We start from the raw sequence: 144,179 nt of genomic DNA on the forward strand, positions 1-144,179 counted from the left end.
ACACTTGGGTCTCTTCTTATAATGAAAACCTCATGTTTTCCGGCTAGAATTTTTTTATAATAATCATAACTTTTCAGCTCCTGAGATTCCAAGCAAGATTTCCCCTATTAGAGAGGATTTTATTTTTCACTCCTTGTTTCTATTTGAAGAGGAGCCTTTGAGATATGGCATGTAGAGTATGGGCTTATCTAATTCTTCTTCTTGGTTCTCTCTTAGTGAAGAAGTTTTTGAGTTCCCCTCTTTTGGTAAACATCAAACATCATGCATTAAAGATGATTTCTAGAATCTAAAAGAAATTACTTGCAAAGTATGTTACACAATGATGAACAATTTTTTAGATAATAGTGATGTCATGGGTCGAACTAGAGTTACACACGAGAGTGGTCTTTTAAGTGAGATAAATTGTTTGGAAGATTGGTTCGAAGATACCAAAGAAGAATATGCATACATTGAAGAATTGAGGGAGTTTCTAAAGAATACATATATGGATAAAAGTTGGCCAAGTGGCTATGGTCCTGAGTTTCTGAGCAATATAATCCTGTGGTCAAGAATTTCCATATCCTCTTTATCTAAATCATGATTTTGAAAATAACATGGATGGGAGGATTTACATTCCTAAAATAAAGTGTTGTCTAAAAGATCTGATTAAAGGCATTAGGATTGGAGAAAATGAGCTTCAAATGAAAGAGAAAGTTTACTAATGATTGTGAAGGAAATCAAAACCTGCAAGAAAGCATTCAAAAGCTCAAAATTTTAATTCTTCAACTCATCCAAAATGTAGTGATTAGTCACATGCAAATGGAATCGGATTCAACCCTAGATTCAAATTTTTTAATGAACAATGGTTGTTTGAGGGTACAAACCCAAACAGAGTATCCTTGCATGTTAGCATTCTAACTTTAAAAGATTGAAGATCATGGATATAACACAGTCCAAGAATACATTGCCGTTGTCATCTTCTATTTAACCATCAGATTTACTCTCCTTAGCCAATCAATGGATATGCATGACTCAATGAGGTGTGGTTTTTAAGGTAGAAATACCTTTTCTACCTTTTTAGTTTAGGAATTTGAGTTTTGTTGTATCTTCTTTCATTTGATTTGAGTTCCTATGTCCTTGGTTGAAGTTTTGGTGTGACTTTGTTCCCAAATGAATAATGCATGTTGGCCATGTGTTTGAGTTCTTTGTGTCCCTGCTAGTCTTTGTCCCCCTCCAAAGCTTATTGTTACCATTATTTTTCATTCTTTCCTTTGAAGTGCTAATCTTACCCTTCAAGAAGTCTCATCCTTAAGTAGGCACTCAAAGTATTCCTATTCCTAACTCGTTGAACCCAACTTTCACAATACCTAAGTTCACTTAAACATCGATCACCCAACTTCTGTTGATTTCCTAACAGTCACATTATCGGTTAAGTCTATGATCGCTCAATTGAGGAATTATGGAACATTGGTACCTCTTCACACATGGTTCTAAAGTTTCTAAGTTCATTGATAACCTGACTACTCTTTAAAGATCACATATCATCGGGAGCTAAGTATATTAGTTGATACTTGAAGTTGGCATGTTGGATGATTTTCTAACTCTTGCCCAACATGCTTCTTAGTTCATACGATTGTCAACCACCCGACTTCATTAAGACTCACATATCCCAAGGCAAAATCTTTATAAAATTTTGGAAAGTGCAGCTCATCTATGACAGATTAGTCAAAGAAAGGCATACAAAGGTGTAAGTGCTATTTTTAGATTCATTATTACTTGCCAAGTTGGTCAAGGTAATGTATCAGTACCCACTCAAAGAAGACAGAGAATTGCCAGTCCCTATATTCCCATTTTAGCCAGGTTGTTATGGATTGTTTCCCTCCTTCAAATAAAAAATGGTGTTACCCCACGAAGACCAATTTCCTATAAATCAACCCAATTTGAATTGACCACAAAGTGAACAAAGTGACATAATTTCCAAACTGAGTGCATTGGCTTGGAAGGAACAAACTAATTTTTTGAAATACAGAAGGGCAATTAATAGTTTGAGGAAGAAAGATGAGCAGAAAGTCATAATCAATGCCTACAAGAAGAGAATATCGCAGCAAAAAACCTAGCTTGAAGAAATTCACTTTGGTGTATGTTCGATGATATATCACTGAGATAGAGTATCTTTTACCATGGAAAGAAAATTCAAGGATGGTGTTGTCAGGGGATATCATTTCTCTGGTAGTTCAACCAGACATGGAATTCATAGAAGACCCACAAGAAGATATCCTCTATAGGTTAGAAACTCTAGAATAGAAATGTAAAATGAGCTTTGCCAAATATAATAGGGTGACCCTGGAGCTAGTGAAAGAAGAAGAAAAAGAAAAATTACTTAATGCACAACTCCAATTGGTATTTGTAGCTCAAAGGAATCCAGCTCCCCCTAATAATTGATGTCATTAATTCTGAGTTGGTGTAAGTAGCATAGCCTTAATAATCTTTGGCATTTTGAATTATGACTTCTGGTAGGCCACGTGTGCTATGATGTGTTATGTTTTAGTTTTCTTTGTAAAAATGGTCTTTTTTTTTAAATTGTTATTTTTTTGAGTCAGTTATGATCGAGTATCTATATATGTTATAAAATCAGTAGTAATTAGGGATCCTTTATGGGGGATTTGAAAGGAATTTTTTTTTAGAAGGAATTCAACAAGTTTTTGGTAGATGTGAATAATATTATCTGGATGCAATTATGTGTATCAAAGACTTTGTGCTATGATTAATGGATGTTTATTCTTCTTATGTTGGATACATTGCTTCTTGGATGACTCTTCTTTGTATCTTGTAAAATGGAAAATTACACCCTAGTGACTCCCCACCTAGGAGAGACAAAGGAAGTCACTAGGATGGTTTTCACTTGGGAGAACTTTACATTCAAAAGAGGGGCTTGAATCCACTAGATCCAAATCCAAAGGAGACAAGGATGTGAATTCCAAGTGGATTGCAAGGGTTGAAGTGTGATTGACCCTCTTTTGTAAATAGGAAATTTGACTTGTTGACTATGCGGAAAAGAGAGGGGAAATGAGTGAAATGAGGGGCTACTAGTTTGACATCGCGTTGTAACTTCAGATTTGAGCTAATTAGAATGATACGGATCTGCCTTGCAAATTTGGAGAAAAGTTGTTGGGAATGTACATGGTCCTCCACAAAATCCACGAAACGAAAAGGGTTCTTCTGTCTCTACAAATGAAGCCCAAACCTACAATTACAGCTGGGCACCTGCAACCTACACACATAAAAGAGAGGGAGAATGGTTGTGGATAGGGGTTTGCCTCAGTTAAACCCCGGTTGAGGAATCAACCTTGAAAGAAAGTAATTGCAAATGCTTAAATGTAAACAATGGAAATGTATACCTTGTAGATCTGCAACTTGTTGATGATGATTGCTTTGCTTCTTAAATGTAAATCACAAGTGTTTCATGAAATGGCATGTAACATGACAAAACCCTTACACACATAGATGCTTGCAAATGAATGTTGTAATATTTCTCTAATGGATGAATGAAGAAGACTTGAATGCTCGAATGCTTGATGATATATATATTCGCCTATGCTTGCTTATTATCCACTTCACTTGAATTTCGCCTACCCACAAATGAGAAAACTGACTCCCTTTTATACATGCCTCAGAATATTAATTCATCTCACCAAAGGCCGACATCGAGGAGATTTGGGATCTCGAAGTGCAGATAGGGCTGGGGGGACCTATCTTGGGGCCACCCTAAGAGGGTGGGACATGGGCGCCATGCCCCTATCCAAGGGGGACAGGGACACCACACCCCTGTCCTGCCCTATCTTGGGGCCTAGACAGGTTCCTGAGGCTATCTCAAGGCTCAAACAGGAAGGGATCAAGGGGTGAGAATGCATAAATAGGTCTCGGGTAGGAAGGAGGATGTCGTCGCCAAGGTGAGGACCTCAAATGTGGTTAAAATTGCAGGAGGAGCAATTTTATGACACTACATATCTATTAAAAGTATTTATGATGAAGTTGTGTATATTCTTGTGGACAAGTTGATGTGTATATTCTTGTGTAAAAGTTGGCTTTGAACAAATGATATAGCAGTATAGTGATATGTTAAATAATTTTTCATCTAAAAAGAGGATCTTTGTATTCTCTTTCTTATCTTTATTATGTTTTTCTACCTTTTTAAAGCTTTTTGGTTAAAATCTCTACCTCATTTGATTTCAGGTCAAAAGCTTTCATAATTTTAAAATTCCTTGTTGATAATTAGAAAGTAGTTGTGCTTGTAAAAGAAGCAAAGAGTGGGCATAGAAAGACCTCATGTACCTATCTCAATTTTTGGTCAAATCGTTGCCTTTTTGGGTGTTAGAATATAGAGTTAGGTAGCAAAACCTATCAACCAACAATGTTACACTTTTTGCATACCTTGAAATGTTTTTGATACTAAAGTTACTTTCAAAATTGAGTCTTGTGCTTTGTAATTTGGCATTTGTATTTTTCATGACTCATAGTAAGAAAATCTTACTAAGCCAATGTAGTCATCCTCTCTCTTTTCTTTCATTTCATGTGTTTTCCACTTTATCTTAATATTTGAGTAGTAAGATCCTAAAGTCCCTGGGGAATTGATGTATCTTGTCTCTTGGATATCTTGGTGAAAGTTTTTTTATGCAAATTTGTACTTTACCATGAGAATGCTTAGTCTCATACTCCCACTAAAGTGGGGGCTAAATGTAGTGTCATAAATTGTATCCACATACAATTTCATCCTCACCTAGATCTCGCTTTGGTACTTTGGCATCTTATGGGCATTGTTTGTCTTGTTTTTGCTCACACCGCCTATCAACCTCACATTTTCATCGCCTTCATTGTCTCCCCCTTATGTTGGAGTCTTGATTCTTAGGACCAGGGAATCGGGTGCCCTGGTCCTCGCTCAAGACTAGGGCGACCAACCCCCTTGTCCTCCTAATCAAGACCCAATTTGGTTCCCCACAATGGTCACTTCAAGTGAGCAAGAAAATTGACCCCGTGTTAGCCTACTTTGAAAATTAAACTAGTTTTTGGGCAATCAAGTATGAAAGGAGGTCTACCCCTCTCATTTCAAACTTAACAAACTATAATCAAGATCATAATTACACTATAGAAAATTCAAGTGAGCAATCAATCAGTCATTCATCAAGCATTAGAGAAGAAGTAAAAGTCAAGTTACGCATTCAAGATGGCATCCATGATCAATCTTCTTTGAAGGCATTTTACAAGACATCCTAATAGCCTTGCATGTGGATCAAACACAACTTCATCAAGGTATATTTCCTTTTATTAGCACTTTTGTTTTAGATCCAACCTTTTTCCTCAAAAGGGAAGCATTTTGTAGCAATTTTCATTTCAATTCATATTTCAATTTCAAGGTTAAATTCTAAATTGGGGTTTGACCTAGGGCAAACCCCAATCCCAACATTGTTACCTCTCTTTATGTGTGCAAGAAACAATTATAGGAGCTATACTCAGGAATTCTGGTAGAGTCAAAAGTGACAAACAGGTTCAACTTTCGATGAAGGAGAATTCAGAGGACCAGGGCAAATCTGTATTACCTGGTCCTAAAAATCAAGTCGAACTTCTGGGAACATGTGATGCGGGAGCATCCCATTTGATGCATCATTTTGATGTTCAAATTTTTTGGGGGTTGATCTAGGTTTTAGGGTATCATTGAGGTCCATTTCAATGGGTTAAGTTGGGTCATTGAGTTTAGGAATTCAAAAATTGGAGTTTTCTGCCCAAATCCAATTTGAACTTCCTAATGCAATTTTGGCTTGTAAAGAGTCGGGGTTTGTTCCTCAACCTTAGTTTTGGATTTGTTTGTGCAAAATAAGACATTGGAAGACCATGTAGACCATATGGGTCTTGGGTTGTACCTTTTCATGTTTAAGAATAGAGTTAGGTGAAAAGTTGCTAAGTTGTAAACAAAAGTGCACACATTTTAACATTTTTGAAAAAAAGATAAGTGGTAATCTATTTGAGAGCAGTTAGAAGGATGACTTGACGAAAACAAGCATGTATAGTAAAAAAAGAACAGAAGAAGTGATTGGAATGAAAATAACCTTGTTTGGGCAGTTACTAGACTATATTTTTATATTTTTCTCGTGTAACGTGTAGTACCCCTACCCTAATCAAATTTTTAAACCCAGTTTGACCTTGGTTGACTTTTTAAGTGGCCTTCTTGGATGGTTGATTTACCATGTTGTGATGCTGTAGTTAGGTATTATGCTTAATGTGTGTACCTGTAAATGTTGATTTCACATCAATTCTTATGGAAGATTAATCATTCTTCTGATTCGTGTTATTAATCTCAGGCTAACACTTTCATTCAATATATATGTATGCATATGTGGTTCATTGTTGCAGGAGATTGCAGGTACAATACCGCATAGGTACTGGGTTCATCTCCATTTAGCTTCGTAGGTTTGAGTGTACCTCATTGGTCCTAAGAAAATTGGATTAGGTAGTCGTAAGACCCTACGTTGTACCCTAGTCATGCTCAAGTGAGCGTCGTCAGTTGTCTGTTAGTTTCCCCTTTTGATGGGGTATGTGGGTCATGTATTGGTTTGGCTTCTTGAGTTGTGTGTTGTGCGTTTGATAAAAAATGATTATTAAATTCTAAGTATTTAATTAGATTAATTTTGTTTTTACGCATTCGTAAATTAAAGGGACTAAATTAAATAGGACCCCTTTGTGTAATTAATCAATAATTAGATTGCTAAATTCATGTTTGTAGAAAGTTTGGTTAAATGATTATTTTTAAATGATGAATTAATTAAGTATATACATTTTGAAAGGAAAGGTTAAATAGTATTGGAAAATTAATATTTTACCCTCTTTGGCATTTTGAAATAGAAATGTTAGTTTTAATTTAATTGAGAATCAATTTTGGAAGAAAAGCAATTTTTGCATATTCAATTGTTGGGAAATAATTTTATTTGGTTAAAAATAATTTCAACCAAAAAAATGGACTTTTGGTCAAAAACTTCCCTTTTAACCTAGGTTTTGAAAAATACTTGGAGAGAGTTGTTTTTGGAATGGAAATTTTGGGCATTTGGGGGAGAAGAAATTCTTGAGCGGCAATTTGGGCTCTTCATCAAATCATTTCCAGGATTGCTGATAGAGGTTGGATTCTTATTTATCTCCTTGGTTTTTTGTTTAAAAGAGATTGATTTAATTTGGAAGAAATCTGGGTGTGCTTGTTTGAAAATCTCATAAATTTGTGGAATAAGGAAGAGTTGTAGTTAAATCTTGAATTTGAATCCTCCTTGCTTTCATTCCCAACCTCCAGATCAAATTCTTGTTTGTTCAAATTGATTTTTTATACTGAAAATGGGTGTGGCTGTTCTTAGTAGATTTTGTTAAGAAATTTCAATTTGAATCTCTTATTTTAGTTCATAATTTGTGGAATTAGTTTGTGTTTGGCAAAATTGGTTGGATGAATGTGTGTAAATTGATTTCATGTGCCCAAATATGTAATTTTGTTGGAGAAATTTTCCTAGTTTTAGCTTTCTGGGACCAGTTTTTCAAAAAAATTAATATATGAAAATCCTTGTTATTCTGGAAATTTATTTATTTTTGTCTCAGTCTGAAACTGTGTAGTAAATTGGGAGTTTTCTATTTTTTAAATAAAAAATAAAAAAATATATATATTTTTTAAACCCCACGTGGCAGGGTATACCCACCACGTGGGTTGGTAGCTCCTGCTACCATAGGGAAGCAACGCTACCACTTGGTAGCAGCTACTACCATATGGTAGCAGTGCTAGCATTTGGTAGTGATTGCTACCTATGGTAGCAACACTACCAAAGGGTAGTGGCTGCTACCATATGGTAGCAGCGCTGCCTAAGGGTAGTGACTGCTACCATTTGGTAGCAACCACTGCCATAACCATTATTTTCTTTGGTGGTATAATTTGGGACCACTATATAGATTGGTTCGTTGTCCAAGACAACGTAGTTATAAAAAGTTATTTTAATATGTAATTTAATTTTGAATTAAAATATATTTAAATTGATATTAAATTTGTACATTTTTTTATATAGCTCGTTAAAAGTAAAATAACATATGTTTTTGGTAAATCCTAAAAAATGAAATTAATATATATGTTATTTAGTAAATTTTAGAGAAGTGAAATAATATATATATTATTTGGAAATCTTAGGAAATGAGATAATATATGTTATATGGGAATTTTTAGAAAGGAAATAATATAGTATTTGAAAATTGGAAAAGAAATATTTATTATTTGTTAATTCTTGGAAATTAAACAATATATTAGTTGGAAATTTCTAAAATTAAATAATATGTTAATAGGGGAATTTGAAGATGGATAAATATAGTTAGAAAATTGATGACATTTTCTTTTAATGAAATATGGATCTTAGATGAGAAAATACATTTATTCAGGTTTTGTTTTTATGAATTGGAATGGAGGCACGATCATATAATTGCAATTTTGGTATTGAAATTATTAAGTAATGGTGATTTTGTCCAAATATTGTATTTGGAAATTTAGATCAATTAGAAAGCTTGATCAAATTGTATTTTTAAGCGACATGGAAAAATGATTGTCATTATAGATTAATGTTAATACGTGTTTAATTTTTTGTATTCGCTTTTGATTTCAAAATGGCAAGTCCTTGATTTTGAGTGTTGGATATTATCATATGGTTATTTTGTATTTGGATATTTCCTTGGTCTTGAGTATTGACTATTTTCATGTGATTGTTTTGTATCTGGTCATGTCCTTATGCGAGTGTTGGATGTTATGTGGTTGACTAATAACCGGTCAGGTCTCTAGTCAAGGAACCATCAGTCAATGCACCTCATATGAGGACTTGTTTGGCCAAGTGGGTATTCCTACCGTATTAAACTCCATATGTTTGTCCTGGTGTATACCTTAGTTTTAGGAGTTTTGTTTGATTGTTGTTTAGTGTCATACGGGAGAGTGGCTTTCGAGTGGGGCCCACGCCTAAAGTGGTAGTAGGGTAACCCATCAAAAGTGTGTCTAAATAAGTGATAACTTAATAGTTTATTAGGAAGTTTAGTAGATAAAAACACTAAGTAAGATAATTATGACTCACACATGGGATGAGTGCTAGTACAAACTTGGAATGCAGTGAGAAGGCTTGAAATGGAAAACCAACAACCTTGTCTTCATGAAAGGATGTGTTGGGTCCACATGAGACCATGGGTTGCTTATGATGGGTTGCGAGGACTTAGTTTCACGGGTGCTTTAGTTGTTCTTTTGTATTTGCTTCTTATCATGTTTCAGATGGATCCTTTTCCTTCTTCTGGGATCATTCATGTATCTTTTGATCGGTGTGGTCATATGTATTATTTGTTTATGTATGCCTTATTGGCAGGTTGTAATGGATGTGAACCTTATGTATTCTTCACCCTATTATTTATCAGAGGGGTCTTGCAGCTGAACAGATCCAAAGATGTAGCCCATTAGGGGTGAACTTTGATATCAATTTGGTGTTATGTGGTGTTTGTGTTCATTTGTTTCCTTTTTATTTTGCATGTATGGATGGCATTATGGTTAAAATGTATAATGTGGATTAGGTGATATTAATCTTAAAGGTATGCATGAAGTTATTAAATGCAATAATATGGATCATGAAGCATGTAGATTAGCATAATTAAAAGTATTCATTAATTTTTAATGCAATTAAAGTATGTATGGAAATTAGATGCATGGCATATGTTTTAATGTAAGATTGGATGTAATGTATGGTTAAATTATGATGGAGGAACTTAATCATGTTATCTATATTTTTAATCTATCAGATAAATTCAACCATTGTTTTAGTATAATCATGTCATTAAGTTAATCAACTTAATTGGATTTATTAACGTGAATTGAGTTAAGTGTTGAATCAAGTAATCACGTTGGGAAACTCTTTAGGTGTTAGTTAAGTCTTCCGTTGTGTATTCTGAACTTAATGTTAACTCATTGTATCATTATGTTGTTTTAACTTTTAAAAAATAAAAATATTTGCACTCTATTCTTGTGTTTTAGTGTAATCCCTTTGGGGTTTCCTGACGAGCCATTACATAACAGTCTGAAAACAAGCTTTGTATGGATCTATATGGACCTTCACATGATTGGAAAATTTGAAGATGGCTCTTAGCTTCCAAATTCAATTGGTTTCATATGTTTTTATGGAGTTTTGAGTAAGATATAATATTTTTAATATGGTCTGCCTTTTCTTGACCTTTTTTTCAGTGAACAATCTAAAAGAAACATGTTGTGCAGACTTGTACAGATAGATACATGCCTAAAACTAATTGGAAAATTTTCTTCTATGTTTATAGTTTCAAATGAAATTGGTTTGGAGTGATTTCATTGTGTTTTTCTGAAGTTATAGGATTTTTGCTCTTGACTATCTTGTTCTGAAACTAGGGTTTCCAACCAACAAGAAAAAATATTTTTGAGAGTTTCCACCATTGAAAATTCATGAAATTTGGTGGAGAGGCCTATATTAATGCTGCCTACACTCCAACCAAAGGATATTCTAGGGTTTGATCATTTGTGAAAGATATTCAAGACTGTGTTTCATAATGCAGGGATAACCTAGGTGATTAAGGTTTTGAGTGGAATAATGTATTATTTTGTGTTGTTAATGGATAAAATGATTTGGTAGGACTCTAATAAATTGATAAAGGATTGATAAACCAAGTTTGAATGAGATTGGTCTAGGTATGGGTGAATGTGCACCAATTAGGCCAAAGAGCTTTGTGCTTATGGTTAGAAACTAGGATGAACCCAGTGTTGAATGAATTAAATTCATTGTGAAAAATCAAGATTAGTCCTTCCTCGGCACCAAAATGTTCTAAACATCTTCTTTTACCCATATCTCAGTTTGTGGATCTGTGGGATATCTATAGCAGTCTATTTTTTACAGTTGACTTCAATTATTCATGGTTTTACCCTAATTTCACAATTATATTCCAAATTCAACTAAGAAAGAGGATTATTACCCCCAATAAGTGAATCTAATTAAAATTTTAGCCTTTTCCTTATTTTTATTGTGGCTAGATCTATTGGGTTCACTCCTCTTTCAATGTAATGGGGAAATTTAGCTTATTAGTGCTTTTATTATCTTAAACCCTAATTCCTAATTTTCTACCATATTACATCGGGTTAACATTTGTGGAGGTTGGAAGCATGGCATGGTATGTGTGGTTGCACGCTTGTTCACATGGAGTGCTTGTTGATGGATGGGGTTTTAAAACCTTTCATGGTTGTATTTGTAATGATACATTGCTAATAATACATGGATGATAGATTCTTTTGGAGGTTGGGTTTTTTCCTCATGAGGGTTTTCCTAGGCTATATCTTGTGTCATCTTTGATGGGTAATGTTGTCTATTCTTTGTATATGGATTCTATGTATTTATTTGATTGGTATCTAAATTGGGTTATGTAGAAATTGTTATTGTATGGCTGCTAGTTTTCTTTCAAGTAGAACATCATACTAGGAGGAGGTTATCAATAGATGTCGATCTAAAGCAGTTGCTTGGAAACACATATGGTTGTTGCAAACCAGAAGAATTATTTTGATCAAATATGTTCTATCAACAGTACCCATGTATGTAATGTCACAATTTAAGCTCACTAGAAAATCTATCTCTTCATTAGAAAGTTATCTCAAAAATTTCTGAATGCAAGAAGTTAAAGAGGGGAAGTGCATTTTGTTAATAAATTGGGACACTGCATGAATGTCAAAGGAAGAAATGGGAGCGGGTTTAAGTAGAATGGATTTGTAGAATGTTTCTCTAGGAACGAAGCTGACATGGAAGATGTGGAAAGTGCCTGATAAGTTTGTGGTGTAAATTAATGTAGAAAAAAAACCTTGACTTTGATGACCCTAGCAAGATACTCACTATTGCCAATTCCTCAGGAGGTTCAGTGATATGGAAATTTATTTGGAAAAACAAGAATTTAATTATCAGTTACTTAATATGAAGGATTGGGAATGACAAGTGTACCAATTTATGGTATGATTTTTGGAATGGGGAAGAGGCAATCATCAATTTGGTGAAAAATAAGGAATAGATTGTGGAGACTGCAAGGAGAAATGAGGAGAATGTTGCTAGTTATGTGGTTTCTTCAAGAGTGGGTCTAAATAGCTTTGATTGGACTGGTGAATGAGATGCACATTCCTATCCTGTGGTTCTACCTTTTACTAAAATTCTTAAAAAGAGGAAGATTATGTTATCTTTCGAGGAAGACGAGGTTATATGGAGTGCTTCTAAGTTAGGAGAATATTTGGTTCGACTAGGATATTCAATACAGAGAAAGAAAATGGTGGTCATCAATTGGCCATCAAAATTATGTTGGTACAAAAGTGTTTCTCCTCGAGCAAGAGCTTTTTTGTGAACTACATTGCATTGTTGTATTTTGACAGGGATAGACTAAAGACTATCAAAATTGAGAGCCCTAGTATTTTCCCTATGTGCCTTTCAAGTGACGAATTGTCAAATCATCTTCTTTTGTGGTGTCCTTTCACTACTCAATATTGGGAATGACTTATGAATTCCATCAGATGGGTTTCAGTTAGACATGAAACATTATTAGACTTCTTAATCGACTGGCCCTACTATAACGTGGGGAGACATTTGGATTGTTGCTCCCTCAATGGTTATATGGAAAATTTAGTAGGAGAGGAACACAAGAATATTCAATTATCACACATTAACTATGGATTAAATCATAACAAAGATTGAGGAGGGTGTAAACACCTAAAATTATCATATCTAATTAAATAAATATTTTATTTATTTAATTATTTTATCCTAAGTCTTTTATTAATTAAATAAATCTTTATTTATTTGATTAATTCATTAATCTTTTTCTGAGCATTTTCTAATTTAAATAAATACTTTTATTTATTTAAATTGTCCTTTTCCTAAATTAAATAAATATTTTATTTATTTAATTGATCCCACTTCCTCTATTAATTGAATAAATTTTTAATTATTTAATTAATTCATTAGCCTTTTCTACCCATGACACATGCCATTCTTCTCTTACCTACCCCCTTTATTATTTTCTTATTTTATCTACCTACCCTTTATCCTAGATGACTATTTATCTTTACACCTCTTAATCTTATCCCTCCATTTCCTACAATGTTCTCTATATAAGAGGATACCCTCTTCCATTTCAATCCTAATCGTCTAATCAATGCATCTAATCAATCCAGCTAGCTAATCAATGATCTAATCACCTAAGAACATAACCGATCTTATGCAATCAAGCCTTCTTGTGATCAAGCTATCAACCACATTTTCGTTCTTTTTTAAACTCTCATGCACACATAAAATCTGAGAGCAAGTATATCAAACAAGATCAATGGAGATAGGAAGAAATGAAGATTGAAACCCTACTTGACATGTGAATGGTATATTTTGTTTTGTTATTGTTTATTTGCATGATCTTAGGTCTCTTCATTTGTGTATGGTGGATGCTTTTCATTGTTAGGCTAGGGTTTTGTGGTTGGATCCTTGCTAGTCTTTCAATATTATTGTTTTCACTTTCATCGTATACATTTTGGCACACCCGGTGGGACTCTTGTCCCTTTTATTTTGACATCTTGCTTGCAGATTTGTGTTTTTAAAAGTTGTAGGTTTGACATTGAGATGACTTTGCATTTTTCCATTTTTGCGATAGATATAATCATGTCTGCAATTTCTTCCTGCGTCTACAACGAATGTTTCCGCATTTCTGATTTTGTTGTCATTTTACAGATCTGCCATCCCAAAGTCATGTCTGTGTTAGATATAACCATATTTTTTACCTATTTCTATGTTTGCATTCTGCTTGGTCACGTTTCTATTTTGCGAGGTTGATTTTCTATTTTGCAGGTTGGGATTTTAGGAAATCACATTTGTGGTGTTTCTTTTTGTGTTTCTGTCTAGATCCTGTGTCTACACATCTCTGTTTCCGCATTTATTTTTTCTACACTTTTGTAGGTCTAGTTTATCAGAATCACGTTTGTGTTCCCTGCCTAAGTGTCTGTGTCATTTTTCCATATTAGGGTCTGGTATAACTACGTCTGTGATTTTTTAGAATTGCATTTCATTTTATTTAGGGTTTCCAGATTTTGTTTTTGAGTTAACCTCTCTTGATCGAACTGACGAAGTGGTGCAACTATTTGAAAAGGAGAAAAATGTTTGTTGAAGGCCCCTATTTCACAGAATCATTTGGGATTTCTAAAAATTTACCTAACTTGTGTGCTTGCAGGAGGGCTATCATTTCAAAACTACTAACAAGTTTGGTGCAGGACCTTTGGCAAGGATTTGAATTTGAATTGCTTGCTTTGTCCTCTTTAGTCTAGAAAACACTTCAATTGGTGCTCTAAAATTAACAAGTGTCTTTTGTGTCTTGGGCAATAGGCTCTTTTTATTTCACCTTCTAGAGGGTCTGCCTCCCGAGTAGCCCATAAGGCCAAGTGAGAGGGAATCACCCAAGTGGTAAAGGGATAAAGCCAAGCTCTTCCAAGCCACTATAAATAAAAGTGTTTGTGATGAAAGTTGCAAGCAATGTGTGTTACATATAATGACGTTATGACTCCCCATAAACCCTATAGAGCGTAACCTCTATAGGCTAGGAGGCCTTCCTTAATGGAGCGTAACACGTTGTTGATTATAGCCACCCAAACGGATGCCCTTACCAGACACCTTTGTGTTAGAAGCCAAAAACCTTCTAGTTGTTGGTATAGGAGGTCAGACCTTTGATGTCATCTCACATTCTTACGGTTCTTAGTAGAGATACAAGTTCACCACGGGGAGTTTTCATGGGGATTGGTGCTTGGCTTCCCCGGAGAAGTGAGTATCGTTGAGGGGAGCCAATGGGGTCAAGCATATAAGTATCCACTCTGAATAGGCGTAGTTGGAAAACCAAGTGAGATCCAACAACTATTGTCCCGTCCAGCCTTAAGATTTGTGCTCGTCTTCATTGTCAAAGAGTCAATCAAGCATTTTTAAACAAACATTGTGTCTATCGTGTTTTCTGAGTGTATGCAAAATAAATAAGGATATTTCACAATCACACTTGAAATTGAAACACTTTATCATTTTTTGACAAAAACACTTTCAAACATTGGGTCTTCATTGTTTTGCTATGTTTTCGTTGCCACTAAAAGTCAAAACATTGAGATTTGGTCACATTCAACAACTTTACAATTGGACACAACTGCAAAACATTTTCAGAACTGTGTTTGTGTCAGTTTAAATTGTGTCTGTGCAAAGAAAAATCACATATGGGTATCAGAAAAACACACTATCACATTTACCAGAGAAAACTATAAAATCGCAATTGTGTTGTCAGAAACTGCGTCTTTGTTGGATTTTCGCCTCTATGAATTTTAAGTTAAAATTGTCATTATTACCAGAAACCACGTCTACATTTACTGTAATTGTGTCTAGGATTAGAAATTGCGTCTGGGTTTACTAAAACTGTGTTTGTGTTTACAACTGAGAAATTACAAAAAAATGTCAAGAAAAAAAGGACTTAAGTTTTTAGACTCAAAGAGCTTGTAAGGATGCTTCCTATAAGGCTTCATTTTTCAGTCAACCTGTCTTGGTCATGCATAGTCAACCATTTTCCTTCACTTGTATTTACCTCATACATATTTTCTAAAATTTGATTCAAAAGGTTACTTTGTTTGTCCTCATCACACTTTACAAACATACTACAACACAGCACTAAGTGATTCTCATATCAAGATCTATCATCTTAGGGTCTCATTTGGTTTTTTTGGAGTCAAGGTCAACTTACCTCATCAAGAGATCCATAATCTCTTTGGAAGCCACACTTTACTCTAAAAACATACATACTTTGGTCTTACACTCTTGGACATTGCAAGTTTACCCTAGATTCATCTACATTTCATACACCTCTTAGTCTTCCATAGTATTTTGCATTTTCATCCTACCTTTCATTTTGGTCAAGACTTTAGTCTATGGTTGAAACTCGTTCACAAAGGTCTAGAAGGGAAGATGAAGAAGCTTTAAGGTCTTTAAACCTGAGTACCTATGAGTTTGATGGAGACAAATTTTACAATCGCAGTAATATACCAGGCAATGACAATGAGAACAACAATGGAAATGATAATGACAATGACAATGCATCTGTGGATTCTGTAGAAGTTGAGGAAACTATCATGGATCCCCATTTTAACAAATTGGTTCAAGAGATCATGAAAAGGGATGGACAATATTTCCTCCAAGTTATGGCACAAAGTGGAACAAGATTTCCCCATGGTTTTGATATGTCACAAATTTTGGAGGATGATCCAAATCTTGCTAATACAAGGCTTAGGAGGCCTAATAATGGTGAAAATAGGAGAGAGATTCTTGTGCTTGAGTCACCTTCCTCCCTATTTCAAAAACCTGAAATTTCAAATACATACACTCATTCTCATGCTAGTTATGATAGAACCTCTCATGAACAACCCCACAGTCATCCTTTTCCATAGAGAAGAACTACCACTACGCATGCTCATGATGATACCCAAGATCATATTGAAGTCACATAAATCTATCCATTTAATTAAATGAATATTTACTATTTATTTGATTAATAAACCACTAGCCAACAGTTAATTAAATTAACATTTAATTAATTCATCCTCAAACATTCTCCTATTAATTAAAAAAAATTATTCAATTTATTTAAATTAATTTATTACACCAAATTCACAATCAATTAAATTAATAAATCCTATTTATTTAATTTAATCCCCTTTCCTCTTTTAAATAAATAAAACATTTATTTAAATCATTAAATCCCCCCCACTTGCATTCTCCTACAAATGCAAGTTGCAACCACAAGTTGAAATAAATTAATTTTATTTTAATTTAAATCCTACTTTCCTTCACCCACCAAACCCACTTGCAATCCTAAATCCCCTTCTAGACTCTTCTAAATCATTCCTAATTAGCCTAATCTATCCCCTAATTATTGTCACATTCTTAAGCAACTTGGAGTCACTTCTCAAAGCCTTCAAAGTCTTTGAAAAACATTTAATGCTTTATGTGCTCAACAAGCTAACCCCTAAAGTCTTCCAAACCACTAATGGCTCTTACATGACCATTAATGGCTCTTACATAACCATTTATGGTTAAATCCACTTGCCCACATGATTAGAGACTTTTCCTCTAACTCAACCCTTATTTGACTCATGGGTCTCTTCAAACATTTATTGCTTTGACCATGGTTATCCTCACTAACTCTTGTACAAGAGTTTATCTATTGGATAAAGGCATTATTCTTTGAATAATGAAGTTATTCACTCAACTCAACATTTACTTTACCTCCCAAGTTAACCCTCAAGTCATGTCAATCTTTTAATGCTTATTCCCTCTCCTCTCAACCCATCTCTTGTTGACATTTGTCATCCTAGGATTGGGTTGAAATTCCTCACATGGATCTTAAGCCCTTCAATCCCGACCCTTGTTGAGATTACTCGATCTCAATCCTCCATTGCTCCATTTTACCTATAAATAGAGCTCATTTCTTCATAATCCAGATCCTGAAAACTTGTATGCATCTAACTTATAGTGAATTTTAGAGAGCATTTAGCATAATCATTTATATTTTTCATTTTGGGCTAAAATTAATCTTAGTTAATTACATAATATCTCATATATAATTTGTTTTACACTTGCATTTGCATAGTTTAAAGCATTTACAATCTTGAGCCTCCATAAAACATCCAGAATAGTGAAAAAAGCTACTGAGAGCTACAAACATTTGGGAACTTGGAGAGGAGAGGAATAAGGGAGGAGAAGCTACAAGCATGGTGGAAGGCATTTGGAGATGCTTTGTTGCATTTATTTTCTTTCTTAAATGTTCTATTTTTCTTTTAGTGTCTCTCTTGATATGATTGCTTAGGATAGTGTTTGGTCTTTGATTTTCTAACACTAACAATTGGTTTCTTGCTTGTTGCTTATGTTTGTCATCCTAACCATCCTTTTTGCAGAGCATCACATACTAATGCATGAAATTACACTCAAGCAATTATTCAAAATCATGAATACTCAAGATCACTCTTATGATACCTCCTATCCTCATGGTCATGACATGTATCGACCTAGACCTAGTTCTCCTCATTATAACACCATACCAAGTGGTCCATATGCAAGCTACAACTATGTCCCTCCTCCATATTAACATATGTATGACCAATACCATCCATATATGCATTATATCCCTCCTCCTCCACTCGGTGGCCCAAGCATGGGACTAGCTCAAAGAAAAAAGACACCACCCAAGAATGACTTGCAACAACAAATCAAGGATTTGCAAAAGCAAATGGCAGACATGAGTACACCAAAGAAATAGTACACAATGAAAAATGCATGTCCTTACCCATTTGATAGAAGCATTCCAATGCCTCCATTCCCTCCATATTTTGTGACACCAAATTTTGATAAGTACAAAGGCAAAGAGGATCCTAAAGCACATATAAGACAATTTTTCATAGCTTGCATTGAAGTAGCAAGAGAAAAAACATGCTTGATGAGATTGTTTCCACAAATCTTAGGTGAACAAGCAATGGAATGGTTCTCCCAACTTCCACCTGGAATTAAGTCATGGAGTGATCTAGCAGAGGATTTCATACAACATTGAAACAAATGTGTCAGTAGCTACCTTGTGTAATACTAAGTAGAAAAGTGGGGAGTATTTTTCTTCATTCTTACAATGATGGAGAGGTCTTGCTAGTTGATTCTCTTGTGATATCCAACAAAAACAAATTGTAGAAATATTCACTCAAAGCGTTGGCAAGGATATTGGATATGAGATAAGAAAGGCTTGTTTGTCTACTTTCAAAGAGGTCATTGACAAAGGAATGGCAATAGAAAAAGTCATTATTGAACAATGTGTCATAAAGCTATTCAAAGAGAAAAAAGAGGAATCAAATGGGAAAGACAAACCCCATTTTTGGAACAAGAACAAGAACAAGAACACAATCAATGATGGGGTAATGGTGCAGGAGCACCTAGTTGAGCAAAACTCCCATTTTTGAGTATTTAATGCTTTAATGTTTGTAAAGTCTTGTGTCAGGTTAATTATGTTGTTTTAGGTTGTTTTGGGTCTGGTTTAGTGGTTTTGATCTTATTTTGGGCTCTAGAGATCAAGTTGTGCCTTTTAGGCCTTGAGTTGACAATTTTTGGCAAAAATGTGCAAAATTGCCAAAAATAGTTTTCTAGTGCTTTCCAAAGCATTGGAACATGTTTTTTAGGTGTTTTTAGGCATTTCAAAGTGGTTTAGACAATTTTATAAGGTTAGGTTGTGAAAAATGCATCTTGGAGCAAGAAAAGTTGTCATTTGGCTTGAAAAGTTGTCAAAAGTTGTCATTTTGGGGTTTTTCTTGCAAATTGAAGTTATGAAAGCCTCATGTCCATAATAAGGCTTGATAACCAACTAGAAAAACTATAAAAGTCCTCCCTTTTCCTTGGAAAGAGTTGGTGATTGTTAAACAAGAGTTTCTTCAATAAAAATCATGAATTAATGGCTTTATGACTGGTTTTTTGTATCTTTTTGTGCAATGGTCCGTACTATACCTTCTTGATCCATACTATACCTTTTGGAAAGTGTTCATGGTACTTTTTTAATTCTTTTTAGTTGATTGTGGCATTGGTTTCTTCAAAAAAATTTATTTTACAAAATTATTTCTAAAATTGGGTGCTTGTTGCCTTGTCAAGGGTTTGAAGCTCCAAAATGACTCCACTTGACTAATCCATGCTTGGGATCCCACAATATGGATTTAGTCAAGTTGGAACTCATGTATATACTGTACATATGCTTTGTTTTAAGCCGAAATGTTGGTTGGAAGGATTTGAGTGAATACTAGGCAAGTATTGATTACTCGGCTAGTAGTGTGTTTAAAACTCAAGATTTGCACCCAAAGTCTAATTTGGGGTGAGAAAATACATGGGGAAGAGGTATGGAAATATGGAAAATGGTGTGTAAGATAAAATTTCCTCATTGGTTGAGATTGATCCAATCAAACTTTATCATTTTGTAAGCAAATAGTGAGTTCACTGTTTTTATGAGTTGTATTTGACTAAATGCTCATGGAATGCCTTAAGAGCATAATCCAAGCCTTGAATCATGAAGGAATTGTAATAGGAGGTTTTATAAATATTTTAAGACCTTATTGAGGCTCTGTACAAGTTAATATTTCTTGTGTAACATGTCCAAAGAGTGCAGCAACAGTCTGACTGGTAAAGGGTAGCAAATTGATAGTCTTAATGACATTTCTCTCCATTTTCAGTTGCTTGCCAAGTGTTTGCTAAAATTCTTGTATGGAAAGGATAGGGGAAGCTATAAATTTCTATGGTAGAGGTCTCCAAGTAGTATGGGAGGATGAAACAAGTTTGATGGAGTGAATCCATGGTGGAAGCACCCAAACCCTCTTGAAAACCCTTGTTTTGAGGCTACAAAATAGGACAGTCATAAATTAACCTTCCCAAGACCTCTCTTGGCACTAATTCATGATTTTGGTCAAAAAGGTACTCAAAACTATTCGCCTTTTTCAAAGATTCCAAGTGGGGAGTGAGTAATGAGCAAAATAGTGTTTCAGGAGGGCTAAAAAGGGCTCTTTCCTTGTAGCCCTGTTTTGGGAAAAACTAAGAATCCGATTGGAGTAAGGTTTGGTGACCTTGTAAAACCTTTTGAAATCAGTCCAAATCAACCTTGGAAACCTTGTTAAGCCCTCAGAACACCAGTTTAGACATTTGGGGGTTTGGACTTAGAATAGTGGATTTGAGTAACTTGAAGAAGTAAATGACTATGAGTCTAAAACCAAGTTTGACTAACAAAACTTGAACAAAACTTTGCTGCCCCCACATGTTCATGTTGGATTTTCTATGCATTTGGAAACAACAAGTTGGATGCCAAGAGCAGGGGTTGACTAAGTATAGTTGGAAGGGTTAAGTATTTTGAGTAGTTTTGTGCATGGGCAAGAGACATCGCCTAGAAGGGAGTTTGTTGGGGAAGCCAACCATTGAGAATTTGACATGACAATAATAGGATAGATTGGATATTCAAACACAATAGACTCTACAAGTCCTTAGCCAATAAATTGTTCATTTTGAGCAACTAGCCTTGTGAGTGCTTACCTACCAAGCTCCCTATCATAGTGGTATCAGAGCAAGTGAAAGGTCTGGGATATAGGGGTGAAGATGGAGTTAACAAAATCTGAGAAAGAGATAGTAGGTGCTTACAATAAGTGGAAAGAACTAATGTTTGGTGGACAAAAGAAAAAAGAGCTAGAAGAGTTGAGAAAATAAGAAGTCGAAAGAACGAAGTGAGAAAAAGAAGAAAAGACATGAGATGAGTTGATAAGTTTAAGAAGGGCTTTAGAAGCGAATGAAGCAAGATTGAGGGAGCTTAAAGAGGAACTAGAGAAAAAGAGAAAGGAAGATGTTGAAGAAGCAGATGGTGCAGTAGTACACAATGGAAGTTTAGTGGAAGAAGTGACCCCAAGTACCATAGAAGGTGAAGTTGAAGAGGTAGATAGTCCATTTAGTGACTTTGGGCAGCAGATGCATGCTGAAGTGAAGAGTGAGCAACAAAGAGTTGAAGAGGAACCTTATATGGAAAAGGTTCTTGAGGATGAGCCAGGGTTAGGGACCAATGTGGCTGAAGAACATGGTCTTTATCCTAATGATGGACTTGTTGAACAAATTAGACAAGAAGAAGACATGGTACAAGGGTCACATGCACTTGAGAAGCCTATTGACAGGCCGGATACAGAGATAGTTGCTACTGATCATTATGTTGCTACAGCGGTCTACATGCATGAACACTATCAGATTGGTATTAGTCTTTATGAAGGTGTCATGACCTTTATGGGAGCAATGCTCTATCCTAGGTTACCTATGCATGACACCAAGCACATCTATTGGTCCCCACAAATGAGCACTTCTCCTCACTTTGAGATGAAGTTCATTGAGATTTCTCATATCTATTCATGGATTTGTTCTTGGACTAAGATTTTTCTGGAATGGCAGTTGATGGTATCATCTACACCTTATGAGCAGCTACAGCTATGGTGGATGTTGATTTTTGAAGCAAGGCCTAGAGTGAAGATGAAGGAAGGAGCTTTTCATTTGGCCATGCATGATGAAGCCGAAGACAAGTACATGCCAAAGGTCAAGATGAAGCCTATATGATTTGTAGGTATCATTTGTTTTGTAGGTATCATTTCCAAGAGGACTTGGAACTTTTTCAATTTTGGGGAGTATGGTGCAGGAGCACCTAGTTGAGCAAAACTCCCATTTTTGAGTATTTAATGCTTTAATGTTTGTAAAGTCTTGTGTTAGGTTATTATGTTTTTTTATGTTGTTTTGGGTTAGGTTTAGTGGTTTTGATCTCATTTTGGGCTCTAGAGATCAAGTTGTGCCTTTTAGGCCTTGAGTTGACAATTTTTGGCAAAAATGTGCAAAATTGCCAAAAATAGTTTTCTAGTGCTTTCCAAAGCATTGGAACATGTTTTTTAGGTTTTTTTAGGCATGTCTAAGTGGTTTAGACAAGTTGATAAGGTTAGGTTGTGAAAAATGCATCTTGGAGCAAGAAAAGTTGTCATTTGGCTTGAAAAGTTGTCAAAAGTTGTCATTTTTGGGTTTTTCTTGCAAATTGAAGTTATGAAAGCCTCATGTCCGTACTAAGGCTTGATAACCAACTGGAAAAACTATAAAAGGCCTCCCTTTTCCTTGGAAAGTGTTGGTGATTGTTTAAACAAGAGTTTCTTCAATAAAAATCATGAATTAATGGCTTTATGACTGGTTTTTTGTATCTTTTTGTGCAATGGTCCATATTGTACCTTATTGATCCGTACTGTACCTTTGGTAAAGTGTTCATGGTACTTTTTTAATGCTTTTTAGTTTATTGTGGCATTGGTTTCTTCAAAAAGTTTTATTTTACAAAATTATTTCTAAAACTGGGTGCTTGCTGCCCTGTCAAGGGTTTGAAGCTTCAAAATGACTCCACTTGACTAATCCATGCTTGGGATCCCACAATATGGATTCAGTCAAGTTGGAACTCATGTATATACTGTACATATGCTTTGTTTTAAGACGAAATGGTGGTTGGAAGAAGGATTTGAGTGAATACTAGGCAAGTATTGATTACTCGGCTAGTAATGTGTTTAAAACTCAAGATTTGCACCCAAAGTCTAATTTGGGGTGAGAAAATACATGGGGTAGAGGTATGGACATATGGCCAATGGTGTGTAAGATCAAATTTCCTCATTGGTTGAGATTTATCCAATCAAACTTTATCATTTTGTAAGCAAACAATGAGTTCACTGTTTTTATGAGTTGTATTTGACTAAATGCTCATGGAATGCCTTAAGAGCATAATCCAAGCCTTGAATCATGAAGGCACTATAATAGGAGGTTTTCTAAATGTTTTAAGACCTTATTGAGGCTCTGTACAAGTTAATATTTCTTGTGTAACAGGTCCAAAGAGTGCAGCAACAGTCTGACTGGTAAAGGGTAGCAAATTGATAGTCTTAATGACATTTCTCTCCATTTTCAGTTGCTTGCCAAGTGTTTGCTAAAATGCTTGTATGGAAAGGGAAGGGAAAGCTCTAAATTTATATGGAAGATGTCTCCAAGCAGTATGGGAGGATGAAACAAGTTTGATGGAGTGAATCCATGGTGGAAGCACCCAAACCCTCTTGAAAACCCTTGTTTTGAGGCTACAAAATAGGACAGTCATAAATTCACCTTCCCAAGACCTCTCTTGGCACTAATTCATGATTTTGGTCAAAAGGGTACTCAAAACTATTCGCCTTTTTCAAATATTCCAAGTGGGGAGTGAGTAATGAGCAAAATAGTGTTTCAGGAGGGCTAAAAAGGGCTCTTTCCTTGTAGCCCTCTTTTGGGAAAAACTAAGAATCCGATTGGAGTAAGGTTTGGTGACCTTTTAAAACCTTTTGAAATCAGTCCAAATCAACCTTGGAAACCTTGTTAAGCCCTCAGAACACCAGTTTAGACATTTGGGGGTTTGGACTTAGAATAGTGGATTTGAGTAACTTGAAGAAGTAAATGACTATGAGTCTAAAACCAAGTTTGACTAACAAAACTTGAACAAAACTTTGCTGCCCCCACATGTTCATGTTGGATTTTCTATGCATTTTGAAACAACAAGTTGGATGCCAAGAGCAGGGGTTGAGTAAGTATAGTTGGAAGGGTTAAGTATTTTGAGTAGTTTTGTGCATGGGCAAGAGACATCACCTAAAAGGGAGTTTGTTGGGGAAGCCAACCATTGAGAATTTGACATGACAACAATAGGACAAATTGGATATTCAAACACAATAGACTCTACAAGTCCTTAGTCAATAAATTGTTCATTTTGAGCAACTAGCCTTGTGAGTGCTTAACTACCAAGCTCCCTATCAGGTAGTAGATGCAAATGTTGTGAAACCTATGATAACTTTCCCCAGTGCAAGTTCTCCTAACACAAACAATCAAGAATCAAAGGCAATCAAAACCTCAAAGGAAATACACTCTATTGGGAGAACCGATTGAAACAACACTCAAGAAGTTAGTTGGAAACAAGATAATAACACTACCAAATAATCTGCCATATGAGCCTAAAGTGAAACCAAATTGGTGAAATGATGACAAATATTGTGAATATCATAAGAGCAAAGGGAATTTAGCTAGCAATTGCCACAGATTGAAGAATATCATACAGGATCTCATTGACAGAGGTGACATAGAAGTGGATGGTCACACGTCCAATGAAGAGCATGTGATGTTCAAGGAGCCATTTCCTAAACATGACAAAGGAAAAGCCAATACTACAAATAATCATGTTAATTATACCAAGATTCTCTATGATAATGATTCTACTATTAATCACATTTCAATGGATAATCATGTTTCAACCATCATCATAAAGGACCAAGCTCCTGAGGGTTCTACCCAAAGGAGTAAAGTTGTTTTAAAAGGCATTAGACCATCTTCTTCATCCTCCAAAAATGAAACTTTTGAATGTAATGTCACAACCTGTCGAGGTAAATTCACCTTTCAAGGTGTTCCATCTAAGACCACAACCTCATCATCTACCAAGAATGAGTATGACCTTGTAGAGCAGTTAGGGAAGATACTCGCCCTCATTTCTATCCTTGAGCTTTTACGCATATCCCCTTCACATAAAGCCATTCTTGATAAGACTTTGAGAGAGACTTCCGTACCCACTGATCTGAACGTGGACCGGTTTCAAGCCATGGCGGGATACCTTTCCATTCCACATAGACTCACATTCACAGAAGCTGATGATGCATCTGTAACCCAGCCTCATAATGCACCTCTACATATTGAATCCTTTCTCCATAAAAACCGAATAAAACAAGTTTTGATAGATGGAGGAGCAGGTCTGAACATTTGTACATTGAACACTATTAGGCAATTGGGATATTCTGAAAAGGCTATGAATTCTACACATTTAATCACTATTAAGGCATATGATGACGAAGAATGCTCATCCAAGGGCACAATCACCTTACCTCTTAGAGTTGGGATAGTGACGAAGGATGTGGTATGTCAAATCCTTGATTTAGAGATCACATATAACATACTCCTAGGACGTCCATGGATTCATGAAATGAGAGCAGTACCATCAACATAACATCAATGTATCAAATTTCCTTATAATGGAGTTGAAGTAACAATAAAAGGTGATCCAAATCCGTTCATATATTGCAATAACCTGGGACCAAGATCAAAGATAATAATTCCAATTAATAGAGAAGCAACTCACTCATCAACATATGTAATCCAGAATCATTAAAACCTTCCACATCAAAACAAGCAGAGCCAAAAGAAAAATTCAAGGTTAAAGATATGGGATGTGGTGAGTAATCTTTCATGTTGATCAATTCCCGCTATCTCCTAAGACATTTAGTCAATAGGAACAACCTACAAACAATTTACACTATCAAGGAATTGGGTATGAACCACCTAGTATTGTGGCTACTAAGTCTGAATGCAAATCTCCTCTAGTGGTGCAAGCAACTCTTGATATTGTATATGGTGAAAATGGATAGCAAATAACAAAAATATTGAAAGACTAAAATGGATTCAACCACCAAACCCTAGCCTAACAATGAACAAAGATCCACCATAACATATGAAGATAACCTAAGACAATGCAAAATAACTCAAAAAATCACAAAGATTATACCATCACATGTCCACTAGGGTTTTGATCTCCATTCTTCCTATCTCCATTGATCTTGCTTGATATACTTGCTCTCAGATTTTTGTATGCACAAGAGCTCAACAAAGAACGGAATGTGGTTGCAAGTAGAATTGTAGTGTAGTCAATTGATCAAGTAGTTAGGGTTTGACAATGAAGAAAGTATCTCCTTAAATAGAAGACACAATATGAAATGGAGGGTTAAGATTGAGAGGTGTAAAAAGAGAGGTCGGCTAGGATTAGAGGGTAGGTATAAGAAATACCAAAATAATGAAAGAGGTAGGTAGTGTAAGAAATAAGAGATGAATGACATGTGTCATGTGTAGAAAAAGATAATGAATTAATTAAATAAATAAAGATTTATTTAATTAATAGAAGAAGTAGGATAATTAAATAAATAAAATATTTATTTAATTTAGGAAAGGGATAATTTAAATAAATAAATGTATTTATTTAAATGAGAAATAAGGCTAGAAGAAGATAAATGAATTAATTAAATAAATAAAAATTTATTTAATTAATAGAAGAATTAGGCTTAGATAATTAAATAAATAAAATATTTATTTAATTAGACATGACAAATTTAGGTGTCTACAGATATCAATAGTCCTAAGAGTGGTGCCAACAAAGATTCTATTGAATATATTGCCAACCCTCTTGAGAACTCCTATAGCCTTACCATTTCATCCACTCCTTCCATTTTCACTCCGCTCCTAGGCTCAGATCAACAAGAATCACAAAAGCCCTTACTCATTGGGGATCAAAAATCAAGCTTTGAAAAGAAAAAATCTAAAAGTCAAAAATAAAGAAAAGTCCTTTAGTCCAAATCAAAATCAAAAGCTATTGGACTCTCCAAAAATCAAAGTCAAGGATAAAAATCCTATGAAGAAAAAAGAACAAGAGTTGATCTCCCCTAATATCAAAATAACTAGGGGCAAAAGTTCTAAAATTTCAAGTAATACTAGTTGATCCTAAGTCTCCATCATGCCATGCTACTTTCACCTCTTTTCATAATCATAATCCTTCATAACTCATCCACTTGTTCCAAACATCCATCCTTTTTTGGTGATACATCACATCAATGGACCTTTAATGGAACTTCCTTGAAGGAATTTGTTATCAGGGATGCCCAAACTTCTTTAGGTGACATGCATATGGGCCTACATAGTTCTCACATTATTAATTCTACCTTAGTTTCTTCATTAAGGAAGACAATCAAGGGAGCAACACATCATTCAGTCAAGGAACAACACAACTACAATCATAAGGTAAAGCCTCACACATTTGAGGTGGGTGACTTAGTTCTCAGAGAAAATCCCAAAAATTAGCAAGAGAAAGAGAAAAAGGGCAAGTTCGAACCAAATTGGCTTGGTCGTTACGTCATCACAACAATCTATGGATCAAGTGCATATCAGCTCTCAACACCAGATGGAGAACCTCTAGAGGATCCTATCAACAACGTGCACCTTCGCAGGTTTTGCACATAGTTTTTCAAAATATCCCATTGTCAAAAATACAAAAAAATCATTAAAAAAAATAAAAATCGTTACTTGGTGAAAACTTAGCAAACAGGCGCCTTGTGACACAAAAAAATTTAAAAATTTAAAAAAGTAAAGAGAAATAAATCCATCCAATAGTGAAAACCACTTCAGTGGTGCCTTGGGCAAGTACCATGGTAAAAATCGGGTTACCAACGCCATGTGTAGAGACATTGATCCTCCCTCCTTCAAGATTCAATCTTATCCTTTCACCTTGCACACACTCACAGCCTACTCCTCCATAATAAATTTACCCATTCCCATCATGTCTTGTTATTGATCTACCCACTAGTACATTTGGGCCTAATTTTTGATGGCTAATTATCGGATTTGCGACGACCAAACGTCGGTCTTCCGACAAACTTTACCGTCGAAAACTCATCATCGGGATTTCCAACGATGCCATTTCCATCGGATTTCCGACGGATGTTATGATTGCTCCTCGACAACCGTCTGACATGGTAGTGACGTCAGATATACAACATCCTTGTCGGATGTTCCATTAGTTGTCGTCAGAATTCTAACGGCGAGAGATGATGTGGGTCAAACGGCTTTGCCGTCGGTGAATGAAAGCATTGAATGAGTTCTATTTTTTAAAATTGCATTAAACATTTTAATTTATTTGGTTCAGTGTTATTTGCAAAAAATGATTATCAATGATGTTTCCTTTCTCCAAGAATTGTCTAGGATCTTTTCGTCAGATAATATGTAACATCGAATGACTAAATTTTTTCTTTACAAATGCTTATTTAATTTAATTATTATCTGAGCATGAATTAAAATTTATATCTATATGGAAGCAGAACATACAAGTTGAAGAGTCATGTGCAAGCAAATTTCCTAAAAGAAAGCAAGCAGGCATTATCTTGAATGACATGGAAACAAGCTCATCAGCTACCTAGAAGAGAGCAATTGGAGAATGGCAAAGGAAAGTGTTTAAGGGTGATAAATAGATAGAGAGTATGCAATACAAACAAACAATGTTTGGAGTGTCTGATGTGACGTCTCTAATTTATATCCGGAGGAACTAACTGGTTTTGGAGTTCCTACGAAACCTATTGGGCCATGCTTTGGAGGAAATCAATGTGTTCATGCAAGGAGCACCTTTTTTCTATTATGAGAATGATGGTTTTGCACCGAAGGATATTTGGAAGTCAATATCTAGAAATTTATATAGTGTGGAACAAGAGTTGGCGAACTCGAAGTATAATTATCAGCTTTCAGAAGACCAAGAGGTTATGTACACAATCTCCCAATAGAAGAGCGATTTCAAGAATTACCTCTCCCCCCCATGACTATTCAGGAAGCACTTCCTCAAACAAAGGACTATTGGCCTCCATGGGATCAAAGAAAAAAATTAAAGCATAGACTCTAGACGATGTGGTGGTGTCCTTCGTGAAGAACTCTACACTATAATTGAAAATTCACAAGGGAAACTGCAAGATAGTGAAGATAAATACAATCTTGAAAAGTGGGGAGAATGGATCTTGGTTTGGGTGGGGCCAAGTTAGGTGGCTCCTTTAGAGGTTGACAAGATAGAAATCATATTAGGATTTGAAAAAGATCACACTCGTGGAACTTCATGTGCAAGTGATCGATTGTGGTGTTTGGGTAATGCATTCCAAATAGATACAGTTGCATGCCATCAGGATAAAAGTCTTTAATCAAGACATTACCCATTTGGAATGCAACTGTATCTATTTGGAATGCATTACCCAAACACCACAATCAATCACTCGCACACGAAGTTCCACGAGTGTGATCTTTTTTAAATCCTAATATGATTTCTATCTCGTCAACCTCTAGAGGAGCCACCTGACTTGGCCCCACCCAAACCAAGATCCATTCTTCCCACTTTTCAAGATTGTATTTCTCTTCACTATCTTGCAGTTTCCCCCATGAATTTTCAATTATAGTGCAGAGTTCTTCACGAAGGACACCACCACATCGTCTAGAGTCTATGCTTCAATTTTTTTCTTTGATCCCATGGAGGCCAATAGTCCTTTATCTAAGGAAGTGCTTCCTGAATAGTCATGGGGGGGAGAGATAATGCTTGAAATTTCCCTTCTATTGGGATATTGTGTACATAACCTCTTGGTCTTCTGAAAGTTGAAAATTACTTCGAGTCTGCCAACTCTGGTTCCACACTATAGAAATTTTTGGATATTGACTTCCAAATATCCCTTGGTGCAAAAGTATCATTCTCATAATAGAAAAAAGGTGCTCCTTGCATGAACACATTGATTTCCTCCAAGTGTGGCCCAATAGGTTTCGCAGGAACTCCAAAACCAGTTAGTCCCTCCGGACATAAATTAGAGACGTCACATTAGACACTCCAGACATTGTTTGTTTGTATTGCATACTATCTATCTATTTATCACCCTTAAACACTTTCCTCTGCCATTCTTCAATTGCTCTCTTCTAGGCAGCTGATGAGCTTGTTTCCATGTCATTCAAGATAATGTCTGCTTGCTTTCTTTTAGGAAATTTGCTTGCACATGACTCTTCAACTTGTATGTTTTGCTTTCGTACAAATATAAATTTTAATTCACGCTCAGATAATAATTAAATAAAATAAGCATTTGTAATGAAAAGATTTAGTCATTCGATGTTACATATTATCTGATGGAAAGATCCTATACAATTCTTGGAGAAAGGAAACATCATTGATAATCATTTTTTGCAAATAACACTGAATCAAATGAAATAAAAATGTTTCATGTAATTTTTAAAAGTAGAACTCGTTCAATGTTTTCATGCACCGACGACAAAGTCGTCTAACCCACACCATTATGCATAATAGAACAAATCAATATAATAGGCTATTATAAAGAATATATACAAAAATATGAAAGAACATTAAATTACCATTACAAACCCATAAACCATTAAATAGTGAAAATAGATATAAGTTTGTAAATGTCTCCCTATAAACACCACAACCATAACCAAAACAAAAAAAATTCTTACCCGCAAAAACTTAGGTAGTGAGTTGCAAGTCTACAACATCTCTCAGATGATCAAACTATTTCTTAATTTTGTTCTTCTGGTTAGTCAATGGATTTAGTTGCATGTTCAAGTTTTCTATTTGAAGCCTTTTGTTTCCCTATATTTGAGACATGATAAAATTCTTGTGAGTAGGAAATTGATTCAGGAGTTACTTGTGAAGAATTTGGCAAAGTAAATGATGACAATCAAACTCAAATTTTATCTGTCTTGATTAAAGAATTTTATCCTAATGGCATTAAATTAAAGTTCTTTCTCTATTTTTTGGTGATCTCTGGAGTAGAGGTTGCTTTGCATCGACCTGGGATACATTTAACTTGTGTTGTATCTGCGGAAATATGTATCCTAGGACGATGCAATGCAACCTTTGCTCCACCAATACCAGATAGAAGAGAAAGTACTTTAATTTAAAGCCATCATGATAAAATGCTTTCAAGACATATATTAGGTATAAAAGGAAGCCTACCCTGTCATTTGAAGGGGTTTACCTACAATTCAAGTGATCTCTTAATTATAAAATCAATTCAATTCCAAATGAACATGCAATCAAGCATTCATCAAGAATTGAAGGAGAAATCAAGTTAATAAAGATATTTAATAAAGATATCATCTTTTAAATTAAGAAATGGGCAGGAGATTAAGAATACAAACCTTCCATATTGCACACTTCAAGGTATATTAAAATTAGTTTAAAGTGTATTCATTTAGGGACCTTTCATAAAATATTCTCAACTTACATATCATAAAAGGATCTTAAAATATTCATTGTTTATAATGATCAGAATTTGGTTGTTCCATACACCTTCCTTTACTATTTTAAAAATATCATCGACCAAAATATCGTGTAGCAGTAGTATGGAGTGCATTTCATCTATTTTATGTCTAAATATTTCATCATACCACTTTCTTTTCAAAGGTGACTGATCGATTGCGGTGTTTGGGTAATGCATTCCAAATAGATCCAGTTGCATACCATTTATCTATCTTGATTAAAGACTTTTATCCTGATGGCATTAAATTAAAGTTCTTTCTCTATTTTTTGGTGATCTCTGGAGCAGAGGTTGCTTTGCATCGACCTGGGATACATTTAACTTGTGTTGTATCTACGGAAATATGTATCCTAGGACGATGCAATGCAACCTCTGCTCCACCAATACCAGATAGAAGAGAAAGTACTTTAATTTAAAGCCATCAGGATAAAATGCTTTCAAGACATATATAAGGTATAAAAGGAAGCCTACCCTATCATTTGAAGGGCTCTACCTACAATTCAAGTGATCTCTTAGTTATAAAATCAATTCAATTCCAAGTGAACAGGCAATCAAGCATTGAAGGAGAATTCAAGTTGGTGCAGGTGAATTTGGAAGACAAAAGGACTCAATGAAGCCATTAAAGACTATTGAAGGTCTTAGGAGTGAAGAGCCACTCAATTATGATGTCTTAAGGGGGCAGCCTTAAACAACACACACTAAGCTTTGATTTCTTAGGTGTGTTGTGGGCCCATTCCTTCCCTTGACGTCCCTTCTCGTCTATTTCCATTAAAAAGACAATCACCGTTAGCATTTGAATTCAAATAGTGTTCTCGAGTTTGACTGCATAGAACAAAGCAAATGGCATAAGAAACTCTCATCTACCTCGCATCTGTCATAGAATACCTCCCCGAGGAGATATTCTCATGTCCTTTCCTGCTTTATGCTGTCGATGAAATACATAAGCGTCCTCACAATGCAGTCAATGCAACAAATAGATTTCCATTTCTATCAGTTTTATTTGCCAACGTACTCTCTACCTGTGCCAAAATGGGAACTTTGGAACAGAGTATGGGCTTCCATCAAAGCAGAAGGTAAGGGCAATTAATATCATATGCTTACGATTGGAAATGCTCTGATTGACATGTTTGGAAAATGTGGAAGTATAGACATGAAAGCGCATGAACTGTTTAGTGAGATGCATCAAAGAAACGCGATCTAATGGAATGCTATGATTGCAGGATATGCACAAGATGTGTTTGAAATAGATTTAGAAACTTCCAACCAAATGTGATTAGTGAGTATAGATGTTGTAGTGCAACTACCTAGGTACACATGCATGCAAAATATGTAAGCTTAGATAAGGCACATGAACTATTTGACATAATGCCTCAAAGATCACTCAATATCCAATGACGGTTGGGAGAAAGAAAACATCAATTTTTTGATAATCTTAAATATTTCTTTATTCATCACTATAAATCTATTATGAATTTAGTCTCAATATTGCAGAAATTTATTCTATTATGAATGCAATATTTAGGGATGTAATCTTTATATTTTTTTTTTAATTAGGAAAAGGTCCTAATAGAATCCCCAACTGATTAATCTAGAGAAAGATACCACTAAAGAAGGAAATTCAATCCTCACCACTATGGTCTTGAAGGCTTTTAAGACACTTGGATTCCTATTTTGGCCTGCTTTTCCTTGACCCTATGTTAAGATAGTAAACTAGTTTGAGAGAATCTATTGGGTGGGAAATTGTGTATGGTTGCAATTATTTTCATGCATGGAAAGTGATTTAAAGTTTGGACCAATAGAGGATAAGTATTTCTTGAACCTTCAAGGACATGTGTAGAGCACTACATGGATGTTTCTCCATTATTGAACTCTTTGAATATGTAAGTAAATTATTTTTGGTTGATGACACAGTAAGTGTGGTATTTGTCTTTTCGATATGTTGCGGATAATATTAATCAAATATGGAATTTTTTTGATGCTATATACACTATGTTTTGGATTGAATTTAGGTAAGCGAAGAGGTAATGGAAGAATAAAAGAGGTACACAAAGGAAGAAGAGTGAAATAGGTGGTTTGGGATGGAGGTTAGAAGTATATATGATAATTCGTATGGATAATTTGTTGTCTATAAAGAGGCAAATACGCTATCACAACTTCAACATGAATGAATGCCTCATCTACAGAAGCAAAAGGTACCTCTAATGGTTTCAAAATTTGTCAAAATAGTTATGATATACCAAATAATCAAGTGGAATATCCTTTAGGTAACTAATATTATCTTCAAACTATTTATTTTGATTTTCATCATATCCTTTCCATGTGCATTTCCCTTGGTTTTAGTCCCATTTTTTCTTTATTTTATTCAAAAAAAATTTTATAGATGCCTCTGCTTGTCTCACCACTCATTAATTGTTTGGGATTTTCATTCCATTCACCAAGGTTGGCATCTATTCTAAGACTTTGTGTCATAGCCAAGCTAAATGATTTGCCTCTAGTTTCTCTCCAATCTAGTCACCTAGTAGCATGTGAAATCTATCTCTTCCTAATTATTATTCTCTCCATCTTGTTAATGACCATTTCATTAATGAATCCTTCCTCATAATTTTGGATAAGTGAGACAATGTTAGCTCAAGGAATCTTTTCAATCTCTTTCAAGATTCTTTCCCAAGTAATAATCTTGCATATTGGAAAATAAATTACGCTTCTATTTTTCCAAGCTACTCTTCCTTATAATGTTTAGATTTATTCTAAAGTGCTCATTGTGACTCATGTTTACTACTCTTCCTATTAGTCTCATTCCAATATCTCCTACAAAAATATGGAATGATTACATTTATATTTTATTTGTGTCTCCTAAATATCCACAAAATTTGGACCAATAATACAATTTTTTAATAATATTTAATTGTAAAAGAAAGGATTAAAATGGAACTAAACACTCTAAATAAATTAATCAGGGTTAAAGGGATAAACTAGGATCAATTCATGAAGGCAAGATCTGTTATCTCAAAATTAATAGATTCATGCAAGAAAAGAAATATTAAATCTAGAGATAAAATTCTTGAAAAATTTAGCTAGCTAAAAGCGAAAGAATGCTGTCAAGCTCTCATTTTCACACAGACTGGCAAAGGTTGTAGAGGAGAAATCACTATTGAACTTACCCCTGTCTCATATAACCCTATGTTGGCTAGGCCCCACAATAATTAGAAGATCCTAATTACTACTGTCCTAAACCTTGCGTTGACCGTCCCAATTTCACAGTGAATTGAGTTAATTAGTCCATTAGCGAGATTGGGAAAGAGTTTGGTATTGAGTTAGGTGTTGGTGGAAGGTTTAAGGAGGTACACTATCATCATAATTAATGTTAGAGAGTTTTTTGTGAAGAAGAATGGCCACGAAAGGAGTGACTGTCCTAAGTGCTTGAGACTGTCACAAAAAGTGAGTGTTGCAGCAGTGAATCTTCCTTTGACCTTTGTGTGTTTGGGAGGGTAAAGACCCATGGTGGTATATGTTGAGTGGTTGGGAGGGTAAAGACCCACATATCGACTATCTACTTTGACATCCTAGCATGGTGTCCACCTACTCTAACACCTTGTGGGCACTCTCTGTCTAATACTAACATATACATAACATGTGTCTCTCATATAACCCTATGTTGGCTAGGCCCCACCATAATTAGAAGATCCTAATTACAAAAAACACTAGATTCTCCCCTAAAAGGTTGTTGAGTCATAGAAGGCCTAGCTTAATAGCCCTATAGTCTCTCATACCTAAATTATCCTTGTGTCTATGATGGTCAAATGTGACTACCCTATGGTCCCTACTATGCTCTAGTAGACCTTTGTCCCTAATATTGATACTATTGGGTTTTTCTTTGTAAATCATGTAGTAAGTCTAAATTATCCATTGAAGGATGGGGAGGCCTATGGACACTTTAGTCCCTTAATCAAGGTTACAAACTTCTCTCATGCCTCTTGTGTCCTCCCGCGTACCTCCTTTTCTGTAAGAGACTTTGCCATAGCAACCCTAAAGTCATTTGGATTGGCCATGTGTAGGAAAACTAAAATTTTGGGCTTTCCACCCCTAATGAAATAATTGACAAGTAACTTGTCTTGAATGTAATCTACAAACTACAAGAACTCCAAAAACTAACTTTCATGTTGAGCCACTATGAAACCTTATTATGTAAATTGTGAAACTCATCTATGCATCTCTGTCAAAAATATTTTGAAATAGAACACACTTTGAAGCACTCCAAAATGGTATCTGGAGAGGGCTTCCAATGTGAGTTGGTGCATTTTATCCTCCTAGTACCACAAGGTGGAAGCAAGTCCTCTCAAAAATTGCATTGAAAATTATGCCTTTAGGTTGCTCACATATAGATGCAACCCAAAGCATAAGTCCAAGCTAATTAGTAAACAAGACTTATCCTCAACCCCATTTGTGGATCTTAAAAATGTAGAGGATTGGAGATGAAGAAACTCTCGAATATGATCCTTTGGCTCATGATATGTGCTTGCTATAGTCTATACCTCTTGTATTTATGCACGATGAGGCTAGGTAATGTGTATTGATCAATATTCTATCTCCTCTATATGTATTTCCCAAATTCAAGGCGAACTCCTAATAAGCTCCCAAGATGCAAGTATATGCTCTTCTACTACAAGTGGATCCTCATGGCTTGTAATTTTTGAGGTCCATACTCGGGCTACTCATCTTGGTGAAAACTCTCAAAGTGATATGACCCTTCCTTCCATTTCCTACACCTTATTTTCTAACCCACACCTCATAGTTCCTTTACCTCACTTCCTATCATTATTACCTTCCATCTACCTTTCATATCCCCTATCTTAACCTCCTCCACTTTCCTACATCATATCCTACACCTTAACCTCATACACACTTACTTTTACTTCACCTACCTAACCCCATTCCATCCTTCACATCCTTTTATCTCCCCCCATTCACTTTCCTACCTTCCAAACCCCTAACATATCCTAACTTGCTCTTTTACCATTACATCCTTCATCACTTACCTCCCTATCTTATCCTAACCCACACCTCATAACCTTATACCTCTCAACTTCCATTTTATACCACCTTCCTAACGGTACACTTATGCTCCCCTCCAAAACATCGAGAAAAAATAGCACTTGATCACTACACATTGCTCTCACGGTTCTGCAGCGGGGATTTTCTGTCACTACCATATATACCAGCATCCATAATTAGGATATATTTTACATGATGGCACTCGATCACGCAGATTTAGGTCATCCATCCCCTTAATTAGGATATATTTTAAATATGGAAAGTAGTGTTAATATGTTTCAGGCTAACTATATTATTCATTATTTAAAATGCAGTGTTTAAATAATACATGATTGTAGGATTGTTCAACGGTTTAGGTCTTGTAAGAAATTCTTCTATTAAATCAATCATATCATATTACAGAAACCTCTCACCATCTTTGCTATTGCCAATTAATTTGATAAATATATAATAAAATTTGAATCTAAATATTTGAATATGTATAACAATGAATTTGTTGATTATACCCTACCTTTTTCCTGCAGCGACTAAACTATTTCTACATCCTGCAACAATTAAACCCACAGGGAACTATGTCCACCTCCCTCCTTCGTGTTCATCGGGGGACAGCCCCTACCTACATGTTCCCTATTGTGATCCCCTAATATGAAACCAACTGGAAATGAAAGCGATTAAAAGTCACCTGTGATAGATACGGAGAGCTCAAACCACTGTCCGCAGTTGGCGCTGGCGTTGGGGAGTCGACCTCTCGATTGGCTAGAGTTGAAGCAGCAACATCAACATCGAGGGGTAGGGAGGTAGGGCCCTGAAGCATCCTTCTTCAATTATTGTATAGAAAGTGGCCAGCCCTGTGATCATTTCGAACCGAGTCCGATAAGTCCCAAGCATGGGTCGAAAAAGGAGGATTGCCATGGTATTCGACCCTACTATTAGAAGGGTGTCCAGCATCGCTTTTCCCATCAAACCTGCAGTCCCCGGGCTGCATTGCGCTACCCATGCTTAGGGAATTTGGTTGGTCAGATCGCTGTTTCCCATGATCAACCAACAAAGGGACGCTTATGCGAATAGTTGTGGTTGATGCCAATGAAGATGGATAGAGATTCAATAGTGAGTGTCCGCCTCCACTTCCACCGAATCATACTCCATCACCACTTCCAGCCTGAGTTGTAGAACCAACTGGTTTCACACCAATGATCTTCCCCGCCACAATTAAACCCACAGGTTCGCTACAGAGGCGAGACGAATGAGAGGCGAGATTTTGTAAAGAGGCGGGATTTATGAAATGACTTGGTCTTTTCTTTTTTTTTTAAGTAATGCATGCGGTCATCGGAATTTCGACGAATGCAGGCACTTTTTCTAAAAAAACCCAAATGTCATTACCAATTCCTTCTCTGTCGAAACCAAATGTTGCATTATCATCGAAATTCCGACGAAATCGGGGAAATCGGGCATTTTTTCAAAAAAAAATCAAGTTTGATCACAATATACCTTCTCCGTCATAAACCTCTGTCAAAATTTTAGGCTAAATGTATTAGTGACCTAAGATTGGTTAGCCATTCATAATAAATCCCCCCCTTTTCACCCTTTCCTTCCATAATAAATCGGGTCCAATCTACAATTGGGGCAAAATCCTAAATCTAGTGATGGAAGTGGTATCCTGAGCATTGCATGTTTTAAGGAGCATCGTCTTTTCATTTCTCCTCCTTTTCACGCACAATCCGCAATAAAAGATCACTTGCACTGCCAATCCACAATAAAGTTCTGATCTTCTTTGCAATAAAGTATCAGTTTCATGGATTTAGTCAGTTTCAGATGAGACACAAGAAACAATGGGCTTTCAACAAATCAAATCTTTCAGCAGACTTTGGCAGCAAAATGGTTTTTCAGCGTGATCTGTCCTTTATCAGGATGAGAACATTGTGACCAAATCAAACATGTTAGCATATGTGGCAAGAAACACAAATAACTTGAGGATTTCATTATATGTTGGTGTCAAGCCTTGGTTTTATTTTGATTTTATCTTTTGGTGACATGTCTTTTAGCTTTTTTGGGATGTCTTTGACTAGAGATTATATCTCCAAGATGTCTTTGACTAGAAAGGCAAGGATGGGATATGTTCACCTATTGTTTTATTGTTTGTGGATTGTCTCTTAGTAATGTCATGGCTTGTCCAAGGATATGAGGATACTGTGGGTCTAGTGTGAACTAAGGCATTCCTTGTTTGTGACTATCTGATCTCCATGCAAATGGGTACAATGACTTTCTGGGTCGAACCTATACCTCAATTGTCATAACCTATTTTCCATAATAAAGCTCAATAATGATAATAACACAAGAAGCTCTTTCACTTCCATATCTTCTACCTTTCATCCCCCCTTTTCTTGATCAACCTCCATTGTCCTTCATGAGTCCGTGTAGCCCACTCTCACATGACTGAGTATAATGACATGCCAAAATATTCTGCATTTCATTCATTTGCATCGCTACATGTTAGCAATTTTCATTATATGCATACATTTATAAATCATAATCGCATAACATCATGCACACACCACTGATTAGCATATCATATATACATTTGCATTCTCATCATGTAAATAATCATAGCATGTCATACATCCATCTATAGTACATTCACATTTGCATCATGCATGGCATATAAAACATAAAAGAATATTGCATTTCATCATGTACATATTTTTCCTCCATATCACAAGCATCATAAAATCATCATAAAGCATATAGAACATCACATAGGAAAACATGCATATAGCTGCCGCAAGGATGGATCATCTCATATATATCAAAATAATATGTGTCATGCTATAATAATATCAAAATATCTCATATGGCTACAAAATCACCCAAAGGTGTCTACATCATCATACAAAAACTAATACAAAATGGGATCCAAGAGAGCTATGATGAAAACCTCCCTCGAAGCCAGCTAGCTTCAAAGGAATCTGAGCTCCCGAAGGACTAGCCCCTGGATCATCTCGTCCGTCCCCTCCTACAGACCCTACGAGACCATCTTTTCACCAAAGAAGTTAACAATCTTGTATTTGCCTAAATCTCAGGCATATAGATAATATGTCTCAATCCCATCACCCTGATCAAGGCATGGTCCTCAGCAGTCAAATCTGTTCGTAATCGCAGTGTCACAAGGAATCGCTCTCTAGACTCAATCTGGGGTTTGAGCATACCAATTCGATGAAAATGTCATCGCACATACAACAACATTGTCAGATGTCAATTTTGCAAGAGTCAAAAAACAAAGGATGTGAAATGGCATAGCTTTCGCTGTTTTGCGTAGTCTAAATATGAAGGATGCGAAATAGCGACAAGTACTCCAACACCCAATCAAATCAATTGTGTCAATCCTAGTGGTACTCATGCTCATCACATAGTGATGCTTATCTTATCCTATCCTAGCATAGTGGTACCTATGTCCATCATATGGCGTTGCATCCTAGTGTACATGTTTGTCACATTGCACTTAATCCTATTCTTGCTAGAGAAGTCATCGAATTTTATCAATTCGATGACTTATCCTACATTCATCTTAGCAAACCTACCTATTTTAGGGCACTTGTTGAATCCTCTCAGCAGTTTATTCAATTGACAACATATGTTTATCACAAAATTGTCAATTCTAGCCTTCTTTCCAGTTTTTCTTTTCTAGGGCACCTTTTTAAGTGAATCCCCTCAACAACTTATCCAATTGGCAACAAATGTTTATCACATAATTACCAATTCTAGCCTTGTTTTCAGTTGTCTTCCCTAGGGCACTCGTTTGAGTGAATCCTCTTAGCAGCTTATCCAATTGATAGCGTATGTTCATCACAAAACTATCAATTTTGTCCTTTTAAGACATAGACTCGATTCTGTTGATTCCTCTTGAGTCAGTCTTTTTCCCGTGTGACCTTGTCACCCTATCTCGTTAGTCTTTCCTAGTCTTTCTCTCTTATCGAGAGATTGTCTGCAATCTTTTCAAACATTTTCATCCAATCTCTTGAGGGGGCATATCATTCCTGTCATGGGGCAACTTTGTATTAATTTATCTTATCTTCTTTGAGCCAATGTGACAAGCTGCATTGTCTCAAAGAGGGGTAAAATGTAGACACCTAAAATTGTCCTGTCTAATTAAATAAATATTTTATTTATTTAATTATTTTATCCTAAGTCTTCTATTAATTAAATAAATCTTTATTTATTTGATTAATTCATTAATCTTTTTCTAGGCCTTTTCTAATTTAAATAAATACTTTTATTTATTTAACTTGTCCTTTTCCTAAATTAAATAAATATTTTATTTATTTAATTGATCCCACTTCCTCTATTAATTAAATAAATATTTATTTAATTAATTAATTCATTAGCCTTTTCTACCCATGACACATGTCATTCTTCTCTTACCTACCCCCTTTATTATTTTCTTATTTTCTCTACCTACCCTTTAATCCTAGCCGACTATTTATCTTTACACCTCCTAATCTTATCCCTCCATTTCCTACAATGTTCTTTATATAAGAGGATGCCCTCTTCCTTTTCAATCCTAATTGTCTAATCAATGTGTCTAATCAATCTAGCTAGTTAATCAATGATCTAATCACCTAAGGACATAATCGATCTTATGCAATCAAGCCTTCTCGTGATCAAGCTATCAACCGCATTTCCGTTCTTTATTGAGATATTGTGCACACATAAAATCTGAGAGCAAATATATCAAACAAGATCAATGTAGATAGGAAGAAATGAAGATTGAAATCCTTCTTGACATGCGAATGGTATATTTTATTTTGTTATTGTTTATTTGCATGATCTTAGGTATCTTCATTTGTGTATGGTGGATTCTTTTCATTGTTAGGCTAGGGTTTTGTGGTTGGATTCTTGTTAGTCTTTCAATATTATTGTTTTCATCATCCATTTTTACCATATACAGAGGGGATATGTGAGATTGTTAATGCAAAGGTGACCAATAGGAGAATTAGTTAATTTTTAAGGTGGGATAATGAGATATATAATGAATGGACTAAATTAAAGCCTCCACCTGGTAATATTACTAGAAAGATAAATTTGAGGATGGAGGCAAGGTGCATGGTGCTCAAGGATGAAATATATAAGATGAATTTTGATGGGGCAACTAAAAGCAACTTGGGGGCTATACGGATATGTTGCATAATTTGAGATAGTTGTGGCTCATGTGTTTGGCTCCTTCTTAAAAACATTAGTGTGGCTACTAACAATGAAGCAAAGATGAAGGCATTATCCAGGGGGTTATGGTTATGCAAAGAAAAAGGTATACAATGTGTCAACATCAAAGGGGATTCACAACTATGTGTGAATGTTGTAACTAGAGGTCAAGCTACAAATTGGAAGTTGAAACAATGGGTTGGTAGATTCAAGGAAAGTTTAAATGATATTTGGGATTACAATATTACCCATGTCTATTGAGAATCAAATAAGGTTGTGGACTTCCTTACAAATGCTAGGGTAGAAATGAAAGACAAGGAAATTGTCACTAGTTCCCCAATAATGTGGCCAAATTTGGAAAGCATAATTGATCAAGGAAGGCCTTCAATGCATGTCCAAACCCGCAAAGAGATCAAATGAAATATGGGATATACTTTAATTAATAGTTTGAGAGAAGATCTTTACTCAAAATAATCTTGGAGATGGTGGATTTATTGATAATCTCTCCTTTAACAAATTCCCTTGCCAGAAAACAAAGATTAACTTAGATTAGCAAAAGGAAAGGTTGGGATTCATGAAGGCACTTATCACCATCAATATACTTAGATTAGGAAGGATACAAAGAATATGTTAGAACCAAGTAAAGGCTCTCCTCCAAAGAGTGTCCTATTTTCAGCAGTCAAGGTTTAGATACATGATTAAGAAAAATACTGAAAAGATATGGAGTGTCTTGCTATTTTTAGTCAAGGAGTGGTAAGAGGTCTGGTTACTTGGTATGACAAGATTGAGAAAAATCTTGATAAAGATATAGAGTATCCTAGTATCTTTAGCCAAGGACTAGTAACTAAGTTCGATCATCAAATCAAACCAATTAGGACCCTCGAGATAAGAACATGTGAAGGTAAAAGAATGCACAATAGGCCAGAAGAGTCAATAAACGAAGGATTATCATGTAGAGGGTATCTTTACCTCAAGGTAGACTGAAATATTAGGTCATTTCATGATTGATGGATATGATGGTAATCTCAATAACCTAAAAATTAATAGAGGATAGAAACGCTGTGAAGGTGTAGAGGAAGATAAGGGAGTGCAAAGGGTTAAGAATTAGTGTTCAATAGATCGCATAATCAAGATAGCGTTCATATTCAGAGCCGATTGCTCATGCTTTGTTGAGACCAAGGATGAATAATGCTATAGTCTCTTTAAGTGTAATAAAGACAAATTCAAGTGAGCTATTTACATGGTTGCAGGGGGCATATTTGGAGGAGAAGACCATGTCCATGATGGATCAATTTATAAGCACTTGTTTGCTCCTAAATTATATAAACATTGGAATCCAGGGATTGGGGTTTCCGAATAGGCAACCTGTTGGTGATAAATCATAATTGGCCTATGGTATTAAATACATTATATGAAATTGAGGAGGGATGGATCACAAGATTATTGTCAACAATATTTGATATGGATAAACAAGGGATGGAAGATAAAGGGATGGAAGATAAAATGAGGATGGCTTGGTCTATTTTAAAGAAAGGTGTGGAGAAGAATGACATGTTAGAATTGATCAATTTTGTCGATGAGATTGTTCACCAAGACAAAAGTCAAATGGGTTTTAGATTATGGTGCTAGGATGATATTTTCCGACACCAGTTAAGATGATGTAATCTTTAATGTAACTTTATTTAATATTAATACAAAGGGAGCTACCACCATTTTAATTTACATTTCTATCCAATTTGTGGCAAATTTACCAATTCATCTAGCATTAATAAACTCTTTTATTGAGGGGATGACCCCACAACGTAATGGTTAGCTGTGGGCCTCCTACATGGGAGGTCTTGGGTTCAAGTCTACTCGACTGGTTCTTAGCTCCAAGGGAAAGCTAAATGGATGTGACTTATTAAAAAAACTCTTTTATCAACACACTAGATGTAGGAGGTTGCAATGATTATGCCAAAAGTTAACCTTTGAGTTAAAAAAATTAAGAAGATTTTTTTTTTAAATATATGATTTTGAAATATTGGTAGAAAAAAAATTTATACTTATATATGTCATATAATAACTTATATATTTAATTAAACATCTATCAAATGACAATAATAACATATTGGAAGAAATTATAAATAAAGAGTGGAAATTAATTACTTAAAAAATGGAATTGAAAAATAAAAAATAGGTAAAGACAAATATCTACCTAAAATATCATCTCTATGATCTTCTCACCCATGAAGTTGTAAGTAAGAAAAATGATAATCAATTATGAAATCTCACTAATCAATAATTGAAATCTCTTTATATCTTCCTACCTCTATCTTCCTTTCCTTTCTCCCTCCTTCGCCCCCTCCCTATCCCCCTATAGATCTCTTTATTTCTACCTTTCTTCCTTTCTCTTCCCATATATAATATATATCCCATTATGACATACTACATACTCTAAATTATTATCATTAAATTCAATTCTCACATTCTTCTTTTATATATATATTTTAGTATCTTTTACACAAGTACTAATTACATTTTTTTTGAAATCAAATTCAATTACATAGAATCATAGCATTTTATATATATATTCTATTCTAGAATATTGTGCACCAACGATGTAGCTATGTCGACTTTGTCTGCATGCATATTATATATTCCCCCACGTCAAATTGGCGAAGATTTAACTTTATTCCTACCTATAACTCAGCAGTGCGCACACGATGCCATCATTAGTGCGTCTTCAATTTCCTTACGCTACCCAATTTCTGCTCTCCAAATTTTGCTCTTACAATTGCAGGACGATCGATGGGCGAATTGGCAGTGGAAAAGAGAAAGAAAATCATAATCGACACCGATCCTGGAATAGGTAATAATTGCATTTATGAATCTCAAAACATTATTAGCGTAACGACTATTAATGCATAAATTAGGTTATTGATTAAGAGAACGTGTTTCTGAGAAAATTGTTTAGAAAATTTCTTACAAACATTTTAGATTGCACTTCGAGATATTAGGCAATAAATTAATAAAACAAGTTTCTTCAAAACGTTTGAAATCGTCAACGTTTTTAATCAGAATCCAATATATGAATTAGTATAATAAATATTATAAACTAGGTCACGAATTAAGAAAATACTGATTTCAAAGCTTGAAATCACTATGATCCATGTGTGCTCCGATAAGTTGATACAAAAATTTTCACATAGTTTTCTCAGAAGATTTTTTTGTTCTTGGTAAATTAGTGATTATGACCATCCTGGTTATTGGGAAGTCACATAGCTCCGGGATCCATGTGTGATCTGACAAGTTGATACAAGACTCCCAAACAGTTTTTTCAGAAGTTAGTTTTGTTTTCTTGGAGAATTTATGGTTATGGCCATCCTGGTTGCAATGGTTTTTGGGATCTCACCAGCGTGACTCAAACCTTTGATCCAATGACGCAGAAGTTAATTTTTTAGTTTTACTGCTGAACCACAGCCCTTAGGCAAGAATCAAATCTTTAATAGGTTGTGAATGTAAAGTATATTTATAATTGGCCAAACGTATGAAATTAATCCTGTGTATTTAAGAAAATATTTCAATTTATAATTGACTTATTAAGTTCAGTGACAGACTTCATGCATTTAAATGTTCTTGTTGCTGTTCAGATTACTATTATCCCTCAAATAGATACATTCGTATGGTGGGTACCTTTTTTTTTTTTTTTTATGTATACTTATGAGGCTATATTCTTGGAAGTCAAAATACTCCGACAAAGCCATTTGGACACTCAGCCCTCTGGGATTGTGCCTAGATCTTATATCTTGTGACATTCTGTATAAAAAGCCATGCCAGTAGCATTGTGCTGTAGGCCCTGTTCATAAGATAGTGAGTACTAAATGGCAGCATAATGTTGTTGTTGACTTGGATTTCTTGGAGTGCTTAACATTACATCTATTTAAAATAAAAATTTTGCAGTAAAAACTATGTTGAATTTTAAGCTTTAGTTTTTTTGGCATATTGTTTGAAAATAGAAGAAGCAAGCATAATTTGGAAATGCTCCATTTTGTCCAAAATTAGATGAAAATTACAATTGGAGACTTTACTTTCTGAGTTAATAATAATTTCATACGATGCAACTTGCAGAAAATGCTGGCTAAGAAGATTTAGGATCACTGCCTCTGATTATGGCAGCAGGGCTGTATAAACCGAGAATATTTGTCAAATAGGCTTGATTATGGTATTGGATTTGAAGTGGAGGGATTGAGCATAGGTTTCAAGTCAGTCTTTTCCTTTGTGAATGGCTGTTTAGGGTGAAAGTACACTGATGTTTTTATATTTTATCAAGCAGACTGTAAAATTAAACTATTTTATAGATCATGTCTATTTGTTGGTGAGGAAATTAAGTTCTAAAGGTTTTGAGTGGATCTTTGAACTACGGAGCACAGATGATACACATTGATTGAATCACTTGAGGTTTTTAACTGCTTTTGGTTTGTTCCCTCTAACTATGTTTACATTGTTTTAGTGAATTGCTTTTCAAAACCTCTGGTTCTTTTTGACTCCCATTGACCTATTTCTAAGGTTTGTAGACATTAATGTAATTCCTCTTTCTTTTACTTTCGTTATGCCAGTTTAGTTTGAAAAGAGCTCTACCTTTCCACTAGTTACCTTGGAAGCCCAAAACAATGATTTCGAAATTTTGTGAGTTGAGTCTGTTATGAACCTTTTTCATTTGATAGTAATGACTAACTAGCTCACTTCCCTCTTTTCTATTACTAGGCTTCTTTTGATATGTTAGTCATGTAATTACATTAGTATGTTAAACCCAAAAATAATTTCACTCTTGGTAGAGCTTCCAAATCTTCTCAAAAGAGCTAGGGAGAAAAAAGAGTTATTATATTGAGGAGTTCAATCCCACATATGATTCTTTTCAAAAAGTGTACATAAAGTCTTTTATCCCTTGGAGGGCCAAAATCCTTATTGTTCAATTGAGAACTAACTCTCATCAACTTTGATGTGAAACAGGACAATAGAAAAGGCCAAAAGAAATTTGGGAAGAAAGGGTTTGTATCTTTTGTACTTCCGGGTCAGTTGAATCTGAAAGACACTTCATTGTGGAGTGTGATGCTTATAGAGACATCAGAAGCAACTATGATAATGTTTTGATAGCTGGCCCTTGGTTCAGCCTTTTCAATGAGGGGTCCGTTGAGAAATTGGGGGAGCTCATCATCACCTTGTATAGGAAAAGAACTGAAATGCAAAGGTCAATGATGGCAAAGCTGACTGTCCCATAGGCTTTCAATGTTTAGCCTCATGGACGTTAAAGTTCTTCTTCATCATCTTTTCTGGTCATTGTCCGTCAACACCAAAAATATACCAATATATGTAATGTAAGTGAGGGGGTCTAATGGGTTAGAAGAACTTAGAATAGACATTTATTAGCATGGGTTGGGATGTGCATTTAATAATATAAAGTATATGTTGATGTAATGTACTCATACTTATGGACTAGGATGGATGTTACACTAAGATAAAAGTAAACATATGGTGATATGAGGTGACACATCTCACTTGGAGAATATATCCTCACTTAAAAGTGAAACTACGAATAGAGGCTTGGGCTTATTGTCAACGAATTGCTGTATGTGTAGGTGGAGCTTAGCATGAGAATTCTGGGAGACAATGTATAACGCAAATCAAGAGGATTGTGCTTTGCCCTTGTCCAGATGGGTTATGGGCCCATTTAGGATAGGGAAGCATAATGTAATATTGCAGATCTACACAAATAAAGAAACTTTTATGTGTTTATGCACTCTTGAGTGTATATGTTGCTATTTCTCTTATTTCATGAATAAATCCCTTAATGGAGCTTGCACAATTAGGTTTGTAAGTAGACTAGAAAATTTATGGCTCTAGTCATGAAACTAGATGGAGGTTTTGGCTCTCTTATGCATTTTGGGTAATTCTGTTATTAATGGGACTTTGTCTATTAGTCTCTTATATACTGGGGCATGTGTGCCCAGTCTTTGAGTATGTTACACACTCATCTCAAGTGTAGGTTTGCAAGGTGATAAAATGGGTCAATGTTGTCTTTCCTTGTAGGAAGGTCAGTAGCATCATCACCACAGTTTTTTTGAGAATCCATGGTGTTTTCTTAGGGCACTTCATGCCTTTTTCACAATCTGAACTGATATTGTTTGTGACTATTCTTTAGACCCTAAGGCATGGCATTTCTTTAATTTGGTCTTAAGTTTAGGTTTATTCTACCCTTTGGAATCACACCCTAGTCTTTGGTGCGCCATCCTACCTTTAGTGTTTTACATATATTCAGATCAAGGGAGTCTTGTTCAAATAGCAGGACATCAGTATTCAGCCTCACTATTGCTTGAGTTGGCTAGCTCTCATAGCCCATAAAGCTACAAGGGTTGTTGGTTCTTCTACTTTGCTCTTGTAAGCCTCAACTGCATCACATTTTCATGGGCATTCCTTTTGGGCCTACCAGCGAGATGTAGTTAAGGAATCACTAGCACTTTTCTCAGATTGCAGGACGTTCCTCTCATTATACTGTTACATAGTCTTGGCATCTTTGAAAATTTGTGTGGTCTTTGCATATTTCTTCTTGGAGCTTGCTTGAGGAGAATTACATTAGTTGGGAAAAGTCTTCATGTTGCATGATTGCTTTCTCTGCAGATTTGAGGGTGTGAGCATCATAAGTTGTCATTCTCATGTTAAATTTGCATTAGGGATTTACATTTTCTCTAGTGTATTCCTATGTTGCCGGGTTCTCCTATTGAGGCCTCCCTATTGCACAAATTCAGTTCTGACATGGGTTCAGGTTTGGGTTCAAGACTGCTTTGGGTTTGCCTAAGGTCTGGCCTGAGCACCTTGGGTCTTCTGTGGGTCTGTCCTGCGTGAGCCTGTGCCATATTCACAAATAAAGCCCCCCAAACCCCAAAAATATCTACAAAATGGCTGGAAATTTTCTGTTTGAGGATGCAGAAAGCTTACAAATGAAATTTTTTTACCATATATTTTTTTAGAGTGCAGGAATCAGGTAGCCCCCCCCACAAACTGCAGTGCGTCAGGTAAATTTTTAATGAATCTTTTACCACATTGAATGTTTATTGCAAAGTCTATTATAATAAGGGGATAGGTGTTTGTCTTCGGAATGATAGTGAGTTGAAATGTTCTCCCTCCTCTGAGCCGGCCTGAGATTATGGGAAGAAGTCCATTGTAGATAGGGATCTATTGAATGGAGTTCAATGCTTTTGATCAATGAAATGCTATCTGCCTTTGTGGGTTATCTGAACTGTCAAATTGCTTTGGTTGATGTCTAGCTAATGGACTTGCTGATACTATATTTTAAGTGAGAAAAGCAAGTATATTATTCTCATTTGCTGGAAGTGGAATTCATGTGTTGCAAGATTTGCCATCATCTTGATCTTATGTTCTTTAAAGCTATTATATTATATTAATAATATTATAATTATATATTTTATTTTTATTTGATATTATAATTATATATAGAATATGATATATTTATATAAATTTAATATTATAAAATTATACTAATAAATTATATAGAATATATTGCATTTGTAAATTTTAATCTAATATTATATTATAAATTTTTTATATTTATATTAAATACATTATGTTTATACTTTTTAAAATATTTTATGTATATATACATGGCCATACCAAACCCAAACTCAAACACTGGGGAACACTTTATTGCGAACCCAAACTTAGAATTGTAACTTAATCCAAACCCAAACTAGCAACTTGGGTGCATTTATATCATATTGTTCATGCCATAATAGCAAAAATCTTTTCAAGAGTAACTTGGCAAACCAAAAGTGTAATGTCCCCACTCTAGCAGATTGACCAAGTATATGTGCGTTAGCCTAGCTCTACATGGTCCCGAGGGCTAACGAAGGGTTTAAAGGGATCCTGGAGTGTTTTGGCCTAGTCATTTCCAGTTTGGGCCAAAACGAAGTTGATTTACTTAGTTTCAGGCATACTTACTATTTTTTAGTAAGTCAGCAGGACACAACGGGGGCTAGTTTTGGTGATTGGATTTGATACTCCTTGGCGAGAGCTTTCCGACGAGCTATCACTCACGCTATTCGGAGTCCGATTGCTAATATATTTTAATGCCTGAAGTTTTATTAAAGTAACATTTAATTTAATTGTAAAATATTAAAGTGTTACTTTAATATTTGTTCTATGGAGATATGTGTAAATCAAAGGGGCAACCAAGGGAGACATAAGTGAATATTTTAATATGTTTTATATTGAACATGTTTTATCCCACATTGCTCGAGTGAGTTGGGTCGCCCCTTGGAGAAAGAATAAAAAGGAGCTTTTGTGGCTTCATTGGGCAGGTGGAATATGAGAAGAATTTGGTGTGTGAGTTGCAGATCCGTTCTTGGCATTAGAGGACGTCTATCCTCTCTTGTGACATTCTAGACGTCATTCCCTTGGGGTTTGGCCTTTGGAATCCTTTGCTATCAGCTTCATTTACAGGCAGATTGGGTGTTTTTCCAGCTACAAGCAGCAGCATTATTTGGTTGCATTTCCAGCTACAGGCGGTGACACTATTCACGTGGGTACTATTCACGCGACACTATTCACGCGGGTACTATTCACGCGGCACTATTCACGTGGGTACTATTCACCTGGCACTATTCACGTGGCACTATTCACCTGGCACTATTCATGCAGCACTATTCATGTTACTGTAGCAGCAGAATTAGAAATTTTGGTTGGAACATTATGTCAAAATGCTGGAGTATTTAGTGAGTTGAAAATAACCTGCTATGTATTTGATTTTTGTTAATTCTGGAAATAATATTATAACAGCAGTAATTCAATTTCCAGCTTGCCTATTATTGTAGATTCTTTTTAGTTCATGTTATGTGGTTTCATACCTGTGCAAAGACTTAAAACACAAAAAAACATTGAAACATTAAACGGAGGAATAAGGAGTTGGCTGCAAACTGTTTGACTAAATTCCTATCAGCAGTGGGGTTAGTTTTTGGGCATTCTAGGGTGCCCATTACAGTGGTATCAGAGCAGAAGATTCTACCATCTTGTGGGAAACTTTCACCAAAACATATTGCAGAAATAAAACAGGTCCAGAATGTATGATTGAGCATGCGACAGGGGCATTATAATTTTCGCAATACCAGGGCCAGACAAAATAGAAATCCGGATAGTCAGAGTGAGCAGTCTAGTTCATCCGTGCAGGTGGACATAGAATCCAGTCATACAGACATAGAGGAAATATTCTTCGATCAGGACAGCAGTATGGGTGACCGAGATGAGAGGAATATCGTTCCAGATTAGGGGGAGGTAATGTTCAGACAGTTGCTGGGTACGTTAGAGCAAGGGCAGCGTATGCAGCAGGAGCAGAATAGGCAAATGGACATGATGTTGTAGCTTATGGCTAGACAGATGGGCGTTAATATTAATCTAGGTGAGGCCAACAATGGAAACAATAACAATGGGGGAAACGATAACAATAGGGGCAATGATAATAATGGAGGCCGAGGCAACAACAATGGCCCTGAGAATAACATTAATGGTAACAATGGACATGGCAACAATGGAATTGAGGCGGATAACTTTAGACACATTGCACACCCAGCTCGAACAGCGAGCTCGAGACCTCTTCTACCCACCTTTCCACCTAGGGATCCGATTCAACCAGTGAATGAACTGCAGATTACTGAGTTACAAGGTCAGTTCAGGAGGGACTGGGAGGCTAGTGGACCCGAGTTTCAGGCAGATATTTCCCTCAGAGATTATATGGACTTGAGGATGAGACATATGCCTAGAGCAGGAGGGAGGAATCAGAATTTTGAGCTGAGGAAGAAAGTTGGAAAACTTTCCTTGCCTTATTATGATGCTTCAGGGAAGATGACTGCACGAGCTTGGGTGCAGAAGGTAGATACATACTTGCAGCTAAATCCTATGCCTGAGGATGAGGCTATCAAGTATGCGGCTATGCATTTGGACGGCGTTGCGCATGAATGGTGGCATCATGGCATGGTGACTCTAGGGCATAATCAGATTACATCCTATGAGGAATTCACAGAAAGATTGATTGAGAGATTTGACACTAGGGATCCCGAGTTACATTTCAAGGAGCTAGCACAGTTAAAACAGTCAGGGTCAGTGGATGCTTACATCGTCGAGTTTTAGCGTTTGTCTATACTTGTTACTGATATCTCTCCTAGGAGATTGGTGGTGTTATTTTGTGATGGGCTTGCTGATCCATTACGTGGTTGGGTGAAGGGACATGATCCACTCACCTTAGCAGAAGCAACTAAAAAGGCATGAGATTTAGCCCCTTCGGTATACAAAGGAAAATACCATTCAACAGATTCTTCCTACCGCAAGGACAAAGACAAAAAACCATTTCAGAAAGAGTATAACAAACCCAAAGAAGGATCAAAAGGACTAGACAGTGAAACCTTGAATGAACTTCGAAAGAAGAAACTGTGCTTCCAGTGTAGAGAGCCTTGGGACTTATCTCATAAATGCCCTCTCAAGGCTAAGGCAAATCAAATGGAGTATTTTTCAGCAGAAGAGTCAAAGTCAGAGGGGGAGGATCAGCACTCCGATTCAGATGAGGGTAACATGATAGAGGAGAGCAGCATTCCTAAGGATGATAGATCGTTGGCACGCTTGACAGGGGCCCAAAAGGCAATCACATTTAAGGTCAGGGGTACTATCCAGGGGCAGAAAGTGATATCTCTCATTGACACTGGGGCTACACATAACTTTATAGATACACAGTTGGTAGCTAGGAGAGGTTTACAGACAGAGGAGCATGATGGTTTTAGGGTCATGGTGGCTAATGGCCAAAAGCTATTATGTACTCAGAAGGTTTCAAATCTTCACATTAGATTTGGAGATGACTATGAGTTGGAGGATGATTTCTACGTTGTGGACATGGGAGATTACGACGTCATCCTCGGTATGACATGGATGGCATCGCTGGTTGAGTTCACTTTCAACCTAGCGAAGTTGGAAATGAGGTTTCAGCATGTGGGTAGGACTGTTGTTCTCAGGGGACTTTTAGATGGGAGTTGCAGGGTAGTCTCTTTGAAGAGAATGGAGAGACTTTTTCGACATAATGACACAGAGTGGGCAACAGAGTGCTTAGTTATGCCAACTTCATCGGAGCTTCGGGTGAAGAGTCATCCACCAGATAGACAGGAGATTCTTGACAGGCATGCCAAGGTATTCAGTGATATTCCTCACGGGGTTCCTCCTGACAGGGGTGCAGAGCATGTTATTGAGCTCGAGGAGGGAGCCAAACTAGTGATGATCACTCCCTATCGTCATCCTAAGAAACATAAAGATGAGATAGAGAAGGCAATTAAGGAGTTGTTGGAAATGGGGCACATCAGGCCTAGCAAAAGCCCCTTTGCTTCAGCTGTGGTTTTGGTAAAGAAGGATGGGACAATGCGCATGTGCATCGATTACAGGGCACTGAATAAGAAAACAATTAAAAACAGGTATCCCATTCCTAGGATTGATGAGTTGATTGATGAGTTGCATGGGGCATGCTTCTTCACCAAAATTGATTTGCGATCCGGATACCATCAGATCAGGATGAGAGCAGAGGACATTGAGAAAACAGCCTTCCGATGTCACTATGGCCACTTTGAGTTTATGGTTATGCCATTTGGACTAACCAATGCACCCGCTACATTTCAGAGTTGTATGAACCAGGTATTCAGGGAGCAGTTGAGGAGATTTGTCTTGATCTTCTTTGATGACATCTTGGTCTTCAGTAAGACCTGGGAGGAACATTCACAGCATTTGGAGGAGTTATTATCTATCCTAGAGAGAGAGTCTTTATATGCCAAGGAGTCTAAGTGTGAGTTTGGTATGACAGAATTACTATACCTTGGGCATATTATTAGTGCAGATGGAGTTCGAGTAGACCCTGAAAAGATTAGAGCTATAGTAGATTGGCCTACTCCCATGAACCTCACACAACTTAAGGGGTTCTTTGGTTTATGCGGGTTTTACAGGAGGTTTGTTAAGGGGTTTTCACAGACTGCAGCACCTTTGACAGACCTCACTAAAAAGGGAGCCTTCGTATGGACGGAAGCAGCGCAGCGATGTTTTGACCACTTCAAACAAGTGATGTCATCTTGTCCGGTTTTAGCTCTACCAGATTTCACGAAGCCATTTGAACTTCAGTGTGATGCTTCAGGTGATGGGATAGGGGCAGTATTGATGCAGGAGAAACATCCCATTGCATTCGAGAGTAGGAAGCTCCGAGGTGTTGAGAGGAGCTATTCTATCTATGACAGGGAGATGTTGGCCATAATGCATTTATTGGCCAAATTCCGATCATACTTAGTAGGCGGACGGTTTGTGATCAAAACTGATCACAATAGCATAAAATATTTCATGAGCCAGCGTGATCGTAATGACCGGCAACAGAAATGGGTTACTAAATTGCAGGCTTATGACTTTGACATAGAGTTTGTCAAAGGTAAGAAAAACGTGGTGGCTGATGCCTTATCTCGGAGACCTCACTTATGTGCTCTAGCAGAGATTTCAGGAGATTGGAGAGATCAGATTATAGCAGAGTATGTTGGAGATGCTTGGGCTTCTGGATTGATTTCAGGTACTATACAGGATGATCGCTATGAGGTGATAGATGGATTGATCAGAGTTAAGGACAGGGTTTATTTGATTCCGTCATCACATTTGAGAGAGGTGATACTAAAGGCATTTCATGATGCACCCACAGCTGGGCATTCGGGGATCTTCAAGACCTACAGGCAGATCCGAGAGCGGTTCTCATGGAGAGGGCTCAAGGATGATGTTCAGAGGTATGTCAAGGAGTGTGTGGTTTGTCAATAGAATAAGGGAGAGCACACATTTCCTGCAGGTTTATTACAGCCCTTGCCCATTCCTGATAGGAAATGGGAAAGTATTTCGATGGACTTCATCACTGGGTTACCACGAGTGCAGGGAAGGGATTGCATCTATGTGGTGGTGGACCGCTTGACAAAGTTCGCTCACTTCTTTGCCATTCCGTCCATTTACACAGCAGCACAGGTGGCAGATCTTTTCTTTAGAGAGATATTCAGGTTACATGGGTTGCCCAGATTCATTGTCAGTGATCGGGATAGTAAGTTTATGAGTGTTTTTTGGCAGGAGTTGTTTAGGTTGTGTGGTACAGATCTTACACCTAGCACTAGTTATCATCCGCAGACAGATGGGCAAACAGAGATTGTGAATAAATGGCTGGAGGGATATTTGAGGAACTATGTAACTGCACAACAAAAAGCTTGGGTCAGATGGTTGCATATGGGAGAGTATTGTTATAACACCACTTATCATATGTCCATCAGGATGACTCCTTTCATGGCACTCTATGGTTATGATGCACCTAGCTTCATGGATTTAGTTTTGGGGGACAACAGAGTGCCCAAAGCCAAAAACTTATTGCAGGATAGTCAGGACATCCTGAAAGTGCTCAAGGAGAATATACAGCAGGCCCAGAATCAACAGAAATTGTACGCTGATCAGCACCGAATAGAGCGCAGTTTCGAGGTAGGGGATATGGTTTACTTGAGGCTACAACCATATAGACAGTCATCACTCAAGAAGAGCGGAGCTGAAAAGTTGAAGCCTATATTTTATGGTCCCTACAGGGTGATTCGCAGAGTGGGCGAAGTCGCCTATGAGCTTGAGCTTCCAGAGGGCAGTCGGGTGCACAATGTATTTCATGTGTCTAGGCTTAAGAAAGCTATTGGTCAGAGTGTAGTACCTTCTGCAGATTTACCTCCTTTGGATGAGGAGGGGAAGCTCGTGTTAGTACCTGAGGCTATTCTGGACACTAGAGAGAGGAAACTCAGAAACAGGATAGTGAAGGAGTATTTGGTCAGATGGAGAGACCTGCCGGAGGAAGATGCTACATGGGAGAATGAGCAGGTGATACAGCAGGCTGGACTGAGATTGCTTGAGGACAAGCAATTTCAAGGGGGGTGGATTGTAATGTCCCCACTCTAGCAGATTAACCAAGTATATGTGCGTTAGCCTAGCTCTACATGGTCCCGAGGGCTAACGAAGGGTTTAAAGGGATCCTGGAGTGTTTTGGCCTAGTCATTTCCAGTTTGGGCCAAAACGAAGTTGATTTACTTAGTTTCAGGCATACTTACTATTTTTTAGTAAGTCAGCAGGACACAACGGGGGCTAGTTTTGGTGATTGGATTTGATACTCCTTGGCGAGAGCTTTCTGACGAGCTATCACTCACGCTATTCGGAGTCCGATTGCTAATATATTTTAATGCTTGAAGTTTTATTAAAGTAACATTTAATTTAATTGTAAAATATTAAAGTGTTACTTTAATATTTGTTCTATGGAGATATGTGTAAATCAAAGGGGCAACCAAGGGAGACATAAGTGAATATTTTAATATGTTTTATATTGAACATGTTTTATCCCACATTGCTTGAGTGAGTTGGGTCGCCCCTTGGAGAAAGAATAAAAGGGAGCTTTTGTGGCTTCATTGGGCAGGTGGAATATGAGAAGAATTTGGTGTGTGAGTTGCAGATCCGTTTTTGGCATTAGAGGACGTCTATCCTCTCTTGTGACATTCTAGACGTCATTCCCTTGGGGTTTGGCCTTTGGAATCCTTTGCTATCAGCTTCATTTACAGGCAGATTGGGTGTTTTTCTAGCTACAAGCAGCAGCATTATTTGGTTGCATTTCCAGCTACAGGCCGTGACACTATTCACGCGGGTACTATTCACGTGGCACTATTCACCTGGCACTATTCGTGCAGCACTATTCATGTTACTGTAGCGGCAGAATTAGAAATTTTGGTTGGAACATTATGTCAAAATGCTGGAGTATTTAGTGAGTTGAAAATAACCTGCTATGCATTTGATTTTTGTTAATTCTGGAAATAATATTATAACAGCAGTAGTTCAATTTCCAGCTTGCCTATTATTGTAGATTCTTTTTAGTTCATGTTATGTGGTTTCATATCTGTGCAAAGACTTAAAACACAAAAAAACATTGAAACATTAAACGGAGGAATAAGGAGTTGGCTGCAAACTGTTTGACTAAATTCCTATCAGCAGTGGGGTTAGTTTTTGGGCATTCTAGGGTGCCCATTACAAAAAGGTAAAGAATTTTTCAGTTAATAGGGAAAAAATTGGGTTAGGGTTAGGGAAAAATATGGAAACAGTTGCTGCACAAATCAGGAAAAAGCTCACAAACAATAATTTTTTTATTTGCCAAAAATTGTGGAAAATTGTGATTTTCATCACCACAATTTTACTGTGATTTATTAGGTCAAAGTTCATTTGACTTTTTAATTCAAAAACCCTTTTTTTTGGATAAAAAATTAGTCTATGTCAAGTCCCAATTTTTTGCTTCTACGATTCATGCAGTAATTACTAATTAGGAAGTCTTGAATAGTTCACGCTCTAATCTCAATCATCATAAATTTGAAAATTGGAAAAGCAAAGGCATTAGATCCCGTTTTTTAATTAGATTTTTTGCTATCTTGTTTTATTGCATGCTATACTTTACATTTATGTTTTTTTGCAATTAGTACAGATTAACGAATATTTTGTTTCTTGGTTGGACTGAGATCTGTCCAATAACATCATAGATCCCCTTTTTGTGTAGTGACACACCCAATAACAAAAATCCTTCATAGCCATACGCCTTATGGACACTCATTTGCTCACTTGTTCTCAGCTCATCTTCTAGAAGCCTACATTGGTTCAAGATTTTTCAACTCCAAGACCAATTGGACCGATTATATGGGTCCTCTAGAAACTTTTTTTTTTTTTTCGTTTGGTTTAATGGGGCCTAGTCTTGTCACTTGTGAATCAATTTGAATATTGGTTTATTATAGGTTCTTCGTAAAAAAGTAAATTATCTCATGGTAAAAGGAAGAAGAGCTAAAAAAGTAGGGAGGCTATTATAAATATACTCTTGGAGATTGGATTAAATCCTGTTTTGGAAAGAAAGAATCCCTTGTGCAAAAATTTGAAGATTGTTTGGCTAGGGAGAGTTCATATTGCCCCGAGTTTGGCATGCATGGCATGGCATCCGCACCTTCTTAGGAAATTTTTCCTTTTAATATAATGGTCAACTATTTTTATCAAAGTTGTAGGATACACCATCCCCTTGGTATGCTTACCATTTTCCATGGTACAGTTGTGGGTATGGTACAACATTGATACAATAAACATAAACTCATTAAAAAGTGAGTGAGCTAACACGAAGTCAAAATCTACATAAACTTCTCTGTCTGGCAAGCAAAAACACCCACTGATAGTTTCTCTGTTGATGGTGATGAGCAAATCATTGTTGTTAGTCCTAATTTCCCTAGTTTCGGGATCATAGTGATTGATAAATTCTAGGACTAGGTCAGTACATTGTGTTGGAATCAATGAATATGAGGGGGGGGGGGGTGAATCAGTGTTCTGAAGTTATCAAATTTGTTAACCTGATTCTTTATCCATCGGATGCATAAGTAAGAAACTGAAATGGAGAAACACAAAGCAAATAAGCACATAACCATAACACCAATATTTTTACGTGGAAACCCGGAAAGGGAAAAACCACGGTGGGATTTGAACCCACAATATTATTATACTATGGCCAATAGTAGAACAATATTACACGATGGGAATGCACATGCATTCAGGCACACTGCTTAGAGCTCACTGCTCAATTACAAAAGGGCTACAACCCAGAGGAAGGCTCACTGCCTTACAAGCTAATACAATATGATTATAATGTGTAATGACCTGAGGAAAAGCATCTAACTATGCCAAATGACAGTTCCGGTTAGGCACAAAGTGATCCGCTATGCTGTTCTGATAACTGCTCTGTTCTTCTCTGCTACTGATTACCGGATCCATAGTTGAAAAACTTGGACTCGCCAAACCAAAACTTTGGACTCAGACTTGGACTCGTGAAAGATTCGTGAAAGACTCGGCAAAAAAAAAACCGTAGTTTTACAAAAAAACATAAAGAAATTAATGCATTTAGAGAACATAAGAGCCATAATTGAAACATTACACATGTCACATACTCATAGTTTCAAACTTTCAACTCTAAAATGTATAATACCAAGATTTCTTCAATGCTAATTATGCTTTTATATGGAGCCTAATCAGACTCAGAGGTTAAATTTTCCCTACTTCCATCGGCACAATTTCCCCCTATATTTTTCGACGGGGGTTTAGGGGCAGCGCCCCTTGCATGCTCCTTGTCGCGATACAGGGCGGGGTCGAGGGGTAGCGCCCTGCGAGGCCAAAAATACTTTTATTATTTTATAAAGGCGTCGGGTGTTATTTTTCTTTTGTTTTTCACTCCCTCAGTTATGCCAAATGAAGGCAATTTTTTTTTTTTTAAAACTCAATTTCAAAGCTTGCATGACTTTTTTTCTGGGTTGCGCGAGTCCATCTGAAAGACTCGCGAGTCCGTGCAAAAGACTCGCGCGAGTCCTTGCAAAAGACTCGCGAGTCTTTCAAATGGACTCATGGCTCCCATGGACTCGCGAGTCCGTGGCGAGTCCACGAGTTTTAAAACTATGACCGGATCAACAAAACTTAAGGTGCGCACATGAAACTGCGCTCAATCGTTCCCAAAATCATCTCACACATTAGATCATCACACAAAAACATTATCCAAGTTGATCTTATATATCCGCACTAACAAAATTGATCTCCCACAAGTCAGCTTCTCAAAATATCAAAATGTGAAAAGTGTAGCTTCAAGTCGGCTCAAATCTTCACAAAACCATATTTTGGATCCAAAACATATGATCACATGCTTCCCATAAGTCGGTCCAATTATCTCAAACTTACCAACAACCACCAGAATCACCTCAAAGAATCCGATCCACACGTTACACCACCAATTATGAAGATAACCCTGTTTTACTGTTCTACCGAATACCAGACCTTCTAACATGCTCTAGAAACAACATTGGAGGATAGGATTGCATGATAATATGCTTCTCCTACTTAATCAACTTAACTCTGATCACTGAAACCAAAAACACATCATCGGAAATGACAAATGCTCACCAAAACTGTACATTGAGTATTACCGACATACTTTACCAAAACTTACTCAAGACATCCGGATATCCCAAATTCCATACCGGAGAAGATCAATAGGCTGAGTTGCCATCAATGACAACTCCTAAGAAATCTCATGCACCAGACATCATGAATCTTCACCAGAGCATCACCGGAATAGTGTCTTATGCCAACACATTGTACTTTTACTGGGAACCCAACGGACTGCAACACAGAAGTGTCTATCATTCTTTGTGTAATACGAGTTTTGTTTACCCTATTAACCTTTTCCCAAAACTCATTCAAATTAACATGTCCTGGCCTAGTATCCCCTATTTCTGGTAATGTGTTGTTTAGGCCAAAGATATGTTCATACCCAAGGTGTTCATTGTATCTGAATTTTAGCTCAAAACCGTATTTTTAGATTTTGGGAAAATTTTGGTAGAGTGATGGCAGGAAACACGATTTTCACCATTGAATTTCTTTGAAAAATATTGTTTTTAGGAGAGACTGTAATGATAGAATTGGGAGAACGATGGACTTACCAATTTACTGCCCTTTGGTACCTTACATCTGCAATTCTGATTTCTGATGGCTGATCTTCTCGTCTACAATTTTGCTTTGGCATCTTCAAAAACCCTCCACAATATTCTCTTGCAAATACTTGTGAAAAATGATTTAATCCTTGCTACTTTTCCCTTTGATACTCTTGGCATTTATTACACCCTTCTGCTGTGGCAGTATTCAATGCTTGGTTGGCGGGTTCTTTTCTTTGGCGCCAATGTTATTAATGCTTCAAAGGCTAAGCAATTAAAGGAGGAGGGACTGTTATTAACCTTCACATATTTTTTGTTAGTGGGGTCAATTAATCTTTTTATATAACTGAGCTTTTCTTGTGTGGGTGTGACGAGACCAGGTATTTTAGCTTCATTTTGTAAGAATTAGAATACTTTGGTCTCATAACAGACTGTCTATAAAAGAGCAGAAAGAACTCTCTTTTACCAACTCAAAAGATTGTTTTAAGTTTTAACAATTTATATAGGGTTAAAATAATTTAAAGTTGTATATAGCAAACCTGTATCCAGTAAATTTATTATTTTGATCTTTTTTTTTGTAGGTCCTCAAATTTTAGAAGAGGACATTGGCTATGCAGCATTAAGTGATTAACCTTAAAGTCTATTTTAGTTGACATTGCCCTTTTTCAGGATGAGGCAGAATTTCATAACACAGTAGCCAACTTGGGCACATTTCCTTGTGGCTTTGCCACCTCTAAATGACACCACAACTTGTTTCCTTGTTTTTTCCCCTTTAGGCACATTTTCATCTTGCGTTTTCCACTCTTTCTAACTTAGGCAGAGCTTTTTACAGGCTCTAACACTGCAAAAGGTGCCTCTTTTGATCTGATTTCTTTGTCTCTTTGTTGGGTGCGCTTTTCTCCACTCTCTGCCACTCTTTCAGCTTGATTTTCTTTAGGCTTAATTATCAAGGTTGTGCACCAAACATTGACAATTCAAACTTAAATTTCTTGGGTAGAATTTTTTCAATGCTTAGCCACTTTTCCTTTATGAACTGGTGGAAGATTAAGATGGCCATGCCACTCTATAGAATTAACCAAGTTTAATGATATTTGGCAGAGGGTTTAGTTGGCTTTGCCCATACAAAAGTGCATTTCATTTCGTTAAACTTTCAGATTTATGCCTGAGTGCAGATCACTCAAGTCTTAGCTATTCTAATGTGCTTAAGTCTGATTTTTGAGTCCCATTCAGTGGGTTGAGTTCATAAAGGTTTTTGTTAATGGAAGGTGGAGAAAACTTATGGTTTGTGCCAATGAAAGGTGCACCTAGCTTGAGCTATATGAAATGGTTTATGCTAAGCAGTGCCCACTAAATATTCTGTCTGATCTGTTTTCGATAACAATGAAAATGAAAGACCGAATCTGTCCTGTTTGCTACTGATCTAACCCTCCAAAAATTTAGTTTGAAAGACTAAGACAGGATCAGTTCTTACAAATTTACCGGGAAAGCTCACCAATTTGAAAATTTTGAGGATTAACTGACAACAAACTTGACACTCAAGGGTATATGGGTACCAATACAAGCTAGAGGATTGTATCATTCATAACACATTCAATCCTTCTGCAAATTCATTTATTGTAGGAAGTTATCCACTTTCTGCTTTGCCATTCTTATTGTTTTTAAATTTTTAATGAAAATAATTGTTGCAAATCAATCAATTATATAGGTACAAATTACAACTATATCCAGCATTATATAAATACACACTTTTACTTCAGTATCAATTATGCAGGTTACCCTGGCTATTTTTAGTACAGGTTGCCACTATGTATAAGTTTCTATGACTGCTGTCTGAAAAATTATTGATTTGTACAGATGATGCCATGGCAATATTTTTGGCTTTTGAATCTCCAGAGGTTGATGTAATCGGTCTCACAACAATTTATGGCAATGTCTACACAAGTTTGGCTACAAAGAATGCCCTTCATCTGGTATGCAGATAAAACAGTTTCAAGCTTTTGATTTACAGTGAAAATAAGTCATATTTGGACAATACTGTAGGAAGCATATCTATTGTTCTTTCTTATTATTTATTTACTTTTATTTCATCTTTCTATTTTTTAACTCTAGAATTGTTTATTTGGGGATAATGAAATGTAAAATTCAAGGCTTTGAATTATATTATCTTATTTTATTCTCATTTAGGTTGATTACATTACACATCAAGTTTCTTTGTTTGAGTCATGCTGGCGAATTCTTAATCTGACAGCCATTTTTTTTTAAAATATAGTTAGAGGTTGTGGGTAGAGAAGATATTCCAGTGGCAGAAGGTTCACATATGTCAATCAAGGTTTGAAGATGTCTTTAATTTTTTCTTAGCAAGCCTTGAAGATTAGAGAGATTCATTATTTAGATTTGAAAGATATGCACTAAAGCCATTCTGAATTGAACTTGCCTTTGATTTCAAACTATATCCCAGCCTTTTAAACATCTCAAGATAGAGGTTTCATGAAATTATTTATTGCTTGATGTGGAACATATAAGTTGCTTCTTGTAATTAGCTCTCAAATTTAGAAGTTATCTGACTTGTTGCATACTTGTCAAATAGAGAGTTCCAAAGCTACGGATTGCAGATTTTGTCCATGGTTCTGATGGGCTTGGAAACACCAGTATCATTCCACCAAAAGGTAATGCAATTGCGCAATCAGCAGCAGAATTTCTTGTTGATAAAGCAAATGAGTACCCTGGAGAAGTGACAGTAGTTGGTTTAGGTCCACTTACAAACATAGCATTGGTAAGCTCTAAATTCTGTTCTGGTTGCATAAAATTACTTTATTCTATTTCGATTGGTATGAGTATCCAGAAGGTTGATTTAATTTTATATTCTCTTCACTCTAATATTTCTCAATATTGCAGGCAATAGAAATTGATCCTCTCTTCTCACAGAAAATAGGGCAGATTGTTATTCTTGGTGGTGCATTTTCAATGAATGGAAATGTTAACCCTGCTGCAGAAGCAAATGTATGTACCATATACATAATATGAAGTAGATTTAGCTGTATCTGTTCTCTTCAAACATTAAAGAAATAAATTATGGCAAAAGCATCCTCCATTACAAGAGTTCATTTTCTTTCTCTTCTTTACTGTGTTTCATAGAGATCTGGATTATGTGAGGCATTTAATTAAATAACATGTTGATTAGGCTTAAATAGAAGAATAGTTAAATTGTCAGCTTGCAATCAAAGAATTGAGATTGCCAATGATTTATCTAAGAATTAATTTGATAAATCCTACCAAGGTTTGTGAGTAATTTCAATCAAATTCTTTCCAACATTGAATATAAGGAGTTGACTTCAATCCTAAAGAATGTGACTCAAGAATTAGATGATACCAATTTGTCAACTACTTTTGCTAAAGAGAAAGAAAGAGATATTTCTGCTGATATTTTGTATTCAGTAAAATAAGAATTACACAGATGATTGATGTCAGACTATACAGGGAATAGATGCCGGTGGGATATATGTGTATTATCTTTAATTAAATCATCAATTTTCACAAACAATTGCTGACCTGTATGGCAGAATAGACAAAGCCCAATCAGCAACCTTTTTATTTTTTCTTAGCTATACGACTCCTTCAAAGGGTACAACAGTCCTGTTAAGACTAGACTCCTCTTGTACATGGTACAGAAGCCATTTTAAGACTGAACTTTTCTCTTGACTACTGCGCCAAATTTAATCAGCCTTCTAAGGTTGCACTAGCTAGTCAGAAGGCTTTAAGCCTTCCAAAATTCCTTGACCTTTTTTTTGATGTTGTTGTATGGCTTTTAGGGAGTGCTAGGTATTTATACAGCTGCAGAAACTTTAGCCTCAGCAAAACATAAATATTATTTGATTTTTAAATCATTTACCATTACACACATTGCACAATATTTTTGTTCTTTTCCACTTGCACACACAACACAATCGTCTTTGATATATATATGCATTCCAACACACCACACAAATTTATATTTGTTTGCAAATTTCATGAATTTGTATTTGTCAACCTGGTAAATCTAGAGATCTGTATAAATAAATCGATTTGCTCCAAATTCTTCAAAACCTGAATCAATTTGCACACCTGCGAACCTTCTATGAATTTGCCAAGGATTGATTAAGTGGGTTTTTGTCCACCAAACCAATATCCGCCTTAGGGTTGTCGTCCTTGGCTAAATAGCTAAACAACAGCTCTGTTGAATGCAGCCCAGGCATCGGTCTGCCCTATATATATCAATTCGATCTTATATGTATCCTATATTTGATCTGCAGATTATATGCACCCACAGTATGCTGTCTTCGTTTCTAGTTCAGTTAGATTTGATCTGACACAAAATTGTTTTGCACGATCTATTGTGAGTATGTTTTTTGTTTGCAATCTATGTTCTTTATATTCTTGGATGAGAGTCATATCTCCTCAGGGAGATATGACTTCTCATGAAGTATCGTACCCTTCCAGTAAGGGTGACGAGCCATAGCAAATATCATTTGTTTATTAACAAGGCGTTTAGCAATAACATGCGATCTCCAACGATATTGCTTTGCTTAACAATACCGATTAGATTAACAATGAATTGCTTATCAATACCGATTCTAATATTGATTAGTAATATTAATAATATATTAATATTAATGTTATTAATTAAATATAGTAATAATAATTATTATCTAATCAATTTAACAATAATAATAATAAATAACATAATGATATATATTATTAAATGTTGAAGGCCTTAAGGCCAATTTAACATTTAATTTTATCCGACTAAAGCTATAAATCATCAACAAGCTCAGACTCCCAAAGAGGATTTCACCAAAATGAATAACCAAGAATGATTTTCTTTTCCTTCCTCAACTCCTTTTATAACCCCTCTGAAACTTTCCGGAGCTTAAATTATAAAATCACTTTTATATATTATTCCTTTTTACTCCTTATAAGTGACTCTATTAATATTTTACTTTTGTCATCAAAATATTGGGCTTTGTCACCAAAGAAGAATAGACTGTCTGACAGTAGAGATGCATTTTAATGCTGAGAAGATGACAAAGGAAGGTCATTGCATTTTGGGTCAGGCTGACTACGAGATGGTATTCCTGATTATGGAGTTCCTTTGATGGTAATTGTTTGGATAGTGATACTGTATGTACCTTCAGCCAATGTTGCTAATGGTATCCCTAGGCGTATGTTTGGTTCAAATGCATGGTCAACTAGTGCTTATAACAATTGGATGGTAATTAAGGAAATATTGGATGTTCCATAATTATACATTGTTGATGCATACATTACAGAAACTATGATTGCTATACTCTACTTTTGACCATAGTGTGGCATCTCAGCTTGGTCAGCAAAAGGAATTCAATTCGATAAAACCATCATCCTTCCATTATTATTATTTTTTTTTTTTTCGATTCTTGGTTATTATGAATGGTCTTGTTGATACACCTCATTGAAATGGTGTTATTCCTCAATCTTTGATGCATTAAAAATGTTTAATTACTTTGAAGCACCAGTTGGTCATAATAGGTTGATGAATACAGCCAAGAAAAGCATCAAAGAAAAATCAAGCTTAAGACAATTGTATGACAGCATGCAAGAACCTTATCGGCAAGCACAAACTCCATTGGTTTATCAGCCATCTCCAACCTTGGCTCTAAAGGAATTTTAACAAACAACTCTTCAGTTAGTTTCAAGTGTTGAAAACCTATATGCTGTGGTTGATGAATCAATTTTGGATGCAGAGAAAGACATTGATGAATCACTTCTGGTTGAGGCTCAGCTACACAACATGACATATTCATCTCCTACCCATACAGAAATTACAACTAAGATTTGCACTCAGGAAGGTGTGAAAACAAACGATAAATCAAAAAGCAGTTCAAGTTTAGTAATGAAAGATGCAAAGAAAGTAGAAATATCCAATGTACTTCGGTTTATCCAAGATAAACCTCAATTTGCATTTTGTGTGCTACTAATAGATACTTCTAGACATTATCAACTAGTGGAAATCATCAATCAAATAATTGACGTCATGTCATTATGCTCAAATTGATGTCTTTCATTGGCATATTGTAAACAAGGAATCGTGTCCTTCAGAGATTCTTTCATTCCCTAGCCTTTGAAAGAGTTCTCACACAAGATGGGAGCATTATACATTTGCTGATGCCCATGACATTGTGGAGTTTGTGAAATCAAAAGAGAACTTCTTAAATTTAGTAAGAACTTTATTGCGAGCATACTTGCTGGTTTCCAAAAGGTATTCCATTTTGTATTTTTTCACTAGGGAGAAGATGATGTCCACAGACTGTTGGACCAAAAGCCCCAAAGTCAAGGAATGATTTAATAAACATAACATGACAATGCATGATGGATATCAATATTTTATTTTATGAGAAGTAGGAGCCATTCTTAGGGAACCTACTATATATGAGTTACTTGAAGAGATGGACTTAAATATGTAGATGCAACTAGTGGATGTTGAGCTACCATTTTGTGCTTTTAATGGTGGTATCGATGCATTTGTGGAAATTGGGATTAAGTTTGCTGGATTAGGAATGCTAATGAGTGATCTCATAAAAGGCTTTTTGAATATTGGTGACCACTTTACCATTACACGAATGACTTGCAACAAGATCAAAGTGTTCAATCCTATGGGTAGCCAATTCAAATTATGTTGCATTCAAGACAATACACCGTGGAGTCTATCATGCAGATGTTGTATGGTTTCAAAATGAAAAATTGTGATTCAAGATATCTATTGGTGCCAAGACATGAAATTGTGTGAATTGTCAAAGAAGTTGGTTTTATTATGTTCACTTAAATGTTAGTGATGACATAGGAGTCAACACATATGTCAATTTGTACCCAGAATGTGAATATTGCAGTAAGAAAGTAGAAGTTAATTTATGTGAAGGGAAGTATTCTCATTTTTTATATTGTTGATGTAGTTGGCACCATAGATCGCATATTCGGACTTGGAGAGTACTCGGCAAGCATGTAATGTCCTCACTTTGAAATAAAATTTAATAATAAATGATAATAATAAAATTAAAATATTTAAAATTAAATTAAAATATAAAATAATATAATTAAATATGATTAATTAAAAATTAATTAAGTTAATGAAAAGTCAAAAGACATGAAAGGAAAAGTTGTGACTCCCTCAACAATGAGATATAAAAGGGAGAAGAGAACCTCATATGAGAGGGGGGATAATTTGGAAATGAGAAGTGCAGATCTAATTTAAATAATAAGTGCAGATCTGATTATGAGAGGTTGTGTCCCTTTCAAAGGGCAGAAATAATGAAGAGTTGCACTCTATCAAAGGGAATGGTGAAAGGGTGTGTCTCTTGCCAAAGGGCATACATGATGAAGAGGTGTGACCTCTCCCTCACATTGAGAGATATAAAGGAAAGGAATCAAAAGCATCTAGTAAGAGCACCATGGATCAGATCAAATCAGAACTGTTTTTAAGTTGCAGGCAGTAACATCCTTGTTCTTGGTGGTATGCATGGGGATGTGTTTAATAAGTATCCTTAATATATGAAGCCCAATAATGTTCTTATGCAGAATTAATAGTAATACTAATATGGACTGCAATATGTATGATAGTCTAAATCATGTTATTACTTTCCGTATTTAAGAAGATGGGATTGAGATGTTCCAAAGAGGGGCAGTCTAAATCCAAGCAATAGGTTAAGTCCCAAGATAGGGTGGGGATCAGTGACCAATAAGCCTTGAGGGTATAGACCCAAGATAGGTAAGGGCTTGGATCTTTAAACTTTGAGGGAACCTATTGTAGTTGGTCTCTAAGTGCTTTGGTAACATATGTAAACCCTTCTCCCTTAAAACTGAAGTAGTAGCAGGGTTTGATATCTATATTAAGAACTATGAATAATGAAATTAATCAGTTAATGAGGAAAATAGACAAGCACTTGTTAATAACTTATTGAAGAAAATCTATCAATTTTAGTATATTTAAATAGATCAGGTAGGGGACATTACAAAGCACAAATTTTTTGACTCGGCAAAAACTCAATGAAAACTTTGCAAAAACTCGACAACTTAAAAAGTACTAAAATTTCTTATAAAAGCACTTGCTTTTGCAAAATTCAACTAAATGTATCAAATGAGTGTAAAAACCATGAAGAGGTGTTTTCTATTAAATTTGATTGTTGAATACATATGGATTACAAAATGGCATTATCATACGAAGCTGGATAGTGGAACTGGATACAATAGCTAGCTACTAACTAATAACTATTATGAATTTATGATGATTGTATTTGAAAATCATCATCATAAATTTCATATCTAGGCAACTTAGACATTACAAGATTTTTATATCTTCCTCTTCCTTGCCCTAGAGAAATAATGGGAGGTAGAGGGTATGGTCTTCGCACTCGAATATGGCTCCCTACTTGGCGTAGAAGATTGTGCTTGTACTCCACCATGCTGGTAGGTGGCAGTGGCTCGTCCTCTACCATATCAATGTCATCCAATCCAATCTCCCCTGCTTCTGCTACAGCCAAATCCTCTATAGCTTTCCTCTCGAAATCAGCAATCTCATCCTCTATAAACAAGGAGGCCTCATCATCCTACATTGCCCAATCACTATAGGGATCAATGTCATCGAAATCAATGAGTTCCTTTGGCTAGTCCTATACCTTTCTTGTGTGAAGCCAAAGGTTACATTGCACAAAAACAAGATCAATGAGGCATTTTTTAGTCAACTTAGCATGCTTCTTCGTGTGAATGGCATCAAACAAAATTCCAATTGCGCTCACAGCCAGAAGCACTACAAGGTTGAAACAAAATTTGGAGGGCTAGCCTTTTCAAATTTGGGTTATTTCCACCAAGAACCTACAAATAATATATTCAATTTTTTGTAAATAAACAATGTTCTATTGATAATTGTAATTCATAACTTGCAAGATATTATAGGCTTCACTTTTTCTTACTTGGTATTTGGATCTCTCTTCCTTGTATATATATTTTGGAAGAAAACAATGAACCCCTATTTGCCTTATAATTCTGCAACTCTTAAAGAATGAGGTCTCTCATTTTACTTGTAGGTGTGTAATGTCCCCAACTCAAATCAAGATGCTTAGCTGTAATTTGGCTGTCCTTTCCTTGGATTACCCAAGAGGAAGAGGACATAGAGCATCATTGGGTGAGATATGGGGTCCTTGGCTTGTTCTAATTTCTAATTTTAAGTTGAGTGCACATCTTTTGATGCAACTTAAGTGAATATAAGTTATTTTGAAGTGAATTTAAGTTATTTTAAATTGGGCACATCTTTTTAGGCAATTTTAAGTGAAGCCTAGCCAAGGGACTTAAGTTGTCCCCTCTTATATGTACTTAAGTGACTTAATTAAAACATGTGAGAAAAGCTAAGGTGGGCCCCAGCTTCAAGAGTTCTTATTGGTGCACATTTTAGGTTTTTATTTTGGAGCCTTGGATTAAGAGGTGGACTATCAAGGGTGGAGATTGATTCATTTTTTTAGAAGTTGTTATAAAATACCCAAAGGGCTCATTTTGAGAGCATGATGTGATGAAGATTTCTGTTTATTGCTGTTGCATCTTGGCTTGAGGATTGAAACTCTTAAGTATCCTGGATTTCGGTGAGACATACGAGCTCTCCCTAGTTGGAAGAGTGTGTTTCGATGGAAGAACTCCAGTTTGTGAAACCCTACTACATTGTTTATTCTGGGTTGCAAGAATTCATCAGGTTCGGAGGCCAGATTGAGGATAATTTCAGTGTTGGAGACTCAGATCTGGGAACATTTACTGCTGCAAATCATTCATTTCTGGGTTTTCTACGGACGGCTGCTAAAGGACATCGATTTCAGACTTAGAGCTGGTCAATTTGGGAGCCCAGAATCACTTTGGAAGGATGTCTAGGGTTAGAAAAATATTCTGACCCAAATCTGGACTAATTTGGTATGAGATTTCCACATTTATTTGATGGATAGGTCTGAAATTCAGTTTTGGAATTTTCTGGGCAGTCATAAGGGTTTGAATTGTTATTTTCTTGAGTTTAATAATAATCAGTTTTTGCTATTTTTCAATTTTAATTCTGAACTGAAATCTGATTAGAATTTTGGGTTGTAATTAAAATGTTTATATGCAAATAAATTATCAGATTTATGCCCTAGATGTAAAAGTTTTTTTTGTATCAGATTTGTGCTAAGTTTGTAGAAATTATTGTATAGTGATATCAGATCTGCAAGACCTGGCAACCTGTTGGGTTTATTGCATGCATGGAAAAGGTGGTCACAGCCTGGAGAAATTCAAAGGAACAATGACAGGTTCAGATCAGCCAACATCATCAATTGAAGAAGAAGCAAAACAGATGTTTTCAAACATGATAAGACTGTTGAATGATATCAAACTCTATTTGAGTCAGTTGGCTTATAACACAGTGAATGTCAGGACATTGGTTTATACAAAAGAAGGAGAAGGTAGCAAAACTGCATACAACAAGGCACATTCTACAGGCAGATCCTCACAGTGCAGACCATTTATGCCCACTTTTATACAAGAAGATGAACTTGCACAAGAGGAACTCATGGAGGAAAATGAGGACACACTGAAATACTAGCTAAATATCAAGCCTTGGGACCAGATTTTCAGTCAACTATTTCTTTCAAGGACTACTTGAAGTCACCAAATGCACAAGGCCTAGACAAAATCAGAACAATCAAGGAAAACAAAATTATGGGCTGCAGAAAAAGTTGGGAAGTTTGTCTCTACCTAGTTTTGACGGATCAACTAGATGTACAGCTAGAGCCTGGATTCAGAAATTGGGCACCTACTTTGCCTTGAACCAAATGAAGGAATGTGATGCCATAAAATTTGCTACACTTCACCTTGAAGGGGCCGCACATGAATGGTGGTATCATGGTTTAGTAACACAAGGACATGGTGTTATAGTCTTTTATGACTAGTTTTGCACTACATTGATGGAGAGATTTGACCCAAAGGATTAGGAGGCACATTCTAGAGAGTTGGCTCAGTTGAAACAAGTGGGCACACTTGATGCATATATTTCAGAATTTCAGTGATTATCAGTTATGGTTACTGATGTGTTCAAAAGTAGATTGCTTTCTTGGTTCATGGAGCGTTTGTCTAAGCCTCTTAAAGGTTGGGTCAAAGATTTTGACCCACCGTCGTTGCAGGATGCTATTAAGCGTGCAAGGAATATGGAGTTATCCACACCACAGGCTAGGTTTCCCAGCGAGTATCCACAAAGATCCTCACCACAGAATTGGCCATAGAAGAAAGACAAGAAACCTGATTATACCAAACCAGCAGGAGAGATATCTAAACCAACTAGTGGGACAACTCGTGATACAAGGGATGAGTTGAGATGAAAGAGGCTTTGTTTTTATTGTTGTGAGCCTTGGACACCTGGACATAGGTGTAAGAGTGGGGGCAAAGCCCATTGGATTGAGGTTTTTGAAGAATCTAGTGATGATGAGTCGGAAGAGACATGATTTCAGGATGCACAAGAGAGAGCAGATGGATGGAGATTCAGGCACAGATGAGCATCAAGATGATTTGGCAAAAATGGAGGATACAATTGCAACTCTCTCTACCACTCCTCATTATAGCGCTTTTAGAGTAAAGGGTGTTGTGCAGGGACAACGGGTTGTTGTGTTAATTGATAGTGGGGCTACCCACAATTTCATGGATGCGTCATATGTGAAAAAGAGGGGTCTGAAAGTGGAGGAACATGAAGGTTTCCATGTGAGGGCAACGAATGGCACATTGCGTTTTGCAAATCTTGTTCCATAGTTGAGCATGGCATTAGGTAATTACACCCTTACTGAGGACTTTTATGTGATTGACATTGAGGGAGCTAATGTTGTGTTGGGTGTTCAGTGGTTGCATACTATAAGTCCATATTTGGCGGACTCCAAGACTATGCAATTGAGTTTTACAGTAAATTGTAAAAAAGTGGTATTGAGGGGCTTATCTTTAGATGCACCTAGAGTTGTTTCAACTAAGAGGATGGATAGAATTTTTTGTCATTCAGAGACTGAGTGGGCAGTGCAGTGTTTCATTACAGATAAGCCCACAAATGCAGGATAAGTATATCATGTTGACATACAGGGCTTGTTGGACGAGCATAGCTTAGTGTTTTCAAATTTACCACATGGTTTACCTCCAGATCATGGTTTTGAGCATGTGGATAGCAAGCCAGATGTCATGGATCCTTACTGTCACCCCAAGCGGTTGAAGGACGAGATTGAGAGAACTATTCAGGAGTTGTTAGATGCAGGACATATATGGCCCAGTTCTAGTCCTTTCGCTTCTTCTGTTGTATTTGTGAAGAAGGATGGTACTATGAGGATGTGCATAGACTATCGTGCACTTAATAAGAAGACCATCAAGAATAAGTACCCTATTCCGTGCATTGATGAGTTGTTGGATGAGCTACATGGAGTGGTCTACTTTTCTAAAATAGACTTCGATCAGGATATCATCAAATCTGAGTTTGGGAGCAAGATGTGCACAAAACAACATTTACATGCCACTATGGACATTTTGAGTATTTAGTAATTCCCTTTGGATTATCAAATGCTCCAGCTACTTTCCAATCTTGTATGAACCATGTGTTCAACAAGCATTTGCGGAAGTTCGTGTTGGTCTTCTTTGATGACATTTTGGTTTATAGAAAAACATGGGAGGAGCATCTTTAGCATCTTGATGGGGTACTTAGCATTTTGGCATCTTGATGAGGTACTGGCCCTCTAAGTGTGAATTCGGTATGACTGAAATATTGTATCTCGGATATGTGATCGGAAATGGTGGAGTTAAGGTACACAAGGAGAAAATTCAGGCTGTACTTGATTGGTCACCACTGAAGAATGTGTCACAATTGAGGGGCTTCATTGGCTTATGCACATACTATAGATAGCTTGTGAAGGGGTTCTCTTCGTTAACTGCTCCATTGACAGATTTATCTAAGAAGGATGCTTTTGTTTGGACGGTTGAGTCTCAAGAGATCATGGATCATCTCAAGAAGGTCATGAGTACTTGCCGTGTTTTGGCTTTGCCAGATTTCTCAAAATCTTTTGTGCTTGAATGTGACGCATCCGGAATTGGCATTAGGGTTGCTCTAATGCAAGACAAGCATCCCATCGCTTATGGAAGCCGAAAGTTGAATGAAGTGGAAAGAGGAGGTTTTCTACATATGATAAGGAGATGTTGGCAATCATGCACACACTTGAGAAGTTTCGCCAATATCTTGTGGGCAGCAGATTCACAGCGAGGATTGATCATAACAGCCTCAAGTATTTCATGGAACAAAAAAAGGATTGAATGAAAGACGGTAGTGTTGGGTAAGCAAGTTGCAAGGGTTTGATTTTAATATTGAATTTATTAAAGGGAAAAATAATGTTGTTGCTGGTGCCTTGTCAAGAAATCCTATATTTTGTTCACTTTCAGACTTTCAGAAATTTCTGCCACTTGGAAGGACCACATATTAATAGAATATGCCAAAAATCAGCATGCTTGTGACATTTTAGATGGTAAAATAGATGATGAAAGGTATAAGGTGCTGCAAGACATCATCTATTACAAGGAACGAATCTATCTAGTACCTAAAAGTGAATTTAAACATAAAATTCTTGCTGCTGTTCATAACAATCAGTTGGCTAGTCACCTTGGTTATTTGATGACATACTGATGCATTCATGAAAGATTCTCATGGAAGGGAATGAAAGATGATGTTCTTAAACATGTGAGAGAATGTCTTGAATACCAAAGAAACAAGGCTGAAACTTCTTTTCCAACAAGGCTGCTACACCTACTTCCCATTCCGAATTAGAAATGGGAGCAAATATCAATGGATTTTATTATTGGGCTGCCTAATAAGGTGAATGGTAAGGATTGTATTTTTGTTGTTGTAGACAAACTTACAAAGTATGCTCATGTTATTCCTACGCCCTTCGAATTCAAAGCACCACAAATCACTAGACTATTTTTTGAGCAAATTTTTAGACTTCATGGAGTGCTAAAGAGGATTGCATATTCATTAGTACTTTTTGGCAAGAATTGATTAAGTTGGTTGGAACAGAACTTGATCATAGCACTAGTTATCATCCTCAAATGGATGGTCAAACTGAAATTGTAAACAAGTGGTTTGAAGGCTATTTGAGGAATTATGTTTCGGGTCAGCAAAAAGCATGGGCAAGATGTTTACATTTGGCAGAATTTTGTTACAATACTACATATCATATGAGCATTGGCATGCCTCCTTTTAAATCTCTATATGGGTATGAAGCTTCTACATTTGTAGATTTGATCTTTTCAGATTCTAGAGCCCTAAAAGCTCGAGTGGGCTAAAGAAAATCAAGATATCCTCAAAGCAATCAAGGAGAATATTCAGACTGTACAAGAGCAGCAAAAGAAATATATTAATTGGCACCGAGTTGAGAGGTCTTTTGAGGTGGGAGACTTGGTATTTGTGCTTCTTCAGCCTTATAGACAATCTACATTGTAGATGAGTGGGGCAGAAAATCTTAAACCCAAATTTTATGGGCCTTTCAAAGTGACTAAGCGAATTGGTGAAGTGGCTTATGAGCTGGAGTTGCCATCTACCAGCAAGATTCATAATGTATTCCATGTGTCATGCCTCAAAAAGTCACTTGGATAGCATGTCATACATTCTGTTGAATTGCCTCCCATGGATGAAGAGGGTAAATTGATATTTATTCCAGAAACAATTTTACAAGGGAGAAAAGATTGAGGAATAAGGTAATTTTTGAATATCTTATCAAATGGAAAAACTTGGCATTGGAGGATGCAACATGGGAAGGAGAGGAGATTCTTAAGCATCGTAGTCTTCAAATGCTTGAGGGCAAGCATTTTTTGGGTGGGGAGGACTGTAATGTCGCCAACTCAAATCAAGACGCTTAGCTGTAATTTGGCTGTCCTCTCCTTGGATTACCCAAGAGGAAGAGGATGTAGAGCATCATTGGGTGAGATATGGGATCCTTGACTTATTCTAACTTCTAATTTTAAGTTGAGTGCACGTCTTTTGATGCAACTTACATGAACTTAAGTTATTTTTAAGTGAATTTAAGTTATTTTAAGTTGGGCACATCTTTTTAGGCAATTTTAAGTGATGCCTAGCCAAGGGACTTGAGTTGTACCCTCTTTTATGTACTTAAGTGACTTAATTAAAACATGTGACAAAAGCCAAGGTGGGCCCTAGCTTCAAGAGTTCTTATTGGTGCACATTTTAGGTTTTTTATTTTGGAGCCCTGGATTAAGAGGTGGACTATCAAGGGTGGAGATTGATTCATCTATTTAGAAGTTGTTATAAAACACCTTAAGGGCTCATTTTGAGAGCATGATGTGATGAAGATTTCTGTTTATTGCTGCTGAATCTTGGCTTGAGGATTGAAACCCTTAAGTATCCTTGATTTCGGTGAGACATATGGGCTCTGCCTAGTCGGAAGAGTGTGTTTTGGTGGAAGAACTCTAGTTCTCTAGTTTGTGAAACCTTAGCACATTGTTTATTCTGGGTTGCAAGAATTCATTAGGTTCGGAGGCCAGATTGAGGATTATATCTGTGCTGGATACTTAGATCTGGGAACATTTGGTGCTACAAATCATTCATTTCTGGGTTTTCTATGGATGGTTGTTAAAGGGCATCACCTGGGCCTTCAGTTCGATGAATAGCAAACACGACCTGTTGTTGGTGATGGTTAAATTCAATATGTTCGATGTGAATATATGCTATTTCTTGTTTCACTAATACGTAAGTCTTCTGTTCTCATCGATCTGCTAATGGAGGGAGAGATCGATCCTATATACTTTAACACGATGTCTATTCCAAACAACATGTCTCTCTTCAACCATCATGTCTCTCCCCCTTAGATCGGTTATGCATCAACTCGTTTAATGACTAAGTTAGTTAATATGATTTAACATAGAACCGATTCATATATTAATCATAACATAGAATCGAATCATATATTAATCGATTCTTTTACAATGTATATTAATTATTATTTTATCATATCAATATATAATTAATTGGTAAACTAAGTTGTCTCAATTAGATCGGTAGATTACTGACCGACGCTATACTTCAACACCCCATTGGGGTTTTATCCCCATCTACCAAGCGGAGAACTCTAACCAAGGGCTCTGACACCTACTATTGAAAAATACAAATTACAAAAATATTAATTAAGGAAGTTACAAATTAATAATGAGAGACTTGAATCAAGAATAATTAAAAATTCAAGTTTTGAAGTTACCTTCACAATCTCTGTAGCCTTTTGCTCAAGACTTTTGTGCAAAATGGTTGTCGAAGACTATGCATGCGACACCCTCTCTTTCAGCCTTCTTTGAATAAGGTGAGTCTAGCCATACTTGACTCACAAACATTTGTTTCAAAGAAGTCAATGCACCAAGAATGCTTTGCAACGTCAAGAAAAGAAAATCGTTGCAAACCTTGTGACATTGACTCTCACCAAATCTCTCGCTTGGGTCTTCTCTCTCATCAAATGTAGAACCCAAGGGTGATTGTAAATGTATTTCGTGATCCTCCTTGCATCTTCCACAATTGGAGTCACCCAATCACGTTTTCCTATGTCCTCCAAAAGAAGGTCAAGGACATGTGCTGCACAAGGTGTCCAAAAAAGAATGGGGTGCCTATCTTGGAGGATTCTACCTGTTGCTGCATTATCTGTGATTATTTGCACCACATTCTTGACTCCCACCTTCATGATAATGTGCTCCAACATTCTAGCCAATGTTTCTGCATTTTTCATCTTATTGGAGGCATCAATGTTGGCAATTGACACTCTCATCCGGTGATTTCTGGTGGTTTCCGGTGATTGATTTTTGGTTTAGGGTTGTCATTGATGGCAACTCTTTATGGAGATTCGTTCCGGTGGTCGTGATTCTTCCTATTCGAAAGTAGGTGTTAATCGATATTCCAGGAAGAACAAAGCATTTTTGGGTCTGGATGCTTTCCGGTAATTGCGGTGCGTTGAATCATGTTCTTGTTGATTGCTAAGTTATTGATTTGGGTATGGATTCGCGGATTCAGCAAAAAAAAATTCTTTCTTGGGTGTAGGTACGGGTACGTCCGTACACATATTTTTAATTATATATATATATATTATATATACATGTCATATATTATATATATGTTCAAACATCAAAATTATATATATTCAAACATACAAATATAAAACATACAATGTAACTTTCCCATACAATGATACATAATGATAACAGATAAATGATACATAGTTGTTTTTTAATTGTTTTTTTGACTTTTATGACCCGTGGGTCCTGTTTTTGGGAACCCACGGGCCTTGGTTCTCCCGGATCCGCCTGGGTTCTCCCTGGGTTCCACTTGGGTCCTGCCTAGGTGGTTGGGTAGGACCTGGGTGGAACCCAAGGAGAACTAGGCTCGGACCAGGACCGGGCAAGAACTAGGACCTGGACCTAGCCTTTTTCCCCAAGAACCGATATCTCAGGTTGATTGGGTTGACTTAGATACATTATTTTGGTGATCTGCACTTACCTTTTTGGATCCGGTCAAGCCGACCTATAACTACACGTTACACCTTCAGGCCAACATGATGTATGATCTATTTTTTGGGTGCTGGTATATAAGGTGGGTGATCCTTTTTGTGTAATGTTGCAAATTAATGTGAGCGAGAGGTGATCGAGAATCGGTTTTGGCGCAGTTTTACGTGTGCATTCTTGATCCGGTAGCTGATTGAGACAGTGTACATGGCAGAACAGAGAAGGTGATCCAGTTAGTGTTTTCGCACTTAACTGGAACCCATCCAAGCATAATAGTTGTTATTTCCGAGTTCATACATTGTAATTCATCACTGTAACAGTTGTGTAATCAGTGAGACTTCCTTGAGGGTTGTAGCCTTCTGGGTTATTGTAATTGAGCAGTGAGCTCTAGGCAGTGTGCCTGAATACTTGTGCATTCCCCATTTTGTAATATTGTTTTTCTACTGGCCATAGTGGAATAATATTGTGGGTTCAAATCCTACCATGGTTTTTCCCATTTGGGTTTCCACGTAAAAATATCAGCGTTATGATCTTGTGGTTGTTTGTTATTTGTTTCTGCATTTCAGTTTTAAGTGTATGCTTCCGGTGGTTAAAAATTAAGTTTGAAAATTTGAAAACCAGTAGATCATTGATTCACTCCCCTATCAGTGATCCCTGATTCCAACAATTGGTATCAGAGTCTAGTACCTCTGAAGAAGCCTAACCGCTTGAGGAAGGTTTGGGAGATTGATTCAATGGATTCCAGTTTTCAGAGACAACTCAGTGGCACTTGAGGATCTTGATGCAGTTAGAAATGAGATCGGTACCTTGAAGAAGAACCTGAATGTTGCTGATGATTTCATTAATGACTTGAAGGATCAAGCAAATGTCTCTAGATAGAAGAGGAAGGAATTGATGGATAAGTTGAAGGAGAAAGAAGATTAGATCATGGAATACCAGAATAAAGCTGATGAAGTTAACAAGCTTGATAGAGAGAATGCTGCTTTGAAGAATGAGATGCAATCCATTGTGATGAGGTTGACTAAGGAAATTGAGGACCGGAAGAAGAATGAAGAGAATCTAGCACAATCATTGAAGGAAAGGGAAAATGAATGCTTCAGGCTTACCTATGAGAATGATCAATTGAATCTTGAGCTAACACAGTCAAGGAATAATGGTCAAGAACTTGAAAGACAGGTTGCCACTTTGAGGGATGAACTTGCTACTGCTGATGAGTACAAAGACAAATTCAAAGATAGCTCAGCAAGGCTTGATGAGATGCTGAAGAATCAGAGACATGGAAAGGACAACAAGGCTTGATGAGATGCTGAAGAATCAGAGACATGGAAAGGACATGCGAGGACTTGGATTTGAGAAAGGTGAATCCTCTGGATCTAGACAAGGAAATGCAAAACCTGATCAAAAGAAAAACAAGAATCCTCCTGTAAGACAACCTAATGCTCATAAATTCAATGGTAGATGCTTTACTTGCAATAAGTTTGGTCATATAGTGAATCAATGTAGAAGTAGGATGAACAATGGAGTGAACAACATGAATAATGTTCCTACCTTTACCGGCCAGTGTTTCATATGCAATAATTTTGGTCACAAGTCAAATGTGTGTAGAGCAGTAATGAATAGCTTCCAAAACAAAAGATGCTATGCTTGTGGAATGTTTGGACATATCTCTAATCAGTGTAGGATGAGACCAAATCAAATGAACTTCAGACCTAAGCAGAATAATGTTGTTTGCCAAGCATGCAACAAAACCGGTCACATTGCAAAGTACTACAGAAGCAAGAATAGTGCTTTGATAGACAAGAGTAACTCAGATGAGAAAGGAAACGCGAAAGTAGAAGAGATCAAGGAGAAGCATGAGAAGATGTGGATTAAAAATGATGAATCCAGAACCATCAACGGGTTTGCACTCGAATCCGGTGCAGGATCTTCATCCAGTAACTAGGGCTTTATGCCTTAGGGGGATCTTTTCATGCAGATTCTAAGAACCCCCTCTTCGGTGGTCTTTAATCGATTCTGGAAGGTTGTAGAAGGATTGAATCACATATACAGATGATATCTAGAAGTTTCAGAAAGGTGCTCCGGTATGCGATTTCATGAAGATCATGGTAACCGGTTGCTGCATTTATTACAGTGGAAAATTAGGTTTCAAAGGATAAAAGTGCGTTTTGAAGTCTCATTTGTCACAATGCGATCAAGCGAATAGAGCAAAGAGGAAAGGAGAATTTGTGAGTGGTGAGGAAGTCGCATACCGGTGGAGCCCAACAATCCAAGAAAGCAAAATCTGATCCTGCTCCTACCAGAAGATCCAAAAGAGGTAGACAGGTCAAAAGTCAACTCGACAAAGACCTTGAGTCTGGCAACATACAAGGTAAGTACACAATCATTCCTCCACTATCAGCAGATCAATTGATAGATGAAATAATAGTGGATGGCAATTTGAAGAGTCTCGGAGCACGCTTTGAGAATTCAGATGAAAGTGATAAGAGAAAAGTTGAAGCAGTTGTATTATATTTACATAATTTTAGTAAAACATTGATTGAATTAGAAAAGACAATTCCAAAGGATTTGTACAGTTTGATAGATGCTAGAAGGATGACTGCAAGCAAGATTGATAAGGAGATGAAGGAGAGAGAATTGATAAATGCTTGCACCTATGTTTCACAAAGTGAAGCTAAAAGATTGATTGAAGAGGCAAATAAAAGGGAATTTAGAAGTAAAAATAGGATCAACAGATTAATGATTGGAAATGTGGAGGAGGTGAGGAAAGAGATAGAGGAGATATGGAGGAAGATAATTGCAAATGACCCTCTGTACAAGGATGCATTCAATCCATTTCAGCCGGTAGATAAGCAAGGTGTTTCCGAAAGTCAGAAGGTTGAGACTTAGTTTGAAGATCAACCGGAAGACCAAGGTAATACCACACTTGATGTTGAGACTGGTGATGCCCCTCCGGTGGTAGATAGCTTTGTAGCCTCTATGATTCAACAAGTTGATATTGCACCAAGTGGCGACATTGGTGCAATAGATAAAGGGGATAAGGGAGAGAAGAAGGATGCTGAGACAACAAAGGCTAAGGTTGCTAAGGCTGATAAAGGCAAAGGCATAGTTGATCCGACAATTGCCACTACTCCGATTACAGGGACCTCGCCTCAGATTCCGATTAATCTTGGTGGTTCTATTGATCTTGGGAAGATGTCTCTTGCTGAGAATCTTATGCTCACAGTTGCTATACATGCCCAAGCCAGTCAAGATCTGGTGAAATTAGAGACTGAAGATAAAAAGCTAATTTTGATGTCTATAGATGTTTTGCAGAAGGTGGTCCCTAGTGTACAGTCAGATTCAAATAGCAGCCCCTTCAGTAAATTATTGCAATTAATTAACAGTGTAAATACCAGTTTTGATTCCTTGGAGAAGACAGCTACACAAAAAGTTTTGGATAAGTTTAAGGAGGTTAGAAAGCAAACATTTCTGAAGATGATTGAAGATGATAGGGCGACACTGAATAAGAGATTGCAAATTATTTCTGACACATTATCAGAAGCTGGTAAATTTTATAAATCTTGTCTCATTTTGCCTAAGTTCATTGTTGATATTGATAAGCAGATAGGTGTTTGCCAGGGAAAGCTTGTTGGCATCTCTCAATCCTTTGATCCTAATGCAACACTAACCAAAAGTATTGAAGGACAAATTATAACCTTAAATGATCAAATCTCAAGCCTTCAAGCGGATAAGGAGAAAATTTTGAGGAAAGTAGGTGAACTTTGGAACCTGATTGCCACTCAGTTAGACACTATGCTAAGCAATAAGGTGGATTGTATGAAGGAGATGGCCTGAACTGTATCATCAAATTTAAGAGAGCTAGAAATTCATGCTATTGTATTTAATGCATTTATCACAGTTTTGGACAACTTGAAGAGTGGGTGGGATACTCACCTAAGATTTTTGAAGACTGTTTATGCTGACCTCTTCAAGTATTTGTAAAGTGTTTGTCATCTGTATATAAATTTTGGATAGCACCCCATCTTTGGCATTGTTGTCAAAGGGGGAGAGGAATGATGAAAAATGTACAGTATTGGAGAGTGAAATTCTTTGTCTAAGGGGGAGCCTTAGAGATTCTTATGATTCTTTTGAACCGGTGTTCAGTGCTCAACACTTAGTCATTTTTCATGAGTGTTGCCATCAATGCCAAAGGGGGAGATTGTTGGCAATTGACACTCACCCGGTGATCTCTGGTTGTTTTCAGCGAGTGATTTTTGGTTTAGGGTTGTCATTGATGGCAACTCTTCATGGAGATTCGTTCCAGTGATCGTGATTCTTCCTATCCGGAAGTAGGTGTTAACCGGTAGTGTGCTAATTGGTATTCCATGAAGAACAAAGCATTTTTGGGTCCGGATGCTTTCCGATGATTGCGATGCATTGAATCGTGTTCCTGTTGATTGGGCCGACTTAGATACATTATTTTGGTGATCCGCACTTACCTTTTTGGATCCGGTGAAGCCGACCTATAACTACACATTACACCTTCAGGTCGACATGATGTATGATCTATTTTTGGGTGCCGGTATATAAGCTTGATGTGGTTGATCCTTTTTGTGTAATGTTGCAAATTAATGTGAGCGAGAGGTGATCGAGAATCGGTTTTGGCACAGTTTCACATGTGCATTCTTGATCCGGTAGCTGACTGAGATAGTGTACAGGGCAGAACAGAGAAGGTGATCCAGTCAGTGTTTTTGCACTTAACTGGAACTCGTCCAAGCATAATAGTTGCTATTTTTGAGTTCATACATTGTAATTTATCACTGTAACAGCTATGTAAGTCAGTGAGACTTCCCTGAGGATTGTAGCCTTCTGGGTTATTGTAATTGAGCAGTGAGCTCTCGACAGTGTGCCTGAATGCCTGTGCATTTCCCATTTGTAATATTGTTTTGCTACTGGCCATAGTGGAATAATATTGTGGGTTCAAATTCCACCGTGGTTTTTCCCATTTGGGTTTCCACGTAAAAATACTGGTATTATGATCTTGTGGTTGTTTGTTATTTGTTTCTGCATTTTAGTTTTCAGTGTATGCTTCCGGTGGTTAAAAGTTAAGTTTGAAAATTTGAAAACTGGTAGATCACTGATTCACCCCCCCTTCTCAGTGATCCCTGATTCCATCAATCAACCGATTTCAAGAACACCACATTGTCTGTTGGCATTAGGTTGTCATTGATGTCAATTGGTTTGGCATGGTCACCAGTGAGTAAGTAGTGGTGACTGGTATGGGTGAAGTAAGACATGATGATGTCAATCCATATGTGTAAGCAGACAGAAAGGTATGTTATCGGTACACATGAAATGCATCATCTACTGGTAAAGTAGGATCACCGTCAAGGCAAAGCAAGCAAGCAAAGAAGAACAGAAGGATGTGAACCGGTATACACAGAGAAGTTTAATGCTACCGGTAAATGGATTTAGTAGATGGACCAACATGTTTGATGGAAGGCCAAGTTGATCCTCCGACAAAGAAGAGGTCAATAGGTATGAAGAACCACTAGTGAAGTTAGGTTATACCGGTAAGATGAGTTGAACCTGTAGTCAATCTTGGTCGGTGAAGGATGCCAAACCGACATTGCAAACCGAGCATAGGTGGATGTCGACAAGGATGACAAGTGGAAACTAGGTGGCGATCATGCAGAGGTCGATGAAGTATTCATCGACGTAGCAGTCCGCAAGAAGGTCGACATTAATGAAGAACCCAAAAGTCATGGAAGGATGGCAGAATGTTGTGGCTCGAGGAAGACAAGGTGGCAAGGTGATTGAATTGACCTTGCAAGAAGATTTGATCTTTGTACCCGTTTTCCGAAGGAAACAACCGAGCCATTAATGGCGTTTGACAGAGCAATGCAAAAAGGCATGTCGTAGTCATCCAAAAATAGAAAATGCACATTGAAAAGCGAGGAGATGGCGGTGTTGTTTGGTGTGATGCAGATCACCATTCCAGAAAAGCAGATCGGATCAAATCTAATACGGATCGAGTTGGTGAAGGTAAAACCTAACACGATACTTTTTGAATTCTGCCTTTGGTGGGAACCCTCAAAGATAAATACGTCAGCTCGAGACTAAAATCAAGGGATGCGAGATGCGAGGTGTAAGAGGAAAGAGAGCCTGAGAAAGAAAGACAATCTGCCTAAGAGTTATTTCTTAGAGAGTTAGAGTGAGTGTTAGTAGGCTGAACCGGTGAGAGGGTCCAATCGGTAGAGACAGAGTAACCGACAAACTGTTGCAGTTCTAACAGTCAAGCGAACCGGTAAGGAGTGATTGGTTAGGAACGCATCCAAGAGTGACACTGTGAAGTGTGAGGCTGAGAGAGAGAGAAGAAAGGCTGGGAGTAACCGGTGAGTGATCAGAGAGAGTAATCTGATAACCGGCAGTGTGAGAACCAGTGAAGAAGAGGAGGTTGTTAACTGGCAAAAATCCTTTGATCAAGTGTTGCAGAACTCATTTGCAACTAGGTGCTTTCATTGCATTAAAATTGTATTGCATTATGTTACACCGAGTTGGAGCTTGGTGCTCCTTGGGTTGTGTTGACGTGTATTTTGTACACTATCAAACACAGAATAAAATACCTAAAGGTACCTTATCCTCTCTTGAGTAAAGCCTCTGATTGCTGAAGATGTCGCGAGAAAGGATCAATCAGGATGACTCCAAGGTTCTTTGATGTAGGGTCTCTACGTGTGGATAAGCACCAGTGGTCGTTGTGAATGCTGTTTCATCAAGGGGCCTTACGTTTCCGTACAGGAACAGAGTTTCCTAAAACTAACAAGTTCTCAAGAAGATCAAAAGGTAGGGTTTGCAAGAGATGAATTCTAATCTAATCCTAAAAATGACTCAATGTGGGCTAAACTTGGTAGGATTCGACCAATTTCAATATTGCCAAAACATAACAACTCAACTGAAATTGATGCGATCTTCTAAGGTGACTAATGATTTTCCAATTCATCAAGGATCGTAGACACTACCATGAAGGTACATATCAATGGTTCAATGATGATTGAAGGTTTAAGTAATCCAAATATCTCCAGTTGACCACACAAGGCGTTCTTACAATCAGTAAGAAGCTAGTGGTTTGGAACGTGAATCTCACCAAAGATCAAGCTCAACACTTAGTCCTTCAAATTTAAATACTACTTCAACCAAGAATGATTCAAGAAAGTAAGCAACCATGAAAGTAGCCACAAGATTTGCAATAAAACACCATAACTTCAATATTTCATTGATCTCAAAGCCAAAATAGACAACAATTGCTTGAAATTCTCTCTTCAAAACTCAATCTTGCTACAAAATAACTTTCTTCTCTCCAAGAGCTCTAATTCTATTCTACTATTCTCTATCTATATCTATATTTCTAATTGCAAAATGAAAATGAATGAGGGTATATATAGCATCCTCAATTACAATGAACGGCCCAAATCAAAAGAAGATCAACGGCTGAGATTCTGACACCTAAACCCTAATTAGGGTTTTATTACAAAAGTTCCCCTTTTATTGAACAATATTAAATGCATAGCCAAATATTTAATTGGCACAAAAATCTAGGAAACTAGACCAATGATAATTAAGGTGCCACATCATCTATAACAACCTCTCTTCTAGAACCTTGTTCTCTTTCCAATGCTCCTTAGCATATGTAGTGAATCTAGACACAATTCCCTCGATCTCAGCAATAGGAATCTCTGGAAGATTCCTCATTCATTCCTCCAAGTGGATGACCTGATCGAAAGCTTTGAGAAGAGCTATGTCCCATCCAGGCTCGAGTTCTTTGATTTTCTCAATCAGGAGCATAGTAGCGAACATTTGATCTCTTTGCTCATCTGTGATAACATTCTCATCTTTGCAAAAGATGACCTTGACCTTCTCCTCCAACTCTTGAAGATTCACATCTGTCTCATCTTCAATCCTCTTGCCAAGAATAGAACATAACACCTCAAACACCTTGTCCTGAATCGGATGGATGACCTCCTCAACTTGATTGCATTTCGTACTAATGTCTTCGAAAAGAACTTCCTTCATCTGAAGTAGAGTTGACCACTGGAGTAAATTATGAGCTCCTCCATCCATTATCTTTTCTTGTGCTAAGGTCTTTCTTGGTGTTTGCCTGATTACTTGCAGAATAGGAATGATAACATCTCTAGTGTGGGCAAAGGCGGCTACTATTATCATTAGGTTGTGAATGATCTCAAGGACCTGGATAGCTCAATGGGTAGTCTGCATCATTCTTGTTGCGAACTCAATGGCAACGGTATGGGATTTGTCAATCCAAGAGCTCATAAGCTGGACCAAGCTCTTAACTCTTTCTGCCTCACCAACTGATTCAAGGGGAAGTGCTTGCACAGGAGATACTGCTGGATCCTGACGTCCCAAAGGTTGATTGAGATGGCTAAAGTAGCCTCTCCAAGCACCGACCTCTCGCTCAAGCTTTCTATTCTTTTCCATTTCTTCTTTAAGCTTGTCTTTAAGTGCCTCAAATGAATCAGTTGCCTCATCCAGTGTCTGCTCGGCTGTGAGTGGACCAAGTTCAAATGTTTCTACATCATACTCTTCTGCAAGGATTTCACCTTCGTACTTGTCCACTGCCGGTGTAGCTATCTGCAACTTCCTGGACCCTGTCTCATCTCTGATCATCTTGGACATTTTGGTGGCCTTCCTTCTCTCTGTTACTCCCTGAGAATTTCCAACAAGGCTTTCTAAATCAATCACATTATCTTCGTCTTCGATCACAATCACCCTTGTTAGCCTCTCCTTTAACCAATCTGGAATGGCGGACTTTGTCTCTCTGACTTGCATCTCTTTAGGCAATGGTTCTTCTTCTCGGAGAGGAGATGTCACTTCATCATCATTCTTGTCTTCATGTAGCTCATTGACTTGGGGAGATTGACTTGATGAATGTTGAGGTGCTTGCCTTTCTTCATGTTTATCATTCTGGACCATTGATTCCATAGATTCCTCAACTTCAAGTACCCTCTTCTCTTGTCCTTGACTTGTCCTCTTTTCATGTCGGGAAGATGTGCCAGATGAGTGATCTCGATGGGCCTCTTGCTTCTTCTTGGAGGGTTCCCTTTTTCTCAAGCCTTTCTTTCCTTTTCGCGCTTCTAGGATGAGGATTGCCTTCACTTACACAGCTGGGGTGAGGATTGTCTTCATTTGTGCTCCTAGGATGAGGATTGCCTTCGCTTGTGCTTGCCCCTCCTTCCCCTGGCCTTTCCTCCAAAGTAAAAGTCATAGATATGTTCTGTTCTCTCAACTTTTGATGCTGCACATCAACCCATCTGCGAGTACAAGACAAAATTGGAGCCATCAAAGCCTTTAAGTCAAAAACCTCAGGTTCATTCCAATCTATCTTTACTGCTTTGTCTTCTCGGTCATAAGATGATTGGAGATGTCTGCCACTGTCCTGAGCTTGATCGGCCACTCTGTAAACTTTGCATTTCCTGATGAGATCTAAAGGTATCCTGGAATGCATCTTTCTTTTCACTTCTAAATCATCTGAGAGATTCATCAAAAAGTCCTCTATCTGAAATTCATGCTTGTACTTTCTACCAACTGTTTCTTCTATATACCCATAAGGATCAAAGTTCTCTCTCAAGGCAAAGGATGAAAATGAATATAAGGCCAATTCTTTCTCTGCATCATCCATGGCTAGAGCATTAGGACATACCTCAACTGAATTCCCTAGTATGATAGGCACAAGAATTCCATTTCCATGCCTGTGTCTGAATGCCTTTGCATAAACTGCCAACTGCCTAGTCACCTCCAGTAATACTATTCGTTCTGTTGGATATCTTGGCAACATATATGGAGGTGAAGGACACCCATGAACTCTAATATATGTAAACTTCTGGAATTGGATAAACCAAGCACCGTACCTCTTTACAAGCTCTTGTGCATCTTGAGATATCCGATTGTGAATCCCGCCTTGCAATGTCTTGGTGATGTTCATCGTGAAGGTATCATTAACTAACTTGTAGTTACTTCTAGGTGGATGATGCAAATGAGCATAAGATTCACAAACTCTGACTTCCTCGGGCCCTCTTCCGATCACTCCTCTGTGAGGTAGTCCTGCATATTCAAAACTCCTGATCAAGGCATATATGATGTACGAGCTCATGTGGAATGACTTGGTAGCCTTCAGTCTTCTCAACTACATGTCCAAGCAATGGCTAATAATTCTAGCCCAATGAATTGTTCCTTTCCCTTGAACTATCACTTGGATGAAGTAGAACATCCACTTCTCAAAATAGAAGGCTTGAGGAGCCCCTGTAACTCGATTGAGTAAAGTTATCAGATCTCTGTACTCCTCCTGGAAGTCGATCCTATGTGGTGTGTTGGGAATCTTGCTCAGGCGAGGACGACTTTTGAGTAACCAATTCTTGTTGATGATGCTCAAGCAAGTGTTTGGATCATCTTCGTACATGGATCTAGCTCCTTCCAAGCTTTTGTAAATCATATCTTTATGTTCTGGCAGATGGAGAGCTTCACTGATAGCCTCCTCTGAAAGGTAAGCCAAAGTGTTTCCTTCCTTGGACACGATTGATCTTGATTGTGGGTCATAATAGCGGGCACACTTGATCATCAGCTCATGACACTGGACTGCTGGAGGGAAGCCGGCCGCCTTGATAATGCCACTTTCAATTATTCTCCTTGCGACAGGTGATGGTTTTCCAATATAAGGGACCTCTCGAAACTTCTTCACACTGAAGTTTCCCAAGTTGGTATCTCCAATGTTGCTCCATTTTGACACGATCTTGGTCTCCAATTCTTCATGCCTTTGATCTTCCTTCATAAGGGCTGGACGACTGGTGGATGCTCCTGCCTTTGGGGTCGCCATCTTGATACCTACACAACATTTCATAATGAGCAATATACTTTGCAACGTAGAAATATAGACTAGATTTAAGTTTTAAATTTAGGAAACTTAATGATAAATCTTTGAATTATCATTTCCTAAATATAACTACGTAATTGGAAATTCAAAATTTCAACAATTTCAAAATTGAGACTAGGAAGATCTCGCCATACCTCCACTTGAGAGCTAAATCTAAGAAATAATGTAAAATTAGGCAAGTTTGCTAGGCAAAATGTGGGTCGAAGTCTTTTAGCAAAATGCGCCTCCTCTTTAGACTTCGCAAGCATTAACTTTACCACCTCTAGCCTTCAACCAAATTCGCTCCTCTTAAATCACACTTCGCACTCCTTCTTGGACCAGATTTCGCACCTTTATTGCCTCTTCAAATCGCACTTGAATGGATGATGAATGATGGATTAACATCGCTCAAAATACCCCTCTTATATAGGCGCTCACTATTGCAATTTCCCATAGGCCGACTTGGAAAATAGGCCAAAAATAAACAAAAATTTAATAAAAGAGGAGGCCGACTTTATAAAAATTATTAAAATGATACCCCAAGCGCTCTATTTTTAAATTTAATTTGATAATAATTAATTTTAAATGCCTTTATAATTAAAAATTTCGATTTTTTAAAGGCCTTAAAAAATTAATTATTAAATGATATGCGCTTTTATTAAATGTCAATTTGATTTTAAAATATCTTGGAGTTTTAGCGAAATTGGCATTTAATGTGTCTTAGAGGACATTGGTGCCTAGGCATGGTAAAATATTGATTTGTAAGAACCTCGCCTTGGTCCCTGGGAGAGGGACAGGAGCGCCCCTTCATTTTTGACCTTGTATTTCTTGCTTTTCACGTTCAAAGTCTCTTCCTGGATGTCCAAAGTGGCATTCTTATTGGGAACCTTGAGTTTAATTCATTCCTTCTTTGGAAGGAGTGTGCCATAAAGCACTTTCGCCCTGGTCCCTTGGTGAGGGACAGGAGCGATCTTACCTTTTGTCCTTGGTCCTTGTCTTCCAAATCGCCAATCCATGTGGTGGGGTAAGCAATGATCCTTATTGTCCCTTCAGTGCATTTTCAACTTGTTTTCTCAAGACAGAATGAGCTCTTCTAAGGATTTTTGCCCTGGTCCTTCAGTGAAGGACAGGAGCGACTTTTGCATTTGAGCTTAAGATTGTTGATTTTTTAGGGTCAATTCTTTGTCCATCATCTTTCGAAGGACATTTCTCATCTTGTATCACTTTGTCTTGCGTTGGCTTTGGAGGAAAATGGTTGACTTTATAGAAATCGCCCTAGTCCTCCAGTGAAGGACAGGAGCGCTCTTTAGCTTATTGCACACATTCATGATCATATCAACTTCCAATGACCTTCGAGGCGTAAAACATCATCCCTTATTCCATCTTGAGTCTTGGAAACGAAAGTAGCATTCCAAAATGTTAGGCTATTTAGGCAAATTTGAAGATTTCGCTCTGGTCCCTTGGTGAGGGACAGGAGCGCCCTAGCCAATTTTTCATCAAGTTTTGTGGTCCTTGCAACTTCATTCTTCCTTGAAGTACCTTTTAAATATCATCGCCATCTTGTGCCTTGGCCTGGGTTCGTCCCAATTTGGGAAGGAAGACTTGACAATGTGTTTTTCGCCCTGGTCCCTTGGTGAGGGACAGGAGCGCTTTGGCCATTATGAGCTCACTTGTGTTTTGCAAACTTTCAAAATTATCTTCAATGGATCGATTACGCCTTCCTTCATTCATCTCAGACGTAAAACTTGCTTTTCCTTTGCCAGAAACTTGTCTTGAGGGAAAATCGCTCTGGTCCCTTGGAGAGGGATAGGAGCACCCTTTGTAAATTCAAGCTTGTCTGTCCTCTACTAGCCTTCCAAATTATCTTCAATGGGCTAATCATGCCTTATTCCATCCATTTCAATCACAAACTTGCCTTGTCTTTTGCAATATATTTACACTTTTAGAAAATCGCTCTGGACCCTTGGAGAGGGACAGGAGCATCCTTCAAAAATCGCTCTGGTCCCTTGGAGAGGGACAGGAGCGCCTATTGCAACTTGGGTTGATTTTCTCCTTTGTAGGCCACTCAAGTTATATTCAACGAATAAAACATACTTCTCTCGACCTCCTCAAATCGCGAAATCACTTAAATCTTGCAAGGAAAATGCAAATTTAGAATTCAAGCTCCGGTCCTTCAGTGAGGGACAGGAGCGCCTTTTGTCTTCAAGGCCAAATCATTACAATTTTCATCTCAAATTTCCATTGCTGGGGAAGATATCATCCTTTGACAATCGGTGAATGAGAGCCCAAGTCCAAAAAGGGGCCAAGAAGGTGTGTTTGAAGAAAATCGCTCTGGTCCCTTGGTGAGGGACAGGAGCGAATTCATCTTGCTAGGTAAAACGTTCAACCTTTCATCGCTTTTGACTAAGTCTGGGTGTTCTATCATGTTGATTTCATCCACCATTGTATCCTTGGTGCTTCAATTTGATCAATCAAGGCCAAGAATGACCTAAGCAAACCATTTCGCCCTGGTCCTTCAGTGGAGGACAGGAGCGAATTCACCTTAAACCTTCAAAATTCATCATTTTTGAGTCTTCAAAATCTCCAAAATCTTTAAGTTATGTCCAATCACCTCCGCTGGAGACCCTGCACAAAACAATTAAAACAAGTCAGTAACCAAGATGCACCAAATGTCATTTTCGCCTTGGTCCCTGGGAGAGGGACAGGAACGATTTTGCCAAAATATCCAAAATTTAGGTCTTCAGTCACTTGACAAGGCAGGGTTAGGTCATCTTCAAGGCCGGGAACTAGTTAGCAAGCCTTCAAAAATTTGATCAAAATTTACCTAGGCAAAAGAAATGCACAATTCCATCATTAAAATGCTAACACTTAGACATAACTTGAATTTGCCCTCAAAATCCTGACTGGACCTAACCTGAGACATACTTGACCTTTTGACAGGCTTATCCTATTTCAAAATTTGCAATCTTCGGGAGGATGCTTAATGGTCTTCAAAATTTGACTGGACTCGGCCTGAAAATATCCAAAAGAAACCCTTAAAGCTTAACCCTAGTCCAGACGACTCACTCACTTAATCAAAACCCTAAAAGCAGAGAGAAGAACAGGCAAAACAAAAGCAAAAAGAGGGGGTCCCCATTTTAATGGGGCGATGTGTGAAATGGTCACAACAGGTTGGTGCCCTAAATCATTGTAATTTGTTGTTTCATTGTGAGGCTGGATTGGAGCAGTAGACTCCAGCATCATTTCTCATCGAGGTTTTTCCCATATTGGATTTTCCTCCTACATCTGGTGTTGTGGGTTATGCATTTGTGTTTGGCTCTTTTGATATCCACTCTTATCTTGCCGGTTTGATTGTTTAGTGTTTAGGTTGCTAACCGGTACTCAAGGCTTGGTTTAAAAACAAAAGATTTTAGGAACCACTGATTCACCCCCCTCTCAGTGGTACATTGTGTTCAACATTGTCATTGCAAGCAACCAAAAAAATTAATAATGGTGTGGTTTTTGCCATCTGTCCACCCATCGGAAAGAATGGTGTAGCTATATTTTTTCCATTCTTTTCTTTGGTCCTCCACCACTTCTTTTGCCATATCAACTGCATTTGTGAGCAACCTACAAGAACAAAGTGAAATTAGGTCTTTAGTACACAATTTTGATTTAATAAACAATAAAAAATGAAATCAAGTGGATTATTTACTAACCTCCCACCCAAATCCTTGCGAGAAGGGGCCTTGTACTCTTTTCTTGAAACTGTCATTGCAGTAACCAAATTTAGCCAATAAGGACTGTCTACCACATTGAATGGGATGTTGAAGTACCAAAAATCAGCACATGCAATATTTGTTTTCTCATGTGCCTCCCTATTCCATCCAGTGGCCTCTAATGATGGTCGTGCTCCAGTTGTGTTCCTGGGCACAAAATAACAACTGATAGACTGTGTCCTTGATGGTGATGCAACATGTACTCTACTAGAGGAAGCAGAAGTGGTGGCCGAGGTAGTACTGGGTTTGCAGATATGTGGGCCACGACGAGAGCCCACTATGCCCTGAAGTGCTTCTTCTTCTTCAATGTCAATTGAAGCACCTTGAGATTCAGCTATGGCTGCTCTCATGGCTAGTTTTGCCCTCTTCGTTTGCAATTTATTCTCTTCCCCAGCTGAAAGTAAGGCATTAATGTCTCTTTTTATTTCTTTGGTGGCCCCAGGACATACCCTAGCATCATGCTTCTTGATGCCTGCAAGGTGGTATTTGAGGCGTTTTATGCCTCCATGAATTACTTTTTCACATTTAATGCAAATTATTGACCCAGGGTCCGGTCCTTCATAGGCATACCTCCAAGCCCTATCTCTAGCACCTTTAGGATGGGTGCCTATATATCCAGATGGGCATGGTTCTAGTGGCCAATCATACCCTGAATTTGCCAGTACTGAATTAATGGTTAATTGTTATCCTACACATACAAAGTGAAAAGATAAAGTTAATATTTTAGTTACACAATTTAGCAAACTATATAAATTTTAGACATCATTCAATGTTAAAAAAGTAAAAAAACTATTAGGGTTTGATTTTTTTGAAAAACTAGAGATTCTTCAAAAAAAAATAGTGAAAAATTCAACAAAACTTGTAAAAAATAGTGTTTAATCTTGTTCCAACGACTCAAAGTCATTTTTGACTACTTAGGAATGATTTTCTATTCATCTAGATGCAACAAAAAATAAATAAAATGTTTTAGAAAAACATAGAAAAAAAAAATAAAAAAACTTACTTGGAATCTGATTTTTCTTCAAAAACCACCTCAAATCTGGTTGAAATCCACTTAGAATTGGCAAGAATCGATGGAAATCAGTTTGCAAATGTTTGGGAGGGCATTTTTCCCCTTACCAGCAAAATACAAAACATAAAATGAACAAATGAGCTTTTTTTTGGCACGAGTAGAAGTCGCAAAAACTCACAAGGCATAAAAACTCGCGAGTTTTTTACTACTCGCTGAGTTTTCGGCGAGTAGTCCATCTATGATTTAACAACTCAACACATAGGAACCACTAACACAATAACCTATACAACAAACTTAATAAATAATAATCATGTATCCTAACAACAATATAAAGTTGTTTGTCAACAACTTTTTAGCTAACCTAAACTCCTATGTGAACACTAATTCCCAACAAAGCAAGCCTATATATGTACAAGGAAGCAAGCCTATATATGTACAAGGCTTTTGCTATTGTAAATGTGGGGAGACTCTCGTGAGAGAATTTTGTAAAGACTTCTGGTCTAACACTTTGTATGGAAGGGTTTTCGGAATTGTACAATCTCATAAAGATAATAAAGAGTGCATTTGGTTCATATGTTCTAATCATATTTCGAGTTATCATTATTGATTTTTTTGTATGTCAAATTGGTAATCCCTTCTGTTGTTGTGAAAACATTTGTCATCTATTGAAATCCTTATAAATCATGCAATTGATGTAATGAAACAAATCCACATGTTGGTGTCTTGGTTTGAATGTGTTGAAGCAACATATCTCCTAGTATGTTGCTTCAATGACTGTGAAAACTAAAATAGGTCAACTCATCCGTGCAGCTCCAGTTTTAGAAATATTTGGAATACAGGAGTTAAAGGGCTAGAGCAGAATTAAAACTGCAATAGAGGAGCGACATATTTTGTCTCAACTTGCTTCCAATATTGTGCACCAATACCTTTGATGTAGATCTTCATTCTATCTTTCCAGATCTTGTAGTTATCTTTGTTGAACTTGGGACCCTCTTTCTTCATCATCTTGACTTCCTCAAAATCTTTCCCTCAAGCGGTTAGGCTTTTTGCACACAGAGGACCAAAGCTCTGATACCAATTGTTAATCCTATGAGGATCCGGTTAATATTGAGAGAGGGGGGGGGGGGGGGTGAATCAATATTAATACCAATTTAAAGCTTTAAACCCAAATCTAACTTCATTTACCACATATGCCAATTCATTAAATAGTACTGATAATCTCTGATAAACTGCTATAACCGGTGTATTTGGAAATAATGAATAAACTAAGATAATCAATAACATCACATGAACACCATATTTTTTACGTGGAAACCGATATAGGGAAAAACCACGGTGGGAGTTAGTACCCACAAAGATTTGTACTCTTTTGAAGTACGCCCTGTTAGGAGCTTACAATACGCCCTGTTAGGAATCACCCGGTTAAGGGATTTGGATGTGCAGCTCGGTTAGGAGCTTAATGCCCTGTTAGGATCAACCTCGTGAGAGGATTTACCACTCTTTTTGAGAGCTATCATGTTAGGGGATTTACAAGATTAAGGCCTGTCAGGACCTACCCGGTTAAGGGATTTAATCTGCTGTAATTGTTAGAGAACAATAGTGAAAAAGTGATTTGTTACTTGCACTTCTCAGCTTGCTAAATCAGATCCAGTTATGCTTCACTATCTGCAACTCTCGGGCAGATCTCACTCTTGTCTAGTACGGCTTCACACTCTTCTCTAAGATCACCGACAAAATAAACATCAACTAAGACAACATAAATAATGCTTTCCACTAGGTCGGCCACTAAACCCTAAATTACATCATAGATCATCACAGATCTTTACAACTCATTTTAGATCATCATATGGATCATTACAATCAATTACAAATCAATATCAGCCGTTGAATGATTATAAGTCGTCCCGGTAAGTCGATCTAGTACAAAGTCAAACCCTTAGCTCAATCCACTAAGCACTTTGCACATTCCCAAGAAATTCGCTCTCTAAACACTCCAAAATTTCAAACATTTCACGTGGTTTGTGCCACGTTATCATCAACACGTGAACTTGTTGTCCATCACCACCATACCAAAAATCATTACCGGTTTGATGATTTCTTCGCTGGTTCTAAAACCCTTTTTAAACCCTAGAAAAACTTCATCAGAAATTAGAAACATGCCTTCCGATAGTCATCACAAGATGCGGTTCCGGTCAGATACTCATTACCATGATAAAAGCTTATATTCCAAACCGCAAATCACCAATCATCACCAATCATCCGCTTCAAGTAAAACATCTTTGCATATACCGGTTAAAGTCCTATTTCACAATCTTCTGTAAAATGCCGGTAAGCCCTGTCTCCGGTAGACTGAATCACTTAGATGACAAACCAAACATCAGGAAACATCAGTTAACATCATTTAACATCAGTTGCCATCAATGACAACACAAATAACTGATCAAGTCATCTAATCACAAAATCTCAATCTCTTCATCACAAATAGTCTTCTATCCTCTACCGGTGCAGTCATCAGTCTTTAACTGCATCACCTCTGACTGCATCAGTTATGCCAATCATGCCAACAAATATATGCATCCTATTCAAAATGATCCTTTAGTAGATCTAATCATTCCTCTGAGGTTGTCCTCTCCCTTTATGAGAGGGTAGTTTGGAGGATAAATACTTCCAGAAGATGGAAAGGTAAAGTGAGGAAGTGAATGAAAATCAAAGACATCAAATTTCCACAGTGCATGATATTGTAGATAATTTTTCTGGATTAAACTGTGTAATTATTTTTCTCATGTACAAGTGAGTGAAAAGCCAAGGGCCATGCTCAAGAGATGTATAGAGAAAAGTTTCTTTACCTCAAAGAAGAGGAACAATCTCATTGAATGTACTTGGAAGAATCCTTGATGAAGGGAATATGTAAAGATATCTTTTGGTGCTGGAGCTTTTTCCAAATTCAGTGTTCTCCACAGTAAAATATTGTCACATTCTAAGGGATGCTGATTTATTTTCTCTTGGAGAGTCCTTTTTCATCATGTGCTGCACAGAAGGAATCTTGTTTTGATAAATTAATTGAGGGAAATGGCCCTCACCTGATTACTAGAAGATACACATGAAGACCATGGCAAAACTTGCCAGCAAACAGAAAACCAAGAAACAGATAGAAAACAAATTGTAGAAAGCTGTAAACAGCACCAGTTTGAAGTAAATGAGAAAGCCACTAGCTAACAAAGAACAGTAGCAGGCAAAGCTGCTTAAACTAGAAATTTGATGAAGAAGCACCAAATGCCCCAAGAAAATTAAAATCACAAGGTTCAAAATCAGAATCTCCAATATAGAATAAAGAAACCAGAACTCTCAGTGTGGAATATTAGGTCCTGTGTTCGCAGTGACCAAAGCAGAAACTTAACGATTATGACAGGATGAAGCAGCAGAACACTGCTAATGACCCCAGTAGCAGGGAGGAACCAGAGAAGTACAAGAGCAGAAGCACCTGTAGCCAAGGAAAGTTGCCAATGTGATGCTTTAAAAATTAATCAAACCATATATATGTTGTATTTCAGCAACTTGTCCCTAAGCTGGTAATGTCATTTAGTTCCACACATGATCTATGTTGATTATTTGAAACAGCCATAAGCTATTTGAAGACAGATCTGCTGGTTTTTCTGAAGGTTTCAGTGAGCCTTTGAAAAACATATATATGATTAGCATGTTTATTTCCACTCCCTAGTAAAAAGAGAAGGTTAATGGATGCTTGTGGTTTATTGAAGAGAAATAGTGATAGTTGAGAAATATGCCAGCTGAAGGATTTCTTCAGTTGCTTCATATCACATGCATGTTTTATGTTGATATAAGGCCACTGGGATCCAGAATATTTTGTTTTTTGTTTAATTAACAGTAAGTATAAAAATTTGTTTAGTGTCTTACTTGTCCATGAACTTAAGAATACGGTGACTTTTAAAGGAGAGCTGACATGTTTTTACTAATACTTTTGAGTGCTTAGAAGAACAATGCCAAATTTCTTATGATATGAAGGATTACTAAAAGTTTACTATTCCAGCCATTTCTATTCAAAAGAGACAATTCATGTTTTGATAGGTAGCAAAAGAAGAGAAGGTTATGTAATTCATTTGCACATGGATTCTATGTATTGGCATATACTGTACAGAGATGCATATTCTATCAGATTAGAATTTGAAAATTTAATGGATGAAGCAATAGCATGGATATCATCTATCTAGAAACTGCATTTGACTTAAACTTATGATTAATCAGATATTTGGCGATCCAGAAGCTGCTGATAGTGTCTTTACCTGTGGAGCAGATATTATAGTTGTTGGAATCAATGTTACACATCAAGTCGTCATGACAGGTTATTTCTTTTTCTTTTACTGCATTATACCTAAGTGATTGGCTGGGGTTTCTTTACTACCAAAATATGAAATTACCTTTGCCTACGCAAATTTTCTCAACATAAATTTTTGCTATATTATTTTAACTTTTTGCATGTACTGACTCAACATATTTTATTCTGACATGGAAGCTTTAGTATGGTTGTAACTTGTGATGATGTTTAAACCTTGCAGATAAAGACCTTGAAGATCTTGCCCACTCTCATGGGAAATATGCCAAGTATATTTCAAAAATATTGAAGGTTTATTTTGAATATCATCATGAAGCCTACAATATATGTGGTAAGTTCTAGAATAAGGGCACAAATGGTTTAGAATATGACTGAATTCTGAGGAATGTAAATATGCTTATTTTAAATACTATTTTTAAATGTTGTAGAAGGTTGATATTATGCCAATGACATGGAAGATTTCTCTGGAATACATGTGATGCTAAAATTGTGTTTGCTTTTCCATTCCAAGCCTTGGTTCTGATTCAAGTTTCAGCTTACTATTTTAATGAATACAGGAGTATATCTTCATGATCCTACTGCAATGTTTGCGGCTATAAATCCCTCACTCATGACATATGCAGAGGGTGTAGTTAGAGTCCAGTCAGAGGGCATATTTAGAGGCCTCACTGTATTTGACAACATGAAAAAGAGGTTGGTTACTCTTGCTTAATTTGTTTTTAACAGGCATGTATCTGTGATGCTAATTTACCACTTTAAAGTAATTTGCACCTTTCTGACATGATTCATTGCTTTCAAGTTGTAGTGTAATTTTGCTTGAATGACTCTGGTTCTTGATTTAATTATTTTTCTTCACTTTAGTCCTATAGGTACAGATGTCTCTGAGATGGTAAAGATTTAGTGAACATTTTGTAGTTTGCATATTCAAATTTCAAACCCACCATGAGTATCAAGGATCTTGTAGATTCAATATAACTTTATTTTTACATATTTGGTCATATAATTTAGTGATTAAATTGGATCAGAATCCAGTGAACAACACACTAAATTCTTGGACTTTAATGTGTTATAAATGGAAGAAATTAATGACAACTGTATCATACAGATAATTACAGATTTGTAACTCAATGAGTCACAAATTCATGGAAATAAAAACATACACAGAACAATTTCTGAATAGAATATCAATAGTTTAGTATAATTTACTGTTTCATTGATATTAGAGGTATGTACATGAGAAGAGGTGTAAGCCATTTCTCCTGTGATATTAAAAGGAAGGTAGAGATCTTTGAGAAGAGATGCCAACCTAGCACTACAACTTCTCTGCCATGCTCTGCATATTACAAGGATAAAAAGTCCAACTTCTAGACCCAAGCACGAGCAGTATGCTTATTACTCCCATTAAAACTAGCAAGAGTCACCTTCCCCAGAGCTTGTTGGTAGTCCCTTTGCAACACAAGACCTATGTTCTCTAATATTCCACCATCTCTCTTCTTTTGATTCATGAATTGATAAAGTGTAAAAAATATTGGATCTCTAGTGGAAGTGTCACATATTCAGTATAACATGGCCTTCATCCACCATAGGAACTTTAGATTTTGGAGCAACTTGAAACTCCTCCCTACAAGTGAAAGCAGGTTGGAGAGATCTTGAAATAGACCACACGACAACCCCAAGAGTGCGACCATTGCTGTTATGTTGGTTGCCGATGTTTGAAGAACTTTCCCTATTCTGAACTGGAGATTGCTTGAGACACATTTTGACTAGGTTACCGGGTTCGGCCCCCCAGACCCCTGGTACTGGTCCGGTCCGGTCCTAGTCCGGGGTTCTGGTCCGGTTTGCCTGTGGTCCGGACAGGGTCCGTGATTCACAGGCCTGGTTCGGACCAGGTCGAACGCAAGAGGACCCAGGTCGAACCTAGGGGTCTGACAGCCCAAAAATGGTTTCTTTTTTGCAATTTTTTTTTTTTTTTGAATTCCACCACATAAAAAATTAAAATATAACCCTAAAAGTGAGTTTTAAAACATTAACTTGGCTCATTTCACACAAGCAAGGGGAATCGAAGATGTGGGATATAGAGCCAGAGCATACTCATTTGGATGCTTTCACTTCTCAGCTTCTTGCATTTGATGACTCAGATAGTGATGAAACTTAAAGTGCAAGTGCAAGTGTAAGTGGTATTGGCATTGGCATTGATTCATCTAATGTCAATGTCAATGATGAGGAGGAGGAGAATGAGGATGATGAATTAGAGAATCCATTTGATGATCAAACTTTAAATTGTTGAAAGTTGAAACAATGATACTTGAATATTTTATCATTTTGATATTAAACTTGATGTATATGATGCTGTTATGGTATGATCATGATGCTGTGATTACAAGTTTATGTTGGTTTTGCTGTTTATATGATGCTATGTGACATGCTAATCTTAATTCATGCTTATAGTCTGCATATATATATATATATATATATAATTTACATGTTTTTGTACTAACGAACCCAAACCCCTTTTCAAAATTTTGCCGTACCGGCATACCGGTTCTTCGAACCTGAACCCAAACCAACAACCTAGCACTTTGATTCATTTTGGCTATCAACTGTGACATCATGTCAACATTGTCAAGAATGCCATCAAACTTTCTTTTCACTCTAGTGTTTGTACTTTGGACTGTCTAATGGAGACATTACCTTGTCTTTTTTTGACATGTTTCTTGATGAAATCTCAATACTCCGCAGGATTCTGATGAGCTTTTAGGAAACGTGAAAAAGTGTTTTCAATGGGGGTTTTAGGCAATTGATATTTAAGTCTTTTCTGCTCTCTATTGTCGTATCTCAGCTCTCTTTCACTCATTCAGAGAGAAAGCTGCATGAAAGGGTTACATGCACATGCTGGCAAGATCACCAGCTTTGGTATCACTGTAATATACACCTCGATTTTTTTTTTTTGAAATTTACTTCAATTGGAAATGAGATACAATGCAATAACCTTTCCATGTTTTGGTCACCCAGATCTCGAATGGGCAAGGTGAGAGCATGTGGTGTTCAGAATTTAACAGTTAACTTGAATGTTATACTAAAAGGAAATGCACGAGGTGGCAAGCTAGCCATTCTCAGTTATTTAGTGAAGTGTTTATACGATACTGAAAATGAGAAACAAGCTTCTTCCATTTATTTAGTGGTGAGCGAATATAGAACCTCCACTTATTCAATGGGAAACAAAACAACTCTTCCACTTATTCAGTGGTGAGCGAATATAAAACCTCGACTTATTCAATGGGAAACAAAACAAGTCTTCCACTTATTCTGTGGCGAGTGATAATTACAATATTACGACTTGTTCAGCGGGGTAAGTACATCAGTGATAAGCAAGATCAAACCCATTGGTAGTAGTAGTACTACCATCCATTGTTTACAATATAAAATGAATAGAAATATCAGCTTTTTGGTGATATGACCTTCTGAAGAATTACAAGGTTAGTTCATATGCATTGTAAAAACTGCTTAAGAGGAATAACTGCTGATAATAACAAATTGTTGTAACACCCTGTTGTGATGTTTTTCACACATTGCCCCATTGCAAATAGGGACCCCTACTTTTTTGCCTTCTAGAGTAGTTGTCTTAGTTTAGTCCCCTAGCTTAGCAGTAGTTTTGGAGCTTTTAACCTCTTACTTGAGAGAGAATGCAATACAATTTCCAGGTCGTGTCTAGGCAGGAGTTCCACGATGAAGGTTCAGGTGATTGAATAATCCTCAAGCAAATTTGTATTTCAATGGATGAGTCAAATGTGTTTGAAGGTGAAGTTGTTGACTTCGCTTCTTTCCCTTTTGAAGTCGAAGTTTGCTCTAATGTGCTTGAAGATGAAGTTAGAAATTCACTCCAAAATGTAAATTTGTGAAGAAAGCAAGTTCGCTCCACATAGGTAAAACATGGAGTTCGCTCACCTCTTGCTCAACATGAATTTAAAAGTTCGCTTACTTCGTAGTTTTGGAGCTTTTAACCTCTTACTTGAGAGAGAATGCAATACAATTTCCAGGTTGTGTCTAGGCAGGAGTTCCACGATGAAGGTTCAGGTGATTGAATAATCCTCAAGCAAATTTGTATTTCAATGGATGAGTCAAATGTGTTTGAAGGTGAAGTTGTTGACTTCGCTTCTTTCCCTTTTGAAGTCGTAGTTTGCTCTAATGTGCTTGAAGATGAAGTTAGAAATTCACTCCAAAATGTAAATTTGTGAAGAAAGCAAGTTCGCTCCACATAGGTAAAACATGGAGTTCGCTCACCTCTTGCTCAACATGAATTTAAAAGTTCGCTTACTTCTTTCAACACATGAATTTTGCACTTCACTCTTCTCCTTCAATGCATGAAGTTGATATATTTTAGTCTCAAGATTGCTTCATTTATTAAATCATGCACTTTGCTCATCTCCTCTTGAAGTTCGCTGTTTGAGAATTCGGCCTTCCACAAATTTCGTCAATTTGCATTCACTGATTAAAATCTGCTAGCTATTGATAGAATTCGCTCATAAGAGAAGAGATGATTTGTTTGTTTTGATGTTTGAAATGATTGCTTTAACTCTCCTTTATAGGCGATCAAGTGAAATATTTCCTCTTTTAAATCCTAAGGCCGACTTGTTTCTATAAATTTAAAAAAATGTCCTAGTCCGACCTGCTCCTAAACATATTTAATTTATTTGGGCGATTTAATTAATTGTTTTCTCAAACTTTGTTTAGGTACGCTACATGCAAAAATCGTTCATCATAGCAATCACTCTCTCCCCTTAACACATGAAGTTGATGCATCGTTCACTCCTCTAATTCATGAAGCAAAGTCGTCGTTTACATCGCATAACACATGAAGATCGCTTTTTACCTTTTGAACATGAAGCAAAGTTCATCGCTCATCTTCTCTAAAACATGAAGCAAGTGGATCGCTCACTTCCTTCAATTCATGAAGTAGTTCATATTGCTCTTCTCCCTTTAATCATGAAGTAGATCACATCGCTCTTCTCCTCTCCCCAAACATGAAGTTGGGTCATCGCTCATCTTTCCCCGAACATGAAGTTGGGCTTCGCTCATCTTTCCCCGAACATGAAGTTGGGCATCGCTCATCTTCTCTTGTGCACGATGTAAGTTCATTGCTCATCTTCCTTTGAACATGAAGTTGGAAATTTCGCTCCAAAACCCGAACTTATGAAGTTATTTGACAAGTTAGTCTCTCCGTCAGGGTTCATATATGGAATATAACATTTAAGTATATTCTTATACTTTAAGTTATATTCCATATATATTGTCAAGATGTTTGAGAGTGGTTTCGGACCTCCAGGAGTTAAAATGAAAAATCTAGTTTTTGGAAATTCTTCAATTTTCCAGACTTAGTCAAATTTCAAGACACTTCAGGATCAGGATGACATTCCAGACTTCTAAAGCAAGTTCGCTTTGACCTTGATGTAAGGGACGAGACTTAGGAGGACACTATGCATTCAACCAAGGTTTGATTTAGCAACTTGAAGGGTGAACGAGTAGTACACAAAAAACCTAGGAATGATCTAAATAACCCCTAATCACTCAACTAACATGACCTCCTTCACTCCACCTTGAGGAGATCCACCTGGCTTGATGACCTTTGAGAAACTCAATCCCTTCAATGCAAAGGCTAAGACACTAAAATGAACAACAACAAACTAAAAGAGCTAACCCTAGAAACCAAAAAGTGGGGGTCCCCATTTGCAATGGGGCGATGTGTGAATACCTCACATTGCTCACAACACTTTCCCTTGGCACATCCTTACCTCACATCCCTCTCCAAATTCTCACTGCGGCATATTCCTTCATCGACCTCCTTACTTTTTATGTCCCGCGGCACCTTCCTTTCACCACATCCCTTACCCCTCTTCCATCGCGGCATACTCTTTTACCGACCTTCCTTACTCCCTTCCCACCACGTCATATCATCACCTTACATCCCGCACTCCCTCTTCCATCGCGGCACATCCTATCCCATGACATCCCTTATACCTCCCCCACCGCGGCATGTTCCTAAGCCCAAAACACCCAACGTGTAGTAAGAAGTGAGTGGTGCCAGCTAGGATGAAGGAAGAGCCCACGCATGAAAAGAAATGTTTTATAAAAAAACGAGTCTGGTCACACTTTGACTCCAAAGCACTTGATAAAGATGGAAAATAATTAGCACCAGCAAAGACTAAAGTGAAATTAGAAGCCAACGTGGGCCAGAGAGAGCATCGTATTTTTGAAAATTCAAAACCATTGAAATTTAAAAAATAAAATGAAACATTTCAAAACAATGTCGACTCTCATCATTAATAATCGATGCAAGGAAGTTTGAAAGAAAATTAAAAGATAAATAAATAAACAAACATTTCAAAAGCAAGTCGGCTACATCAAGAAGGTGAAAAGGTGCGATTAAACATGTATAAGAGAAGGTGCTGAGTATCATTTCAAATTTTCAATATCATTGTTCGATCAAATCAGCGAATTCTGATCTGCATTTGGAGGCACAGCGAATTTTATATAAGGCAACGATTTGTGCAATTATTTTGATTGTTGCATTTGATGAAGATATACTTAAGGAAGGGCGATTTTTTGATTTTGAATTGGGTAGCTCAAGAACAAGTTGAAGACATTTTTCTATCTATTTTGAAGGTAGAGAAAGGGCAGAATTGTGCAAAAATTCATATGACATCAGACCTGTAGCTGCATAAGAGGCAAAATTACTGAGGATCAGACCCAAAATCAGACTTGTGGCAACATAGAAGACACGATTATCTGAAAGTTAGACCTTGGGGATATCATATGACAGGGAACCGGTAGTGGAAATGATCATAATTGAACCGGTATTTAGACAGGAAGTAATATCTTTCACTTGAACACTGGTAATAAGACATGTTTGATTGCTCATATTGATGAGAGTTGGCTATGGCATAAGAGGTTGTGTCATGTTAATTTTGATTATATTGTTAAGATTAGTTCAACTAAGGCAGTTAGAGATATACCTAAGATTATGAAGCCTCATAATCCGGTTTGTAGGGGATGTCAATTGGGTAAGCAAATTAGAAGTTCTTTTAAGAGCATACATGATAAATCTAATGATGTACTTGACTTGATTCACACTGACTTATGTGGTCCAACAAGGACTAGAAGCTTTCAAGGTGATAGGTATTTCATGTTGATTATTGATGACTATTCTAGAATGATGTGGGTGACTTTTCTAAGGGAGAAGTCTGAAGCCTTTGAGAAATTCAAGATCTGTAAAGCGAAGGTTGAAACAGAAACTGGATTGAAAATCAAATGTCTAAGATCAGATCATGGCGGTGAGTTCACTTCTCATGAATTTAATAGTTATTGTGAGAGGTCATGGTCAAGGAATGTAATGTGTGAATATTGTAATATCATTCATGCAGAGGAGTTGATCGATCATTGGTGATCAAATTGGATTTAGAAGAGGATTTAGTCCTCCGATATTGAGCTTAACCGGGACTGTTATCAGACAGGGTAGATGCTATTTCCAGCAGTTCACTCTATTCGATTGTTGTCCATTTATCTTGAGATGGTTGTAGCCTCTCTGTAGTCAGTGAGACTGTTTTGTAATGAGTAGTACGCTCTAGGCAGTGTGCCTTCCTGCAAGTGTAGACCCCTCTTGTAGCACATACTTTCTGCAGAAGTATCATCTGACTGTGGGTAGGCTTCCCACCGTGGTTTTTCCCTTTCCGGGTTTTCCACGTACAAATCATGGTGTTATGTGGTATGGTTGCTTTACATTGATTATTTGGTTAATTATTAAGTTGTATTGTTAACCGATATCTGTTCCTCCGATATTGAGCTTAACCGGGACTATTATCAGACAGGGTAGATGCTATTTCCAGCAGTTCACTCTATTGGATTGTTGTCCATTTATCTTGAGATGGTTGTAGCCTCTCTGTAGTCAGTGAGACTGTTTTGTAATGAGTAGTACGCTCTAGGCAGTGTGCCTTCTTGCAAGTGTAGACCCCTCTTGTAACACATACTTTCTGCAGAAGTATCATCTGACTGTGGGTAGGCTTCCCACTATGGTTTTTCCTTTCTGGGTTGTCCACGTACAAATCATGGTGTTATGTGGTATGGTTGTTTTACATTGATTATCTGGTTAATTATTAAGTTGTATTGTTAACTGATATCTATTCCTACCGGCATTTGTTTGTGCGTTACCGATAATCATTCAATTTAGCATCCAGGAATATTTTGATCAAGAGAGGATAGAATACTTTTGGTATTTTATTTTGTGTTAGAGGTGCATAAAAACACATCAACACACCCCAAAATAAAGCCAAATACAATGAACCAAATACCTTAACCATGAAATAACAATGTGATGCCTTGTTTGAATGATGAAAAATGTTAGTTCAGGTCTGATAATGCTTTGAAACACACTGTAACAGGTTTGAACAATGAGGTAATTCACCTAGGAAACTCACCAACTCACACCCCAACACCTCAAATGAACATAAACTGAAAACACTAACTCCAAACACACCCAAACTTCATCACAACATGCTGATAAGGATGTCATAACAATTTGATAACTAATTTAAGGGCTTATCAGGTCTGTAATACACATATAGTGTAATGTCCCCTTTTGAGAGGACACTAAATCTTGCCCACTATACTTGCAAAATGATTGCAGGTTATGTATTTTCAGTCTGTTGTGGTAATTTGGACAGATTCAATTCAATGTTGTTTCCCTCTTCGAAAGCTGAAGGCTGCGCTGCCCTCTTGGATGAGTGCTATTACTGAGTGGTTTGATCTGTATTTGATTGCTGAAGACTCTTGATGTTAATTGTATTGATTTTCTTCATTGATTGATAAGTCCCTTTCAATTCTTGGAATGAATTCTCCTTTATACTTTATCGGTGGAAGGGTCACCACCTTTCATAAGAATTGAGTCACCACTTTTCATTGTTGCCCTTGAGAATAATATTATTCCCTAAATTGATCTCCCCTTTTTTATCTCCCCCTCTAATGAAAAGTTCTCCCCTTTATATCTTCCAATGTGAGGGAGAGTCACACCTCTTCATAATGGTCCCAACCTTTCACAATTACCACCCTTTCAAAAGGGTCACAACCCTTCATCATTGCTGCCCCTTCACTTCCTTATCTTCTTCCATCAATGCTTCCTTAATTCCTTTGCTCCTTTCTTTCTTCCTTCATCCCTCTTCTCCCCAAATGAAGTTCTTTGATCTCCCTTTTATATCTCAGAATGTTTGAGGGAGTCACAAATTTTCATTTCATGCCTTTTGACCATTCATTAAACTTAACTAAATTTTAATTCTATTAAATTTTGTTTTTATTCTTGGATATTTTAATTTATTATTATTATTTATTAATAAATCCTATTTCAACAAGGGGACATTACATATAGTATCACTGTAAATGCAAGTACAAGTATAAAACACCTCAAATGAACGTAAACTGAAAACACCTACTCCAAACACACCCAAACTTCATCACAACATACTGATAAGGATGTCATAACTATTTGATAACTAATTTAAGGGCTAATCAGGTCTGTAATAGCATATAATATTGCTGTAAATGCAAGTACAACAAGCCTAAAACATCATCACACTCATCAAAAACCCAAGAAGTTTGCTTGAATAATGATCGGCACTTATTTGCAGACCCTAGGTGCCTCCATTTAAGGTGGAAATAGCTCAAAATTCTAAGCGCCTCACTTCACCAATTCCCATGGTCCTTCCACAAGCACTAACCGCCATAAGGTATGACTCCCAATCAGTACCTTGCCCTTTTCTTAGATTGTACAATGCAAGGATACAACATATAAAGGAAACAAAAGCTCAGAAAGTATACCCACAAAGCAGCCAACAGGGAGGTACGGCCTATATTATGAATGGTATGGCCAAACAGCACAACTCCTTCAATTGCCCTATAAACTCACAAAATCTCCAACAAATTTCTTTACAACAGCAAACTATTTGAGTTTCAAAACACGTCAAAAACCTCCATGATTGCAACAAAAACAAAAACTCTTTTTTGCAGCTCAATGGTAATCTCTTTATGAAACCACTCCAACTAGTAAGGGGTTTTTGTCCCTGAAACCAGCGATTTCATGAGGGTTTTCATTCTCAAGAATTTTGTAAGAACTCAGGCTCTCTCCAACATCAAAAGAAACTATAATTTCAAGTCTAACCTTGCAAATGAGTCCACAACTTCCTTTTATAACTTTCCTATAGGGAAATAACCAATTTTAAAATATAATAATATTCTTTCCCTCACAAAAAGCTTTTTGAAAAATAATAATATTTTATCATATGTAAAAGATCCCTTTCTCTAGGCATCCAACATTTGAAGCTCACATAAAACATTTTTTTTAGTGAATTATTACAGTAAGTTATCTTTTTAATAATTCGACATTAGACAACTTAGGTGAATAATCAAATTAATTTACACAAGTTGCAGAAAACACTGAGATGACATAGAAATCGAATTTCAATCGTACAAACATATTACTAAAGACTTGGGTACTTTAGCTGACTTACGTTTTATAATCATATTATAGAATTGATTCCTTTTTACTTTAATCACAACAGAAATGTTATAACTTAGCAGTAAGGAAACAACACCTGTTCATTTTATTTACTTAAGCAGCATGCATTTGAAGTCCCTCAGATACTGACTATATATATATTTTGTGAAGGGCAGGTGGGGGGAAGTTACAGAGTGGTCAAATAAACCTTCAGTGAAAGTGGCAGTGACAGTAGATGCTGACCAAGTTGTACGCTTGCTTGTGGACCGATTGAAGAACTCATAGAATCGATTGATCTTTTTCAATTTGAAATATTTTTTCAGAAATTTGAAGGAATATTTCAGTACATTTCTGTCAATCACAATATTGTTGAATTGTCACTGAGCTGCTGAGGTTTATATAGCTGAAACAATTTACCAAATTTTGTTGAAATTTAATATCTATGGCTGTATGGGCTTGGCAGAAAATTGCCGCATGGGCTTTGTATGGTTTCCATTTCTTTGAAGGATTAAAACAGGGTTCTTTTATGCCTCACATTCATGATTCAAATGGGATTCTTCTGTGGCCAACATCTATATAATGTTTTCTCCTTTAACCATCATATACTCTAATAACAACCATGCTCAGTGTACTTCTGAAATTCTTGATTTTTTGTTTTTTGTTTTGTATATCGGATTCAGATTCTCTTGATTCTAAACGAAGTATTTTTAAACGAATTATTCCCTTGTCAACAATATGAATAGCCAAAATAACAATCAAAGATGCAAGTTACACTTCTTAAAATTTATCAATAACTTGGTTTGAGCTACTCTAAATAGTTATCAGTTTCTGAAGTGAACCTTTTCTAATTCTTTTCTTGATCCATGTTCTTTGTAAGATATCTATCTGCAACACAAAGTACTCTGTCAAAAAGTTGAGTGGAGTGAATAATGTAGACAGAAAACAAGAATGAATAGACAAGGTATATGGAAAATGGAAACAATAGTCAATTTAAATTAAAAAACAAACCGCAAAACTAGAATAGGGCATTGTGTATTTGCATCAATTAGTAAAACTATTTCAGTTACATTGATGCAATGGATATAAAAACCTTTGTTGCACATATGTGTGAGTTTTCCTACCATGCCAAATCAACGAGAATTATTACAGGTGGTAATGAGTAATGGACTTTGGTGAATAAGAGAACCCAATTTTAGATCCTCGTCCAAGCACATGTCAACAAAATATCAAAATCAGCCAATCTAATCAGCAGACAGGCAGAAGAATATTTGGAGTGAATAAGTGAAGCTAACTGGAAAAGTGGTTTCATTTTTGTATTTCTGGACCAATCCACTTGGGATTCTCTCTCTCTCTCTCTCTCTCTCACACACACACACACACACACACATCTTACCCTAAATTTTTTTTGAACCACCCTGAATATAGGGTGTTGGATGCCTATGTGTCCTTATTGAAACTTCTAATATGTTGTTTTATTTGTACTGCTACAGGGGTGAACTTGTTCCAGACTTTTCTCCTAAATCCGAGAAGCTCATTCATGAACATAAATGCTAAATAAATTATCAATGATCCGTACCTGAATGGATATTTGGTGTCATTTGTCCTCTCTCGATTGTCCAATAGTTGTTGTCTTAGAAGCTCACAAAGATCAAACTTATCTCCTTCGACCACCATTTGAAAAGTAGAGTATATTGCGGTGGCATTGCTGAAACCCTCATGGTTTTGATAGTATATCTTATATGTCAAACCTTTAGGTCACATAGAAGGCACCTAGATGAGTGATGTCCTCAATAGTCATTGCCCTATTGTTAGACTTCACACCGGTTAGCTGAATAACCATATCATTTTTCACCATTTTCATGACATGATGAGTGATGAAGGTACACAACCCTGTCAATCCCTAATTGCATCCTTCATGATTTTATGCAACAGACCTATAAACATTGTATCTCCATGGGTCTGGCTCGGGATGATTTGAATCCACGCATGCTCATGGCTGAAATCTGGGAACTCCTTCCAGATGTTTAACCCCATCTCCGAAATATGCTATGCTTATATTGCTACTTAAAAGCTATCAAGTCATCTTCTACTAGCTGCTTCCACTAATCATTGAATCTCACATGAGTAACTTTTGTTAGGGGTGCATAAAACCCTAACATCTTCCGTGTACACCACATATAATAGTACCTTTGAAAATGCACCTTCCTTGTCTTTCTCTATTGCCACAAATGAGTAAGGCTTGAATTGGAGTCGTGGCTTCAGGGAAAAGTCGACAACAATAAGTGTAGCCATTTGAATCAACAAGCAAAAATGATAACTTAAGATTGCAAAATACCTTTGATCACTTTGTCACTAGGGTTTGCACAAGAGATCTTTCACACACTATAGCTCTTGAATTTGCAAGATCACAAGTGATCAAAATGAATGGAAAAACACAGTTTATTCGTTACCTTCAAATACTTAGGGTATTGCATTGAATGTACTTGACCATTAGATACTAAAAAGTTGCTACACTGTATTGATAAAGATAAAAAAAATACCTCCACAAATCAACACAAAGACTTGGAAAGTTCCAAAATTCCTTATTAACATCTATCATGCTAAAAACAATCTAGCATCTAAACCATAAGGGGGTTCTTAAGATTTTCAATCAAATCTCCCCCTCATATAGTGCACTTTATCTTGTTTCCGAAGGAAACATCTGCACCACCAAGAGGTACAAACACATTATTTGCCTTGTCTTCTACATTATAATCATATTTCTTCACCCATAACTTCTGCATATTCTCCTTTATGTCATTGGCATCAATCTTATTTTTTAGAGCAGAGGTCTTCTCATTCTTTCCTTTGCAATACCTAGCAATGTGTCATATTTTTTTGCAATTGTAACAAGTAGGACCTTGTTGTGGACCACTTCCATTCCTTTTGACATTAGTGTTGAACACTATCGGATACTAAGAGGGTGAGGTGAATCAACATAAATTAAAACTTGATCAGATTTAACCTTTAACTAAACATTCATTCCATCTACCATATGCATGGAAGTAAATCGCTGAAAGTATAAAAACAACCACACATGAACACCAAGATTTTTACATGGAAACCCCAAATTAGGAAAAACCATGGTGAGAATAATCTCACTATATGATAATCAAGCTATAATGTTTAGGCCAAAGGTTAAGGAGCTCATTGCCCCTGAGATGACTTGCGAGACTAAGATGCACAACCGTTAGGGCAAGATACAATAAAGACTTACAAACACTAAAGATAACTTCTTCAAGAAAAGATACAAAACTTCTTAGAGATTAGTATTAATAGGATTGAAGTGCAAAGAATCGTATTCATTGAAATGCTGATCACAGTTCATTATTCAAAACACATCAAAAATTTTCTTCAATATTGTTCTATTATACTTATGAACCTCTATACTTCTTCACATTCATTTCTTACAACATTATTGTTGGAATCAAAGAACACTGGGAGGAGGGTGGGGTGAATCAGTGTTTTGCAATCTATTAATCTGATTCTTCAACCATCTAATGCAAATCAACAAAAGAAAGATGCAAACACATAAAACAAATATCCACAACACCATAACACCAAATTTATACGTGGAAAAACCGGTTAAGGGAAAAACCACGGTGGGATTGAGACCCACAATATTAATATACTCTATCAGAAGTATAGAAATATTACATAAGGGGAATGCACATGCATTTAAACACACTGCTCAAATTACAATAAGGGCTACAACCCCAGTAGGCTTACTACCTTACAATCATTTACAATGATTACAAGAAGTAATGAACTAAAGAATAGCATCTGCAAATGCCTGGAAATAGTTCCAGTTAAGCTCAAAATACTTAATCTTACTCTGCTTTGCTACACTGCTCTGTTATGATGTTTTGCTATATTCCGGAGCACAAATCCTTTACTTGCGCATGTGAAACTGCGCATAATCGCTCACAAATACTTTTCACACAACCACCGATATAAAAAATGATCATATCAACCGGTCTTTTATATCCGCAACATCAAATTATGTCTTCTTCATGTCGGCTCAAAAACACCTAACACACAAATTAAACGTGTATACCAAGTCGGCTCAATCTGAACTCAAATGCACATGCGAACCAAAAATAATTGTCCACACGCTTCCCACATGTCAGCTAATCATCCCCAAACACAAAATCAATCACTGAAACCAATCCATATAATCCGCACAATGATTAACCACACGAGACTGCTGATGAACATTGTTCTACCAAAAAACCTATATACCAGACCTTCCAACTCACTCAAGAATTATCACTGGAGGCCACAAACCTGTAATATAGTAGATAACACATCCATGATGCTTCTCGGAGATCCGCAACGCAAAATATTCAACACAGATGAAACACTAACCAAGATAGTGCATACTACCGGATATCTTGTTCAATCTCATCGAACCTCACCAAAGCTCAATCACACTTCTGGTATGAATAAATCATGAATTGTAGATGAGATTTTTGACATCAGTTGCCATCAATGACAACATCTGATCATCCATGCAGTGTCTCTTGCCAACAATCTCCCCCTTTGGCATTGATGGCAACACTTAGTGAAAAATGACTAAGTGTCAGAGCAAGACCAAAATGCTATACACTACAACCAAAACTCCAAAAGACTCCCCCTAAGCTTATTACAACATTTTTCACTCTTTTACACTCCCCCTTTGACATCAATGACAAAGATGGGGTTCCAGATGTCAAAATTTAAGCCAAAATTATATATACACAAGCCTTACAAAAATTAGAAGATATATGCACAAGTATTCTTCAATGAATCCAAGTGGCTATCCTAGTCCTTCTTGAGGCATTCTAAAACCGTTATAAGCCCACTGAACAAATATGCTTGTGTCTTTGCTTCTTTGAGATCTGTTGGTTCACTGCTGGCCTGAGCAGCCTGAGCATCTGTTAAGACACTAAACATAGTGTCCAACTTGGGAGTAATATGACTCCGAAGTTCACTAACTCTGCCAATTATTCTTTCCCTATCATAGCCCAAACTCCTGATCTTTTCAAGTAAGAAAATTTCTTGCTCTTCATGACTGCTCATAGATACTGACAAGGGATCAACTGACTACAATATGCAGGTTAACTCATCCTCATGTTGCTTAGACTTTTTATCTATATCCTCAGTGAATTTTGATAGAGATAGGCATGATTTGTATATGTTTCCTCCTTCAGATAATGCATCCTACATACCTTTGACACAAGTATCTAATGTGGCTCTATCATCAACAATCATCCTCTTTAGTGTCTGGAGCCTTTTTGCATTGAAGTCATTCTGAACCTTCACCTCAACAGATTTGTCAAATGATTCAAAGTGAGTGTCCATTGAATTGATCAAACTTTTTAATTGACCGGAAGGGGTGTCTGAATTTCTCTTAAAAAATGTGGGCATAAGTTTTTCTAGAACAACAAATGCCAGTGTAAGCAGCTCACTGTCTTCAGTGTGAGACTTTAGGAGATCTTCATTGGCCTTAGCTTGAGCAAAAGATGCTAATTGAAGCTTCTGGATGGGGGACAGAGAGGCAAGGTTGATTGGACCTTGTATAAATTTCAGATCATCAATAGGTTGCTTGCCCTTCACTGCTCCTACAGTGTCTCTTGCTTCAATTTCAACTTCAACCTTAACCTCCACCTTCTCCTTTGTTGCTTCCTTCTCTACATCAACCTTAGTTGGGACTGCATCCTTCTCAGTTGTCTCAATAGGATCAACAATGTCAATCAGAGGATTCTGAGCATCCTCAACCTCATTATCATTACCTACTTCTCCTTGACCCTTATCAACTGCATCATCATTTCTAGCACATTCAGGATCATTCACCTCTGTCTGATTAGTTGTCTACACTTTTAGAATAGAAGTATCATCCTTTGCTTGCTCAGTTTCCAGATCATCTTGAGTTTTCTTAGGGATAACTTCATATTGATTATGAAGCAAAACTTTTCTCAAAATTTTCTCAGCATCTTTTACAACTTCATCTATTTTCCCTATCATTATCTTATTTACTCTAGTTTTGCTATGGAACTCATTCTTTGCTAACTTAAGGATTCTTGCAATTTCCTCCTTAGATATTACGGAGCATAAATTAACTAGCACATATTCTCTTAGTCTCTCTTCTTCTTCTTTTGCAGTTACTCTCCTCATATCCAATACATCATATAGACTCTTTGGTATTTCAGACATTAATTCTATTAAAGCTTTGCAATATACATTCAAATATTCAATGGTAGCTTCTTCTAGAGTCCTTTTACCATTCTCATCAAAATTGTCATACCACTCTAATAATGGTTTCAAATTCCCATTCTTTACCACCTCGTTCACTATTTCATTTAGGGACATAGGAGGTTTAATAGTAAATCTTGCTTGCTTTATTACCTCATCTATTTTGGATGCCTTTGGTTTCTTGTTGGGCTTTGCTCCATCTAATGGTTTCTCCTTTGCAACTTTAGAGGCCTTAGCTACTTTTTGCTTTACCTCCTTAACAACTTCATCTGACTCTGTCTCTTCATCATCCACAGTGACAAATCTAACTGTCTTCTTTCTCTTCTCACCACCACCAAATGACTTGGTTGATCATTTGGATGGTTTTGTAGGACTAGAGGAGGGAGTGGTGCTTCTTGATTGCTTAGGCTTAGGTGAAACAACTTCCGGTTTGGCCTTCTTAACAGTCTGCTCTTCAGAGAGGATGTTCCTTTTCCTTGCCTCCCAGACCGCCTCCTCATAAATCCCTATACTCTCCACATAAGATTCTACTTCCTTCCTGACCTTCTTCTAGATTTCTAGCCTTTTGAATTGTTGGTGTATTTTTAGGATCTTCTTTGCATATGTACCAAACCTTTCCTCCGAGGGATCTACTGGCTTGCTTAATAAGTGTTGTGCATATAGTTCCAAAATTTGCTCATTTACTTCATACCCCATGGGCATGATCCAAACAGTCTGAGGCTCAATAGCCTCCATCAAGCACTGAATCAGTATCCACCATGAAACAGATGGTATCTTGGTACTTCTCAACTACAAACTTAGGGATTCTTTCCCTCTCATGCATTTCCTTTTGAAAATTCTTAAAGTAACCCCAAAGATTAGCATTCCAGACCTTTGAATCACCGAAGTTATACAAGTATTCTCTGATTTGCACACCTACAAGTCTATCAAAAGCCCATTGAACCCGCCCAACTCCCGAAACTTCATTCATGAAGTAGAAAAACAAACACAGGATCAGAGTTCCATACTTGAATGGATGTTTCTTATTTTCTTTGATCTTCTTCAAGTTCTTTATTAGCTCACTCCGAAGCAATTCAAATAGATCATACTTCTTGTTTTCTTTCATCATCTCATATGCAACATAGATGGTTGTTCTGAAAACAAAATTTTCCCTGCTGGAGTAGTAAACCTTGTACCCAACCACCATTGAAGTGAATTTGACATCATACTCCAGGATATCATTGATAGTCATTTCTCTTCGATCAAATTTTGATCTGGTTGCATTTGTAAAAATATCGTTCTTCACAACCTTCAATGAGGGCAGCTCTCCGAATGAACATAAACCAGTAACAACCCTAATGGCGTTCTTCGTGATCTTGAATGGTTTATTTAGCAACATGAATTCATCATGCATTATGCTCAATATGTATCGAACCCATTTGGGTTCATCAAACACCAGAAATATGACAAACTGAGGAAAACCCCTTATCCTCTACAACTTTGAATTCAGGTTTTAGGTTACCAACCTCATCTGCCATCTACTTGGCGTATAAATTCATCATTTGTGCGCTTCCAAGCTCCTCAATATTGTAATGTGTGAAAACCCTGAAATCCTCAATATGCAAAACACCATGTGGAATAGACGAGAATGCGCTTTTCAGATTGTCCTCCATGGAAATGAATGGATTCTTTTTGAAGTCTGGCTGAGCCCTTTCAGTGATGTCAACAACTAACGAAGTTGTAATTCCAGAGGCAACCATTTTCAGGAGTTCAAGCTTCAAACTTAAAAAAAAATCACTGAGAAATACCTTGTCCACCGGAATAGGGTTTCTAGCCAAATCCCCTGAGAAATCTTCTTTCATGCTTATACTCTTCAAACATGCTTATACTCTTCTGGAAATCCTTCAAAAACATCTACAATCATCAAATACAACTTCTACAACATGTCAGAATCAGACACAGATTTCAAACAGGGGGTTTATAAGATTTTCATGAAAACTCCCCCAAGGTCGGATGCCTTAGCTTAGTTACTGGATGAAGTTCCAGCACCAGAATCAGGTGTGGACCCACTCCCTGCATCAGTATCGCTCTTCTTAACCCATGTATTATTTATTTGATATCGAATCTCTTCAACTTTTTCTTTGCCCTTATCACCTGCCTTCACAGTCTTGTTCTTGTCTACCGAACCCTTCCTATTCACATTTATGCTTTTGCAGTATTTTGCAATGTGACTAGATTTGTTGCAAGAATAGCAAACAACATTTCCTTGCATAGGCTTGAAGTTCATCTAATTTTCTCTTGATTTGCATTTATTAGCAACATGTCCAAACCTACCACATGCATAGCATCTAACATTTCTTCTATTTGAAAATTGTTCATCACACTTTTGCATTCATTTGACTTATGTACATACTTATTGCATTTGAAACATTTATCGAAAAAAGATGGACCATTATTATTCATCCTATTTCTGCATTGATTAGTCATGTGACCAAATTTATTGCAAACAAAATGCTTAGCATTGAACTTATGAGCATTAGGTTGCCTTACCGAAGGCCTTCTAGAATTGTTCTTCTGGTGTGCTGATTTGGTATTGCCTTGACTAGATCTAGAGCTTTCACTTTTCTCAAATCCAAGACCTCTTATGTCATTAACATTCTTCTGACTTTCAAACATCTCATTAAGCTTAGTTGAGCTGATTGTGTACTTTTCCTTGTACTCATTTGCAACTTCAAAATCATATCTAATAAGAATGATCTACGTTTCAAGATCTTCCTCATGTTGTCTGGAGTCTTGCAGGTCAAGCTTCAGTTGTCCATTTTCACATTCAACTCTGCAACATTCTTCAGATTTGTATTTCAATAACTGAGCAAGATTCTCCTCATTCTTCTTTCTTTCCTCAATCTCCTTTGTCAATTTCATCACAATAGATTCCATCTCATTCTTCTGAACTGCATTATCTCTAGCAAGCTTCTCATACTCTTTTGTCTTCTCTTTCAATGCTTGGTCATCAATGCTTTGGCTATCTTTTTCCTTTAGCTTATCAACAAGTTCCTTTCTCTTCTCTCATTGATCTTTGAAAGATTGGATGAAGTTCTCAACATCCTTGAGGTTTGCTTTTATTTGTCGGACCTCAACTTGGGCTTGATCAAGATCCTCAAGTGCCACAACAAGCTGATGTTTGAGACAACCGAAATCCATTGATTCACCTTCCTGGATCTTCCTCAAGTTGTTAGGCTTCTTCCGAGGAAATAAGATCTGATACCAATTGTTGGAATTAAGGAAAACTGAGATGAGAGGGTGAATCAGTGTTCTGCAATCTTTAACATTATTAATCTGATTCTTGAACCATCTAATGCAAATCAACAAAAGAAATATGTAAACACATAAAAAAAATATCCACAACACCATAACACTAGATTTATACGTGGAAAACCTGGTTAAGGGAAAAACCACGGCAGGATTGAGATCCACAATATTAATATTCTCTGTTAGAAGTATAGAAATATTACATAAGAAGAATGCACATGCATTCAGACACATTGCCTAGAGCATACTGCTCAAATTATAGTAAGGGCTACATCCCTGGAAGGCTCACTGCCTTACAATCATTTACAATGATTACAAGAAGTAATGAACTAAAGAATAACATCTGCAAATGCCTAGAAATAGTTTCGATTAAGCTCAAAATACTTAATCTTACTCTACTCTCCTATACTGCTCTATTTTGATGTTGTCCTATAGTCTGGAGCACAAATCCTTTACTTGTGCATGTGAAACTGTGCACAATTGCTCACAAATACTTTCCACACAACCACCGATATAAAAAATGATCATATAAACCGGTCTTTTATATCTGCAACATCAAATTATGTCTTCTTCATGTCGGCTAAAAAATGCATAACACACAAATTAAATGTGTATACGAAGTCGGCTCAATCCGAACTCAAATGCATATACAAACCAAAAAGAATTGTCCACATGCTTCCTACATGCCGGCTAATCATTCTCAAACACAAAATCAGCCACCAAAACCAATCCACACAATGATTAACCACATGAGACTGCTAATGAACACTGTTCTATCCAAAAACCTGTATACCGGACCTTCCAAATCACTCAAAAATTATCACCAGAGGTCACAAACCTGTAATATAGTAGATAACACATCCATGATGCTTCCTGGAGATCCGCAACACAAAATATTCAACTCAGATGAAACACTAACCAAGATACTGCATACTACTGGATGTCCTATTCAATCTCACCAGACCTCGCCAAAGCTCAATCACACTTGCGGTATGAACAAATCATGAATTGCAGATGGGATTTCTTACATCAATTGGGATCAATGACAACATCTTGCCAACAATTACAACTTGTCTACACTTTTCCACAATGATTTCATTCTTTATATACCATCCACAACCTCAACAACATCAATCAGGTTGACCCAATTAGATGTAACATGTAAATACAAAATAGTTGGCCCAAAAACTATCTCCAATGTATTGTGAAAGGCAAAATAAGATTTGTGAGGCATCACACTATGTTGACTCACCTTCCTATCTATTCCAAGTCATCACCCATAAAGTTGTGCGCAACCATACAAACCAAAACATTATATGTTAGGTTAAGGTACATCAATACAATTGACTCCAAATATGATGTAGACCACCAAAGACACCAGTGGATTCCCAAGATAACATCAACAAATATTCACAACATTGAATAATCGAGTTGCACCACAAAAATACTAGTAGACATAGGAAGGCAATGCATTCCCGTATACTAACACCAAAATAGTCACACATGATTGAATACCAACTGTGGATCCCAAAAACCAACACCAAAGCTTAAAAAAATTCACGATACATTTTTATAAGCCTTTTGAAGCATTCACAAATAGATTCCACACAACCGCATGATCACAAAACTAACCCACTATTACTAGACCACATCCAGACCAAGGAGTGTTACCAATTTACACATTCAAATTAACAAGTTTGACATCAGTGACAACAAGAACTCATATTTGCAACAATTCCCCCCTTTGTCATTAGTGGAAACACTTGTGCCAACTCTAAAATCACTCCCCTTTTGACATCAAAGACAAAAGAGTGTCTTCTTACAACAAAATTCAACAAACTATATACAACTCCCCCCATCTACAACTCCTCCTCAAAAGTAGAAACCAAAAACACTAAGATATCCACACATGTACAAAATCAAAATTTTCTTACCAAAAAAACATTTAACTACTTCATTGAGCTGGGGGTATGATACTCTTGTGAATGAACTTTAGTTGAGCCCAGACAGTATTCCAATCCACTCCTGTAGATACCAACACATTCACTGACTCTCCATCTTCAAAAGAAAATTTTCTACCTCTACACAGTTAACCAAAACATTTATAGTCTTGGTAAATTCCTAAGATTATTTATGTATCTTCACCACGTTGGTGAGGTGTATGTCTACCACATCTCTCACATGGCAAAAGTCATTCCTAATCTTCTCCTTTTGATCTAACAACAAACTTAGCTTTATGTACAAGTTATCAATTTGTAGTCCCTTGTTTGCATCTTCATCATTCTTTAGATCCGTTGCATAGGATAACTAAAGAATCTATGCTTCTAAGGTATCTATCCGATCTTTGATATCTTTTGTTGATTCAAGCCATCAAAGATAAAACTTGTATACCTTTGCAATATGATCTACAGTCTTCTCAAAAACTCTTATGTTTTCCTGTAGATGGCTATGTACATCCGCACACTTGTTTACTAGCTCTTCTAATCTTTTCTCCTCTACCTTCTTCTCAACATCCTTTAAAATTGTAGCTTCCAAATTAGAAGCATGATCTTTTAATTTCTTAAGCAACACTTGTAGCTTCTTTAAATCACTTAGTGATCCATATAAACTAGCCTTTGTAAGTCTCTCATGGAGAAACTTCAGTGTATCATTGACCAACTCAGTACACTCCACTTGGGATATGATAAATTTCTTTCTTGAAGTATGATGTAGGACATACTCAAATGTGACATATTAGGGGTGACAACTAGATAAGGACAATTTGAACTTGAGACATGGGTACCTACAGTACCTCTATAGTGACAACAATTGTGAACTTCATTTGCAATTGTAGCAAGTCTGGCGTATAATCTTTGGAAGGTTCGATAGATTCTCCAATAGACATCCTTCTCTTTTCACCTTTTGCATTCTTCTCCTTCTCCTTCTCCTTCACAAGACTCCTCCTTCCCTTTTTATTCTTTTGTTTTTTCTTTCGTCTTCTCTTCTATCCATCTATTTGTTAGGGTTTCAAGCAGATCCGAAGCAAATATGAACTAACAATTATATGCAGATTTAAATACAAAAGATAAAGAAATAAAACAGGACACAGATAACACAAAGATTTAACGTGGTTCAACCAGAATGGGTTACGTCCACCATACAGAGCCATCCAATCTTTCTTATTATCCAACAAAAATAGTACATGAACCTTACAATGCCTTAAGCATCCCAGCCGCTTATAACATGCATTTTTAGGGCAAAAACAAAGTCGACCTTTTTAGGGTTTTATTACAATGTCGGCTTTCATAAAAAAAAATACCCAATTTTCTTTTTTCTTGGGGGCTCCCACCCCCAAACCTCCGCTTTTCTTGGGGCTGCCGCCCCCGAACCCCTGCCCGGGGCCCGGCCCGACCCCGGACCCCGGTGAGGATACGTGTTGAGTGTACAATACTTTGCTGATCAGTTGCCACATTTTAACAATCTCCCACTTGGAGACTGATCAGGCTCCACATCGAACAATATCCCACTTGGAGATTGATACTACATGACACCACTGTACATACAACATTCGTTGGATAAAACACTAGGACTCGACTGGTATAAATTCCACAATTATCAATCAAGAAGACCAACAAAAACTGATGAAGAAATCAGCTTCTCCTATGGAACTTCCTTCGTGAACATATCGACAGGACTCTCACTCGTGTGAATCTTCTCAAGCCGTAACTGACCCTCCTCCAAAACAGTTTGGATGAAGTGGTACCTAAGCTGAATGTGCTTTGTCCTTGAATGAAAAGCAGAGTTCTTCGCAAGATGAATGTCACTCTGGCTATCAGTATACAATGGGCTATCCTCTTGTGTTTGACCCAATTCCTCTAGAAAACATTGCAACCAAATCATCTCCTTGCTGGCTTCTATAGCAGCAACATACTCAGCTTCAGTGGTTGAAAGTGCAACAACCTTTTGCAGCCTAGAAATCCAACTAACTGCAGTTCCCCCTATAGTAAAAACATACTCTGTAGTACTCCTCCGTGAATCAATATCACCCGCCAGATCAGAGTCAACAAATCCACTCAGAGCAGTATCAGATCCTTTGAAACATAGTGCCTTCGTAGTAGTTCCTTTCAAATACCAAAGAATCCATTTCACAACATTCCAATGTTCCATACCCAGATTACTCATAAACCCGCTCACAACTCCCACTGCATGTGCAATATCTGGACTTGTGCATACCATTGCATACATCAGACTGCCAACAGCTGATGAATACGGGATGTACTAACTGCTTTTGCTTCCTGCATGTTAAATCTTTTCAACACCTTCTTTATATACTCACTTTGGGACAAATTCAAAGTTCTATTTTTCCTGTCCCATGTAATCCTCATACCGAGAATTTGCTTAGCTGCACCCAAATCCTTCATAGAAAATGACCTGGCTAATTTTTGTTTAAGATCATTTATATGTTGCATGTTAGACCCAACAACAAGCATGTCATCAACATAAAGCAACAGGATAATATAACTACCATTATCAAATCTCTTAAAATATACACAATGATCAGAATGACATCTATGATAACCGTGTTCAGCCATGAAATTATCAAATTTTAAATACCATTGTCAGGGTGCTTGCTTTAGGCCATACAAATTTTTTTTCAACCTACACACCAAGTTCTCCTTACCTTTGACCTCATATCTCTGTGGTTACAACATGTAAATGTCCTCCTCCAAATCTCCATGGAGAAAAGTTGTTTTGACATTTAATAGTTCAAGGTGTAAATCATCTGTAGCCACAAGACTAAGTACAGTTCTAATTGAAGTCATTTTTACAACTGGAGAAAATATTTCATCATAATCTATACCCTTTTTCTGTGCAAAACCTTTTACCACAAGTCTGGCCTTATATCTTTTCTGACCTCCTTCCTCCTCCTTCAGCCGATAAACCCATTTGTTAGGCAAGGCTCTTTTTTCTGCAGGTAAAGAGACTAAGTCCCAAGTCTTATTTTTCATCAAGGAGTCCATCTCCTCTTTCATGCCTAGCTTCCACTGTTGTTTGGCATCCATTTGCATTGCTTCTTCATATTCTTCTGGTTCACCAGAATCCGTTAATAAAATAGAATACAAAGAAGGAGAAAATCTTTCAGGGGGTCTACTTGTCCTCGTAGAACGTCTAACACTTGCAGGAGTTTGTGGGACAATCTGTTGTTGCCGAGCATCAGGTACTTGTGGCAGAGCATCAGGTACTTGTGGCATTTCATTTTCAGGAATCTCATCCAACACCACATATTCTTGTTTGTCCTGTTCATGCTTCTTTTCCTGCATTTGTTCTTTATACATAACCTTCTCATTGAATATAACATCTCTACTTCCAATTATTTTCTTATTTTCAAAATCCCATAACCGATAGCCATATTCATCTATCCCATATCCAATGAAGGTACATTTTTGAGATTTAGCATCAAGCTTGGTTCTATTTTCTTTATCAACATGGACAAAAGCTTCGCAACCAAAGGTTTTCAGAAAAGAATAATTTACTTTTTTACCAGTCCATGCCTCCTCTAGGATACCACCATCCAAAGGGGTTGAAGGTCCTCTATTTATCAAATAGACAGCAGTATGTACAACATTTGCCCAAAAATGTAAGGGCAATCCAGCATGCAATCTCATGCTCCTCGCGCGTTCCATGATAGTCCTATTCATTCTTTTTGACACATCATTATCCTATGGAGTTCCTGGAACTATCTTCTGCTTTCGAATCCCATTTAAGGAGCAGTAATCTTCAAATGCTTTGCTGCAATACTCACCTCCATTATCCGATCTGAGGCACTTCAATTTTTTTCCTGTCTCATTCTCAACCAAAGCTTTCCATTTCTTAAAAGTTTCAAAAACATCTGATTTTTGTTTTAGGAAATATACCCATGTTTTTCTGGCTGAGTCATCAATAAAAATAACATAATAACAAGAGCCACCAAGAGATGATACCTGAGCCGGTCCCCATACATCTGAATGTACAAGCTCTAACTTCTCACTCTTCTTCTCTTTCCGAACCTTGAGAAATCTAACTCTTTTATGTTTACCATAAACACAGTTTTCACAGAACTCTAAATCAATCTTCTTTAGTCCTGGCAATAGATTTTTGGAGTGAAGGGTTTTCATCCCTTTCTCACTCATGTGCCCAAGCCTATGGTGCCACATTATCAAATCTGTTCTTGCAACATTTATTGTTGTTATCCCTGCAGTAACTTTATCTGTAGCAGCTAGGGTAGAGTAAGTGTTACCTGTACACAGATATAATGTGCCTACCTTCGCACCTTTAGCTATTACTAATGATCCTTTAGCGACCTTCCACATACTGTCTGAGAGGGTAACTATGCAACCTTCACTACCTAGTTGCCCTGCAGAAATTAAATTTCTTCTTAAATTAGGAACATGTCTTACCTCCTGCAGAAACCAGTCATTTCCATTCTGCAACTTGATCTTTATCTTTCCTTTTCCAACAATTTGACAAGGCTCATCATCACCCAAATATACCTGTCCAAAATCACCTTGAACATAATCTAGAAAATATTTTCTATGGGGTGTAGCATGAAATGAAGCCTCAGAATCTATTACCTAGGAATCATTAACATTATCCAAACATAAGATTAAAGCATCTTGTAAAGTATTACTTGCAATATTAGCTTCCTTACTGTCATTTCCATTTTTGTCTCCTTCTTTGTTTTTCCAAGACCAACAGTCTTTCTTTAGATGACCAGGCTTTCCGTAGTACCAGCAATCTTTCTTTCCTCTAGATTGAGAGCATCCTTTCTTTGACTTCCCTCATGACTTCTCATTCCCAGGGCCTTTTCCTCTTTCCTTTGATCTTCCTCTGTTCTCCACATTCAAAACACTACCCGAAGATGTTGGAGTCTCACTTGTGCTTTTCCTTCGCATTTCCTCACTTAGGATAACACCAACAATATCATCAAATACCAAAGTATTTTTACGAGAGACAGAGTTACTTACAGCCATAACCAAGCTATTCCAGCATTCTGACAAAGAATATAAAATCAAGAGAGCCCTAACCTCTTCTGTAAAAGTAATTTTTACCAAAGACAATTGACTGGTAGTTGTATTAAATTCATTTAAGTGCTCCACTACAGATCCTCCCTCACTCATTTTCAAATTAAACAAACGCTTCATAAGAAATACCTTATTCGAAGCCGAGGGTTTCTCATACAACTTAGCCAATGTCGCTATCAAATCTACAGTCATTTTTGCTTCTGTTATATTGAATGCTACAGACGGTGCAAGGCACAATCGAATGGATCCCAGTGCCTTTCTATCTAGAATGTCCCACTCTTCATCTGACATTGTGGTCGGTTTCTTTGCCTTTTCTTCCAATGGCCGCCACAAATCCTTTTGATACAAGTAATCCTCCATCTGCATTTTCCATAACCGATAATTTTGGCCGTTAAACTTTTCGACCTTGAATTTGGAATCTTCCATTGCTCCCACTCAAATCTAAAAGTCCTGCCAATTTACAGAAAACTTTGCTCTGATACCAATTGTTAGGGTTTCAAGCAGATCCAAAGCAAATATGAACTAACAATTATATGCAGATTTAAATACAAAAGATAAAGAAATAAAACAGGACACAGATAACACAAAGATTTAACGTGGTTCACCCAGAATAGGTTACGTCCACCATACACAACCATCCAATCTTTCTTATTATCTAGCAAAAACAGTACATCAACCTTACAATGCCTTAAGCATCCTAGCCGCTTATAACATGCATTTTTAGGGCAAAAACAAAGTCGGCCTTTTTAGGGTTTTATTGCAATGACGGTTTTCATAAAAAAAATACCAAATTTTTTTTTCGGGGCTGCCGCCCCCGAACCCCTGCCCAGGGCCAGGCCCGGCCCCAGACCCCGGCGAGGAGACGTGCTGAGTGTACAGTACTTTGTTGATCAGTCGCCACATTTCAACACTATTCTCTCCTTCTTTAGATCCTCTTTCCTGTCTTCCTCCCTAGTGCCTTTTGGAATCTCTTCAACTATATCCATTACATTATATTTTGTGTTCACCTGATCACTCAGATTAGTATCCAAACCAACATTCTTACTCTTATGCTCTTATATTCTTCTTTCTAGATCTAACTTACTACTTGTCTCTCCTGGACAAGATCCTATGTTTTTCTTCTCCAAAAGAGAAGGCAAAGTACCCTTTAGTTTTTCCACAACCTCCATGGCTTCATCTATTTGTTTTCCTATTATTTTAATATCTTATGGATCTTCTCCCATGATTAAGTTCACTCTCTCTTTTGTCCTAAATATTGTGTTTAGGTCTTGTTTAAGTCTTGTTCTTTTTGTCTTTGACAACAGACTAGTTACCATATCTAGTGCTTGGGTTCTCATATTTGACTCTACCACTATATCCTTTATCTTCTTTGTCAACACTTCTAATAACTCCTCAGACAATTTGTCTTTAATGTCACTTATAGTTTTTCCAAAGGTAATCAAATACTTTATTATCGCCTTCTCAAATTTCTCCTTGTCTATTAAAGGTGCATCCAAATACAACTCAACAGAGAACTCCAATGAGTCGCACACACACTACTTTCACCAAGCTATCAAAATCTATTGGTTGATAATTTGGATCATTTTTTACCTTCTTCTTTTTTGTCTTTATTAACTCTTTCTTCTTCATCTCTTTCCTCTTCTTTTTAGGGGTCCCTACTAGAGAGACCAATGTTCTCTTTCTTCTACTCAGAGGCATTATGTCTTCTTCTTTTTCTTCAACCTTATTCCTCTTGGACCTCGTCCAAATCACAAACTGCTCCTTTTGTACTTGCTCATCAGTACCATCGCTTTCCACTTCTAAAATCTCACTCCAGACCTTCCTTCTTCCTTGTTGCTTTTTGTTTATGCCTTGGCTCTTTCTTCTCACTTGTTGTCGATTTGATAGGAGTTTCAGAGGAACCTATCTTCACCAAATGAGAGGCAAAGATAGCCCTAGTCCTCCTATGTGCATGCATAGAAGACCCCTCAATCGAAGTCACTCCAAAGGATTTGAATACAAGGTGCAGATTGATATTCTAATATAGTTTCTCCATCCTTTTCTCATGCCCATTCTCTATTTTCTCTTGTCTTAGTTTTGCAAATATTTATTTTGCAATCCCAAACCTAGGTTCATTTGGATCAACTGACATCTTCAATATTGTAGCAATATGTCTCTCAATATATTTTGTTGACACTTCATCAGGTAACTCAGATACCCAAGTAGTTCTCGTCTCAACAACCTCAATATAACAATGATATCTACTTATCATAAATGTAAACACATCTTTGTACTTTCAGACTAGATTTGCTAGAATTCTCTCCCTCCCTTGCATTCTATCCTAAAAATTCTTAATCCACCCATAATATAGGGTGTTGTATGCATCTCCATTTGTCCCAAAATACCTAATTTGTTGTCTAATTTTTACCTCAATAGAGGAGAACTTATCCCAAACATTATTTTTAATCCTCAAAACTTCATTCATGAACATAAATGCCAAATAGATAATCAAAGACCCATACCTGAAATGATATTTTCTCTTCTTTGTTCTTTCCAAATTCTCCATAAGTTGTTTCCTCAATAGTTCACAAAGGTCAAATCTTTCTCCAACAACCACAATTTGACATGTGCATCATGAATCGATGTTGCGGTGGAAAAACCCTCATGATTTTGGTAGTACATTTTGTATGCCATACACTTTTGTTACATACTAAACTCTTGGATCAACAATGTTTTCCACAATCATATCTCTTCCATCATAAACTGCCAGTAAGCTGCACAATAATATCATTTTTCATCATCTTCTTCACCAAAATAGTACCGGGGGAACACAAACCAATCAATGCCCTAATGGCTAGTACAAATACATCACATCATTGTGAATCCAACTTAAAATGATTTGAATCCATGCTTCTTCATAGCTAAAATCAGAAAATTCCTTCTCGATATTCAAACCCATCTTTAGAATCGTCTTGTCCTCCTTGAATGTTGTTAAGTCATCTTTAGTAAGTTTCTTCCATACTTCATAAAATTTCACATGACTAATATCTATAAGTGGGACATGAATATATGCCCTAACACCCTCTATGCAAACCACATTTATCAGAACCCTTAAAGATGCTCCTTCCTTTTCTTTTACCATCACCACATAAGAATAAGGCTTGAAAACAAGTCATGGCTTTAATTCGGGATCAACAACAATGGGTGTAGCCATTTCACACTTCCTCAAACTAAACAGGAAATCTATGGTATGTAGAAAACCTTCAAATGCATATAAAATTTGTTCACGTCAAGAAGCTCTTCAAATTCATAAGATCGCAAGTGATCAAAATGAACTCAAAAGCCAATTTATCCATTGCATCCACCTATTTAGGGTTTTATTGACATAAATGCATTTTACCATTGTAACTAAAAAAGATGATACTCTGTTTCATCATAATCCACAACCAACATTATGGATCAGCAAAAACATCTAGATATATCCAAAAATATCTTCACAAGATTTTCCATGCTAAAAACAACTCAGCATCCAAACCGCAAGGGGGTCCATACGATCTTCAATAAGTTCTCCCCCTCAAAGAATGCATATTGTCTAGTTATCAAAAGAGGAATCTCCACTATCAGTAGGTGTGAAATCATCCTTAGTCTTTTCTTCAACCTTATGATATGATTTCTTCACCTATGTCATCTCCATCTTCTCCTTTCCTTCATTGATATCAATCTCCTTTACCAAACTATTAATAGTCTTCTCATTCCTTCCTCTACAAAACCTAGCAACATGTCTTGATTTATTGCAGTTATAACAAGTTATACTTTGTTGTGGACCATTTCCATTTCTTCTGACATTAGACCTGCATTCAATAGCCTTGTGTACAAACTTGTTGCATGTATAACAATATCCATTGAATGACTGAACATTTCTACCATAGTTTGTATTCACACATCCATTCCATCCCATCCTACTTTTGTACTAATTTACTTTGTGTCCAAACTTATTACAAGAGTAGTACTGACCATTAAATGTGTGAGATCTAATATGACTTCTATTTTCACTAGTGCTATGTCCAAACTTATTGCATGAAAAATAGTTACCATTAAAAGATGATGAATACCTAGTTTGAACATGAGGAGGCTTCTTCAAATTCTTCTTGTTCTGAACTGGAAAATTTTTCTTTTGATCTTCATTAGGTTTCATCAATTCATCCTTAATCTTTTCCTTTCATTTAACTTCATTACTGGGAGTCTTAGAGCTTTCACCTTTTTCAAGACCAAGTCCACCTTTATCTTTGTTTTTCTTCTAAGCAATTAGCATCACATCAAATACTTCACTACCACCTTTAAGATTAAGGCCTTTGTCAAATTGTTCTTTTGATTCTTTCAACTCTTTTATCAACATGTTCACTTCTTCCTCAAGTTTGGTGCATTCTTTGGATTTACATGTAGCTTTGTTTCAAGATCATCAATGGCATTCATTTATTCATCAAGTTGTTTCCTCAATTTGGAAATTTTCTCTTTTTCTTTCTTGCACTTATTTCTACTTCCATCTAGATCTGCTAGAGCATGTCTCAATTCTCCATCCATGTCTACCACACCATCAATGTTCCATTCATGTTATTCCACGGAATCCTAATCTTTTTCAAGTTTTCTTTGATACCAATTGTTGAACACTATTGGATGTTGAGAGAGGGGGGGCATATCAACATATATTAAAACTTGATCATATTAAAAATTTTACTTAACATTCATTCCATCTATCATATGCATGAAAGTAAATAGCTAAAACTAGAAAAGCAACCGCACATGAACACCAAAAATTTAACATGGAAAACCCAAATTGATAAAAACCACGATGAGAACAATCTCACTATATGATAATCAAGTTACAATGTTAAGGCCAAAAGCCAAGGAGTTCATTGCCCCTGAGTTGAATTGCAAGACTAGGGTGCACAACCTTACGGAAAGATACAATAAGGACTTACAAACACTAAATATCACTTCTTTAGGACAAGAAAGAAAACTTATGATAGATTAACATCAATAGCATTGAACTGCAAAGAACCACATCCACTAAAATGTTGAAAACTTATGATAGATTAACATCAATAGGATTGAACAAAAAAGAACCACATCCACTAAAATGTTGATCATAGTTCACTATTCAAAACACACTAGAATTTGTCTCCTTTACTACTTTGTTATACTTATGAACCTTTGTACTGCTTCACATCCTCTTCTTACAACATTACAACTTGTCTACACTTTTTCACAATGATTCCCTCCTTTATATACCATGCACAACCTCAACAACATCAATTAGGTCGGCCTAATTGGATGTAATGTGCAAATACAAAACAATTGGCTGAAAAACAATATCCAATGTAGTGTGAAAGAAAAAATAAGATGTGTGAGGCATCACACCATGCCGACACACCTCTCTGTCCATCCCAAGTCATCGCCCATAGATTTGCACACAACCGTACATACCAAAACATTATAGGCTAGGTGTAAAAGATAAAGCAGTTAAGGTACACCAATACAACTGACTCCAAATATGATGTGGACCACCAAAGATACTACTGGATTCCCAAGATAAGATTAACAAATATCCACAACACTGAATAATTGAGCCACACCACCAAAATACTAGTAGACATAGGAATGCAATGCATTCCTGTATACTAACACTGGAATAGTCATACATGATTGAATAGCAACTGCAGGTCCCAAAAATCAACACTAAAGCTCCAAAAATTTCATGATACATCTATATAAGCCTTCTCAAGCATTCACAATAGACTCCACACAACCGCATGATCACAAAACTAACCCACTATTACTAGACCATATCCGGACCAGGGAGTGATATCAATTTACACATCCATATCAACAAGTTGAACATCAATGACAATAAGAACTCATATTTGCAACCATTAGATCTGCACTCAATAGCCTCGTACCTATATTTGTTGCATGCATCACAATATCCATTGAAAGATTGAACATTTCTGCCATAGTTTGTATTCACATATTCATTCCACATCATTCTACTTCTGCATTCATTTGTCTTATGTCCCAAATTAATGTAAGCATAACATTTCCCATTAAATGGTTGAGATCCAATTTGTCTTCTACATTCACTAGTTCCATGATCAAACTTGTTGCATGTAAAACATTTACCATTGAAAGATGGAGAATACCTAGTTTGAGCAGGAGGAAGCATCTTGAAGTTTTTCTTGTTCCATACATGAGTGAAGCCTTTTTTTATCTTCATTAGTTTTCTTGGATTCAACCTTGACCTTTTCCTTTCCCTTGTCATCCTTGTTGGGAGTTTTAGAATATTCTCCTTTGTCAAAACCAAGATAACCTTTGTCCTTAGATGGTTTCTAAGTGTCTAGCATCTTATTAAATACTTATCAATTTGTTCTTTTGCCTCTTTCAATTCTTTCATCAACTTGACCACTTCTTCTTCAATCTTAGTGCATTCTTTGTATTTTATATTTAGCTTTGTTTCAAGATCATCAACGGTCTTCTTTCCTTCTTCAATTTGCCTTTTTAGATGGACACCACATTCTTATGCTTTCTTTAAATTTTTCTAATAATATTCCAAATGAAATAGAGCTCCTAATTCTCCTTCAAGATTCACCACTACATCAATTTCCCATTCATGTGTATCCATAGCATCCAAATCTTTCTCAAATTCAAACATTGTGTTCAAATCTCAGATCTACCTTAGCCATTAGACTTTTTCTTCAGGAATCTTTATCTGATACCAATTGTTGAACACTTTTAGATGCTAAGGGGGGGGGGGTTGAAATCAACATATATTAATTCATAACCATTCATTTATCGGTCATTCCAATTATCACATGTGCATAAGTAAACAATTGAAAACAAAACATCAATCACGCAAGACTCCAAGATTTTACGTGGAAAACCTAATGTGGAAAAAACCATGGTGAGAACTATCTCACTATATCAATACTAATTACAAAGTTTTAGGCTCTAGGCCAAAGAAGCTTACTGCTCTTGATTTGGACTTGAAAACTAAGGCACACAACCTTAGGGCAAGATACAATGGACTTTTGAAACATTGAAGATCACTTCCTTAGGGCAATATTTTCTAAGTCTATGTGTTTCATCTTTATTAAGTCCTTCTTAGCAAGATCAATGCCTCTCATGGCCCTGTGGCCCTCTATCATGTTAGTGTTGTTAGTCCCCCAGGAGAACACAAATCGTGTGATCAAGCAATGGGCTTGTGGCAAGACAAATACACTTTGCAGAGTTTTCTTTATATTGTGGCATTGTAGAGCTAGATGTGTCAATGCCTAGTTAGGTCCTCAACATCACATTCTCTCGACATGTGTCTAGGTTGAGCCCAGCTTAATCCCATCCAGAGAAGATTTTTCAAATATCTGATCTTTTAATTGTAGTCGTATATTCTTGTGTAGTCTTGAGGAATCAAAGTGAAAATCCAAACTACAAAATGACTATTGATGCCAGAGCATCCCCGGTCTATGAGCAATCTTGCATCAACCAAAAATATTTCCTTTTGTTTAGTTCTTGTTCAGTTCAGTGTGCAGTTTTGTGTGTTCTTGCGGTATGTTTTGGTAGTTGCTTGCTTTTCATTGCAGATCACATTTTTGGTTTCCAGGCTAGTTCTTGTGCTTACTTCTAGATTCTCAGTTCATTTGAATTATTTTCTGGCAAGATATTGCTTCCGGTTTGACTGTTCTTGGGTTATGGAGCAGTTTTGGGCTTATCGATTGGAGGTTTTTTTTTTTACGGAGCGGTTTCTTGGCATATGGATCTATTTTGGGCCTTGCTAGATGTTCCTAAGTCCTTGGATGACCTTCCTATTGATTTGCACTTCTTGGTGGTTCTTTTCCAGAGAATTTCCTTTCATTCTTGGGGCTGACCTATTTACATGTTTCATTTTCTTGTCTTGGTAAATGTAATCTTTTGTGGCCGACTCAGATATATTCTAGAGGGTATATATTGTTTTATGTGATCATTCATAGGAAGTTGATGAGTATAAGATTCTAGATTCATGATTAGAGATCTGGAAGACTCTGAGAGTTCCGAGTGGACTATAATCTGGCATGTTAGCTTGCATATAACCGATTTATTACCAGATGTTCTATGATGAATGTATGATGATAACTGGGTGGTTACTAGAGGTTCTAAGATGATATTATGATCTGATTATGTAATATTTCAATATTTTATTGTTGCTTCTGTTGTGTTACTCTTGCTGCATGACCTGGTCAGTTCTCTTTGAGGACCCACCGGATCATAGCTGCACCAAGTGGTATAAGATTTGGTTATGAATTGGTTGGTGGAAGAGCTAGTTGTGAACCTTGAGGCATTCCTTTGGGTGAACAAATTGCAGAGTGGAGGCAGGCTGTGAGTGTGTTCAATAGATCACTGAGTGTGAGGCAATTGAAACTGGTAGTCAGATCGTCGAGTTGAGGTAGTTCATCGGAGAAAGGGAGGAGATGCTGCCTAGAAGGATGGACCCCCAAAGGGAAGAGCAGATGATGGAGGATTTCAAGAATGAGATGAGGAACAAGATCTAGAATGCATTGGCTAGTTTGCAGAGGAATCTAGAGTCTGAGGATGAGTATAAAGAAGTTGGAGAAGAGATTGAGGCTGAAGGACTGGAAGACGAAAGAGAAGAAAGAAATCTGAGAGTAGTGGCACAAGCAAGTAAAATACATAAATTGGAGGTTTCAAACTTTTCTAGGACGCTGAATTTGGAGGATCTAATTGTTTGGATCAGATAGTTGGAGGATTACTTTGAGTTTGAGGATGTCAAGGACCCATAGAGAGTCTAGTTGGCATAGACTAAGTTGAAAGGGCATGTTGCCTTATGGTGGAAAGAATTGCATAGAGACAAAGTGGAGAATGGTGAAATGAAGATCACCTAGTGGAGATAGATGGTTGCAAGATTGAAGGCCAAGTTCATGCCGAGAGACTATGAGTTGGAATTGTTCAAGAAGTTGCAGAACATGAAGCAAAAAAACATAATTGTGAAAGAGTATACCAAGGAATTCTACAAGGTGATCAGATATGGGCATAGAGATATGGATAGAGAAAAGGTGGCGAGGTACATAAATGGACTTGCATTTAACATTCATGATGAGATGAGTATGCTGAGGATTTCCATAGTTGAGGAAGCTTACCAGTATGCTTTGAAGGCTGAGGAGAAGGTGAGAAGAGGACAATAGAATAACCCTGGAGGGAAGAAGAGATGCAAAGGACAAATTATGAGTAGAAGTATACAGAAGCAGAATGTTGAAGATGAATCAAAACCTAAGTGGAATAAAGAACTAGATCAGAAAATAAAAAGGAAAGGGAGTGGCAGTAGAAACAAAAAATTTCCTAGCAAATGTTTTAAGTGTGGAGAAACTGGACATAGATTTTATGAATGTAAGTAGGGAATGGCAAGAAGTTGTGTGGCAAATGAGGAACCGAAAGGTGGAGTTACCAGAATTGAGTGTGCACCAGAGCAAGGAGAGTCTCTTATGTTCAAAAGAGTCATGATGGAGTTGAGTAGTGAAGATACCAGACCTACTCAGAGAAGGAGTCTTTTGCGGATTATGTGCAAATCAGGTGGTAAGTGTTGCAAGGTTATTGCGGATAGTGGAAGTACTGATAATTTGGTATCTAAGGAGATGGTAGTGAAGCTTGGATTGAAGAGGCTTCGACACCCTTTTCCTTACAAGGTAAGTTGGTTACAAGATGATTAAAAGTTAGAGTTAAAAGAGCAGTGTTTGGTGAATTTTAATATTGGACCTTTTAGGGATGAGGTCTTGTGTGATGTTGTATCTATGAGTGCTTGTCATTTCTTGTTGGGAAGACTTTGGCAGTTTGATAGAAGAGCTATTTATGACTATAGAAGAAACCTAATCACTGTTGACAAGGATGGGCAGAAGTTCACTTTGGCTTCTTTGAAGGAGAAAGAGAAGGAGGTGAAGAATTTGAGTCTTGAGAGAAGTTGCAGTATTGAGAAACCGCTTGCAGAGGTTATACTCGAAATTGGCATGAATTTGCATAAGGATTTGATAGATAAGTCTGATAGATAGATGGAACTAGATGGTAGTAAGGTTGTGATAGTGAACCAGATGAAGTCTTGTGGTAGAAACAAATCAGAGTTACAGAGGAAAGAGAGCAGTAAGAGGAGACAGTGTGCAAGTCTGAAGCAAGGGAAGAAAAATAAAGAGGGTTAAGAGTTGGAGAATCTAGTTGAGGTTCCGGAGGAGCTACAAAAGAGGTTTGCAGATAAGGAAGATGTTTGGATTAGAAATGAGCATGAGATCTATATCTCAAATCCTTTTTGATGTTCATGAGTTGGCTCTCATGGAACATCTCTTTCTATCTGGGGTGTCTGATGCAAGAGCATCCCCAGTCCTTGAGAAATCTTGCATCAACCAAAAATATTTCCTTTTGTTTAGTTCTTGTTCAGTTCAGTGTTCAGTTTTGTGTGTTCCTGCTGATATGTTCCGATAGTTGCTTGTTTTTTGTTGCAGATCATATTTTTGGTTTCAAGGTTGGTTCTTGTGATAATTAAAGATTCTCAGCTCATTTGGATTCTTTTTTAGCAATATATTGCGTCCGGTTTGACTGTTTCTGGGTTCTGGAGTAGTTTTGGACTTACCGATTGGAGATTTCTTCTTTTCCAGAGTGGTTTCTTGGCATGTGGATCTATTTTGGGTTTGTCTAGATGTTCCTAAGTCCTTGACTGACCTTCCTGTTGAACCACACTTCCTAGTGGTTTTTTTTGGAGAAATTCCTTTCATTCTTGGGGCCGACCTATTTACAAGTTTCATTTTCCTGTCTTGGTAAATGTAATATTTTGTGGCCAACTCGGATATGTTCTGGAGGGTATATATATGGTTTTATGTGATCATTTGTAGGCAGTCGATGAGTATGAGATTCTAGATTCATGATTAGAGATCCAGAAGACTCTGAGAGTTCTGGATGGATTGTAATTTGGCATGGTAGCCTGCATCTAACCGATTGATTACTGGATGTTCTGTGATGAATGTATGATGATAACCAGTTGGTTACCAGAGGTTCTAAGATGATATTATGATCTGATTCTATAATCTTTCAATGTTTTATTGTTGCTTCCGTTGTGTTACTCTTGCCTCATGACCTGGTCAGTTCTCTTTGAGGACCCACCAGATCATGGATGCACCAACTATAATCTGAATGCTACTCACACATGAAATGGAGTTATGGTAAAATGACAGAGGTTGGTTGATTTTTGTACCATTGCCAACAATTAAATATAACAATTGGACCATTTTATTTGCGATGATCATTTGTACCTAATATAGTTTGCTAATTCAAGATGTTGATTGAGTTATAGATAGAATTAGGTTTTTCATGTGATATTGAAGGGAACGTATTTTCACCTATAAGTGAACAATTTTTTAACTTTCTTTTGGCAATTAGTCGTGTTACGAAGAAATTGCATAAGCCCCTAGGTTGTGGAGCATAAACCCTAGTCTTTAAAAATGAGCAAGAAGCCTCCATGAAATATTGATGATGTCTTGATCAAATAGCTTCATGGAAAGAGAGTGCCTTTACCAGTGCATGGGTTGGGAGGTATAAAAAATAGATAGTTGGATAATCTACATGGAGTTAGGGATGCAAGACTCTCAGATTTTGGGTGGAACCTTTTTTAACATTGATACCAGAAAAGAGGCTCGAAGGTCCCAATGAGGAATGGATGGGAGCTTAGCCTTGGTAAACTTGCAGTTCTAAATGTTTTTGTTGATGAAGATTTCATGAGATAGTGAGTACTAAGATATGATATTGGAGGATGGAAGTTTTGATTGCAAGTGGCCAAGAAATGATCAATATTAATAGAGTTGTCATTGCAGACACATTTGGTTTGAGGAGAACAATACTAGCCAAGACTGACATGAAGGAGCTTGAAGAGGGATATAAAGTGCATTATCATCTATACAGAAGAATAGTTATTCCTAAATTTAGGTGGAAAGGCTGGGATAGAAAATCTATTCCAATTTCTAAATTTGAGAAATAATCCTTCTCTTTGGATACATTTGAGGGCTATTTTATAAAAACATATTATACCCAATGCCAAATACTGGGTGAAGATGCAAAAGGTTCCATGCTCGTGGATATGATGTGTATGGTAGCTAAGATTAAAGATGTCATGAAGAATACCGAATTTGATTTTACAGAGTACTTGGTGTTGGAATCAATGAACACTAAGAGGGGGGTGAATCAGTGTTATACAATTATCAAATTTTTTAACCTGATTCTTTATCCACCAGATGCACAAGTAAGAAACTGAAATGCAGAAACACAAAGCAAATAACCATAACACCAACATTTTTACGTGGAAACCCGTAAAGGAAAAAAACATGGTGGGATTTGAACCCACAATATTATTATACTATGGCTAGTAGTAGAACAAATTACATGAGGGGAATGCACATGCATTCAGGCACACTGCCTAGAGCTCACCGCTTAATTACTTGTGCATTCAGGCACACTGCCTAGAGCTCACCGCTTAATTACAAAAGAGCCATAACCCAGAGCAAGGCTCACTACCATACACGCTAATAAAAAATGATTACAATGAGTAATGAATTGAAGAAAATCATCTAAATATGCCAAATGATAGTTCCGGTTAGGCACAAAGTGATCCATTGTCGCTATTCTGATAATCTGCTTTGTTCTGCTCTGCTATTGTTATCGGATCAACAAAACTTAAGATATGCATGTGAAGCTGCGCTCAATCGCTTATCTTTAATTAGATTCTCCCTCATAGAACTCTTAGGTATGCACAACTAAACTCCTCTGAATAACATCCACTATGCTTCTCCTTAATTAGATTCTCCCTCATAGAATTCTTCTCTTTGCCTCTTCTCTGTCTATCAACCTGCAAGTTTTCTCACCAAAGAGATGCATGACCTTTCAACCCAGTACATGCATATTTAACCTTTCTTTCTTATGCGGTACCTTCAAAATCTAAATACTTCTCTACCTCTGAGATCCAATCCATTAATTCATTCGAATCCAACTTGCCATCATACTTCAGTGGGGTAAAATGTGGTTTGGTGTTCGCCCTACTCAAAACCCTCAAGAAACTCTCTTCATTCGGATCGATCGTCAATGGGTTTGCTACTTGTTCTGTCGGTGCTTCTTCTTCTTCATCTTTTCTCACATCTTCAATATGTCATCCTCTTCTCTAGGCTATTTCAACAACTTCCAGCCAAGATGCAATTCCTCTCAACATGGTCTGCATTCCCACATGCTCCACCATTCCTACTTCCTCTTTGCACCATCTTCATGCCAGAGCTCTGTAGTTTCAGCTTGGATCCACAATCCACCACCCCACAACAAATTATTTAGGACAATGCAATCTCTAGAATGAAATCTCTCTCTAATACCACTTGTTGCAGCCATAGTTAGGAGGGACCTCAATGAGATCTATCTGGACTGTGTAGCCAGAGTAAACACAACAAAAGAAAGACAAGATGATGGAGGCAATGAAGAACTGATTGGTTATCTCATGAAAACTATTTACAATCTGCCATCAAAATGCGGACTACAAGATTCGGCTCACTGGCCTAATACAAACATGTTTAATTACAGTCTCGGTCAATACAAGACCTCTTAACCTCAAGATAGATCTTTCCGGTTCTAACTACTTACTACTAAAAGATAAATTACATTGATTAATATGGTCTAGAGAGATCCAGTCAACCCAAGAAGAATCAAACAACGATGAACATGATGAAATGTGTAAAACCACCAAGTCGACCTCCACCAATGAAAATCCTTCGGAAAATACAAAGGAAGAAGTGTGGATCAGAGAGAAGGTTTGCCACACGCCAAGGAATGCTAGAAACAATGAACTGGGGCTCTACAAGCTAAGGAAAGGATCTGCAAGATTCACCAATAACAAATAGGTCTAAGTGGTTCTAGTGTTCTAAGACAGAAATCTGTCTCAGAATCTGGAAGTGATAACTTGCAGAAAAATGATCGAATTGTCTTGTGGCTCAAGAGTAAGGAAGATGACCATGTTTACAAGAAAAATCCAGCTCTGCAAGATCCCATGAGAGAAGGCAAGAAAATGCAGAAAGAAATGTTGATACTACAAAACAAAAAACAAACTAAAAGAAATGTTTTTGGTTGATGCAAGATTACCAAGAACTGGGAATGCTCCTACATCAAAGATGCATATTGGTTTTGTCAAGGCCAAAGCAGATCCATACAAGTTTGATTTTAGGTGGTACTCTCTGGCTTCTCATATGATCTTGTGGAGTGGAAACAAAAATTGGGATAACAAATTGCCACTCAGAATGAAAAATAATGAAAGAAATGAGCTGCTAGTCCAGTATTGGACATACATTTGAGATTGTAACTGTATAAATTTAGATTTTGTCACTTTTGAGTAGCATTTTGTGTAGAAAGTGATAGTTTTGATACTTAATGTAAGTACAGATCCAATAGCCAACAAGATGAGAGGGGGGGGGGGTGAATCATACAAACTTAATTTTCCATAAAAACATCAGATTCAACCTCGGTAACATATACCTCAGTAATATAACCAAAACTGCTAAACATGCAAACTCAAAGCATATAAACATCATAAACCTCATAACACCAGATTTAACGTGGAAACCCAAATAGGGAAAAACCACTGTGGGATTTCAGACCCACTAAGAAATATACTCTTCTAGAGTATGCTCAGTTAAAAGCAAATCCTGTTAAAGATTACAAACACATTGCTAGATGTGACCCAGTTAAGGGATTTCCCTCAGATCTATTAGGATCTTCACCTTGTTAGAAGTGACCTTGTTAAAGGATTTCAAACACTCAATCAGAATGTCACCTTGCTAGAGGGTTTTACAAATAAGACTATTAAGTCCACTCGGTTAAGAGATTTTTTGTCACTTTCACAAAATAACAGTAATAAAAATCTATCTGCAACTTCACATCTAAAATGCTAAAGCAGATTCTTATTTGCTCAATACAATCTAGACATAGAACTAATCTTGTCCATCTACTGGGCTTCTATACTCTGTTATTCAAATAGGTCTTCAAGCTTCTGTGCTCGGTAATCACTATGTAGCATCCCTGTGCATACATTTCCCGCATGCATTGTTTATCAATAGTTCCCTATTTATAAACAATTAGCTAACCACTTAATCTCCTTGATCACATTTCCCATGATCAATCATAGCCATTAGATCTTCAAACTTTGACCAGGTTCAATGTATCCTTCATTCTGAAAATGTTTTACCCTGCCTTGGAACTTGCATACATTTCTTGGAACTTGTGCTAGGGCATTGCGGTTCAATCTGAGCTATATATCTTCATGTCGATTTTCCTTTGCCATAGATTCATTAACAAACTTCATGCACGACATACCAATTATTTAATCAATTCCAGCTCATCAACTTCCTTCATTAAATAATGCATGTAACCATTTAATGTATTTTGTTACAACTTGGTTACAACTCGGTAACAACTCGGTAAATACTAAACTTCACTCGGTAGACATTCTGCCTTCATTAACCGACAACGATAACCTTAGGGTTTACCGACTAGGTTCTTTGCTTGGTAACATAGATGGTATTAACCATACAATTTACAACATATGTATGATGTTAAAACAATCTAAACATCATGATCTCATCATTGTCTGACTCGGTAATAGTTGCCCATTGTATACCTTATTCATCCCCTTATTCATCATATTCTTTCTGTGTCATTTACCGACATCTTTATACTCTTCAAATCATACTTCTCAAGATATGAAAACATCATACTAAATTAGAAAATCAATTTCTTGACATCAATGACAAAATAATTATATCAAGACAGTAAACATCCTTAATCAGTTATATCCATAATCATCAACAACCTTCTCAATATCCTTATTGAAATGCCAACAATCTCCCATTGTCTGTTATAATGCCAAATGCCAACAATTCCCCCCTTTGGCATTGATGGAAAAACCAATTGATTTGACCTTAAAAAGATTCAGATTGCTATGATTCTGAAATGCTGAAATGCTCTCTTGCTGTCAGCAGACTTCTCCTATTTTCTTCAGTCTTCTCCCCTTTTTTTTAATCTTCAATTTCAGTCTTTTTAATCAGTCTTCTCCCCCTTTGACAACAATGCCAAAAAGTAAAGAACTAAAACATAATTTCTTCCTGTAGGAAGTGATTTCTTGTTGTTGTGTATCAACTAAGTCTCAGTCAGAGCATTTTGTCTTCAATTCCTGTTCCCTGTATTGTATCCTGCATTATTTCCTGCACACCTTTAGAAAACATCCTAAAGTGTGTAAATCAGCATCAACTCTAAAAAGATATTTGATAGAGTCATTGAATTGATGCTTTCACCAAACTCGGTCAGTGAGTAGAAGATAGGGGTAGGACCCCTAACTTACTTCTGAGATATTCAAAAGTGTCCCTTGGTAGTGGCTTGGTGAAGATATCTGCTATTTATTCCTTTGTGCTAACATATTCCAACACCACTTTCTTCTCTTGAGCTTCTTCTCTAAGATAATGATATTTGATAGAGATGTGCTTTGTCTTAGAGTGCATAACAAGATTCTTTGAAATGTTAATGGCACTAGTATTGTCACAGAATATAGTTATTGGCTCGGTAACTTTCTCATTTATACCTTCCAACAGTTATTTGATCCATGCTATGTTGGTACAATTCAATGCTGCAACAACGTATTCAGCTTCTGATGTTGACTGTGAAACACATCCTTGTTTCTTGCTAAGCCAACTCACTAGTCTTTCTCCTAAAAAGAAAGCTCCTCCACTTGTGCTTTTCCTGTAATCAATGTTGCCTGCCCAATCAGCATCAGTATAAACTTTTAAATCAAAATCATTTCCTTTTTGATATACTAAGCCATAATCCTTGATGCCTTTCAAGTATCTAAAAATTCTTTTGATTGCTGTCATGTGTGTTTCCTTAGGATCTGCAAAGAATCTTGCAACTATACCTACTGCATGTGCTATGTCTGGTCTGCTGTGAACAACATATTGTAGCTTTCCAATCATGGATCGGTAAAGTGTCTCATCAATAGATGTATATTCATCATTCTTTGATAGTTTATAGTTGGTAGTCATAGGAGTACTTACTGGTTTTGAATCCTCCATTCCAAATTTCTTCAAGATTTCCTTTATGTACTTGGATTGAGTAATGAAAATCTCATTTTTCATTTGTAGTATTTGTAAACCTATAAAATACTTTATCTCACCGACTAATGACATCTCAAATTCTTTTCTCATTTAATTTCTAAAGTTCTTACATAGAGAGTCATTTCCACAAAATATAATATCATCAACACATATGGCTGAGATCAGTATTCCATTTTCATCATTCTTCATGTACATATTGCTATTCTCACTTGTCCTTATAAAACCAATCTTAATCAAATAAGAGTGCAATCTTTCATACCATGCTCTAGGTGCTTGTTTCAGACCATATAATGCTTTGTTCAATTTACATACCTGATCTTTATTATTGTCTTAAACAAATCCTTCAGGTTGTTCAATAAAAACTTCTTCTAATATTCCATTCAGAAATGCAGATTTGACATCCATTTGATATACCTTGAAGTTTTTAAAAGCAACATATGCCAACAATGTTCTTACTTGGTGCAGGAGCACCCTTAAAAACTCTTTCTCTTTCTTGTTTTGTTGGTGTTATGCTTCTTATGAAGCCATTGTACATGAATAAGAGCCATGAGCTCATGTGTGCTAGACTAGGTCCTAGTTAGGGTCATAGTGGAGATCTTAGGGGTCATGAGTCAAGATTGCGATTTTCTTGAAAATGGAGGGTATGCGTGTCCTTGAAGTGTTTAGGGGTCTTTTATAACATGGTGGTGTCCCTAGGTTGGCCCAATGTGGGTCTAGGAGTCATAAAAAGCAACATTGGGAAAGTTGCTCAAAAGTTGCATGACAACTTTTGAAAGTTGTCAAGCAAATTTTCCACCATGATGTCAAGTTCTTTAGGTTAGCATGGAAAACCCTAGTTTGGGCACATAGACCAAGGCAAAGGTAGTATAAGTACTTGCAAACCCTAAATTCATGGGTTGGATGTCAGAATTTGTACGACCCTAGAAGAAAAATCAGACTGAGACTGTAAAACTGTTACCAGTCAGTTTGAATGAAGAAAACAAGCAAATTAATGGATTGAGATACGTCCAAAACTATGTGGAATATTTTTCATGGTGTAAATAATTTCATTTCAAGAAATTAGTTTAGGTTTTTACTTGCAGATTGAGTAAGTTTGTAAATAGTTTGAAAACTGTCTTCTTACTGTCCAGTTTTGGACAAGATTGTGTAAATGGCTGTATAACTCCATTCCCTGTTGTGGAACCAAAATGAAACCATGGGGAATGAGAGTGAAAACCTTGTACCATATTGAAAACAAGAAGGGCCCTTGAAAATGCAGGAAGGCCAAGCAAAGACCTACTCCTAGGTGAGACTGAACAGTGCCCGGTTAGGAGAGGTTAGATTGCAGAGGACTTGGAGAGCAAGGTTGGATAGAGGAGAGTACATCCTTTGAAGAAAGTGTAGAGGAGTGTTAGAAGCATCATTGGTGTGAAGGAGGAGCCTCCACCAATCTAAACAAGGTGGCTAATACACAAAACCTTCACTGTAACCCAGGCAGACTACAAAACCCTCACAAAACCCTTAAAAAAACCCCAAAATTTGCCCTAGGCACTGTATGACCACTTGGAGGCCCAAAACCTAGAAAATCCTTGAGCGCTTTCCAATTGAATGGTAGTCCATTTTGGGAGTTTATGGTTGTGTATGCATCATTTGTGAGAGACAGCCCTAAAGGACCGGGTAGGAGGCCTAATTGGTCCTAATCCTTGTAGCCCTGTTTTGTAAGCAAAAACACAAAACAGTGAAATCGATAGAAAGGATGAAGGTAGAAACTTCTTGGGAGCACATGGAGGGATGTAAAACATGGTTTAAGACCTAATACAACCTTGCTAAGACCTTGGAAAGTGTGAAACAAACCTTAGCCCTTATT

At 36.9% G+C, this 144,179-nt stretch overlaps 1 protein-coding gene across 3 annotated transcripts; it reads left to right on the forward strand.

Annotated features, from left to right (window-relative positions):
• Positions 1 to 44,496: 44,496 nt before the first annotated feature.
• LOC131077547 (probable uridine nucleosidase 2) lies at positions 44,497 to 109,147 on the forward strand. Of its 3 annotated transcripts, none has more exons than XM_058015063.2 (9): positions 44,497 to 44,660; positions 62,263 to 62,378; positions 62,678 to 62,737; positions 62,996 to 63,181; positions 63,304 to 63,408; positions 97,922 to 98,018; positions 98,233 to 98,340; positions 98,567 to 98,702; positions 108,718 to 109,147. In XM_058015063.2, exons 1-9 carry the CDS (start codon positions 44,600 to 44,602, stop codon positions 108,761 to 108,763), a joined length of 915 nt encoding a protein of 304 aa, XP_057871046.1. In that variant the 5' UTR covers positions 44,497 to 44,599; the 3' UTR covers positions 108,764 to 109,147. The 3 variants fall into 3 exon arrangements, with proteins under 3 accessions (XP_057871046.1, XP_057871045.1, XP_057871044.1); XM_058015061.2 differs by having other exon boundaries at positions 44,499 to 44,660; positions 108,723 to 109,147; XM_058015062.2 differs by lacking the exon at positions 62,678 to 62,737 and having other exon boundaries at positions 44,498 to 44,660; positions 108,723 to 109,147.
• Positions 109,148 to 144,179: the final 35,032 nt, after the last annotated feature.

The sequence above is a fragment of the Cryptomeria japonica genome, chromosome 6 (assembly GCF_030272615.1).
Source record: "Cryptomeria japonica chromosome 6, Sugi_1.0, whole genome shotgun sequence".
NCBI classification, from domain to species: Eukaryota; Viridiplantae; Streptophyta; class Pinopsida; order Cupressales; family Cupressaceae; genus Cryptomeria; species Cryptomeria japonica.

Excerpts from the sequence above, each read along its gene's own strand:
- LOC131077547 (XM_058015061.2), top strand. The coding sequence starts at position 44,600 with ATGGGCGAATTGGCAGTGGAAAAGAGAAAGAAAATCATAATCGACACC. Across the intron at positions 98,019-98,232 it reads ACATCAAGTCGTCATGACAG|ATAAAGACCTTGAAGATCTT; the intron begins GTTATTTCTTTT and ends TAAACCTTGCAG. Across the intron at positions 98,341-98,566 it reads TGAAGCCTACAATATATGTG|GAGTATATCTTCATGATCCT; the intron begins GTAAGTTCTAGA and ends TAATGAATACAG.